Source organism: Conger conger, chromosome 10 (genome assembly GCF_963514075.1).
Source record: "Conger conger chromosome 10, fConCon1.1, whole genome shotgun sequence".
Taxonomy (NCBI): domain Eukaryota; kingdom Metazoa; phylum Chordata; class Actinopteri; order Anguilliformes; family Congridae; genus Conger; species Conger conger.
In genome coordinates this window covers 12,577,711-12,687,621 of record NC_083769.1, presented here as the reverse complement: position 1 = coordinate 12,687,621, position 109,911 = coordinate 12,577,711, and the positions used below count along the sequence as shown (strand labels likewise).

Genomic DNA, 109,911 nt, shown 5'->3' with positions numbered 1-109,911 from the left:
AACCTTTGAAGTAGACAGGGTTCCTCTATGGAAAGTCGCAGAAGTCATCAGAACCCTTTCTTCAGGGAGTGTGAAGAATCGACAAAGGATGTACTTCCTTTGGAAGGATGCACTGTGCTTTTGATATATCATATAAAATTCAGTGCAAATGGGAACAGCTTTTGATACACTCCTCCCATGGAATGTGATATGAATTTGCACTAACCGAGCACTTTATTAGGAACTAGAAATGAGTATTTCTCCTACTTCTCCATGATCTTATCAGCCAATTGTGTGGCAGCCGTGAAATGCATACATCATGTAGACACAGGTCAGGAGCTTCAGTTAATGTTCACATCAACCAACAGAATGGGGAAAAAATGTGATCTAAGTGACTTCAACCGTGGGATGATTGTTGGTGGCAGACAGGGCGGTTTGACTATCTGAGGAACTACTTATCTCCTGGGATTTATTTTAATTTTATTATTCCAGTGAGCAGCAGTTCTGCAGACAGAAATGCCTTGTTAATGAGAGACATCAGAGGAGAATGGCCAGACTGACAGGAAGGTGACAGTCACGCAAATAACCACACATTACGGCAGTGGTATGCAGAAGAGCATCTCTGAACACACAACTCATCATAACTCTTAAGTGGATAGGCTACAGCAGTATAAGTCTGAAAAATAAGTCTATAATAAATACCTAATAAAGTGCTCACTGAGTGTATATATAAAACATCTATTGATTCCTTTATGCAAGCCTTCCAGCTGAAACTATTGTATAGAATTTTAGCCACTAAAGAAATGCTACATAGATGAGGTATTGAACATTCTCCAGTATTTAGATTATGCCAAGATCAAACCAAATCGGTTCAACATATTTTTTGGTACTGTCCCATAGTGAGCCTTTTCTAGACTAAAATTCAAATGTGGCTAAGAAAGGCTAAAGCTTGGTGTTAGGCCACATTAGGGACAAAAAATTAAAAAAGATAAAGGGAAGAAATAAATAAAAAGAAGTAGGAAAAAAGGAAAAGGAAAGCCTTTAGTCAGAATGAAAGAATTGCACTAAAACTGTAAATATTGTTAAAATATGATAAAAAACTATTATTGTTAATGATATTATTGTTATTTTGTAATTCTTTTTTGTTCACATTTTTTCAATTTGCATGTATGACCTTTCCAACCAAATATTGTTTAATGTATGTCAAATGTTTGTATAAATCAATATTTATGTAAAGAGTTGTCCCCTGAAGTGGGGGAGGGGTGGAGGGATTAAATCTAAGTTTCCTGAACTTAAACAGACAAGTAATCCTATACAAATTCACAAGCTTATAATAAGCTTCTAAAAAAAATAAAAAAAAGTATGTACTTACAAACCCTGGAGACGGAAACTACAGCGAATGTCAGTTCAAATTCCATTAGCATTTTCCCATTCTAAGAACTAAATGAAGGAGCAACACAAATTGCCCTTTCGCACATAAAGACATAAAGATTTAAAATGGATTGAAAGCAACCAGAACTAAATGTCAATGTCTCAAAATTCTACTTGAGAAATCAGTTGAGCTTTATGTACACAGAATAGAGACGTAATTAGTAAATGTGTGTATAATATGTCTACCAACATTTGAATACATTTGCTGTTCCTTTTTATTATCAACCTATCATTCGGCGCTTATTTGTTGATTCATTTTAATTGTTTCATTACCTAGTGCAGAATTTATGCTGCCACTCCATTGTCTGTCTGCTATTGAACCAGCTGTGTGTCAATGCGTTCGTTTACACAACCCAATGGCTTTTTTATTTTTTTACCTCATAAAAACCTCGTTGGCAAATTGTATGCCGGTCATGGAAAAGGTCAGCCTGACTTAAAATTGATTTAAAATTCCCAGTGAATGGCGATTCACTGGGTATTTTCAATCAATTTGAAGTCAGCGAGACAAATTGATGAAGGCAGTTTTGGTAAGCACTCGGTACCAAGCAGTTCATGTCGTGCAGAGTGAGTCTCCTGTTCGTTGGGGTCGGTATGTTACACTGTCCGTCACTGTGTGAGATACACACATTATCTTTCTGTGGTCGCTTTAGGCCACTCGGTTGGTTTGGCTGTTTCATCGCAGCTTGTTCACGCGACTGTTATGGGGAGAACCGGTTGGAACCACTCGCAGACTCAAGCGTGTAGTTAACAGCAGGCTTTAATCGGAGTACACAAGAAACGGGTCAAATCACAGCAGACGGGGCCATACAGTAAAGGGGTGAAGTCCAGGCGATTTGGGCGATGAGGAGAAGGCAGGGCGAGGTCCGCAAACAGGCAGAGGTCAAAGCCGGGAGATCAAGCAGCGAGGCCGGAGACGAGGGCTACAGCAGGAGGGCTGGAGCAGGAGGGGTAGAGCAGGAGGGCTGGAGCAGGAGGAGTAGAGCAGGAGGGGTAGAGCAGGACTGGACAGAGAAGCAGGCTGGGATCAGGAACAGGTAGGGTGTCAGGAACTGGCTGGGGACAGAAACTGGCAGGGTACACAAACTGAGGAAACAGAGGCTAAGAAACCAAGACAGGAACACAAAGGTACGGCCAGAAACAGGTAGGCTTTTATATGACACTAATGACGAGACAACAAGAAACAGGTGAGACGATAACACATACAGTCCCCTCCAAAAGTGTTGTAACAGCAAGGCCAATTCCTTTGTTTTTGCAACACACTGAATACATTTGGGGTTGAGATAAAAAGATGAATATGAGACAAGAGTTCCGAATTTCAGCTTTTATTTCCTGTTATTCACACCTAGATGTGTTAAAGTGTTTAGAACAAAGCATCTTTGGTATCAGACCACTCCATTTTTAGGTGAACAAAAGTATTGGAACAGAGAGTATTTATGTAAATGAAAGTAAATAAAAAATAAAAGCTGTAATTCGGACCTGTCATCTGATGTACATCTTTTGACCTCAAACCCATTTGTCTTCAGTGTATAGCAAAAACAAAGGAATTGACTTTGCTGTTCAAATACTATTGGATGGGACTATATCAGGTGCAGGGGGGGGAGACACATAACCGGGGAAAGGAAAAACATGGAATGGAACATAAACATAGAACACATAGAAATGAGGAAACAGGGAAATGAACTAAGACAGAGGCACTGGGCGTGACATGGAAAACATGAAACAGAACATGGAACTTGAAAATACATAAAACAGGAAAATCAGGAACTGACAAGAAAGTGGGACAGAGACACAGAGCATGACAGCAACGCATGATTCACTGCTGGATTCAGTGGGCATGTCAATGAATGGTCGGACTCGTACCATGCTAGTGTAGAATGGTTAGCTCAGCTAGTTCACTAGTAAGCACGGATGGTGCAGTGAAAGCGAAGGCTGGTAGCAGGTTATCGCGACAACACTCCCCGATGACGTAACCCTCAAATTCAAAAGAACGTTGTTGCCCTTGGCTAGAGGCGAGTTCGTCTTTAGCTGACTGGTAACGCGTTCGTTCAACAAATAATTTGGACAAGTGAGAAGGCCGGGGTTCAAATCCCACCTCGGACTCAGGCAATTCTTCACCTGTTACACTAGCATGAATGCGTCATAATCAAACGTGGTAAATTCGGAGAACTGCAGGATGACATCGTGCAAAGAAATGTAAATGACACTGCCATGATTTACACAACAGTCCTGATTGCCTCAGAGCTAAATTGTAATGATCCAGTTAGATCGCCCCCATTCGTTTGTCAGGGACGAAAAGATAAACATTTTCTGCTCGTCTTGATTGATTGTTCCTGTCGCCACCCAGGCTGCGAAATTGATCGGAAGAGCTATCTGTCTTGCTGGTCCTGAACAGTGATGTCACCCTGGCCTGTTTTATTAGCACGCTAAGCATGCCAGTTGGCTGAGATAATATTTATTAACGGAAATGTACCGAGGAGGTCAGTGAGGTGAAGAAGATAGTCATCTAAATGCTGACTTGGGTTTTCTAAGGTCTAGATAATTGTGCACCTCAATATACAGTTCAGACTCATCAACTAAATAGTCGACCGTGATTTGTACTCGTATCAACATGGTTAATGAACCTTTTTCCTGGAAATGGTGCATAATAAAATGGAGCTTAAAATACGGTTGAAAACGGTGACAACCTGCTGTGAACTCGCAACTCTCGAATGGTAAGTCTTCTGTATTTTTGTGAGCTTCGAAACGTATGACTTCCATTTGATGTGTTGTTTGCATGGGTGAGGGGCTTGCCCTGCCATACTTAGAGAGATAGCCATTTTCATTTGATTCAGGCTATTCTTCAAAAGTGTGTATCTTTTGCAATGAAAGCTTCTGTATTCATATTCTTTTATGTAATTTCCCCCTGAAGAAGATGGCTTTAAATTAAATTATTAAGGAAGCTTTCTTGTCTTGATTCTAGGCTTTTAATTGCCTTTGGAGTCTGTTATTGGCATTTGTCAGCATGAGGACATGTTGAGGCTGAGAAGTAAGGAAAACACAGTCATAGGCCAACAGGCTTATTAAAATCAACTGGAACATGGTGACCACAGTATATAATACCCTTAAATAAAAGCTGAGAATGTGCATGTGATTTGTTTCATTACAAATCCAAAATTGTGGAGTAAAAAAATAATAAAAAATTGTATTCTCCCAAACATTATGGAGCTCACTGTATACACTCAGTGAGCACTTTATTAGGTATTTATTAGACTTATGTTTTAGACTTCTACTGCTGCATTGTTTGTTCAGAGATGCTCTTCTGTGTACCACTGTTGTAATGTGTGGTTATTTGCTTTACTGTCACCTTCCTGTCAGCTTGAGTCTGGCAACTCTGGCCTCACTCATTAACAATGCATTTTCACCCACATAACTGCCACCCACTGGATGTTTTTTTGCACCATTCTCTACAAACTCTAGAGCAGTGCTCCTCACTCCTTGTCCTTGAGGGCCACAGGGTCTGTTGGCTTTCGTTGTTACACAGCACTTGAGTAGCACATAAATTGATCAGTTAAAGCAGTTGATCATGTCAGCTGGTTTCCTGGGTCTGAATCGGTCACTGATCTTAAGGAGAAAACAAAAAACAGTATATTCTGCAGATCTTCAGCCCCATGACAGAGCATCACTGCTGTAGAAATAATAAATACTACTGTTGGGAGACAGACAGATTTGTGTATTACAAAAACTTCACATATGCATGTTAATGTCCGCAGGAAGCTTCCATTGTTTTACAGACAACCAAAAAAACACAGCGGTAGAAATTGCAGCCTATAGGGCAACCCTGTTTAACGAATGACCAATCAGAGGTCACACTGTATTTAGCACCCAAATTTGAATACATGCAAATGTACTTGTATAAAGTCCCCAAACTCCAATGGTTCGATGGATACTTTTGTGTGAATCCTTCATGCTGGCTTCCTGCAATAAATACTTTCCTGACTCAAGACACAAACATCGGATTTGCTGCTTCCTGAGAAAACGGTCACTTTAATTATTTGGTAAAACTTTGTGTTACCAACACTTCCATATGAGTATTCAATCTCATTCGAATGGGGCCAATGTGGGCGCAGGTTTTTATTTTGGTTTAGTTAAAGGTCTTGATTGAAGACCATGATTAGATCTTTTCAGTTCAACCATTAAAAAAATTAATTAGATAGTATACATCTGATTGATTTGATTTGGGAATTTCCCACTGTTTCTAACAAAGCCTAAAATGCCTTGTACAACATTTAACAACACTGCAGCATGTCCATGGTATGGAGTAACTGAATTGAACATTTTAACGATTTGCTTGTCACCAGTGATATCAATCTCTTTATATCAAATATCAAATTATTTTATCAAAATAGATTAACATGGTGGTGCAAATAGGATCATTCAGTGATGCTCAGTCCTGGTCCTGGAGAGCCACACAATCTCCCAATCTTCCAGGAGATCAGCAGTTTCTGAGATACTCAAACCACCCTGTCTGCCACCCACAATCATTCCTTCTTCAAAGTCACTTAGATTACACCTTTTCCCCATTCAGATATTTGGTCTGAACAACAACTGAATCTCTTGACCATATCTGCATGCTTTTATGCATTGAGTTGCTAATAAAGTGGTCACTGAGCATAGGTATCATGTAATAATATTACTTTGATGATAACATTAATAACAAGAAAAAGATGCAAAAATAATACTGTATGTGGTTTTTCCAGATGAAGATTCAAGTGCAATTATTTTTTCCTTTGTCCGCATTTGACAACTTTTGAGCTAATTTGTGAAACTTATAGACAAACAAGGTTGGCACGGATGGTGCAGTGGGTAGCACTGCCGCCTCACAGCAAGGAGGTCCTGGGTTCGAATCCCCGTTGGCCGGGGCCTCTCTGCGCGGAGTTTGCATGTTCTCCCCGTGTCTGCGTGGGTTTCCTCCGGGTACTCCAGTTTCCTCCCACAGTCCAAAGACATGCAGGTTAGGCTGATTGGAGAGTCTAAATTGCCCATAGGTATAAGTGTGTGAGTGAATGGTGTGTGTGCCCTGTGATGGACTGGCGACCTGTCCAGGGTGTATTCCTGCCTTTCGCCCAATGTATGCTGGGATAGGCTCCAGCCCCCCTGCGACCCTGTTCAGGATAAGCGGGTTCAGATAATGGACGGATGGATGGATGGATAGATAAACGAAGCATGCGAAAAGTCACAAGAACACAAGTGGGTGCTAACGCTAATGGACGATAACACTGTTTTTAATTTGGACTATTTCCCATTAGTACTACAGAGGGGAGGCGTCTGTTTGTTATTATTATTTTCTTCGCCGGCTAATGTCCCATCCCCGATGGCGCACGGGAGAAGTGGCACAGCGGTGTCTTGAGAGAAACGCTTTTCTGGACATCCAGCCGCCTGACCGCCACGTCTCATGAGTGTCATTAGGGCTTGCTTTGAGTCTGAAAAGGGCATGCTTCATTGACTGCGTAGGAAAAGGGATTACATTGATCGATGGTCATACAACGTTATGGTCATGTTTTTTTTATTCAGAGCTTATTAAAATGGTGGACATTGATGTGTGTGCATTCAGTGGATGTGCCATCCGTTTTCTGTTTCTGGTAAAGCAAAATCTAGCTTATAGTTGGAACAATCTACAGAAAAATCTTAAACTTGACAAATTTTAACATGTAGCCTAGTTCATGTATGCTCTTGTTTTGAACCTGAACCTCTGCTCTGCTCTCTAATTACTATAACTTGATTGTCTGCTCTCTTGTTGGGTAACTTGTGTTACCTTTGCCAAAGAGTTAAATCTCAATGCTCAATATGGTATTCCTGGTTTTATATATATATATATATATATATATATATATATATATATATATACACATTGTCGGTTCATTTGAGTTATTGCAGGATACATGGCTTTGCTGCTTCTCCAGGTTTAATGCCTCTGCCCTTGAAGTGCACACCAGGGTGGGTGCACAACAAAATGGTGCAGACTACTTTCCACACTCAAAGAAGACCAGCTTGGAGAAGATGATGGGGCCTACTTTCCACACCCAAAGAAGACCAGTCTAGACAGGATGGTGGTAGACAGGATTGGCTCGGAAAGGGTCTCATTGTGTATTTACATCAATCGCACATTTACATATTTTAATTACAGCAGGACCCCTTACCCCTGGGCCTGGAGCTCATAAGCCGCAGTAGCTCTCAGCAGATGAGCCGTTACTGATAATATTACCTCTAATGAGGGACGTCACAGAATTGTGAAGGACACACAAGGGACACATTGTTTATCCTCCACCGGTTGTCATGTGAGGAGGATCAGTAAGACAGTCATCCCCTGGTTCTCTTTAAGTAAATTGGTGTGAAACTGTGTTTGTGCACAAATTAGTTTTACAGATCTCTGTAAGTGAATTTTCTGAAGTGCTTCAGTTATGCGCTAGCTAACAAGCAGGAAAATTGAGTCTTGAAAGAACAGGCATGCATGACCTGAAGGTCATGACGTCATTAAAATAGAGCACACACGCGCACACACACACAAATTAACACACATACTCTCCCTTTCTCTCTCTCTCTCTCTCTCTCTCTCTCTCTCTCTCTCTCTCTCTCTCACACACACACACACACACGTAAATGACATAATTTCATCCATCACCGTTTCCATATTTTGGTACTGTGTGTCCATGTGCACTGCATCTAATAGGCAGATAATCACAATGAACAATGACAACTAGCAGATGGTTATAACACATTTAAGTCATTGAGCAAATAATGAAATCAAATTTATGAAATGCATGACATTTTTCCAATTTACCAGAAATGGCAGTCCTCCAAAACTGACCAGCAGGATTATGAAAGAGCTAAAAGTTTGGTTCTGTTGTAAGTTTTTGGTGGGGCCTACTTTCCATCCCCAAAGAAAAGTTTAGACAAGATGGTGGGGCCTACCCAGCTTACAATTTTGAATGTTAGTTTTTGTTCACAGTTCCCATTTGTCAAGTTTTCTGGGAGCTCTTAGAACGTTTTTATGTAACATTTATTAACATTCTCACAACATTACAATAACATAATATGAACCTTATTGTAGGTTACCCAACTTTTTCCGAATGTTATTTTCTGTGCAACTGGAGAATATTCTAGGACCAACGTTCTAAAAACATGATTTCTTACATGTTTCTTAAACGTTCCAAAACATTATTTTTGTGGTATTCTTCGGAACCTTTTCTGAATCTATAGAAAACGTTACTGAATCTTCTCAGAACATTACCTGTTAGCTGGGTACTTTCCATACCCAAAGTTTTAGGTGTTGCTTCACTAATCAATGACTGCTGATACCATGGACAAATGTGTCACAACCAAGCAGGCAAAAGAAATGACATTGAGCAAAATATTTTTCAAAATGCCGTCATGCTGGCACATACAGAGACAGATAGCTGCATTTGCTAAAGCATATGCCCTTTTGGCTGCAGGTCTTTTTTTGAAAGCACTGGTGCCCTTTTTGCAACACAATCCCACCACCTCCCTCTAAGGTCCTACATATTCTGATTTCTTGTATATGCCAGTATGCGGACATCATGATTTACATAACATGATAATTACATATTTTTTTATTTGATTTATTTAGACCTTTATTTAGCCATAAAGTCCCGCAGAGATATACACTCTCTTTTACAAGATCTGGCCAAGAGTGCTGCAGAATAAATAAATACAAAAATTGATTTGAAGTCATTGAAGGAAATAAATCTCAAAGTAGAGTGTTTTTGCGAGTTATTCCAGGAGCAAGGGGCCTGGAAATAAAACATCTTCCTGCCCAGATACTAAGCCCAGCTGTGTCACATGACGGTGGTGGGAAGGGGATACTAAACCCAGCCGTGTCACCTGACGGTGGTGGGAAGGGGATACTAAGCCCAGCTGTGTCACATGACGGTGGTGGGAAGGGGATACTAAACCCAGCCGTGTCACCTGACGGTGGTGGGAAGGGGATACTAAACCCAGCCGTGTCACATGACGGTGGTGGGAAGGGGATATTACACCCGGCCGTGTCACATGACGATGGTGGGAAGGGGATACTAACCCCGGCCGTGTCACATGACGGTGGTTGGAAGGGGATACTAAACCCAGCCGTGTCATGATGGTGGTGGGAAAGGGATATTAAACCCGGCCGTGTTATATGACAGCATTGGGAGGTTTGTCTCAGGGTCTCATTGTGTATTGACTCACAGTATCAATCGCACATTTACATATTTTAATTACAGCAGGACCCCTTATCCCTGGGCCTGGAGCTCATAAGCCGCAGTGGCCCTCAGCAGATTAGCTGTTACTGATAATATTACCTCTAATGAGGGATGTCACAGAATTGTGAAGGACACACAAGGGACACATTGTTTATCCTTCACCGGTTGTCATGTGAGGAGGATCAGTAAGACAGTCATCCCCTGGTAAATTGGTGTGAAACTGTGTTTGTGCACAAATTTGTTTTACAGATCTCTAAGTGAATTTTTCTTACATGCTTCAGAGAGAGAGAGAGACAGAGAGAGAGAGACAAGGAGAGAGAGAGAGAGAGAGAGAGAGAGGGGGAGAGAGCGTGATAGGAATCTATGAAAGTGATCTTGGAAAAGAAAGCTGGGATTAGAAACTGTCTACACAGATCATCATTTCCATACTTTCTATGGTATTACATGTTCATGTGCACTGCATCTAATAGGCAGATAATCACAATAAACAACGGCAACTAGAAGACTGTTAAAACACAATTGAAATACTATTGTACAAGTCATTGAGCAAATAATTAAATAAAATTTATAAAACACAACAGTTTTTCCATCTTACCATAAATGGCAGTCCTCCAAAACGGACCAGCAGGACTAAGAAAGAGCTAAAAGCTTGGTTCTGTTTTCAGTTTTTCTTTTTGAGTCAGTCAGCATTCAGAATGGGTGCACATTATCTACTGACTCAAACACACATTTGGCCTCCTGTGCTGTGTGTGGGGGAACCATGGGCAGTATGCGCGTGTGTGTGCACGTGTGTGTGTGCCTGTGTATGTGCCTGTGTGTGCCTGTGTTTGTGTGTGTGTGTGTGAGGTGCCAAGGGCTGTGTGTGTGTGTGCATGTGTTTATGTGTATTTGTGTGTGTGTATGTGTATGTGTATGTGTATGTGTGTGTGTGTGTGTGTGTGTGTGTGTGTGTATGTGCGGATGTGTATGTGTATGTACCCCATCAACAAGTGAAACACATTTCATAATTTCACTCTATTTATTATTATTATTATTATTATTATTATTATTATTATTATTATTATTATTATTTATGAATGGCATTTGGCAGATGCTCTTATCCAGAGCGACATACAGTTGATTAGACTAAGCAGAAGACAATCCTCCCCCGGAGCAATGCAGGGTTAAAGGCCTTTCTCAAGTGCCCAACAGCTGTGCGGATCTTATTGTAGCTACACTGGGGCTTAAATCATCAACCATGCAGGTGCCAGTCATGTACCTTAACCACTACGCTACAGGCCAGCCTGCTTTTATTATTCAAAAGCAGGCTGGCTCCTTATTTATAAGCATACTCAACAATAATAAAATGTTTTGAGAATGTATTTAGATGTTCACTGATATAAAATGAGGTCACGTCAATGAACATGCCCTTTATTGTGTTGTCAATGGTGTTTTCACACAAATATCTTCCTCGCAAATATTTACTCAGACGAGATTCCTTGGAACTCCTCCAAAGGAAGTCCTCTATTTAGACGTAGGCATCACAAAATAAATGTTTTGTTGTAAAATGTCAACCTTTTTTGGCATAAAATCTCAAGAACTATTTTTGCCAATGTATAGTTTCATTAGGCAGGCGAAAAAATGCTGTGTTGCTTTATGCAAGCCTAACAAATGATACACTAATGGAAACATAATGTCATTAGCTATGCTTTTTAGTCATCATTTCTACATTACAGGCATTTAGCTGACACTCTTATCCAGAGCGACTTACAATAAAGTGCAAATTGAACACAGTCACAGGTGCGATGAGGACCCTAGAGGAAAGTATTGTTCCAAGTCCTAGTGTGACCACAGATATAATTTGAACTCTTGAAGAATACCTCAACTTACCAACTACCATATCATAGTTGCCAGCTAGAATGCCCCAAGTACAACAATAATTATATATAAGTGTCATAATAACCTAAGGCATGCACCAGGCTAATCATGGTGGTGAGGTAGGGAAGGAAAGGTGCAGCCTGAAGAGATGAGTCTTTAGTCTGAGCTTGTAAGTGGTCAGAGACTCTGCTGTTCTGAGGTCGGGCGACAGGAGTCCCGAAGTATGGGAACAGAGGGGTCTTGCTGGTGTATAGGTCTTGATAAGTGATTGAATATATACAGGGGCTGATCCCTTAACTGCCTGGTACACAAGCACCAAAGTGTTTTACACTTTGCACTTTGCACTTTGCAACTACGTTACAAATACTGGTCAGCGACAGTTGTACTTGGGCTCATTGTGTTTGAGAGCGCCTATAAAAAAATACATAATATCATTTCTATGCACAGTACTTGCATATACAACGGCAAACGGACAACAATGATAATTCCAGAGAATTTTTAAGTAAACAATGTATCAACCTTTCTCTGAGATTTTTAGAACGAGAAACTATGATGCAATTGGTCCACTGGACACTTGTTGTGAAAAGAACATGGACATTACCTTATTTCTTGCAGTATGTGGAATTCCAAAATGCTGAGAAGGTGAGATCCCCCGCATTTGTTTAACCACCCTCATGTTACAAAATAAGGAACTGTTGTTGCTAAAGCAATGTCATGTTAAAATAGGTTATACTGCTAGAACCGTGAGTTTAAACGCTTTCAAACGTTATATCCTGTTACCATAGTGATTGCACCCTGAAAAAAACGAACAAATGCAAATAAAACCCTCACCAGCCAGATTTAAGGGGTTAATTTCTACCATAATTGTGTCGTCAAACGTAATTGAAATTTGCTGTGTGTGTGCGTGTCTGTGTGAGGAGCCATGGGCTGTGTGTGTGTGTATGTGTGTGTCTGTGTGTGCATGTGTGCGCAATGGGAAGAGTGGCAGGTGTGAAACCCCCTGTTTGATCTGTCACATCATGAATGATTTTTAACAGACACGTGTTGTTTCATTTTCTTTTTTTCTAGTGAGAATGAGAAGTGAAGAAAACTGGTTCTGAGTAATAATTCACAGAGGCACAATCCCACACCAATCCCCCTGATTCGTAGGCCGATCCCCCACCATGGCCCTTTCTGTACTGCGATCCCCTCTTCTCCCTCAAACAAGCAAAAAATACAGAAGAAGAGAATTGTGCCAACTATCCGGCCGGCAGAGGATGGGCTTCCCCACTAGTCGGGTTCCTCCTGAGATTTCTTCCCTCCCGGGATTTGTTTTAGCTCACGTGCTTGCTATTTTTGGGGGTTGCAGGTCTGGTTTTTGTTCTTCTGTTTACTTTGTAATGCATCTTTGTGACAGCCTTCTGTAAAACATTTTATACAATTAGTAAATTAAATACTGCAAAAGGATGTGTTTTATCTGTCACTGCAAACAAACAAAACAAACAAAAAACAAATGGTTAGGACATGACCGCTGATCTCTGAATTTGGTTTGGTTGTGTAACAGAAGGCAAGCTATAATAGCCTATAAAGACACTTCTAGATTCATAAATGTGTTATATGTTTTTGTTTTCCTTTTTGAAGTTGAAGACATTTGCTTTTAATCCAAATGACAACAGATTTGACAGCTGCTAGGGATATATTCAGGAACATATTACGTAACATGTTATGCAATATTACTGTTGTCTTTGCTATCTTTGCAGGTTCTTCTTTCTCCTCAAACCACAGCACAATAATTATTTTAAGAGCATACTCTGAATTTCAAGAGCATAATTTTATGATAATTATATTGAGGAAAGAGCTTTCCTCCAGTGTATCATAGATTGCTTATTGAGCTCAGATACTCCCAAGAGAAACAGTGAAAGGCCTGCATTTCCATTATATTTCAGTAGGTGGCAGTGTTGGAGATGTTTTTGTTCTCAACTTGCTTTTTGCACTGGTTGCCAGACTCAGGGTGCACTGGTATTCCTTCCAGCCACAAATCCACTTTTAATTCTAAGTAGAAGCAGCTGTTAATTGTTTTCTTGTTCATTGTTTTCCTTTGACGTTTTGGCACCTACACCGTAAGTTATTTATTTGTGTTATACATCTTTATTCATTTTACTCACTGAAATGAAACCAGTTATGGAATTCAAAGCAAATTAAACTGATTTAAATGCAATGCAGCATTATTTAAGCAGAAATCCGCTTTTGACAGCCTTAATTGATCAAGAGATCGGTTGTAGCAAACCCCAGTATGCACCATGGAACCAAAGCAGTATGTGAACCACCTGCTTTTGTGGATTGCCTGAAACCCCAGTGGGTCTGGGTGAAATATATGCATACATATATGTTCTCTTTTAACATGAAATGGCTCACGTGAAATGTAAGCAAAAGTATATTCTGCACATCTAGCCAAACTCTACCGTGCTGTTGATCGTCGGTGATAGGTTGATCACCCTGCTGTAGAATCCAGCTATGCCAGCTTGAAAATTGAGCTGGTCAAGCTGGTCATAAGATGGTCTAGCTGGGTATGAGCTGGTGCTGAAAACATAACTTGAGCTGGTCAAATCGTGTCAAGCTGGCAGCTGGTCTGAACCGGTCAACCAGCTACCAGCTGTTTCAAAACCTAGCTTGAGCTTTGGATTTTTTTACATGTCGATACAGATACTGTGCTGTAGGAGGACTTATAGCCCAGTGAATTATACGTAAGTTTAAGTGCTTCAATACTTTAATGTTGCGCATTTTCTAGAAAAAAAAGAAAGAAGGATCATTCCTGTACAATATCGTCTCCTCTCCCCGTTGAAGGGAGCAGCAGAGGCCGTGGCGCGGCGGTATATTTCCCGACCTCGTGTGAAGTCGATGAATTCCACCATGGCTGCCGCTCCACTCGCCATGGGTCATCGAGCCAGTCATGGGCCTCGGCGTGGGCGGAAGGTTCCGGCGATGTGCGAGCCACGGGCTACGCGGGGTCCCGCGCGGGCCGCCGCCCCCACACCGAGGCTGGCCTGTGACATCAGCGCGCAGCCCGCGGAGGGGAACGGGCTGCAGCTGACGGGGTCAGCGTGACTGTGCGCGTCCAGGTGGGCTGAGTTGTGTAATGCCCCTGCTGCACGAGGTGGGGTGACTGACAGACTTGTGCGGCTTTTTTTATTCTCCTTTTCTTTTTTTTCCCGCAAAATGGTCTTAAAGATTGTCATGTAAAACTGAAAAGCCTGCATTTGCATCACCAAAGGTTTGTCTTTCTGGGTTGAAAACACAGATTTCGTTACTGAAACCCAACAGTTGTTTTCCTCTGCCTCTTCCACTCCCTTTGCCATGAATTAAAATGGCTCCTGGGCCAGGAAAAACCTTCATGCATGATCAAAACATTTGACCTGTATTTGACGTCAATCAACTTTTCACCATACCACAGAATCACCCCATAAATTATAATACTGTACATGCTTGCCTATATTACTTTAGCTATAAAAAAGAACCTTCTAGATTATAACATGCTTATGACATTTTGTGTTATTTCCTGGTGTTTACAACAGTAGTTTCCTAGACCTTGAGCCTTCCTCAACAGTCAATTCCACCACAATTCAGCAGTACTGACAGCACTGTCTGCTGTTGTACTGTCTCGGTTAACAGAAGGTATTTCATTGGACACTGAAAGTCCTTTAGTACATCTGTCTCTATTTACCATCTCATTTCCTGTTTCCTCTCCCAGAATGCACAGACCCTCACTCTGAAACTCATTTGAAGAAGATTATGTATCGGTCACATGTCAACTAGGAAAGGACATTCCAGAAAAATATATTATTTTGGATGTGTGCATGTGTAGTTTTTGCTCATTAACAATACTTTCACACGGTAAGACGGAGATACCCCTTTAAGGTTAAACCTGAAGGCTCCTTTTCTGAATACGTGTATTTGTACAGTTTGATGTGCACCCTGGGTGTTCTGGTTAAGTACATTTATAAAGGGCACCAGGAAGCAGTAATCACAATCACGATCAGAACAACGTTTGGTTCCAAAATCCAGCTTCCGGTCCGTTACTGTGCACCGTGTGCTATTTCCACATGCTGCTCAGTCTCCTTTGAACCTGGGGTTTATCTGTGTCATGGTGACAGGGTCCCAAAGTGCTCGATCAGATCAGCCTCAGACAGGGCTAACAGCCCAAGGGATTACTGCTTTCTGAGTCCTCAGATTAAGATAGCGGGGTATCGATAGCATCGGTGTGCTATTGACACCTGAGCCCTTTTACGAAGGCCTGCCTCAGTTTTTTTGGTGCTGCGTCAGAATTTCACAGCCTCCCCATTTGACCCTTCTGAAAACCCACCAGACCAGAAAATGGCCGGGGGATTTTTTTTTATCGACCACATCCAGCACACGTTCAACATGAACTCTTTCCCTGGGGTAAACTGACCGATACATTTAAAGCTAGGATGCATACTGTATGTTAAATTATGATTTTCAGGTGAAGTGGTTCTGATGCTTAAAAATATTCGTACACCAAGACCACACATTTCAGAAGTGACCCAGTAACATGGCCGTATCCAGTGCAGTCAAAGTCAGAGTTTGAAGTGCAGACTGTCAAGTTTACAGCCTTTTTTATACATAGCTCTCCCATTTTGGTGTGAGAGCATGCCGCTTTTGTACTGAGCATGTGCGATCGAGCCTGGGGAAATCCAGGTTTCCTATCACTTTCCTATCAGCTTTGACCAGTCTGGCCCTTCTCCTCTGAAGTCTCTTATTAACAACACGTTTCGGTCTGCAGAACTGCTGCTCACTGGATTTTTTGTACAATTCTTTGCAAACTCTAGAGACTAGTGTGTGTGAATATCGCTGGAGATCAGCATTTTGTGAGATAATCAAACCACCCTGTCTGCCACCAGCAATCATTCCACGGTCAAAGTCACTTAGATCATATTTTTTCCCCATTCTGATGGTTGATGTGAACATTAACTGAAACTCCTGATCCGTATCTACATGATTGTATGCATTGCACTGCTGTCACACAATTGGCTGATGAGATAATATAATCGCATTGATATGTAGGTGTAATAAAGTGCTTGGTGAGTGTAAATTGCTTTTGTTGCTTCCATGCTGTGCTTTTAGTTTGATTTTCAAGGATCTCAAAGCTCTTCATAACGCAGTGTTGACCTTGATTACACCAGATTTGGACCTGCCCAGAGATATGAAGGGATCCCCTTACTCTATGCAGTAAGTACTGTAGGATCTGATTACGTCAATGAATCAGAACCTTTGGGTTAACACCTCCTTGAGCACAGCATATCTTTGTTTCTCATGTGTGTTGGTTGTAACCTGACGGTTGTAGTTTTGTTTCTCTGGCTTGTATCTTGTAACTCCTGCTGTAAAATCCAGCTAGGCCCGGTGGTCATAAAGCTGGTCTAGCTGGGTCAGCCAGCTAGTGATGGTAGCTTGTCTGAGCTGGTAGCTAGTCAACCAGTTACAAGCTGTTTAAAAACATAGCTTGGGCTTTTTTTTCAGCAGGGACCTGTTGTGAAGGTTTTAGGTTTGTTTCCCAGGTTTGTAGGTCGTGGCCTGTTGTAATCTGATGGTTGTAGGTTTGTTTCTCAGGTGTGTTTGTTGTAATCTGATGGTTGCAAGGTCCCAGGTACTTTAGGATGTTGTGGGATACTGTGTAAAATTGGATAATGAATGGCAGCAATGTGAAATGTCTGTGGAAAGGTGGGAGGGGTTAAGCAGGGTGGGTGTGTGAGTGGCAGAACTGCTTACCTACCTCCTCAGTTTGTCATTCAGATTTCCACAGAGTAGCATAGCTGGAGGAGCAGCAAAGGCCACACAGCTGTTTGGAATTAGGGAAAAATGCTGAGATTTTGACCAATTTCCATCCCAACTTCCAATCCCCCCATCCCATCCCAGGACCCAGGGGAAGAAACATATTATGGTCCACGTGGAGCTCCTGGTTCTGCCCGGGGGCATCGCAGGAGAGCCACAGCGGTGGGTATGACATCACTGGGTTAACAGTCACCATGACTTCACTTCTAAACTTTCTGTCACACATCTTTAGATCTTATCTCAAAGGCAGAATGGCCTCATTACTTTAATATGTATTATTGGGTCATTCTGATTACTATACCTCAACAAAACATGCCGACTTGTTCTAATGAAGACATTGCTAATTATTCTCCCATCATGTCAGATCATCGTGCGATAAGGGCTTCTACATGTCAGTATCCTTGTTGTATCCTGCCAGCTAGATAGCTAGATTGTTGCTAGTGGCCTAAAAGACAGCTAACCACAGATAAATACCATTAGATAAGTGGCTAGATAGAAAAGGGCTTAAAAGCTACAGTCGGGGGTCAAACTGGGCCATAACAATCCGGAGTGTGGGTCTGGCAACTTCCGTAAATAAAGTTTGCGGTTTGAATTTGACCAGCAGTTTGACAAATAATAATGGCACTCTATGCAGATGCAGTAAATTAGCATTTATTGTATTGTTAAGTATTAAATCCATTTGTTTTCAAAGTATTCTAAATGGTAAATGGCTGACATTTATATAGCGCCTTTCTGTACTAATGCTTCTCATTCACCCATTCATACACACACTCACACACCGACGGCGATTGGCTGACATTTATGTCACCAACCAGGAGTCAGGAGCAATTAAGGGTCAGGTGTCTTGCTCAGGGACACTTTGACACACGCAGGGTGGAATCCAACCGGCAACCCACTGACTGCCAGGCAACTACTCCTACCACCTGAACCAATGTCACTCAGTCATGATGTCAAACCACAAAATGGCCAACTGTGGCCTTGTTTGTTTTCATGCTCACAGAAAACTGAGAACTTATTTATTTATTTTACACCATTGCCCTTGAGGTACACTGAAAGAAATGAAAAATAAGTCAGTCTTAGTCTTATAGTCGTATATTTTGACTTTAAATCTTATTTCTATTACTTTTTTGTTAAATAAGACCAATGAGGTGAGAAAGTCTGACTCATTTCAAGATTGGCCAATGGGGTGAAAATTTCACTTGTCAAGCAAACAGTAACTTGAAACAAGCTAATATTTTCTATTCAAGATAATTGAAATAAGATTACTACAAGACTAAAAATGCTTGTTAAAACATTTTTTTGCAGTGCAACCAGACTGAAGCTTGTCCAAGTTTCACCCAGCTGCTCCACTCCAGGAAAAATCAATAAACAAAAAAGTCATTCAGACCAGATGCTGATTTGGCATTACAGCGCAACGTTGGCCTAAAATAAGAACATTGTGCTTTTTTCCGTTGGTAATCTCCCATCTCCCTTCTCCAGGCTGTGTAGGTTCCAGGTGACGGACATGACCCCCTATTACTTTAACACCCTGTTCCCAGTTTGACGTCTGGCTGCTATATTTGTGTGGGCGCCCATGTGTCCAGCGTGCAGGGGCAGATGAGTTCTGTGTCACTGCTTTTCTGGGCCGGGCCCTTATGCCATTACCCACTTCCTGGATTAGAATTAGGATGATGGGATTAGCCTGGTTCCAGATCCAGAGGGAGGGAATGATCACTGCAGCGAGGGAAGAGGAGGAGGAGTAAGAGGGGGCGGCTCCTTTAAGGGTGTCAGGTACAGGTGAACCTGTTGCTCACTGATCTTACATTATTACATTATTGTAAGATGATAATAATCATCTTAGATCTTTAGATCGAATATAAAATGCTGAATGACCTAATCCACAAGTGAGGCATCCATAAGGGATGCACTAACCCCAGCTTTCATCCATAGGCTGTTTATCTTAGATTATTGGGCAGCCTGTAGCGTAGTGGTTAAGGTAGCGTAGTGGTTAAGGTAAATGACTGGGAAACGGAAGGTTGGTAGTTCTAATCCCGGTGTAGCAAGGCCCTTAACCCTGCATTGCTCCAGGGGAGGATTGTCTCCTGCTTAGTCTAATCAACTGTATGTCGCTCTGTATAAGAACGTCTGCCAAATGCCAAAAATGTAAAAAAAAGTGTAATGTAATATTGTGCTTCTCAAATTTACAAGGTCATAGAATCATATTCTGGGATAGGAAACTAGGATAGTCAGTGCTACTTTCAAATCTTTTACGGAGGGGATAATTGGAGTGTATAAATTATTCCTTAAACCCAACCCCAACTTCTAATCTTACCTGAATTTTGGGGGACTGACTTGACAGACCTCACATAATTGTGCACAACTGACTCACTGCCTCTGGTCCAATCAGATTTGGTGGTGGAGGGAGTTGAAAACACTGGATTTCATTCCATTGTTGTAATGTAATGCCATATACGTAAGGTTACGTTGATTTTAAACTCAAATTATAAGATGCAGCCTGACCAATGGGTGTTTAAATCAGGCACTGGACAGCAGAGCAAAGGTTTCTCCCTAAGAGACGCAAGACTCAAAGGGTCTCGCTAAAACACTCAAGAAATAAATGGTCTCAATAAAGGAATCAAGACTCAAATGGTCTTCCTAAAAGACTCAACAGTCAAAGGGGTCTCTCTAAAAGACTCAAATGGGTCTGGCTAAAAAGGGTTTAAAGCAGTAATTTCCTGCTTTATCAAAGTGAAATCAGAGGGATAAAGGTCATATCTTATTTGTCTTTATGATGTACCACATTGGGAGACGTCTGCCTTTTTAACAGTCCAGGATATGACAGATGAGAAGACGTATAATCCATCCATAAAATCAAACAATGATAAACAGAAAAGCAGAAATTAAATGTCATCTGACAATCAAACCCATCAGGGCCATTACTCACAGACATCTGTCAGGATGGGCTTCGGCCCATTGATTATCCATCTGCCTCCAGTCAGACGCCATTTTATTTCAGTTGACAAACTGCCCTTTGTTTGTCCAGCTCATCCCTTGATCCAGATCTGTCCGTTATCAGTGAAGGCTGATGTTTTAGAGCAGGTGCAACTTTAGCCCACGGCGCCATGATCTGATAACATCTAGCATCTGTCTGGTTCCCCCAAAATCTGCTAAGAGGCTCCTGTGGGCGCTGAAGGCCACTGCTATACCAGTTTCACACCAATGCAGAGCTGCTATACCAGTTATAGACCAATTCAGGGCTGCTATAGCAGTTACATACCAGTACATGCCTGCTATACCAGTTACACACTAGTCGAAACCTGCTATTGGTTGGTTGTGTACTCGATGTGCTTCCCATTGTGAAAAAAAGACAGATTTTCAAGGATACAGGGGAGTTGTGGGGCTGAGCTGGCACGCTGTAATGTAAGACAAGCAGTGCCCTTTCTGCTGCTGAAATTCGGCCTCCAGGCGTGACCTTGTAAAGCGCAGGAAGAGAAACAGCCTCGGCATCCTGTCTGACGCTTCGACGGAACCCGCCAGGATTACCACCGAGGTGGCTTTTCTGACGGGCCGAGTGCTGCTGCTGTCTCCGGGGCTGTTAGCCCCGCGCTGCGCTGTGTTTACGTTCTCACTTTCCTCGAATCTGAGCGGAGGACGGAGCTAACAATAACAGTCGCACTGAGGGTTTAGCGATAGCCCCCCTGTTAACCAAAACATCTGGCTGAAACCCAGCCAACGCTAGGCTAATCACCGTACGTGATCCGTCTGGAGCCTGGGGGCACAGTGCTATTCCTCATGTTCACCGTGAGTTCAGCCTGGCCATCTTTAAAGAGGAGAGAGCATCACTTTCCCACACTGCCTCAAATTTGCTTTTTAATTTTAATTTTCTCATTCAGATGAATTAATTCATTACAGATAGATAGGTTGGTGTATTGATGAATTGATAATTGAGTCATTGATAGAATCGCAGCCTGTAGCCTAGTGGCTGAGGTACATGACTGGGACTTGCAGGGTTGGCGGTTCAAGCCCTGGTGTAGGCCCAATAAGATCCGCACAGCTGTTGGGCCTGTGAGCAAGGCCCTTAAGGCTCCAGGGGGAATTGTCCCTTGCCTAGTCTAATCAACTGTAGATACTGAAAGCTAAAGCAGAGCAGAACCTCCCCCAGCCTCAGTTTTACCTGGAAAGACAAACCCAACAAGGGCCAGCTTTCTGCTCCTTTAGCTTTAGGTGCTGAATTAACCCCCCACCCCCCCTGTGACTACACTCCCTCATTCCCCTGTGACCCCCCCCCCCCCCCCCCCAGACAGTAACTATGGGCGTGTTTATTTATGCCGGACTCCATCTTTGTTTTCCGCTGGGTTTGTTTTGACGAGTCGCTATTCACCGCGGGCTGATCCACCCTGGATGAGTGTCACATCACATTAACGCACAGGGCAGCTGCCCCGCCTCCCAGACTGGGATCATTGTGGGAGCGATTGACTGTCATTATCTGACCCGGTGATGCGTTGAAAACGGAACATCGTTATGTAACGTGTGTGTGTGTGTGTGTGTGTGTGTGTACACTGAGAAAAAACCTTTCAATTCTTTATGGAACCCTGTATCATCGGCGTGAAGTGTGAAAGTTCTCAGACAAAGAACCATTTTGCCCAACAATGAACTGGACAGGATTCTTCAATGGAATCACAGGGTTCCTTTTGGAGCGTACTGTGAGTGTTGGACATGGTGATGACTGCCATGACATTGTATCTCAGTCATTTGTACCTCAGACAGAGAGCTTTCACACTTGAAACAGACCACAAAGCAGACCAGAAGTTCCACTGCCTCAGGTAAACACTGCACAGTGAAAACAAGCAACAACGGCTCCGGAGTTCGACCTCGGAAAGACGGCACGCTTCTCAGATTACCCCTCGCGCGGGGACGTCGCTTTTCGAAAACAAACAGGCCGCATCCTTTGACGGTGTCTCGCAGGGAGACGGTAACAGCTGTCTGGAGCTCGAGCGCGTGGCTGAAAACGTGCCTTCACGTGCGCTACCGCGCGGAGGTTGGCTTCTCCAAAACATGCCCCCCCCCAGTCCCCCAGTCCCCCACACAGAGCAGCCTGTGACTGGTGACATCACAGCATCCCCTCGCTGCGGCTAACGCAGACCCCCCCCTCATAGCCGACCTGATCCCCCTCTCCAGCACGGGCTGGTTATGCCAGCTCCCCTTCCCTGCTCCCACCCTCACACAGGCCCCCTCCCCCCTGCACGGCTCCCAGCCATTACCCAGCCCCCACCGCCTCCTATACTGAAAAGTACACCATGTACCCAGGCATGTTCCAGCACTAAGCCCCGCCCACTGTTCTATAGGCTGAGCTTCCTGTTTTCCCTCTCCTACAGAAGAACATAACATATGATCCTCTCTCTCTCTCTCTCCTCTCTCTTTTGGGCTCTAGCTCTCTCTCTTCTCACTCTCTCTCTCTAGCTGTCTTCTCTCTTTCTCCCCTCTCTCTCGCTCTAGCTCTCTCTCTCTCCCCCTTTCTCTCTCTCACTCCAGCTCTCTCTCGCTCTCTCCCCTCTCTCTCTCTCTCTCTCTCCCCTCTCTCTCTCTCTCTCTCTAGCTGTCTTCTTTCTTTCTCCCCTCTCTCTCTCTCTCTCTCTCTCTCTCTCTCGCCCTCTTGCTTTGTCTTTCTCGCTCTGTGTCTCACAAACAGAACCTTTGTTGACCCACTGCACTGCCATCCGTAGGCACACACTGCAGAGACAGCTGATATAGTAAATGCATTAGATGTTGTTGCATTAGCCACGCAGATGCCATTGACTGGGGCGGGCAGACACATTCACACACGGCTCGCCATCCGTGGAGAATCATTCCGATCTTGTCGTGCAGAACCTAAGCGGCCTTGTGTGCTCGACACTCCGGCTGGATAACGCATGGCGCGGGTTTCACACAACGCCGAGTCTCGCAGCTGCAATGAGCCCAACCACGGCCCAACCCAACCCCCGAACGAACCCCAACTGAACCCCGGCAGACCCCGGACCGAGCCCAGCCCAACCGCGGCACAGCTCTGACCCGAACCAACCCCAGCCTAGCCTCAGCCCAACCCCAGCTGAACCCCAGCCCAACCCCAGCTGATCCCCAGCCCAACCCCGGCCTAGTCTCAGCCCAACCCCAGCTGAACCCCAGCCCAACCCCAGCTGATCCCCAGCCCAACCCCAGCCTAGCCTCAGCCCAACCCCAGCTGATCCCCAGCCGGCCAGAGAAAACAATCAACGGCAAACAAAAATAACACATTCGGCGAAAAAAAGAATCTATCTTGGGCTAATTCAGTTTCCGCTGTGTAAGGTCCGCTCACATGTGTAGCATCCATTAGCCCTGTCAATGGTGCCCCCATATTGTTCTGTTCAGAATGTGTGTCACGGCAGGGGGGGGGGGATCAATACGCAGAGCCTGTCAGTGGCACCTCCCTCGGTAATGTTCGGGGGGGGGAGGGGGGGCTGCTCTCACGGCGATGCTGATAGCCTCACGTCCTCGCTCTGTGAACATTCCCGTGAGCCCCCTCCCCCTCCCCTCCCCTCCCCTCCCCTCCCCCTCCTCCGCCGCTCTCATTACCACTGCGCTGCCGCTACTGCAGGCCCGCGGCCCCTCCCTCCCCCATGCGCCGGAAAGTACAGCATGTACTCGCTCTACATGAGACAGCCACACGCTCTCTGTCATGTATGTCACCGTGCGCTGTGCTCGGGGATAACGCCTATGCTAGCGCTAAAGAGCCACGCAACAAATCCGCCTCCGACATTAGTCACAAATCCCAGGGCCAGTAAAAAAATAACTATTCACAGCGCAAAAGGGTCAAAGGGCATATCACTGGCTGGGGCGGACCGTTTGTACGCAGCTCGTCTTGAAGGGTGAATGTTGTGCTTCTCTGCGAGCAATGGGTCCGTCTGACGGTATCATTGCCAAAACTAGGGGAGTGTGACGACTCTATATCATTGTTTTATTGTTCCCCCAATTAAAAAGTTAAATTACCAGTGACTGAAACAATGTGGACTGCAAAAGTTCGCTCAGTTAGCTAGCAACTGTGCCAGGATGCAGTTGAGCCAGGATCCATTTTTGTAGGCTGAATATGTTAGTAACCTATGATATTAATACACATTGATGTCTGCAAAACGCAAATGAGTAAGATCTAATCCATGTAGTTTACTCCAGATAAGAGCACCCGCTGACTGCCTAAATGTGAATGGCCCTTTTGATGCAACTGTTTAAAACATGAGTTTAGTTCCAGGTGGTGTGCCGTAGTGTAAAACTCCAGGCTGGTGTCAGCGTCTGAATCTAATTCACGCACAAGAGGAAGTGCCCCTGTGAGATAATGAGCAGTTTCAGCCCCAGTGTGGCTCTGTTTGTTCTTTTGGATGAGGCGGTTGAAGCGGTTTTGCCCACAACTTTTCATTACCTCAGTCCATAATATTTCTGGCCTGCTCTTCTGTGTGTATAATATATTATATTATATTATATTATATTGTATTATATTATATTGTATGATATTATAAATATAAATCAGAGTTAAAGGAAAGGAGGGAAAGGGTAAATTAATGTTTCTTTTATTTTTAATCTCATATCTATGTTTATGTTTCCTCGTTGATGGTATCTGCGCAATGATCCAACTCCTCGGCTGTGAGCAAACTCCGGGTGGTGGGGGGGGGGGGGGGAGGGTCACAGGAGGGCGATAAGGCTGTGAACGGGGACACATGGCTTCCTTCAGATATCATTATGCTCATATCGCAGTGGTGGCTCTCCACACAGAGAGCATTACGGCTATGCGACCAGAGAATGGAACACTGGCCCGGGGCGTTGCCACGCTGACGTATTCTCGGATGTATTTTTCATTCTGCACTGCCAAGGCATTGAAGATGTGCTTAAACAGCATGGCTACTGGTAGCTTGCCGGATTAGCAAACCTTTCTTTTATCAACATTATTAATAAAAGTAGCCACCACCACTTGGTTAGTACAACTCCTAGGAACACTGACATTGCTGCTGGAAGGGGTATTGGTTGGCCAGTGCTGGTAATCTTCCCTCTGGTCAAATAAACCCTCATTCCCCTGTGATGGGGACGCTGTGCTATAGGATATGCTGTCTTTCTGATGAGATCTTCAATGGTTGTCCTGACCCAGTGTGGTCATTAACAATCCCACTGCCATCTCAAAGAGTAGGGGGGTTCCCTGGTGTCCAGGCTGAACTCCCAACCAGGCTCTCTCAGCCTGCCACTGAATCATGCACACACATGCGCACATATTGGTTAATAGTTTGTTTTGATATGAACAGACAGGACGGTTCGTCTTGACTAACATTTGCTTCAGTTGAAACCTGATTAACCTGATGGATGATTTGGTTGCATAAAGCCTAAAAGCTTGGGGAGTCCTCTGCCTCAGGGCCCAGTAGGTCTGGTGGCAGAAGCAGGTTGCCACGCCCTGCACAGAAAAGAACATTCCACAACAAACACACACGAGGAAGGCGTGCACCCTACGCATCTCCTGGGCTGTTTGGACTCGTCCCTTTAGTTCAGTCTCTCGTCTCTAGCCTCTTTAATTTGAAGAGCCTTGCTGGAAATGGAAGTGCTTTCATGAGTGTTGTTTTTAAAGATGGCCCAGGTTTGGCAGAAGGCAATAGGGGGAATGGTGACAAAATGTATTAGAGTGCTATACAGAAAAAAAAACATCAAGAACCGTATATATTGCATAATCAACCCCAACATTTCCCCCACTTTTGCTGGTAGTATAAGGGTCTTACCTGCTACACAACCATTTTTCCTGAACTTGTTGAACTTGCAGCCTACCTCATTTCTCCAGACCATTTGCACCTATGAATCGGTTAAACCAGGTGAACAGGTGAATATTACTGACAGTAATTACAAAGAGACACGGGTTGAAAATGTGGATATGTGATGAAAGATTGTAAGATAATGGGATTTGTCAATATCTTATTTCATATTTACTTTTTTTATTTTTATTTTTTTATTAAGTTTTTTTTTGGGGGGGGGGGGGGACCAAGAGCAGTACCTTCCCTGGGAACGTAATAGTTATGATTGCTACGCTCATGGTCTGTAATAAACATGAAGTAATCTGTATTTAGGAAGATCTTTCTTAAACAACGGTTCTGTGACTTGCCCACTTATTTACCCAAAACTAGCCAATAACCAATTGTTTCTTACACACATTTGCCACATGTTCAGCTGTGCTAAAGCAGAAATGCAGTCAGAATCGTAGGAAGGCGTCAGTCTATCTAGGATTTGAATAACCCTTTGAAGCAGGTACAGATTGCATTAACAACAGCAAGCTAGTCATAAAATCGTGTCACAATTGAGTGGTGTGAAAGTAAAAATGATTAAATCAGTCACTAGTAGCCCATGTGCAGTGAACTGTGTTTGAGCTGCACAATTCCTGATACCAAATGCATTTTTGTGGATATATAAATGCAAGAAATAAAACATGGTTGGTCTAGTTACAACTATAAATAAAATACAATATTATTTACTGGATATTTTATACAGGGCACAGGTAAAGAAATAAAAGCAAAACACCAATTTTTTAACGTTTCTGTTCATTTATTCCAAGAAACAAAGAAAAATGTCCAACTTATTTACAACAAGTAAAATGTTTCATTCACTAAAATGTCTAAAAGGCTCCGGATAGCATTACAGCCAAAAATAGTTTTTATTACATTAAAAAAGAGCAAAACCCAAAGAAACTGTAAGAAGTGATATTCCTGCCATCGCTGCGACAGAAAATAACTGATAAAATGAAAAGTAGACTGGCTAGTTGCACAGCATTGAGAGAGAGAGAGAGAGGGAGAGAGGGAGAGAGGGAGAGAGAGAGAGAGAGAGAGAGAGAGAGAGAGAGAGAGAGAGAGAGAGAGAGAGAGAGAGAGAGAGAGAGAGAGAGAGAGAGAGAGAGAGAGAGAGAGAGAGAGAGAGAGAGAGAGGACTGCACAGGAGCGCATTATGAAGTGGAGACGGGAAGCTCGCCTAGAATACTGCGGGGACCATCAGACAAGCTACGGGAGGACACGAACGCGGGCAAATCCCACAATGCACCGCTGCTCCTGAACGGCCCATTACGGAGGCAAACCCGCGGCGAGACTCGGCCCCTCTGCAACCTGAGGGCAAAACCCCACCGCTGCTACACAACACCCTGAAAATGTCTTTCCAGAGAAATAAATTAATAATTATGAAAATGATTATTGGTATGAATGCCGGGGGATTAAAGAGTGTGGGTTTACCTCCCCCGGGCAGCCAACCGATTGAGCTGACCCGAGAGCACCACCGAGTCCTCTTGTGCAGCCCTTCCCCAACAGGTTAATGAACAAAAGAAGAATTTCAACAATTATATTAACAAAAATGTCACCTCAAAACCCACTTTTAGTTCAACACTGGTCCCTTTATCTTGCAATTGTAGCATTAAAATTACAGGCTGCTTGGAAAAGCAAGAAGAAAAAAAAAATCACAATGGTGTGTAGAGGTATGACAGTAAGTGTTAATTAGCATGAGGCTATTAAAATAATAATAAAAGGCGGAAGCTAAAAATGTTAGCGGCAAAGCTATAGCTACAATGTTCTGAACAAATTAGGAAACTAACCGATTTGTGAGGTCAGTTTGTTTGTGTAACACAGATTTATTTTCACAGTCCCACTGACATCGGAAAAATCCCGAAAAAGGTCCCGTTTACCTCCACCCCAGCTCTAGCTTGCCCTGGCTGGCTATGCGACCGCGGAGCCCAAAGTTTCTCTCCATCAAATGGAGCCCAAACCCGAATCGTACACGCTACCAGACCCTACTGTGGAGTGCTGCAGTATGAGGTAGAACCAGGCAGTGAATTAACAGAATCAAGTGCTAAGTTGAAGAATTGCAAACTGAACGTTAAAATGGGGAAAAAAAAATAAAAGCGCATCAACTTCAATACTATGAAGAACTGGGCATCAATCAACAAACAAAATCTTTCAAAAGACCTTTTGACCTTTGTGGAAGCAGTCTAAAAAACGGAGACCTGCTAGTCAGGAGAGACGCCCTCCGGACTTCCAGCCAATGAAATGTTACAAAATCCGCTAGTACTGTAAAGCAACTGAGTTTGGAAACTTAACTCGCCATTGTTATTTACTCAATATTTTCAGGTCAGATACCTAGCAGAAGAATGAACTTCTTTATATTGTTGCATGTTGCCAAAGACAAATTCATCTGATGAATGTAGCATGCACAAGGCTGGGTAAAAGAATGCATGTTCAGGACTGTTTTAGGCTTTGATCGTGTAGGCGAAGTACTTTGATAAACCAAGGTCCAATCCAATGCCTTTTTCAAATGTGTGAAGTTGACTACAACTGGTTTTCAAGAGAACAGCTAAGAATGTTCAACTCTCCTTCAAGGACACGCTTCAAGAGCACGCTTGTAACTAAATAAGGGTGTGATCAACACAAACCAAAATTGTATTTGTTTTGACTAAAGGGCTCGACAACACAAGCAATATGGAAAAAAAGGAAGTGATGAACCGCCTTCAAAGAATCTCACACAACAGGACTAGATGAGTTGACTCGATGCTTTCCTTTTTTTTTTTTTTGGAATCATATCATAAAATGCCAGATGTTTGTAGGCAAAAACTAGAACAGGCTACATCGATTCACCAACACATTTAAGGTGCCCCCTCCCCCTCCCCCCTCCAAAAAAGAGGGGGGAAAAAGTATCAAAATTACACGTCATCGAAGACAAGAACAGAGATATATTAAAACACAAGAGGTCTCAGGACGATCCAAGACTGTAGTGTTATATACACCCGGTATTATGCATATCTGAAAAAAACCAACCAATCAAATTGTGTGATGTGGACCAAAGAGGGGTGAAGGGGTTAAAACCATCAGCACCTTTCAGTTCCCCCCTTCCCTCCAGTTACCATACATTTAAGAGATTTCGGAGCATCCTGGCTTTCTACACAACAGAACTTACATCGATACCAATACATATGCTTAACATAGCCTAAATATTACATTACTCATTCCATTAAGAAACATGACATACATCTGTGTGACAAACCATGTTGATAAGTTAGCTACATTATGTATACATGTAAGACTTCATTTTCCCCCCGAAAGGTAGCCAATTAGGAAGCCACAATACTGGAGTTGAGAAAATCCCTTAAAGGTTCTTTGTAATAGGGCTATATATTCCCTTTGATCCCTTTGCCATATTTTGATATCTGTGACAGATTTGGCAGTAGTCAGCCAAATGGATAATATAAAATAATATTTGGTTTACATTTCTTATCATTCTGAGGATATTCAACATTATGTATCAACCTCGTTTTAATAATCTCAAATTCAAAAATCTCTAAAAAATAATCTCAATCTTCAATCAAAGAAAAACTGGCACTAAAATATGGCAATAAAATGTTCTTTACACACAAAATGAAGGGGGGTAAAATGTAATGCATGTAAAAGAAAGTGTCACAGTTAGGAAATAAAACTCAGTCTTCAACTGACTTTCAAAACCCATAAAAAATAATTAAGGCACAGAGGTCAAATAGTCTGTCACTATTATTGTTATTTTAATAACAATAATAATATATTGGGTGTTTTTGAAGAGGGAACATTGAGATGAGGGACTGTGTATCCACGAGGGTTGGTGACGGTGGCATTGCATCTTCATCATCATCATCATCATCATCATCATCATCATCAGCCTTTGGCTCAATAACACTTATGATCATCTCAGAAAGCTCTAGAAGGGACCAGGTTCTGGGCCACTTTGTGGTTGAGTAGGTTCTGGCCAGACCATCTTGGATACACTTGCCCATCTCACTATACCAAAACATCTCACATTTTCCCAACATTCCATCCTGATAGAAACCGCTTCACAATTCTCTTGACATAGCATAACAAAACAATTACACAAAAAACAAGAAACCTTTTAGTTTTTTTTTTTTTTGTTTTTTTTTTTGTTTCTTTTTCACAGATAAGGTAGTCTCTCTGAATGACAAACACAAAGATCCGTAGGCCGTCCGGAAGCTGGGCACGAGCCAAACTCAAACTGCACTAAGTGTGTGAAACAGTAAGGAAAACTGACGTTTGCATAGCGTCCCCGTTAGTCCTGATCTGCTAATGCCTGAAGTAAACTGGCCTCTGCGCCTTTAGTTTGTCTTTGTTTCTCTTCACATTATCCATGGAGGTGAAAATTCACAGTTCAGAGTCCCTTTTTTTTTTTTCTCCTTTTTTTTCTTTTTCGCTGAAGACCTGGGATCCCTGGATGAAGTAAACGATCTGTGGAGGGGGAGAGAGAGGGGTTAGATCAAACATGGCCGCCCGTGCGAACACCAGTGATGTCGAGAGAGAGGGAGAGAGAGAGCATGTATTATGGCTATTGTTATTTTATGTTAATAAGAATGTGTTGCTTATTGTATATTGTATGTTGTCAGTGTGCTATATTATAAAATGTATAATTAGAGACAGACAGGGAGAATGGCCATGGCTTTCCAATCAAACTCTGCAATAAACACAGAAACTCTCCAACACCAAATGATAAAAATTGGTCTGAAAGACTGATTTAAAAAAAACAAAACTTAAAAAAATTAATAAATAATAAAAAACGACTGCGTAAACTCGGTTGGGCACAGACTGGCTGTGTACACTGCCACCCCAACCCCCAGCTCTGTCCTGCCTACAGTTCCTGCTCTGCACTTAAAGCCACTCACTTTTCACTTTGGTCTAAACAGTCAGTTTTAGCCGTGCTTTAAATAGAGCCCACCCCCCCCTCCCCCCCTCCTCCCCCCACCCAGCGGTTGCGTAACTGCTAAGTGCTTTCGCACAAAAATGGGACAGGCGTCCCATTGAAAGGCTCCAGAGGCTGGGAATGTGTTTTCCGGGCGAGAGCGTGTTCACCAGATCCCGGATCAGCCCGGCCCGGTGTCGTACAGCTGCGCTCGGTCCAGGGGCGAGGTATTCACAGACCGCCGCCCACCTCTGACGTAACGGAGATGGAGCCACCATCTTTATCTGGCCTCCATTTTGTGCAGCGAGCGGTAGAATGCGCGCAGACCCGTGGCTGGCCCAAACCTGGACCCCGCCCCGGAATGGCGTCCGTTGCTGGGTGGCACGTGACCAAACAACACGCAAGCGTGTGCAAGGTAGCGCTGTCACCATGGTTAAAGGGGGGGGGGGGGCGGCTAACGGAGGGGTTAGTGTTACTCCGAACGGGAGTACAACAGGCCTGTTCTCTACACACCACCCTGTGCGTTACATAACCCTTCCTGAAAGGGGGGCGGGGGGGTTGGACCCATATAGTGCAGTATATCTGCAGTTTAGAGGCGGGTGTGGGGGCGGATTTTACTGCCACACCACCCAATTTCCAAAAGAGCACTTCAGTTTAACGAGTGGAAGGGTGCTGGAGTATGAGATCCGAGCCCATGGGCTAAATCTGGCCTGCTCCTGCGATTCATATCCCAACCGCTCGTAAAAGCGCTCCTTTTACGAGGCTGCGTGGGGTCTGTACGTGGAAGGATTGGAGCGGAGCGCCTTCATTAAAATTTGCGAGAAAAACCGTTACTACATGGTCATGCTACACGGTCGGATTCTCAGCCCCTCAAATGTAACATTTCACCGCCAGGTAATATCAATATCAATCGGGCCTTAAATTCAAAAACAATCTCCCCGTGAGCCTTAGCGTCATTAGGGGGAGTGCAGCGATCAGGACTCGGTTGCCAGTTGTGCAACAGGCTGGCTCCGAACAGCTCGTTCACTTGAGGTTCCCAAACTCAGCTCAGTAATGATACTGCATTGGTGCCCGACGGGGTTATGAAGGGCCAATTAAAAACAGCGTCAGAGCAGAACACAGCACTCCTCAGACGCAAACTGGTTAAATCTGGTTTGCCTGCCATGCGGCACTGAAAACCATTAAAACCCCCAGAACAGCCAACCACTGTGAGCAGGGCAGAAACACACACACACAAACACACACACACAGGAGAGCATTACGTAATCATGTGTGCATGTGCACACCTTACAAACCCTAAGAAACCAGGCCTCCTGCCCTGATTGGAGGTGGTTGAGTTTCCCCCCGCAACACTATAAAGCGCACTGAGTGCCTAGAAAAGCTCTATATAAATGTAATTATACATCTATCTATCGATCAGCTTGCTTTCACATGAGCAAACCTAGCCTTCATTCCAAGCAAATATATGTATGACTACGAAGTGTTGTATACAGGGCTCTGTGCTGACAGCGGTTCACAGGCACTTGGTATGTGGCTTAAAGCACATACATTAAGTCCCCCCCCTCTCCCGTCTCCTGATAAGAAGACTCTTGTCCTGGTGTTGGTGGTCCCGCCCACTGAACAGAGTACATACCGTTCTATACGTTTAGCCGCTATCCAAACAAACAGCTGGCGTGCCCAGGGGGTTCTGGGGCAGAGGCCACAGCGGCTCGCCTGTTTTAGAGCCTGCCTCTCAAACCCCCCCCCAAACAGAACCCTCTCTCCCTCTCTCCCTCTCTCCCTCTCTCCCTCTCTCCCTCTCTCCCTCTCTCCCTCTCTCCCTCTGACAGATGAGTGATTTTTCCCTGCGGGGCCAGCGGCAGTGTTATGCAACTGCTATCCCAGAATCCTCCTGGAGAAATGAGGCCACCTTGCAGCAGGAATGCAGTCAGCTTTGTCTAGTCAGCCATTTTGTGCGTCACACAGCCGGGGGGGGACAGGGGGACAGGGGGCAGCCGTTATCTGTAGGGCAATTCTGAACGGAGACTAATGGCACCATTAGAATCGCCCGGGTGAAATCTCCCACCATGTGCACTACTGTGCGCAAGCACTGCACCGCGGGGTGCTCTGGCCACAGAACTCTCAAACTGAACGATCTAATGGAGCGACTGGCAGGTGCGTCAGCTTCTAAATGTGCGAGTCTGAACTAACAAGAAGCCCATTGTGCCATAAACAACCTTAAACCTACAATTACCCATTGCGCGAGTGTGCGTTTGTGCGTGTGTGTGTGTGTGGAACGCATCATTTCAAATTGCATTTTTAAACACGCTTCCAATTCCATCAGTCTCCCCGCTATGTCTTCTCCATCGGAATGACAAACAGTGATAAGCAATGTGTGCCGTGGGGTCAACCGCCCCAGAAACACAGTACCACAGGCCACTGCCCCAAATCTCCCCGGAGCTACAGACAAGCAAGGGCGGCAGAACTGCAGTACCCAGAGAGATAAGGCCAGAAGAACTACAGTACCCAGAGCAATAAGGCCAGAAGAACTACAGTACCCAGAGAAATAAGTCAGCCTCAGTCACCCCTCGGCTCAGTCACTCAAATAGAGCTCTTTGCCAGCTGCGGAGGAGTTCAGATGGGGTGGGGGGGTGTTTCTGAGGTGAGGATCTCAGCTGATCTGATCTAGGGCTCCTCCTCAGAGCGAGGAGGAAGGGGGTGGGGTGCTGGCATTAAGGAGAGCTCAGGGTACACTTCACCCCTGAGGGAACTTATGTTTTTCAGCAACACATACCAGGAAAGCAAGCAAACAAAAAAAAGGAAAAAGAAAGACTGGATATGCAGAAAAGAAACAAACCTGAGATAAAAAATAAAAGGGGGGGGGGGCTGTAGCTTTAGCGGCTAAGGTACATGACGGGGGCCCACTGGGTTAGTTAAAGTCCTGGTGTAGCCACAGTAAGATCTGCACAGTTGTAGGGCCCTTCACCCTGCATTGCTCCAGAGGGATTGTCCCCTGCCTAGTCTTATCAACTGTAAGACGCTTTGGATAAAAGTGTGAGCTAAATAACCAATAACTTTTTTTTATTTTTTTATTTTTTTATATATATATATATATATAGGAGGTTGGTTTCATCCCCGACTGGGCCACCTGGATCCTTCAGAGTTAGTTTGGCCCTGTGCATCCCAGCTAGCAGGCGAAAGGAATCCCTCCGCTAAACACGTTCAGCATGCTGCCAATAATGGCAAATCAAACGAAAGCATCACTTTGACTGTTTTAAGTGGGTTTTAAGGAAGTGCAGTTTAATCTCTAAATAGAATAAGTGACCCCACGGAACGAATGGCGAACGTTTGTGGTGAACTATGTTTGCAGAGAACGATGGTCGCGACTTAGGTCTAACGATGCCAGCTAGGTTTTTTTCAGTTTGCCAGGAACGTTTGCTAAGTTGTGCTAACAGGACTAAACGTCAGGGCCGAAACGTCAGGGCCGAAACGTCAGGACTGAAACGTGGTCGTTGGCTCGGCCCTCCTACCTCTCTGACGGCGGCGGAGGTCAGGCGGCGCAGGTCACCTGGTCCACCCGCACCTCCAGCTGGAAGGCGTCGGGCCGGTCCTGGGGGTTCACGGCCAGCATGTCCTGCAGGAGCCTGCGGACGCCGTCGGACATGGCGCTGCGCCTCTTCTGGGGGATGTGCAGCACCATGCGCGGGTTCTCCAGCAGGGCCTCGCCCACCGGCACGATGTGGGAGCCCTGCCGCACGTACGAGCCCAGCAGCTCCCGCTGGGACTCGGCGTCGATGAACGTGATGCGCTCCAGCATGGCCCAAATGATGATGCCCAGGGCGAAGATGTCGGCCTTGGCCGTGTAGTGGCCCTCCCACACCTCGGGGGCCATGTAGAAGTCCGAGCCGCAGGCCGACGACAGCCAGTACTTGTTGACGTTGACGTTCTTGTCGTTGCCGGGGGCGCCCAGCCCGGCGCAGACCTTGCTGAGGCCGAAGTCGGCCACCTTGAGCACGGGCGCGCCAGACTTCTGCGAGATGAGGATGTTGTCTGGCTTGAGGTCGCGGTGCACAATGTTGTTCTTGTGCAGGAAGGCCACGGCGCTGGTCAGCTGCAGCATGAAGCTCTGGTTGGTCCGCGGGTCGGGCCGGCGAGACAGGATGAACTGGTTGAGGTCACCGCCCTCGCAGAACTCCATCACGAACCACAGGTAGCATGGCTCCTCGGGACAGCCCAGAATCCGCTCGCCTACAAGGGGGGGGGGGGGGGGGGGGGGGGGGATGGATGAGAGACAGACAAGGGGACAGCAGGGATTATAAATAATTGAGAAAAAATTATAAATAAGAATCTTTTTTAACTCTCGGAAGTCAGCAGTTTCCAACTTCCAGTTAGGAAAAGTCCTATAAATGTCATCATTCCGAGTCGGAATCTTGGGCACCTCCAGAGTGGAGCGAGACACAGCAAAATGCGCTTGAGAGAGCCGGAGGTAATTGCATACCAGTTACCAAAAAAATGAATATGAATACTTTATACCAGCTACCGAAGACTACCAGACCGTGACACAGGTCCAAAATAAGACAGGCACCATCTAACATCAACAGGCTCAAATTGTACAGAGCAGCAACTTTTTTTTTTGCTCCCCTACCCCCGAAACATTCAGGAATTCAAAATATAGCTTACAAAACTTCCCAAGCGTGTGGCTTATGTGCCAGTCAGCATGGCGTGGGGAGTTGGTGGTACGTTTGTACACTAAACATGTACAAAAACAGCGTCACCTAAACAAGCCTAGGGCAAACGCAACACAGCCCTCCCCTGTAGGATAAGTACTAACTCATAGGTTCATGCACACTCCATCCTCTCATTTCCTGTCAGAGAGCCGAATGGAGCTGGTCTTAAGCCGCATTTCATTAGCGGAGCTTAACATGTGAAAAGTTCACCGCTGCTTTAAGGTGGGGAGGGCGTGAGCTCAACGGGCTCCGTTTAACATTGCGTCACGCACAGCCCGTCACAGCCGGTTTTAAAAGTTTCAAGAGTACACTACAGCGTTAGCGAACGTAAACACTGCTGGAATCGACACTGGGTGGGCGTGACCGAGGCAGTTCCTGGCAGGCCGCCATTACCGCTCGCTGTCCAACGCGCAGCTGTCCGCAACCCGTTATAACTGCCCGTGACAGGTCGTCGGTTTAGACAAGCGCACTCTTCCACCTATCCGCACCTTCCTCTGTGGCGGGCATTTTAAATCTTGCGCGTGTCCCGTTTAATATCACCAGAAACGATGGCAAGCGCCTTTCCCCATACTTAACTGTAAAACAGCAGTCAGATTTGGTGCCATGTCTCTCTGACAGGACTATGAATAAAGCCTACGTTTGAGCAAGGCATCGTGCCACGTTTGAGCAACGGCATTAAAGAAAGCCACAATAATCCACTCAGCTGTTTCCAGCGATCGTTAATGCAAGGACAGCATTTTAGCCAAGCAGCAAATGACGCGACTTCCTCTGCCAGCCCTGACTGCGCTCAGTCATAAAGGCACAACAAAACCTCCTGCAACCCAAACGACACTCAAACGTTCCAAAATCATAATGCCAATGTGAAAGGTGTTTTGTGTAACCGATGCACCAGGGAAGGTTGGGCCAGGGAAGGTTACTACACACACTAAACAAAAATTAAACAAGATGAACAACTGCCTCAAAGCATACTGCTACTGATCCAAGCAATTTCAAACAGGATTTTAAGGCAAATCTTTCAAATTAAGAAACTGCAAATGAAGAACATGAAGGTAAACATACGATTGTGTATTAATCCAAATACTGAAAGGATTGTAAATATTAACTTTTATTTAATTCTGAAGGACAAGTTAAAACAATGGAGCAAGCTCATGTGAAGTGCAGTAGTGTGCACTGATCTCAAGTTAACTTTAATTAATTTCAACCTCTTTCATACAGCATATTCCTGAATAAATGGACCTCCAAATCAAGGCCAATTCACACGAGAGTTTATATATTATCAATATTTTGGTGGCTTCCATTATGCATTTAGTATAGCCAACATGTGGGTTCATCTGAAGGATGCCAAACGTTTAGAAAAACGAACATCAATTTCAATCGAAGCATTACCTATATGCACAAGCTGAGTTGTAAAGTGGGATACGAGTATGTAGGTCAAGATAACACACCTTGCTTTACACGACCCCAACACCTGTGACTTCATCGGTTGACGAGTGCAGTGGCCCAACCAAAATGGAAACGCTTACATAACTGACTTAGAAAAAAAAACCTGCCATAGCAACAGAGGACTACCAACGCAATGACTGGAAGAGCTTCCATTCAGTGTCAACTCCAACAACAAAATCCCAACACAGCAGCCACCCCCCTTCAAAATAAAAATATTTTATACATTTTATTACCAAACATATGGGCACTTCTGAACATTTAGAAGAAAAAAATAAATTATATAAATATACATATATATTTTAGAACTTAAAGTAGCCAGAACCAATATCATGTCCAAACAAAACGTATGACGTCAACGGTCAAAAATACGAACAATTATGAACAAGTGTAATCTAATTTTCAAGTTTCAAATTAAAACAAGCGACCTCTCCGCGTTATGAAACATTTATTTATTATTTTAGGTCATTTACGAACAACTTCTTATTTACATAAATATTCCATTGTTATGATGCAATATATAATAAATATGATGCCAACTTTGTCCAAAATATTAACAATGACCACATGTAATCCAGTTCTCCCCATTTCAAATCAATCAAAACAAGCGACCTCTCTGCGTTATGAAACAATGGATAAGGAGGGGAGGGGGGATGTTTCTACTAGGACAGGGTGTACCCAGCGCTCAGTACAATGTAGGCTACTAGTATGCTAGCAGCTCATTGGCTTCGTGTTCAACGCTTACATCTTAGAAATGCAACCTGATGGACTTCAGAAATTCCAGTTTTGATTACCAATGACATTCCGTTTAACGGTCAGAAGTTGCACTAGATTCAAAAATTCTAGCTAGTTTAAAAAAAGAAGCTTTGTGCACTGACCGTGACGTTACACAACAGTCTGAAGTGACGGACCCTTCACAAACACTTCCGAGATTGCGGACTACAGTTCAATTCAATTTCATTTCAATAGCGCTTTTCACAGAAGACTGACCCACAGACGCTTTATAGAGTACAGATGTAGCGAATTCGTCAGCAAACATACGTGCAAACTGCATCAAACCATCTTTATATATGTAACTTTATAGCCAAGTTGCGCATGCAGCCATCAATCCTTATTTTGGCCAATACAACAGGAACCATAATCCAGACTTCACAACCTTTAGCCTGCCAGTTAGCTAACGTTATTATAATAAACACCGCTCCACAAAGGTTCATAGTTACCTTTCAGCGACGTCTCAACCAGCCGCAAATATTGCCTGGATCGTTTGTTGCCGTGGCTCATTTTCTGGGCCATTCCGTTCCTTTGCAAGACGCATTCTTCCAGCTGAACCACATTCTCGTGTCGCTTCTCCAGGCTTGCAAGGGCCCAGAACTCAGCAAGAGCAAGCTCGACATTTTCCGGAGCGTCGCAGCGAAGCTTTTTTACTGCCACGGTTGCCCCAGTCCTCCGTGCAATTGCCTCGTACACCACGCCATAGCTGCCCCGTCCGACCTCTCGCAGCAAACTGTAGCGAGGTGCCATTACCTTCTGTTCCCATTTCTCGTTTTTGAAATACTCCACACGGTAACATTCCTCTTCCATGGGGACTTCGGTGACCTCCGTGCTCCCACCAGTCAACGACCTTAAAACTTTACCCAGTTCCCGTTTCATCCTAGCATTCTGTACAATTCTCCTGCAGGGTCGCACATTTTTGGTCGTTCCCCTCCTTCCGTCGCATGTATCCATGGTTGTCTTCTGGCTGTAAGCAAATATTTTGGGAAATAGTTTTGTCGCTCCTCATTACTCACTTTAAAGTGGAATGGGGGTAATTTAACAAGGCTTTGCCTTTATGCAAACTTAACGAAACTTGTCTTGCGATTTTTGATAGCGTTAAAAGTAAAACTTCTTTGCTTTCTTCGTTCCAGCACCCGTAGTTGTATAACAAAGTGTTTGAACTTACATAAACATTCAACATGCCCAGCGAACAACTGAATGAAGGAGGGGCGTGCCGGACTGTTCCATTCTATAAACAATGGGGGGAACAGCGATATGAAGTACCAACTACGTTGGTTTTACTCAACAAATGCGCATCTATAATCATATATTCCAATTTGAAAAGGAATATGAACACAATTGTATCGTGCATTTTTAAATTAATGTCTAAAGTAAACGGAGAAGCGAATACGTGGAAACACATTTCTCTCTGTTGAACATGCATCGACCAGATGAATTTCAAATGAGGAAAATCCCATTCTGATCAGGGGGGGTGTGTATTTTAACGGAATTCAATTATTATATTTTTTTAGCCTGTGAATAAACGCACAGTCTCACTTTCGGACATTGCTACTTTATAATTAACGTTTTGCAAAGAACACCGTTAGTTATTGCGTCATCCGCTGACAGTTTAAACGACATTATATTAATTGTGCATCTTCGAGTTGCACGGCTTCGCGAGGGTGGTTCCTACATTCCAGCATGCACCCTCACGTGCCTCAGCTGCTCACGTGTGGTAGCTCATGGACAAACAGCTGCATCGATCAAAGCGACCGTTTATTTATTTATTAATTTATTTTTTTTATTTTTTATTTTTTTACTTATTTAAAATAATTACTCCACTAATGTCAACATGTAACTATAATAAATATAATTACACATTTTAAAAAGTATTTTGAATTAAAGAGGCAGCAATCGACTCCTTCCACAAGTCTGAAACTATTTCAGATACTACAGAGGAACAATATGAACTCTAGATTCACACTGAGTGTATGCAAACCAAGTTTACAATTTAGCGTAAAATGATTGGAGTTCAAATATTACTATTACTACTGTTAGCATGCTCCAGAATTATTGCTACCCTTCATAAATATGCACAAAAATACTGTTAACTAAAAAAAATGTTATTGTCATGAACTTAATTTTCCAACACGTGTAAAGTAGTATACAAAATACATTTCCCCAAAAACACATTTCACAAGTATTGGTACCCCTGGTTTAATACTTTGAGCAAACACCTCTGGCAATAACGACAGTCATGAGTCTTTTCCTATTATTTGTGATAAGTTTAGAGAACACATTTGGAGGAATTTTGGACCATTCCTCCATGCAGAACTTCTGAATCATTGATATCCTTGGGATAACCTCCTCTTCAGTTCAGACCACAGGTTTTTCATGGGATTTAACTCTGGAGATGGAGATGGCCATTGCAAAGCATGGATGTTCACTTCATTTCTGTGTGGATTTTGATATATGTTTGGAGTCATTCTACCTACCTGACCAAGTCTCAGCTGCCTAGCAGAGGCAACCTCCTGGTACTTTGTTGAATTCATTTTGTACTAGTCCTATAAAAGTGTCAATATCTCAAACTATTTAGTGCACACACATGGTTGAAGACTTAAAGGAAGAGGCTTGTACCATTCAGATAATTGAGACAGAACAAATGTATGTCGGAGCATGTACATACATTGTACACAAGATATACTAAAATACAAAAATAATGAAAAAATGCCTTATAGTTTAGCATGAATATCTCCAGTTAACCCAGAACTACTTTGTGTCATTTGGTAAAGATATTGAGAAGCATTCAAATTCCACATGGGTTTTCCCAAAACTCCACCCAGATGTCCTCAAGTGTCCCCAAATACAAAACATCTGCACATCTACCTTTTTATCCAGACACATGAAGTTTATTTTTCTATTATTTTTCATACAAAATGTAAAGAAAAACTTTCACGTGTTTTATTTACACATGTGTATTTCCTTTTATTAGTGTCCAAAGTGTCCAAAAAGCTCTCCAAAAAGGATTACTCACCGTAATGTTTTCTAACCAACCTGCATCACAATGTAGGGCATTTTACATAAGTGCCTCTCTGTAGACCCTCAAAAGGAAACAGACTGTGTTGACCATGTTGACACAGGGTCAACAAGGTTTGATGAAAAGACAGTGCTCATCAATACAGGACTATTGGTCCAATCATTGTGATGCCTCTGTGCAATGCTGCCACCTCAGTGGAATGCTCCCAGAACTGTTGAGTTGAAATAGTACTGTATAAACCATGGGTTTTCCACATACAATGATTGGTGTCTTTAGATAGCTAATGTTGTGGGAAATAGTTTGGTGTCATTGGGGGTGTAGTACACTGGTTGCTGGATAAACATCTTGAAACACCATTTAGAAATAAACCACAGGTAATGCAAGTTACCTGTGAGTCAGCATCCAGCTGTGCTACAAAGGTTAACCAGGTTTGTTCGACATACAGAGATAATATCAGCAGGACCATTGTTGTTAACAATGTTGTGATTTGTTGTTTTACTGTAAACCCTGGGTATATAGAGGAAAACATGGAATGGTTTGAGGAGACTCATTAATATGATCTCCTGCACACCATTTGTGTATAGCCATTCATATTACACATTGTAATTCTTGTAACATGTTGTCATTCTCTTTCTGCAATGCACATTGTAAGTTGTAAGAATTTGAACCTGCATCCTCTTGACTCGCACCACTGCACACTTAGTAGTTTAGAGTCTTAATAGACAGACAACCTAGCATACCTGCACCCCGTAGTCACTTGCCTATACACCAGTGATGTCACAAGATACATAAGTGTATCATTATAGGCTATACAAGCCAGAGGCACGTCCGCATCTACAGATAGATAGTGATTCTATAGAGCCACACTATTGGTGGCATTTGCAGTTCCTTTTGTTGAAATGTTAGAACAGAGGAGCAGTTGAAACATATCTTTTGGAGTCAGATAGACGAGAACAACATTAAATTAACCCTGTTCCAGTAGCACCTGACTACATGCGCTTCCTTCACCTCTCAAATACTTTTGTTTTTTGGTGTATTTGGGGGATTCCTACAACATTTAAAATGTAACTTTATTGAAAAATGAGGTTAACCAGTAGCCAGTACAATTACAGTTTTACATCTATAGCAAGTTCAAATCCTGTAATTACATACGTCTGTATATTCATTCTGCTATGTGAACGCAGCGATATTCCTAAACTGTTTGTTGCCTGAATATGACAGATGATACCTTGTTGGAAAGGGTAGGAAACCCTGTACAAGAACCTTACCATGTTTTACATTAGGTCAGAAATTAAATGATCTAGCATTGTATTTACATAACAATAACTAGTAGTTCAAGATGACATTAGATAGTTCTCGAAAATAGCTGAACGGATTACAAAATAAATTTCAATGTCAATCAGAAAACAACCAGGTGGGATATTTGGTTCCATAAATATATCTCTATGAGGTGCTTTTCCTTGTATTCATTCCTCTTTTTCCATCAAATGCCAATGGCCTGTATAGCCAAAACTTTCAATTTTGGTCTCATCTGACCAATGCACTATAACACAGTCATAATTACATGACATTTGGCAAACTCCAAATGCTTGGTTTTATTTATTGTGCTCATTAAGGGTAGTCTTTCTGCCACCCTTCCAAAAATTCCATTTTTTTCCCATTTCCATATTTTGTATTTTTTACAAGACAGGTGATGGTCAATTACCACCCTTCGGCTTTTCCCATGCTGGTGGATTACGAAGGGATTTTGCATGATTCCCCCCCCCCACCCCTTTACAATATCCCTATCCCTCTTGAATTTAGAACAGCACTTCATGTGTATTTTACTAGGTATGGATGAGTTGCTTTAACTTGTGGAAGAACCTATGCACGTGTAAGTCACTTTGGACTAAAAGCGTCTGCCAAATGATTAAAATGTAAATTTAGAGAAAATGTGATTATTTAATAAATGAAAGCACTGAAACCTGAGAATAAATGTATTGAAATAAGTATATAGTTTCCCCATATGTTTTAACATAGCATATATATTATTATCTGTGCCTTTTTTTCTTCATGTTTATCAAGCATGACAATATGTCTGGAGCCCAGTGAGGTCTGGAAGTATTTGGACAGTGGTACAATTTGCCCATTTCTCTAATTTAAAATAAATCAGGTATTTATTTGTTTAGCCATAAATACTTAACTCAGAGGTTAATTGCGTTAGCCTAAAGCCCACACTGTAGGCACCTATCACCAGGCAGTTTGACACTAATCTGCCGTTACTCCATTGTCCGTCACTGCAGGATGTAGTACTGCCTCCTCCTTGACCCAAGAAATGAATCCATGATTCCTATTGTTCATCTGCTGCAAAATTAAAAATCAGTCAGTCAATGTACGTTTTTTATTGCACCATTTTAAATCCGACTGTCAAACAATGTTACATATGGTCATTTTCCAGAGAGAATGTTTAAAAAAAACAAAAACGAAAAAAAAAAGTCAGTCCCTGCACAAAATTTGGCCGTTCTCCAACGGTCATATCCAAATGAAAAGGGCTGCACAAGTGAGCTTTCAATATGGACTGGTCAGCACTGACCTAATCATCATGGGGATCAAACTTGCCTTGTGCGAGATTTATATTCACAATGATGTGAATGAAATATGCTGAAACTGTACAAAAGGAGCCGGCAACTCTGAAGATATTCAGTGACACCCAAATTCCTGTAAACAGATTAAAAGGTCCTACAGGGTTGATTCTCTGATTGTAAATTGAAACAGCAAAGGGGGCCAGTTTGTGGATGTACAAGGGGTGAGAAGTCTGAACTACCCTACAACTTTAGTGCCCAACGTGGGGCTGGATGTGCTCAATTCCCACCTTAATTTGGACATCAAATTCTCTGTTTTTATGTAGACTCAAAGACTCCCTTTGAGCCATTTCAGGATTTCACTGGCTCCCTTCCATTCAGGAAAATGTCTCCCTTCTCACTGCTAAAGCTTAATTGGGGTTAGTTACTGAGCTGAAAGCAAAAAACACACAGCCATTCAGCCGTTTATCGATAATGCGTAGCAGATAGGGGGAAATAAGGTTGCCGGTTTGAATCTTTGCTCTGGATGTTTCAGCTGAGCGTCTCCCCCAGGGTATATGATGACGTTCCAAACCGTTTTCTTTTTGGTAAGCCTCTTGTTTGGCTTTTGTCTCAGACCTTTCTTTTCTCATTGCTCTGCCTCGTCCTGGCTTCCTTGACTTTCATTGGCACAACTGTGGTCATCATGTTGACAAACACTAATAACAGACTCCAAAGGCAATCAAAAGCCTAGAATAAAGATAGTGAAAGCTCTCATAAGTGCACTAAGGAAGCGATTGGACACACCTGACTAATCAGAAACATTTGTCCCAAATAGTGTCCTGAAGTAGAGGCTATGTATAAAAAGCACTGTATTTCCAACACAGATTGTCTGATACAGATTTAAATGGCTTCAAATTAAAGGTGGCAATTTCAAATCCAATTTCAAATGTGCTGGAGGCCAAAAAATAAATAAATAAATTCAAAACAGAAATTGTGTTACAGTTCAAATATATACAGACTGCACTGTAAATACATACACACTCACATTCACACATAACTTACACAAGTACACACATACATACACACAAATACATATGTGCAAATGCATACATGCAAGTGCACACACACACACACACACACACACACACACACACACACGTAACAGGATATGTTAGGAACACATGCGCACTGATACACACAAACACATGAACACAGACATGACACATGCACAAAGGTACAAGGATTCTCTGTGAATTGTCAATAGCCTATTTGAAAGCATTATCAATGGTGGTTATTCCCAAAGTCCTCTTCATAAACCCCATTGGATGCTTAAAAGGATCTGTGGGTTGTTATCAATGAGTGTGAAGGATAGAAACTCTCGGGTGAAAAGGCAGGTGCTTTGTGCAGTTTTCTAAAGATCGGCCATCGTGCAAGCGCTGTCTTTATTCGGGGAACTGTACAGCTAGCAACCTTGACCCTCAGGCAGATGACTCTGACAACAGAGTATGGTGTTTGAATGGACTTCTTCCTTTGTTTAAGAAAAGTCCAAGGTTTCTTCCTGCCACTGTCTCTTCTGCTCTCGGCAAAATATCTTTCTCAAGTTTCGGGGACGTGTAGCAGACTCTGACTCACAATGAATGCATATATTTTTCATTCTTTCCTATATATGGTGTTTCATGCCATTTGTATTTCCGTGGCAACAACTTGAAAACACACACACACACACACACACACACACACACACACACACACAAAAAAGGGCAAGTAAAATACATACCATCACTCCCGGACAATTTGTATTTGATATCAAGCAATTTCATGAACAAAGATATTTTCTGGTCAGAAACTAGTTTGTCCAAAGGGTCAACTTCGGATGATTAGCATCGTGTGGAATGCATTGCTTTCTTCCACCTTGCACTTCTAGCTTTACGGAAATGAAAACAAATATGAATAGAATTTTCCACAGCATAAACAAGCACAGAAAATAGTATTTCAAAATGGCTGCCCTCTCACTGGCAAGCTGTTATGTGTTTGTGCATATTGGACTAGTACACAATATGTATTTTCTTTTAATTCAAGGAACATTGTGACATATTTGATTCTTTCATGCCAGCCATTTGTGAAGATACCTTCTGTGACTCAAGTGTGAGTTAAGTCATCCTTTTGATCATATTCATATTGCTGCTAGTAACAGTCATTCTTGAAAGCACTCTGAATGGTCCATTGTATCTGGTATTTTGTAATACAAATACTTTTGCCGAGCCAATTTTGATTTGTTTGCTGACTGGATTGTTACTGCTGCTCATCCTAAATCGACTGATTCTTGTCTTAGCTCTTTTTGGTTTGTTTGTCCTAGTGTATAACTTGTACATCCCTGCTAAAAAAGAAGAAAAATTGCTCAAGCTAGGTATTGAAACAGTAGGTAGCTGATTGACCATTTCAGACCAGCTACCAGCATTAGCTTTTTTTTTTGGGAAGATGATTCCGGGTGGATATTTAAGCTCTGTTGGTGGTAGGCCACACAGCACCTTATGCCCCATAAACTTTACCCAAGGTTTATTATAGTGAGCTCAGTAACTACACCGCTCAAAGAAATTAAGGGAACACTTAAGAGACACATCAGATCTTGATGAACGATTTATTCAAGTTGAAAATCTTTACTGATGTACATTGTATAATTTGTGAAGAAAATGACGTAGCAACGGTCAAAGAAAACCAAAATCATCAATCCATTGAGGGCTGGATTCAAAATCACACCGAAAATCAAAGTAAAAATTTTTAATCACAGGTCGATCTAACTTATGTGAATTGTATGGCCCCCGCGTGCCTGTACGCACTCCCGACAACGTCCCATAGGTGCTCAATTGGATTTAGGTCAGGGGAACGTGAGGGCCAGTCAATGGCATCAATGCCCTCCTCATCCAGGAACTAGCTACACACTCTGGCCACATGAGGCCGGGCATTGTCCTGCACCAGCGTAAGGTCTGACAATCGGTCTGAGGATTTCATCCCGGTACCTAACAGCAGTCAGGGTACCGTTGGCTATGACATGGAGGTCTGTATGACCCTCCAAGGATATGCCTCCCCAGACCATCACTGACCCACCACCAAACCGGTCATAGTGGATGAGGTTACAGACAGCATACTGTTCACCACGACATCTCCAGACTCTTTCACACCTGTCACATGTGCTCAGTGTGAACCTGCTCTCACCTATGAAGAGAACAGGGCATCAATGGCGGACCTGCCAATTCTGGTGGTCTCTTGTGAATGCCAATCGAGCAGCACAGTGCCAGGCTGTGAGCACAGGTCCCATTAGAGGACATCAGGCCCTCATGCCACCCTCATATAGCCTTCCTGCACAAAGGAGCAGAGCCCTTCTACGGCCCTGTCCAGGTCTCCTTGTGTAATGGCCGGTCTCCTGGTATCTCCTCCATGCTCTTGAGACAGTGCTAGGAGACACAGCAAACCTTCTTGTAATCACACGTATGGATGTGACATCCTGGAGGAGCTGGACTACCTGTGCAACCTGATTGGGCTGCAGGTACCTCCTCATGCTATCAGTAGTGACAAGGACACTAGCAGGACACAAAACTAGAGAAGTATCAGTCAGGAAGGATAAGGAGACCAATTGTCTGTGGCCACCACATGCAAATACCATTACCTTTTTGGGGGTTGTCTTGCTTTTGCATCTCCATTGCACCTCCATTTAATTTGCACCTGAAATTGCAGGTGAAATCGATTCACAATCACTTTTGCTTCCTAAATGGACAGATTCATATCCCTGAAGTTTAACTGACTTGGTCTTACACTGTAATGATTAATAGGACATTTCGAACCTCAATATCAACTCAACTTTCAAAACCACTCTCAATGCCATTGTGCAGGTCTACTACAATGGCAAGAAGCTCACCAACTACTGGTTTTGGTATTGCTATGTTGAAGCATTACTGTGTTATGGATACCCGCAAAAAATGTGCATAAAATATTAAGACTTTTTTTTTTTGCACAAAAATAACTAATTTAATTCCAACCTATCCTGACACAAGACCACTCGTTCTGTGGGTAATTCAGAAATATACATGAAATTTAAATCGTGAACTTGTACAGTCATGTACATTTTTATGAAATGTAAATTAGACCACACTCACAAGTCTATGGAGTGATGAACATGGCGAGACAATGCTAACATGAATAAAGGGAATTGAAAGTTCTAAACGAACAGCAACGTTATCACGTGCAGGTAATAGCCCGCAACCTGTTGCACCAGTATAACATAAGTTTGATTGTAAGATAGCATGCGAAGTCCACACTACATGTTATGTTGTAACTAGTTAGTTTATAACTAAAGTTATGTCTTTGTTTGGTTGAACAATTCATACCATGTCCATTTATTAATTATTATGTCAATAATCACAAATTGGCAAATGGGGTGTGTCAGTTGGTATTACACTTGTAATGTTACCTGCTGCCTCAGTGATGACACAACACCTTATGCCCGTTTATGGTTATTCACAGTTTTTAAACTGTTCATGAAAATGCAATGAGCGTCTTATGAAAAAAGTTGTGAAGTTCCATTCAAGAAAGTGTCGCCCAACTCATCCATTCAATTAAATTCAAATGTACTTGTACTACAGTTTACAAATCTTATTAACTATTAACTTATGAACTAATTAAAATTATTGGGTAACACTCTACACTAAGATCACATGAATTGGCATTAACTAATGTAGTTAACTGGAATTATTATTATTTTTACAGTAGTACAATTTAGTGCAAGGTAACTGACTTACAGAAAGGTTTGCTTCGTTTTTTTGCTTTATTCTTCTATTATAATGTGTGTATGGGAAGAGATGGAAATGTGTGGTGGTGAAAGAGCTAGCAAACACTTAGATACTCACATTGGCATTTTGTTTATGAATATCGGTAGAACACACAAGTGACATCTGGTGCCCCCTTCTGTTCCACTGGAGAACAGCAGTATGAAAAAGTAAATTCTCAAGGGCCGACACCTGCTGGTTTTCCACCCTCCCTTTACCTGAGTCAGGTGTGACTACAGTCTGGCCAATCAGGAGCACTAATGAACCAATTAGAAAAGAAAACACGATTTGGATTTGAGGGTAAAAGTCCTGCCAAATGTTTCTTCCAGCCATGAACTTGGCCAGCTGATTTTACCAATTAGTTCTACCTGCTGGCCAAAGAATTGTGCAAATGAGCAAATCCAGGTGTTTCTAAACAAAATGCTGGGGAGGATTTTTACTTTCCCCCCTCTGGTGACTGATCTCAGTATGATATAACTTCCATTATTCCAGAGCCCATAAAGAAGCCATCCACCCAGGGATATGACGGGGTCAAGAGCCTGCAGGTGATTGCTGGATTTCCTGCTTTTTACAGTTTCCTCTTTTCCCCTTGCAATGTCAGTGATGGACAAAGCTATCAAATGTCAAAAATAGGTAAACAGTAAATCTCCCCACAGGGAACCACAGAAGGAGGAAATAATTGCACAATCCAGTCATAACTTTCTTGGATTCTTTAAAAAAAAAAAGCATGGTAAAATACCTGCATGGATATTAACAGAATCTGGCCTGTAGTTCTGGGACAATTGGTATGATATTCTGGCAACTGGTCATGACTTCAAATAATTAAACACAAATAAATGGCTTTGCCCCGGATACTGAACCCTCACAAGCGTTAATGGAACACTGAAAGAATGCTGAATATTTCATGCAGAATCCAAATTTCTGTGCATGATTTCAATTGACTCTCTTCTGGAGCGGACTGTGATTGGCTCTCACTTTTCCGGAGTGGTATCTCATTGGCTTTGAAAAGAACAGCCAGATTCTGAAACCTTTCCTTCCAAAGAGGCAGAATGAATACTTGCCTTATTTTTTTATTTAAGACTCAAGGTCCATCAGCAAAGAGATTCTTTGAGCTCACTGTTATGAGTATAATTTAGGGTTGTCAGTGTATTTTGTCTGGAATAACACTCTTGTATGTTTGCTGCCGTCTTTCACAGAGGCCCATTAATCAGTGATTCCATGATTGGGGTGCCATTTAGCCCTAATAACTATTCAAATTCAACATTTACTCCAAGATGATCCATATGAACATGCAAATGTATCTACTGATTTTTTTAAATAATTTTTTTACTTCCGATTAAAAAGGCACAAATACATTTTTAGATGTTCAACCACGATTTAGGAACTTAAACTATATACATTCAGTGAGCCCTTTATTATGTTATGTTATTATGTTATGTTATGTTATTATGTTATGTTATTTGTTAGACTTCTACTGCCGTCGCCTATCCACTTAGTGTTATGATGCGTTGGTTGTTCAGAGAGCTCTTCTGCATACCACTGTTGTAATGTGTGGTTATTTGCATTACGGTCACCTTGCTGTCAGTTTTGACCAGTTTAGCCCTTCTCCTCTGACGTCGCTCATTAACAAGACTTTTTTTTTTGTTGGTTTTTTGCACCATTCTTTGCAAACTCTAGAGACTAGTATGCGTGAAAATACCAGGAGATCAGCAGTTTGAGTTACTCAAACCACCCTATCTGCCACCAACAATCATTCCGCAGATCACATTTTTTCCCCCCATTCTGATGGTTGATGCGAACACTAACTGAAGCACCGGACGCGTATCTACATTATTGTATGCATTGCACTGGTGCCACACAATTGTCTGATTAGATAATCGCATGAATAAGTAGGTGTGATAAAATGTTCCTAATAAAATGCACGGTGAACTATTTGAATTGTATTGTGAACTATTGACAGGACATGGGGGTTGCTTCACAAAACCATTATTATTTTGACCTACGCACGCTTCCCTAAACAAGAATGCACCCTATTGCCATTTAATATTGTGTATTCTTGGGGTGTAGGCTACTGGTCTTTTTTCACTGATGGTCTCGCGGCCTTTTTGGAATACAAGTCAAGGCTCCCGACGTTTAAAGGGCGGTATCGTAACAAGCAACTAGGTCTGTTCTTATCTGTAGCTTTTTTAAATAAATGATTAATCTATTCCGATGTATTCAAAGACAATAGTCAGTTGTCGGTGCGCCCTGCTGCCACGCACGACTCAGCGGTCTGTTCACCTTTATCTAGAGGTCCACACACCGACATTCTTTTGTGACTCGGAAACACGAGCACTCGGACCATACCCAACACACACTAGTCAGGCTGAGATTAAATTCAAATGTCTCTTTTCGTCAGTAGCTGCCAGGGCACTGACGCAGTGCTGGATCACCCATTGAGTAATTACACTGTGGCATTGAAAAGATCAGTTCTGAGCTGCAGCTAGTGTGGTGGCGCAAACAAGGACAACTGGTGAACTTTTAGCCCGTGTATGGGTGAATGTTACCATGGTAGCAGATAATTGGCGTCATCATTTTTGAGAAGCTCGCAGATTTCAACAATCGATGCGGGTTCTCTGTTCTACTTCAGCAGGTCGTGTTTCCATGTGAAAACAATAGGGTGCCCAGAGTTTGCAAAGACACTGATGACATTCCCGCATGTTTTAGTTAGTTTTATCAGCGCAACAGATAGAGGATGGAATATTAATGAAAACAAGTTTACGCCACAACATAATTACATGTAAAAAAAAAAGTTAAATGAATGTTGAATAAGACGCATTACCTGTAAGGGGAACCACTAGGAGAGAAACGCCAACTAAAACAGTACCGAAAACTTGGTAGAAGTGTATATTTTGACGTAATAGGGGAAAGGGAATATTCAAGAAAAACTGTACGGTTACCCGAATAGGCGCTTTAAATGTATACCGAAAACCTCCAGGCTCCCTCTAACTGGCTCGGTGTCGGAAGCGTAATACAACACTGAAGCACAGAACGGAGGGACAATGAGGCTTAAATAGAGTAGAGCCCACCTACCAGTAACAGATAATTGGTTTGGTAATTAGACTGCACCTGGATACCAATTAACCAAGGCAGCAATCTGCACGAGTGAGCCAAAAAAACGGTACTGCCTGGAACATGAGTTGGGAAACCCTGACATTACCAATGGGGAGCTTTGCTACTAAACTCTCGAAAGGCTGCACAATATAACCATGTGCTTACTCTACACAGTCCGTGCCACTGCTGACGTTTGATGTCTTTTAATACTTTAGCTGTTTTTATCTGCACGCATTGCTCTCTTAAGTGGTACTGGGTCCATTAAATTCCAATGCCGCTTTCCAACAAATTAATTATTTTGCCAACAAAAAGCACTGCCGCCCATTCTATATATGTACATTATATGGATATACAGCCCTGTGCGTGATGTTATTGTGTGACGGATTGCTAACCGATATCAATTTGCTTTGTAAACTGTACACAGGAGATCTCAATTTCTCCCATAGACGGTTGGATTTTTGGATCCGGAAGTCTTGGAAATGCTAAGGAACCATAAAAGGAATGACGACATGAATTATGACTCTGGGGCTTATGGTGTTCCATTTTCCTTAAGGATATTCGTAGAGGCTTGGAGCAAAGGCAGAACATCCATGAGCTGCACACTGGGGAGGAAGCCACCTGAAACTTACGTATATTGCCCAAGCGGAGTGTTGACCTGACATGTGTTCCAGACAGCAAACTTTAGCTATTCAAACTTTTTTCTGTTCGCCATGAACGTTACCTAACTCTTTGAAAAGGTAGTGCACAATGAACAAAAATGGGTTCTGCTGGGAAAAACGCAGAGAACAAAAGTTGACAATTATTTGGCTGTTATAATACACTTGATTAAAGTGTATTATAGCACTATAACCTTTAAAAATAAATCACAGGGAAGCAACGAATCAGCTAGGTGTCATTAGACCAACGTCGCATCCATTTGTATTAAAAGGGCGTTGGTGGCAAATTAAATGGAATTTTTATTGAAAGTCGTTCAACAGTTACTGTTTGCTGCAAACATAGTTAGCCGTGAATGTTCGCCGTCTTGAATGCACCCCCAAGGTGGGGGACTATGTTATCTGACTTTGTCTTCAGCCTCACAGAAAACCCCAAATGGAAAGGGAATGTTGTGTCCTACGTTGACTCAGTTGACTGTGAGCACGTTTGTTTCCATGGAGTCTGACGTCATAGAAACAATGGGCTTCATGCAAGAACCACGCGTACAAACAGATCTGTTCGTAGAATGTTTTTGAGTTATTTAAGAGAACTTTGCGCATTCATCAATTTTCTGAACGTTTCCATAGGTAAGAACAAGATTTACAAATGGTCCCGACCTGACCTATGACTCAAGCACACTTAGCCTGATGTTTTCCAAACCTAAGTTTTTGACTACTGCCATCATGCCATTGCTGGATTGCCAAACATTGTAGGAACAATAGGCTGTAGCCAATGATATCAGATGCTAAATGCAAACTGTTAAATATTGTTCCTTGATGGCCGAGAAGAGTGGCCATGACTCATTTGTGCTGCAAAATAGTGACGTTGAGATGTGTTTTTCTCAAGGTGCTGCTCACAGAGATGGATTGCTTATTCGTAATGACCATTAAATCTAGCCAAGACTATTTCTTCTTAATTTCAGTGATGGTACGAGCATCAGGTGACACTGCGTTAACAGCAATAGTCATTGTTCTTCCCCATTCCTTGGCTTTTACAGGTCCCATAATTCCACTTATGGCACTGATAAACATGGTACGCTTTACTTTATCGATCTCAGAAAGCAGAACTTCAACCTCCAAACTATTATTGTTTTTGTTTGACTCTTCTGGACAAATGTGACGTCACGCCTCGCCTTATATGGCACTTTTTGGGTTGTCTTATGCAAATTCATAATTCTCATGAATGCGCACTCATTTCTGAACATGTTTACGTGGTTATTTAAGATGAGTGTTTGTCAGTGAATCTGTTCCTTCTTTTTAAACGTTAAGGGATCAGATCAAGCAAATCATAATATTTGACAGTGTCCATTTTTCGATCCCCTTCCCTCTCATAAATAATTTTCATCAATTACAATCTTTAATCAAAATATGTTGTAGGCTATTAAAATATGTTGCTATTATTATTATATATTTTTATTATTATTATTATTATTATTATTATTATTATTATTATAGTATACATTTTAACTCCCTGACAATAAGAGTGGCATATAAGACATCTTAAGTGCTACATTATTTTTGAAAATCAATGAGGGTGAGGGTGTATTAAACCACAAGAACGGGCTCTGCGGAAATGTGGAAATGCGGAAATAGCCAGAGTATCTGTGACGACAAATACACTCACTTCAAATCCACCTGAATAGCACGTAAAAATGAGTCATGATGCAAATAGCAAAGTAATTACGCACCGCACCCCAACCCTGCGCCATCTCCACTGCACTAATGTTGGAATAGTAAAACCATAAACTCTTTCATCAAATAAATCAATATGTACCCATGACCTTCCCACATCAAATAAAAGCAGTGAATGGTTCTACAGCTTGTTCAAGCTCCAGAGAGTATGTATCCATGCACAAAGAGGAACCCAGATGGATGGTTCTCTTGGGCTCTATAAATAGGACCCTTACCTGTAAACATCCTTCACTGGGTCCGGCAATACCCTGGGCAGTCGGCATGATCATAAAAAAATATTGAAAAAATATTAAAATATTAAGATTGCCTGCTAGTGAGTCGATTATGGAAGATTATCAATTATCTAAAGGGCAAACTATTAAAATAAATGAATACGCAAACTGCCCCAGTCATGTACCTTAGCCACTAGGCTACAAGCTGCCCCAGTCATGTACCTTAGCCACTAGGCTACAAGCTGCCCCAGGCATGTACCTTAGCCACTAGGCTACAAGCTGCCCCAGGCATGTACCTTAGCCACTAGGCTACAAGCTGCCCCAGGCATGTACCTTAGCCACTAGGCTACAAGCTGCCCCAGGCACGTACCTTAGCCACTAGGCTACAAGCTGCCCCAGGCATGTACCTTAGCCACTAGGCTACAAGCTGCCCCAGGCATGTACCTTAGCCACTAGGCTACAAGCTGCCCCAGGCATGTACCTTAGCCACTAGGCTACAAGCTGCCCCAGGCATGTACCTTAGCCACTAGGCTACAAGCTGCCCCTACATGAGCAGTAAGATCAGACAACAATAAAAGGGAACATCACAGAACAAGTGGGGGAAAGTATTCCAATATTCCATATTAAGCTAAGAACTGCTTATTATATGCGGCATATAATTCATCCCCCTCCCTTCTGAACTCTACGTCCTTCCATATGGACTTTCTATATGGATATGTTTAATTCTCTTTGGTGTTACTCTGTAAAGCGTCTTTGTGACAGTCTTCTGTGAAAAGCGTTATACAAAAATAGATTGAATTGAATACAGGTAGGACAATGAAAGTGGCAGAATGCTTCCCTAAAGACTTTCTGCCAAGAGTAGTAGGCCTACAGAGTTTAAATGTGTCACCATTTTAATGGGGCCATTGAAACTAGATACCACCTTTTACGGTCTGATAATCAAATTAAAGCGACTGATCCATCTGCCATTGTTTTAAATTGACTGATAAGCAAAGCAATTCTTTGAAATAGATTACAGTAGGGAATAGTGTGGCACTGTTTGGGTTATTTGTAGCCAGTGGTTAATCAGTCAATTCATCAACAAATCAATCTGTGTATGAAAGCAGTTGGCAATCAAGTCAGTCAATCAAAATTGTCTGAAAGCTGCCTGTAAAGCTTAGGGGCACTCCCTTGAAGGGGTGAGCAGCTAACACAGATTTAAACGTGCAAGTTCACCAGTCTAGCTCTGGGGAAATGGGCTGGCCAGGGTCAGAGAGGTGTCTGGACTGACTGGCCAACCAGGTAGCTTTCTGAATTCCCTCAAACAGGTCACCCCCTCTGGCACACGGTGCACAAGCTCCAGACACAGCAGGACAGTGGGAATAACTTCTCTTTGTAATAAAAAAACATTCAAAGGTACAATAGGTAATTTCAGACTTCTAACGGTCACTGTTTATCCCTCCCCCTTCTCTGTAATCGTGCTGACATTGAAACCCCCCTCCTTCCCCCATTGGCTGTCACAATTAAAAACAATTTTCGACAAATGAGCTTGAATCATTCTACATCTATACAATGTTTTGGTGCAGAGTGTCGGTTCCGTCAACTGTATAATTTTGAAAAACAAATTTAAGGTCTACGAACACAGGCAGAGGGTGAATCAACATGTCAGTGAGCCTTTTGTAACAATGTTTTAACCCAAAAATCCCCATCGTGGACCTGGCCGTAGTGTCTGATGCCCGTTAATCTGAAGGACTCCCCCGGACCTGCGTGTGTTGTGTACCACTGTGGCCTGGCTGTAGCCGTTCGTGCCTTCTTTCGCTATTTGTGACGATTCAACCTTGAAGTACAACATCACTGCTCTGGCTTGTTCTTTCACTTATGCGGATAACTGGCCTTTGTGCGAGAGCAGCACAATGGCATTTTTCCTCTTAATACAGCTCCAAAGTGGAACGGCTGAAAACTTCCAACCCACAGGATGCAAATATTTACCAACTGAATAGTGCACCAATAATGGACTTTTATTTATTTATTTATTTTCCTCCCCTAAGGTTGAGAACAAAATGTGGGTGCACGCAATTGTATGTATGTAGATGTATGTGTGTGGGGGTGTCTGAGAAACAAAGTGGGAGGGATGTGGGGGATTATTCATACCCAATCATTTCTATTGGCTTAAGGAGGAGAGGCGTATTCTGATGCACTCCAGTGACACGATGAAGCAATCGTCAATAAAAAGACAGCGGGCATGCCACAACCAAAAGCACAAGAATTGGATCACATCGAACTCGCTGTCCGAAATACCCCGGGGAACTTCACTTGACAAAAAAGCTGATACGTATTTCACAGCCTAACTGCGCATCCAACCAACTGAGTTCTGTTAATATTAAGGTAAAAAACTTCCACTTTTATCTATTTTGTATGTTTAGTCATCATAAATACATACATGTAAGTTCAGTTAAGGTTAACAGTTTAGGTGGAGATTCTACATCTCTCTTAGGTGGAGAGTCAATAGTTATTTTTACGGGGTTTTTGGCATTTCCAGATGGACAGAAGTAACGCGCGGTGAATTATAAATATTACAGAATTACAGGCTAAATATGAACAATGTGACCGTGCGGGCAACACGCCGCTGATGTTGTGCGTTCCAACAGAGCCATACATTGAACTTACCGTTTGTATTACGAACTGTTTAAAACACTAACCTGTTGTACCAAGTTAAACAAGGATAATACAGTAAATATGATCTTTACGCATTTAAGACGGAGAAAACCGGCTAAAACAGCCAGTATAGATGAGGATGAAATAAAACTGAAAGGTGAGTTATAAACTCACGGAAACCTACGGCTTTGCGGCTGTGGATCTGCACTTACGGTCAACATATTTCCTGACAGGACTGCCTTTATTGTCCCGGCTTATTATGGTGATGATAATTATTTTTGTTATTATTATTATGCATTTCAGATCCCCGAAGAGGAATACTCGACAGTATGGAGTGGCACGTTTTAGCGCTCGTCTTGAGCATGATCTCTTCAATCCGGGCAGACTGCTCTACCCAGTGTCTAATCTGCGCACAACAGACCGCCAACTCGGAAATGTCCATCAACAGCCTGGTAAAACCATTTTCACCTGACTAGTAGGCTAGTTGTTCTAAATTGTCTGGTGATAGTTGAATGTAGCGTTAATCTCTCGTCGCCCTTTTAACAGTTTTGTTTGAGTGATGTCAGTAAAAGTTAGAGCAGAATTAACGGTCGGTTCAGCACCACGGAGAGCGCGCGCCGCTTCCCGGTGCATTCCGATGCGGCGATCACTGAAGGTTCTCACCAAGTCCTGAGAGAGCAATCTGAAGTTCTGTTGAATCGGACAGAAAGCGTTTGTCGACAAATAGCCTACATGACACTTGTACCGTAACAACCGCCGGGTTTCACGTAACTGATTGACCATTAATAATCGAATGGACATCAGAAACATGTCGAACCATGTTGATGATAGGCTACCTAATACAGTTTCTTTGTTCGTGGCTGCTAGAAAGGTATCAACTCGTCTAAGAAAACAATCCAGTTATTCCAAAAACATTACCGTCCACCGCAATTGTGGTGTTAACTGGTTCTAGTAATGAAGGCTATATTCTATCATTTCAAGGACTTTCGTACAGCAATTAGAAAGACAATGCTAAGTATTATCTGAGCAATTGATGGCTTTGTGGATAGACCTGGCAGTCTTGTTTAACATTCATTTAACATTTAATATTACTTAACCCTTTCTCTTCCTTTTCAGACTTGCACTTTAGAGTGTGAAGGGACCCTCGCATCCACGGCAGAATTAGATAAATGCGAGAAGGCTTTAGAGTTGTACTCCCCCGGTCAGCCGGGGGTCAGCGATAGAAACGAGCAGCCGCCCAGCACGCCTGAGACTGGAGATCAACAGGAGACTGCCATTGGTAACGTGGTCAAGCGTTACGGTGGATTCATTAAAAGGATCGATAAAAACAAAAAAGTAAATCCCCTCTCGCGTGAAAATGCTTACACGAAAAGCATGTTTGCCAAAAAATACGGGAATTCGCTGAGAAAATTTTGGGAAAGAGATATCCCGGAGCTTTTGGTGGATACACAGCGCGGAGATGGTTCTTCAGAAAACGAGGTCGCGGTCTACGACGACGACAGGGCCATCAACGAAATGAAACGGTATGGAGGTTTCCTGAGGAAATTTGGCCCAAAGAGAAGTAACTCCGGGGAGGAAGATGGCCAAGAAGAGTTACAAAAACGTTACGGAGGTTTCATGCGGCGGATTCGACCAAAACTCAAATGGGACAACCAGAAAAGATATGGGGGGTTTTTACGGCGTCATTTCAAAGTATCAATTCGTTCAGAGGAAGAACCCTCCTCTTACGAAAGTTTTGACCGATAGATAATGATGAGAACCGGTGATTTCAGACTGAAGGAACTTCCTATTTCAGACTCACCGGAATCCTCACTCTACCCGTTAACTCGTAGGCTATTTGTGCGTTTTGCTTAACAGACCAAGGTCCAAGAAGGGCGTAATTGTAGAATAGCTGCTTGTGTCAGTTCTGTCTTAATGCATATTGTGAGACGGACTAAAAGAGACTTTGTATGAATAAATGACAGATGTTTAATTTATGTACGCTGAATTATTTATTAGGCTATACCACCAAGTATGCTTGTTTAATAAAAAAGTAATAAATGCGATTATTATCTATTGTTCAAGTTGCAACGAAACGCTGATCTTGTCTCCACTGACTTCTAAAGCACAAATCAGACAAACAAATAAAAAAATTCGTCATGAAATTATCGTATATAAATTATCATAATTCGGCAGCGTAATATCAGATTAATGAAGGGTACTGATGGACTTCCTTTGAGCTCAGCAGAGCAAAGTAGAGCTTCAGTGATCAGGTAAATTCATCGGGAAAAGTAATATGGACAACAAAGAACTGGGCTGTGAAACATGGCGAAGCAAGGTGAATTACGGGAGAAATGCGCAAGGACGATTGCACTCAAGTCATCAGTTTCATATGACGTGATCCGTGCCATGCGAGTCTGAATTGGGCTCTTCATCTCTAACCACTTTAAGATGACGATGGGCACAGAGCCGATCACGGGCAGGCTCGTGTTAGCAATCTTACGCACATTGCGCTTCTCCGCACATCTCCTCTGAATTTATACTATAGCAACTAGGTTTACACGGTGTAATGCATTATGGACAGATCGCTTCGCGTCCTCTAGATTATTACAACCGTATGAGTTCTAATAATAGGTATAACATTCATTGAACTGCCTTTTTCATGCAAACATTACACTTCACAACATTAATTATGACACCGCAAAGAAATACAGAAACAAGGTGTATACATTGGTTAATGTCTCACTTGTTTACTCAATTTCATATGTTCATTCCAAACTGGAATTCTGTCAAAATAATGCCTTTCCCTACTTTGTTGTTTATTGCAGTAGCCTGCGTGCTCTCATCGGGGAGAAGTTCAAGTTGTCCTTTTCAAACCCACCTTAAGCTTTTTGATCATCTCCACTGCTTTTACACAAGGCCACACGGTTTTAGTGCTTTTGGCGCCCTCTTGTGGAGAAATGAATTGAATGTCAGATATATTCAATATTTCCATATCCTCGGCGAATATTTCTTCCTGTTTTGGCTTAATACTTTCAACGAAGTAAATGTTCTTAAATAGATAATCCTGTCTTTGCGAGTGAAAGTAGTCTATACTACGCCGGTTTCTAGAACTCTTCTCCAACTGCTTCGTATTGCACAGCAGTTTCAATCTGGGACAGAACTGTCAGGATTTTCCCCGTATAAACAAGCAACATTTGGTGATCACTGAAGCTCAGTAATCGCTCTAAAAAGGTTAGAATCTTAAAAGTATAAGGCTAACAATGATTATAGCGATATCTACAGTATAATTACGTTGACGAAGACATGCGCTCTGCTGAAGGTTACAAAATAAGTGTCCTTAACGAGAGCCTGTATCATTGTACCACACTGACAAACTGGGGTTTGCAAGTAAATTCTATTTATAATAATTTCATGATGAGATGATATTGCACACAACTTGACACCCCACCAACATTCCTAATTGCCAAATAAAATCTCAGGTCACAGAATCATAGATGAAAATCAAAATCAAATAACTTCTTGGCACTGTTAGCAAACCTTAAATTCAGAGGTAACAGAGTTGGAACCTTATGACGCTACCACAAAACTGAAGGTTTTCATTATTTATCAATGAGCAATACAATTATGATCCTCCACTTTCTTATTTAAGTATACATCATTTTAATACAAGAACAAACAAAAGTACAAAACGTGTATTTATAACTATTTCTGGGACATTGGTTGAGCATTTTGCTCAGTAGACCTCGCTCAGGTTTTGTTTTTGTGTCCAAACCTGTCACTCAAAGTCAGACGAGCCCCCTGTGCCGTTAATTGTGTCAGTCATTGGCTGGGATGTGCGACTGTATGAATAATAGCTTTTCTGGGGGTGTGGCTAAAATGTGTCATTTCTTTTGATAAATGGTGAGTTGCTATAAATGGCGCAAAATCCCTAATGCCCCGTGATAAAAAAAATATATTTTAATGAATTTGAGCGGATCTTTCTAAGTCACCGACTTTTTTCATAAGGGAATCCATGTCTCCAGGTGAGAGAGGCCCAAGTGTAGTAGTTGTGGTTGGGCGTTCCCTCTGTCCCCCTCCCCAGGCTGAATAGCAGTGGTTGAATGCACTGGGGCCATAGGAAACTTATCAGAAAAGCTCCCAATTATCCCATTCAGGTTTCCCCTGATAATAATAATAATAATAATAATAATAATAATAATAATAATAACAAAATATTGCTTGTGTCATCCTCACTATCTAATTCAGCCACTAATCCCTTGGGAAGGGGTACCACTAGGGCTGTCCCCATTGTCTGTGCATGATATCTACTGCTCTTGTGTTTGTTTTTCTACACTGTCTGTATTGCCAGTGTGAGTTCTGGGAGTGAGATTTTTCCATTTACAAGTCATCATACGCCGCTTGCACGTGATTCAAATAATTCACTTTCTTCTCTAGTGATGACAAGATTCTGGTTCTGATCTTTAGCATCAAGACCTCTACCTAGTTCAGTGAAGGTCAACAGTTTAGGTGGAGATTCTACATCTCTCTTAGGTGGAGAGTCAATAGTTATTTTTACGGGGTTTTGGCATTTGCAGATGGACCGAAGTAACGCGCGGTGAATTATAAATATTACAGAATTACAGGCTAAATATGAACAATGTGACCGTGCGGGCAACACGCCGCTGATGTTGTGCGTTCCAACAGAGCCATACATTGAACTTACCGTTTGTATTATGAACTGTTTAAAACACTAACCTGTTGTACCAAGTTAAACAAGGATAATACAGTAAATATGATCTTTACGCATTTAAGACGGAGAAAACCGGCTACTTATCCCTGGTTATGGGTATGCACTTTGTTGTACGTCGCTCTGGATAAGAGCGTCTGCCAAATGCCATTAATGTAATGTAGTTAGTCAGGTAGATGCGCAGATGTTTGATTCCTGAGTTTGCCCATAAAACCCTGTACTTCTGATAAAAATGTTTTTAGAAAACATGCTGAACCCCTATCTGTTTGCAATAAATCCGATTCGTTTTCACATATGGCTTTTGGACACACCTTAGAAAGGGACGATTTCAGTTTGGGTCCCTGAACAGCTCTGCTGTACAGACACGTGGGTCATTCTTATTATTTGCTTATTTTTCAACAGATCTCATTGAAATAGTCAGTACTAGTCTGGCAACCATCAGAATTGTCACTATTTTAGAGTGTTTGACAAATTTCTAACTCATGGGGAATTTTACATCAATTTCCCATGGAAACATGTCTATTGGACGTTTTATGCTGCTTGCGAGATTTTCCAGTGATACGTGTCATTTGGATGACCTTCAGCTAACTCGTGTCATTCCCCAGTAACATATGGGCAAGGGGACCATTTACCCATTTCTGTCATTTTCCCACTAAAAAACATGGTAATTTGAACTTATCATCATATTTTCTGGAAGCTTTCCAGACCGATGTAGCACAGACATATGCAAGCACCATGCACACATCATTCATACTCATATGTAATGGCTCTGTGGTCTTAAATGCTGTCAATATACTTAACATTTGCCAGGAAGAAAATATACATGATACCATAAGCCATTGCGACAAAATTGCAAGTGGTAATGGATCAGAAATTGACATTCAGGTTTCTTTGCTGCAATGGCCAAGGCGCTGTGTAAAACAACTAAGCAAAAGACTTGTATTCATCATGAATAGATGAAGGTGGTTTGTCATTTCATATCATACGCATTTAATTTACCACTGTGCACCAGAACACTACCACCTGGCCATGCATGTTTTGGGAATAATGACACTGCGAGGACTTATGTGTTTTGTATGGCGTATGTTCTCCAGTTCCTCCAAAGTGCCTCAGTGGTCTTCTCCAGTCCATGCAGCGAGGCCCCCGGGTGGAAAAACATTGACAATTTGCTGTCAATGCTGAGAAACATTGGAAACTCACAATATGACCCAAACAATGATTCTGAAATCGTTGCTGAAGACAGTGAGGTTAGTGGCAATGTAAGTTAAGTCTACCCTCATTAGGATAGACGTAAGATGCGTAAATCTCTAAGTTTAGGAAAAGGAGACTTACGAGATTTGAGGGTTAGTCAGCATGGTAAGATTAGCATTTTTCTTAAAACTTACAATGATTAAGGATTTGTTTTGGCCACGGTTCAATTTGTAAAAGTTGGGGTGAGTATAACTAAGATGAGCAAAAGTTGAGTGAGTGAATCGAAGTGTTATTTTTGTGAACTGTTCTTGTCCCAGACTGAAGAAGATAGCAATGCGAATAGGAGTATGGCACACAGGATGTAGAGCATATCGTTTGTTCCGATGGCAAGGGCAGGGATGCAGGCATTTTCTGCAAACCCAGTAATGGCCTTTGGGACAAGAAATGGCTTCTGAGAGGAGAAAGTGGAGTCTTGACATGAACCAAAACATCAGGTATGTAATGAAGACATTTCTGCAGAAATGTCACTTAAATACGAACAATGAACAAATGCCTCTACAATATAAGAAATTAGGGGTTCTGGTGCGTCTATAACCACAAACAACCCTTTAAAACAAAACAAACAAAAAAAACCACACACAAAATGGTGGCTGATCCACCTTGACTACCCAAGGTGGATCAAGGTTGCTGCGTGTTCAGCTCCCATACCCATAACCACCACTAGGAGGTAAGATTGGCCAGTCAGCACACCCAAAACAAACAAATACTACAAACAATTAAAGCTTCCAGCAAGGACCTCAACCCTGATGCAGGCGGGGAGAGGAAGAGAGAGAGAAGGGGGAAGAGAAAAAAAAAGTGTGCCGGTTCCTACCTCTTAAGACCACAAGAAAGGGTGTCATCACACTTTAATTGGCCACGAGGGGAATACACAAAGCCGCACTTAATAACCAATTAAGAGCCAGTGCCCACACCCTGAGCTGCAGGTGAATCAAATCATCTTCTAGTTGGTAGTTTACTCTGCTGCAAACCAAAAGAGGAAATAAAATCACGAAATAAGCGAAATGAAAATAACTCCGTAAAGAAACAACTAATCAGCACCAGAGAATGGGTGACTGATACAAGTTCATATACAATACAAACAACTCCTGGAGCCATTGTACATTTAAAAGCAATCATGTGTCAACTTTTGTATGACATTTTTTCAAAAATCAAACCAGTTTTAAAAATGTTTTAATATTTTTAGTAGTAGTGAATTCATGTTCTCTCACACTGACATTTCATTATGTAGTGTTAGTTGCTTTGAATTAGTCTAGATTTTTGCTATTTAAATGTCATATAAAAAACTGGTTTAATAATTATAACTGTGTGAAATGAAGTCAAGCCAAGCTTTTTTCTGTGTTTTTAGGAGAGACCTCTCGTCTCATGTGTCTTCATGTGTTTACAGAGGTAAACACATGAAAAAGTGGCCATGTGTATGAAATTGTGGCAAACAAATGTACTATGTGTTCAGTATAAAACACTTCAATGATAATTATATATGCCAGTTTAAAAGCTATAAAACAAACATCAATACACTGAAAACAGAAATGCATTAGCCATTAGCAGTTTCATATAATCAGAAATGTACTTGCTATATATATCAAATGTATGAAGGATACATCCATAATGTAGAACTACATTTGCAATAATATTTAGAAATGTGTCTGATAAATGCATTAAAATGCATTTATCATTCAGTTCACATACATTGGACCTCAATTTTGTGCTCAGAAAACATTGCATAACAATCGACCCCGGATCGAGTAGCCACCTCCCTAGTGAAGGAGCTCATAGCCACCTCCCTAGTGCAGGAGTGTGTAGCCACCTCCCTAGTGCAGGAGTGTGTAGCCACCTCCCTAGTGCAGGAGCTCATAGCCACCTCCCTAGTGCAGGAGCGTGTAGCCACCTCCCTAGTGCAGGAGCTCATAGCCACCTCCCTAGTGCAGGAGTGTGTAGCCACCTCCCTAGTGCAGGAGTGTGTAGCCACCTCCCTAGTGCAGGAGCTCATAGCCACCTCCCTAGTGCAGGAGCTCATAGCCACCTCCCTAGTCCAGGAGTGTGTAGCCACCTCCCTAGTGCAGGAGCTCATAGCCACCTCCCTAGTGCAGGAGCTCATAGCCACCTCCCTAGTGCAGGAGCTCATAGCCACCTCCCTAGTGTAGGAGCGTGTACCCACCTCCCTAGTGCAGGAGCTCATAGCCACCTCCCTAGTGCAGGAGTGTGTAGCCACCTCCCTAGTGCAGGAGCTCATAGCCACCTCCCTAGTGCAGCAGCTCATAGCCACCTCCCTAGTGTAGGAGCGTGTACCCACCTCCCTAGTGCAGGAGCTCATAGCCACCTCCCTAGTGCAGGAGTGTGTAGCCACCTCCCTAGTGCAGGAGCTCATAGCCACCTCCCTAGTGCAGGAGCGTGTAGCCACCTCCCTAGTGCAGGAGCTCATAGCCACCTCCCTAGTGCAGGAGCGTGTACCCACCTCCCTAGTGCAGGAGCTCATAGCGACCTCCCTAGTGCAGGAGCTCATAGCCACCTCCCTAGTGCAGGAGCTCATAGCCACCTCCCTAGTGCAGGAGCTCATAGCCACCTCCCTAGTGCAGGAGTGCGTAGCCACCTCCTTTCACTAAAGCAAGCGTCACAGACTGACTAGGGGTGAGCCTACTCGTTTTAAACAAGTATCCAGTTCAATTACTGATATTTTTAGAGCAATTGGGTCAATATTTTTTTCCATTGGGTGCATTATATTGTTAAATGGGAATATCTAACTTAAAGTGGAAATCATGAGTGTTTAATTTTTTTACAATCTTCTTGGACCTGTTGCTATCTGAGGAGAGCACAAGGAGATGAAGAGGTAGAGGGAGGGTGACAGGCAGGGAAAAGTGTGAAGAAAAGTGTTGTATACTTTAGTAAGCAAAATATTGTATTCTATAATATCATTTAGTTTCCATGTGTCTTTTGGAGTCCCCAAATGTCCTTTGTCCGGTGTTTTGTCTGTGGCTCCACGGTACACTCTCTGTATGTGACGCAACGAGGTAAATGGCATATCTTAGTTTATTGCAATCTCATTTTCTTTAATCAAAGCTACTAAATGAGGCATCACGCGTCGGTTGGGCAATCCGTTTCGGAGATATGAAATGTTAAATGATGTGTGTTGACAGAAGTGGTTTTGTGAAATCTGCCTTCAAGGTTTTTTTGTTACAGTTCCTCACCTAGAAGTGACCTAGGTGTAAAAACTGGCCAATCAGCCACTGCTTTGGAGCATTTGGAGAGATTGCGGGCAGGACATGAATATGCCTAAATTGTGGAAAAGATATTTGACCACACCTTCTTTATATCCAGCCTCTATTCAATTTTAAAAATGTACAAATTGAGGAGGGATCCATGTAGATCAGGGGTGTCAAACTTCAGTCCTGGAGGGCCGCAGTGTCTGCAGGTATTTGTGGTTTCCTTTCAATCAGCAGCCAATTAAGGCCTTGAGAACAAGGTGTGTGGACTCTTTAGCCAATGAAAGACTTTGAAATGTATCTCTCGTGCTGAAACACACCAAAAACCAGCAGACACTGTGACACACCGATGTAGATCATGTGTATCAAATTCCAAGCCTCTACCACTAGGTGGCACCACAGAACCACTCTACAAATTCAAATTCTCTTAGGCTGATTGCAACGATAATTTGGGGAATTATAGAAATGTAACTGCAGTGTTACAGTGCAATACGGCCTGTAGGGGATTTTTTGCACAATACCATTTTTTTATTGCCTCCATTAGCCAAAATGATATGAAACCTGACAGAAATCCTCTGAGAGCTTCCCTGTAACAGTCCAGAGAAGTGTACCCCCCTCTAAGACTCTTTGCTACAGTTACTATTATGATTGTTATCATTATTATAATCATTATATATTATTATTATTATTATTATTATTATTATTATGTTGTAGTAGTCAAGGAGTAAATTCCAGATGGAAAAGAGCAATATTTCCAGTGAATATCAAAGTGTGCCCAAAGTTATGCTATTGAAAATAATCCTCTAATCTTAACGGTGAAAAACACAAATGGGGGTGACATGGCTCAGGCAGTAAGAGCAGTCGTCTGGCAGTCGGAGGGTTGCCGGTTCGATCCCCCGTCCGGGCTGTGTTGAAGTGTCCTTGAGCAAGACACCTAACCCCAAATGCTCCTGATGAGCTGGTCGGTGCCCTGCATGGCAGCCAATTGCTGTCGATGTGTGAGTGTATGTATGAATGGGTGAATGAGAAGCATCAATTGTACAGCGCTTTGGATAAAGGCGCTATATAAATGCCAGCCATTTACAAATTATGGAATTTAATTTTTCACAATCACACATTTCCCAATATTTCCTTCAACTTGACTGAAATGTTAAACAAGCTTGTTTTCATATGAGCTGTGAGCTACATGTAAAACGCATCGTGTGAAGTGCTTCCTTTTGTCCTCCGCGTGGCACTAAACACTCATTTGTCCTTTCTTTTCTTAATCCGTCACGTGCTCTTGGATTGAAATGCTAATTATGTGGAAAAAATGAATTCCATTTTAGCCCCTAGCTACATCACAAAGGCGACAACTGAAACTGAACACGGAGAGACAAACATATGTGAACGTCTGCAAATAAAGATAAACACATTGATAATTGTATTGTCTATCAAGCTTTACAGGGGAAAGCATGATTTTGAGGAAGAAATCAAATCATTTTTTTTAAACGCAAACATCCCCAGCAATAGTAGTGGGACCTAGGGCATGCTACCTGTAGACCGGCTGGTTGAGTATTGCAATCCTTTCACTGGCAGAATCCACCTTCAGGCTCTTATCCGGCATCACGTGCTTGACACCCTAACAGATTATCCTTTAGTGACCTTCATCGGTCGCATTTAATACACACTACCTATTATAAACAGTAACCGACGCCCCGTCCTCTAAAACACATCATAGCTACATTTGTTTCGATTTATGGTTAAAAAAAAATATATATATACATGAACGCACAAACATATACGCACAAACAAATAATCGGATACTATTCGTATACATACAAAATGCGTGCGGTATTGATTAAATGTTTGTGGGCGTGTGTGTGCAGGAGGGGGGGGGGGGGGCTAATTAACTACTGTACTGAAATAATTGTGCGGGTGTTGCCTTCCATTATTATGTCAATCTTTGGAATGTGCCCCACGATAATTGGTCGTAATCAATGATCAGTAATCAGTGGCTACCCTCAGTGAACAGAGAGAGAGAGAGAGAGAGAGAGAGAGAGAGAGAGAGAGAGAGAGAGAGAGAGAGAGAGAGAGAGAGAATCATGGAGTTGCGGGAGCGATGGGTTACAGCGCGAGACCGAGGGCTACCTTTTCACCGAGAGAGATCATTTCCATTATTAAAACATAGTACCGTCATATCGCTCCTAATTCTGCACCCAAGCCTCCTCCGGATATCTTGTGTTAGATCGCGGTTTTCAAACTGAAGATTCATCACGGGCACAACACGGCAAATTCATATTTTTCGGCGTTCGCTACGATGGGGGGCCAAATAAATTCATAATTTACAGTTGCTTGAAACTGGAAGACAACGAGTCCTGGCCGATTTGCTGTGAAGCGTGTTTAATGTCGTCTTCGTTTTAGGTCAAATCATGTGGTTTGTTCCTTCACCTCTACAATGAAAATAACTTTGTGTTGTTTTTCGCTCAACAACATTAAATCAATGGGCGCTACGCCTACGTTTATTTTTGTTGATCGATCTCTTTGGTTTCTTGAATTATTTGATTTGAGCATTTGCAGCTAGATAGCTCGATTGTGGAACTGACGTTTTCCGTCACTGTGTCGGAATAATGAGACAACCAAATGTTTACAACCAGGACCATTTGCTTGCGAAAATTATTCACTTTTTGAAAACAACTGTTTCAAAAACCAAACGGATCTTCGGCGACCGAAGGAGGAAAGCTGGGAGTTGGAGAGACGAATAGAGAGAGGGAAGAGACCAGCGGGAGTTCCGGTGGTGTAGAAGGGGGTGGGGTACGTGAAAAATGTTGCCCTCTCAAGAAGCCTCCAAAATTTACCATGACAACTATATGCGCAACTCGCGCGCCATTGGCGTACTTTGGGCTATTTTCACCATATGCCTCGCCATTATAAATGTGGTGGTCTTTTTCCAGCCGTACTGGATCGGGGACAGCGTGAGCACGCCGCAAGCCGGCTACTTCGGCCTGTTCCATTACTGCGTTGGGAACGGTTCCCCCAATAGGGAGCTCACCTGCCAGGGCACCTTCGCCGACTTCAGCTCCATCCCTTCCAGCGCCTTCAAAGCGGCTTCTTTCTTCGTGCTGCTCTCCATGGTGCTGATCCTGGGCTGCATCGCCTGCTTCATACTCTTCTTCTTCTGCAACACCTCCACTGTCTACAAGACGTGCGCCTGGATGCAGCTGCTGTGTGGTGAGAAAAAAGCGACAGCAGTCGTCGCATTGTTTATAGTTGTGTTCGTGTTATTCTAACCAACGGCTGCTGACCATGAATGTACACATTGATCGACAGGGACAAACAGCTATGGGAAGAGAAGGAAGCACAGATCAGTAGCGAGTTACCTAAAGCTTTCTACAATTACTGTCCCAAATAAACTGTCATTTTATCTAGATAAAATAAAAGGCACATTAAAAGGCACCCTAGGATGCAACAGTGCCCTATACCTGCAAATCAAGCCCACATCAGAGTTCCAAGTACTAGTCCCAGTTCCTTAACCATAACGTGAGACTGCCACCTATGATGATAACATCATTGAAAATGTAAAGTCTTGATGTAGAAACATTGTGGTTGATTCCATTCCTAAGGGGAATATAGAGTTAGATCTTTGACCAGTTTAAGAAGTTAAAGAAGTTCAATTCTGCTGCTGACTGATACCAATAGAGGGAGCGACTTTTAACTTCCATCTAACTTGCTTGCCTAAAAAAGTTTGCAATTAATTTGCCATATTGACTGCAACCCTACCAAGAAATGAACCAGAAATGCCAAAATGAGAAACGTATAAATATGGAATAAATTAATTATTGGATAAAAGTATTAGAAAATAAATCAATAAAATAAGTACATGGACAGAAATGAAAAGATAAAAGAAGTGAATAGATAAAATCTGAATAAATGTTTCTTTCGGTCAATTATTCACTTAATTTCTGGATTTATTTATTTATATAGTTCTTTGCCGATGCAATTCAGTAATAAAGCCAATCACATTGCACAATGCAAGTGGCTGAGCAAATAGCAGAGCCAATCACATTGCACAATGCAAGTGGCTGAGCAAATAGCAGAGCCAATCACATTGCACAATGCAAGTGGCTGAGAGAGTAGCAAAACAGATTGGAGCGCACAATGCAAGTTGTAAAACCGATCAGATTGGAAAATGCATGAACAGTTTTGGGCCTTAGCCACCCTCCATAGCTCTGGGTTCAGAATTAATGGGGAATTAAATATAATTCTAAATTACGGATGGTAAATGAATAAATTAATCGAAAAAAATAAATAATTACAGATGGTGGCAGCCATTGCCCAAGTACTCACTGTTAGACAATGTATGCCTCTCATTCACCCAGTCACACACACACACACACACACACACACCAACGGTGATTGGCTGCCATGCAAGTCACCAACCCGATCGTCAGAAGCAGGTGGGGGTTAGGTGTCTTGCTCAGGGGCACTTTGACACGCCCAGGATGGGATTGAACCGGCAACCAACCCTCCGACTGCCAGACGACTGCTCTTAGCGCCTGAGCCAATGTTGCCCTGCTAAGGGCAAAAGGAGTATCCTGGTTATTTCTTTGGAACAGTAAAAGAGCAGGAGAGTGTCCTGGTTCAATCATAATTGCTTTATAAATGAGTGTCGTCCACTTACGCTGTATGTAAGCCTACCCAGTGCACAGTTCACTTGGCATCTATTTACACCCGCTCTCCTCACGGATTTCTAATCACTAAAAACAAGCCCCCAATTAGACAAGGTGCAGATGAATCGGGGCGTGGATGCGCACAAGCTGCTGCCGGTTAATTCAGATGACATTTGCTTTGAATTAATGTCATGTTGGCAGCCATTTTGCATTCTAGTTAACACTTCGGCCTGCGGGATGATGCAGTTTTTGTGATGAAGGAAACGCTTTAATTTCACTGAAATTTGTGAACATTCAATACTATTGTGGGTGTCCCGTTGCATTGTATTTTTATTATATGGTGTGAATCTGGAATGTATACATTGAATTGTATGAGTGGTTTTGCATTTTGGTTAATGGATGGTAAAATATTCCTCACTCTTAATTCTAACAGTCGTAATGATGGTGACAACTATCTATTGGTTTTCATACGGCCTATGGAACGAGAAAACCTAGCCAGACATTTTTAGGCATTTAGAAATCCCAGCTGGATGGATATTTTTGGTCCTGAACAGAAGAAATGTCCAGGAAAAGAGCAGGTCTGCTGAGCCTAGAGCCTGAGCCTGAAACATTCTGAGTTGTATGATGACTGAACAGGGAAGAAACTCATTATCACACTAGCCCAGTACTCATCTGACTTATCCCTTAAAAATCACATGTGAACATGCAACATGTTGAAAGTGCAAACTGAAAATATGGGTTTGTTTGTGTTGGTTAAGCTACTTTGCAAAGGGAAGCAGCTTTGCAAAGGGAACTGTGTAAGAGAAAGCAATGAGAAGCACAGGAGCTAATGCGACAATAGCAGATTTGCAAAAGGTTATGATCTTTACAATTACCACTGGGTGGCTCATTGGAACTTTTACCTTCCGCTTTGTTGATCAAAAAAGGTGCATCAGCCTTCTAATTCCATACAACTGAAAAGCAATCCAATGATTAATCAAGCAAGAGAAAATTATTTATTTTATTATATTTTTATTCCAAGGCGGACATGTTTCAGCTCTGAGAATCCAGCCATTTAATGGTGTTGTGAGTGGGACTGACGGGTCTGGAGGACGGAGAGGGATCCCTGTGTTTAGTTGCGTTTTACGGTGGGCTTTCTGAACTTGACCCAGAAGCAATAAAGCAACTGCTCAATTCTTCTATAAAGATAAAATCTGATAACATGGAATAATATTTATGAGGTTCTTAAGTAGCTCAGTGATAACTTGGTTCAATCAACATTTTTTCTTTAGCTTTAAGCTTTTAAAGAAATGCTGGCATTATTTTTTCTAGACACACAGACTTTGGTACTTGTGTTGACAAACAGCAATAACAGACTGCAAAGGCAATCAAAAGCCTAGAATCAAGACTAGATCATTTTTATTTTTAAATGCTTTTATTTGTTAAAAAAATTACAGATGGTGGCAGCCATTGCCCAAGTACCCTTGGGTCTTACCAAAAAACCATCTGCCCTAGAATCTAGACTAAATACTGAAGTCTGTGCATTTGTGTGTGTGTGTGTGTGTGCGTGTGTGTGTGTGTGTGTGTGTGTATGTGGGTGTGTGTGTGTGTGTGTGTGTGTGTATGTGTATGTGTATGTGTGTGTGTGTGTATGTGTGTATGTGTGTGTATGTGTGTGTGTGTATATGTGTGTATGTGTGTATGTGTGTATGTGTGTATGTGTGTGTGTATGCGTGTGTGTGTGTATGTGTGTATGTGGTGTGTATGTGTGTATGTGTGTATGTGTGTATGCGTGTGTATGCGTGTGTATGTGTGTATGTGTGTGTGCGTGTGCGTGTGCGTGTGCGTGTGTATGTGCGTGTGTGTGTGTGTGTGTGTGTATATGTGTATGTGTGTATGTGTGTGTGTATGCGTGTGTATGTGTGTATGTGTGTGTGTGTGTGTGTGCGTGTGTGCGTGTGTATGTGTGTATGTGTGTGTATGCGTGTGTAGGTGTGTATGTGTGTGTGTGTGTGTGCGTGTGTATGTGTGTATGTGTCTATGTGTGTATGTGTGTATGTGTATACAGTCTCCTCTTATGAACGGGGGTGTTGCAGCTCTCCTCTGAGCAAGCAGAAGGGAACCTGTGGTACACACAGAGGAAACGCTGTAATGGGTTTGGACTCAGGCCTAAGGCTCTCAGCCCAAGAGGAAATGATAGTTTAATCAGGGCCCACATCTCGCACCATGCCGCTGCTCTGTGTGCCAAGTCACCGCGGGTCCATGGAGAGCGCACAGCCGCTGACTGGGCAGGCTGGAGCGCTGCCCTCTCCCACACAGACAACCCCCTCCCTGTAACCCTGCCCTCTCCCACACAGACAACCCCCTCCCTGTAACCCTGCCCTCTCCCACACAGACAATGCCCCCCTCCCTGTAACCCTGCCCTCTCCCACACAGACAACCCCCTCCCTGTAACCCTGCCCTCTCCCACACAGACAACCCCCTCCCTGTAACCCTGCCCTCTCCCACACAGACAATGCCCCCCTCCCTGTAACCCTGCCCTCTCCCACACAGACAACCCCCTCCCTGTAACCCTGCCCTCTCCCACACAGACAATGCCCCCCTCCCTGTAACCCTGCCCTCTCCCACACAGACAATGCCCCCCTCCCTGTAACCCTGCCCTCTCCCACACAGACAATGCTCCCCTCCCTGTAACCCTGCCCTCTCCCACACAGACAACCCCCTCCCTGTAACCCTTTTTATTTTTTTATTTAGCCAACAAGTAATACAAATAATATCTGAAGTGTAAATATTAGACTAAAATACTTTTTGAGATGGACTTATTTTTTGGTTTTTGCAGTGCATTCCAGCCGTAATATTTGTAATTGTGTATGCTTTTAAAAAAAATAAAACAGACCATGCTGATGCAGAACTGCATTGTGGGTTGGCAGATCATGGTCGTAAAATACTTGAGTGGAAAGGATCGACAGAATACCCTTTTTTAATTTTACCCACGTAACCTGGAGAGTAGAGCCGGGAAACACTGTTCTTCTCTTCTAAGCCTCTGTGTGTGCGTGTGCGCGCGTGCGTGCGTGCGTGTATGTGGGTTAAAATCGATCTGACAGAATCTCAGAGCTGCTGAATCCCCACGTCTCCCAAAGCAGAATTCCAAGCTGCACAGGGCTGGCGAATGCTCTGTGGGATTATTTCAATCACGTACGATGGAGGGAGAGAAGAGAGAGGAGCGAGGGAGGAATATGGCCCTGAGGACAGACAGGATGACTAAAGGCATGATCCCAGAGTACAGGAGAAACCTGCCGCCAGGTCTTAAATCAAGTAGCAGGGCCGGCATTCCCACGTGATCGGCAACCCAATCAACGGAGAGGAAAAAAAACACCTCACAGTCCGTTTCTGTGAGACCGTTCGCTGCCCAGAGAGCAGGCCAGCCGAGAGTGTGGAAATACCCCTGCTCATTGATATTTACAGCAAGATGGCCAATCAGAACTCACCTAGCTTCAGCACTGGCAGAAGGAGAATCAGCATTTGCAAAAACCAAGGTGAATCAGCTGAATCTCTGTTCAGTAAACAGGACTTCTGTATTAAGCTGGATCAGCTGAATCTCTGCTCAATAAACAGGGCATCTGTAGTAAGCTGAATCAGCTGAAGCTCTGCTCAGTAAACAGGGCTTCTGTAGTAAGCTGAATCAGCTGAAGCTCTGCTCAGTAAACAGGGCTTCTGTAGTAAGCTGAATCATCTGAATCTCTGCTCAGTAAACAGGGCTTCTGCAGTAGTTTCCCCACTGCTTGCAGGACCCTGAAACAGCAACTGTGGTGCACTGGGCCCATTTCATCCAATCACACAATCCTGAACATGGTGCCCTAAGAAAACATAAACGACACTCCTGGGAAAAGGTGAACTGCAACCGCTGATCCCAGATCAGCTTGCCAACCCCAAAATCCCATCACGCCTGATCCAGCGATCACGCCTGATCCTGGATCAGTGGTTAGAGGTGCACTCTCGCAAGAACTTCACATTTAGCTGCACAGAGGTTGTCACTGCTCCCCTCCTGCAAAAAGTAAAGGCTGATTCATGTGTTGGGAACAAAGTGTCTGCGACATGTCCACGGACAAAGAATTATGCAAATCCATCAGTTTTCAATTCAAACCAACACTTCTGAGCATCGCCGACAGGTGTCCTGTATCTGCAGATCTTTGTAAGTTTGCAGATGCCTGTCAGGAGGGTCACACAGCTGTGATTGGTTGACTGAAATTGACAGTGGTTGAAGACGTTTACCAGGCTACGTGTTTTTATGAATGAAGATGTTTTGTTTACATAGCTAGCCGGCAAAATTGATTGTGGAGAAGCCTGTTGCTGTAGTAACAATGCACACTGAACTATAAATATGAAATGTTGTCAGTTCTGTCTGCAGACGCTTTTGTTGGACGACACCTTGTTGCCAAAGCGTAAATCAGCCTTAAGTCTCCATAATCTCCCGCTGATATTTCATTCAGCCCGTATTTTGAGATGAGTGCAGGGGAAAGCTGAGCTCTTCAACAGAACCATATTCACTTGCCGAAGGCACATTGAAGAACAGCTTCATCCAATCAGATTTGGTTCAAACATGTTAAAATGGTAAAATGGTCAAGACATTGTTCTCTCCTCATTACAAAAACTAAATTAGGTCTTGTTGTAAGTAAAATGCTAAATGTTAGGATAGATAGTAATTCTGGTATGGCGAGTAGGCCTTCTTCAAGATAGCACTGAACTTCATTGTAAGATTATAGAATTTTCTAGTAAGCTGCTCTAGTAAACAGTGTTTGGATGGACATATGGTTGTAAGTGGTTGTTTGGCAGAGAGAATTCTCTCCTTATAATGGTATGGCTCTCCTGTAGTACTGTGTGTGACTTGGAGGGTTATTAAAATACTGTGTCTAAAAAAATCCACTGTTCTCTCACACAAGTGATTATTTCAATCGCAGACACACTGCAAACCCCATTGCTGATGTGGAAGAGTGGAGAGATCCATTACATTACATTATTGGCATTTGGTAGACGCTCTTATCCAGAGCGACGTACAGTTGATTAGACTAAGCAGGAGACAATCCTCCCCTGGAGCAATGCAGGGTTAAGGGCCTTGCTCAAGGGCCCAACGGCTGTGCGGATCTTATTGTGGCTACACCGGGATTAGAACCACCAACCTTGCGTGTCCCAGTCATTTACCTTAACCACTACTCTGCAGGCTGCCCTGGCGGTTTTCACCCCACAGACTGCAGCTAAGCTTTAACAGAGTGGAGTCAGAGGAGGACCTTTCTTACCAGGCTTTTGCATGCATTCCACCGGTGCCCGACTGAACACTGAGCGTCAGTAAATACTAATGAACGTGAATCCCTCAAGAAAAGGAAAAAGAGAAGAGAAATAAGTGATTTGATTGAGCCCTGAGTCACAGACAGCGCAAAGGCTTCTGGGAGGAGGGAGGCGGAATAAATGCTATCCTCAGTCAGAGTCCTCATTACGATCTCACCAGGTCATTTACTGCAAGGGGAAGGGGCGTCCTGCTGTCCCTCCATCATACTATCTCCTCGACTGTAGATCCTCTCTCTCTCCCTCTCTCTCTCTCTCTCTCCCTCTCTCCCTGTCTCTCTCACTGTCTCTCTCTCTCCCTTTCCCTCTCTCTCTCTCTCTCTCCCTGTCTCTCTCTCTCCCTCTCCCTCTCTCTCTCTCTCCCTGTCTCTCTCCCCCTCTCTCTCTCTCTCTCCCTCTCATATGTTTCTCCCTCGGTGTGTATGTATGTGCATTTATGTGCATTTGTGTGTGTTTGTATTTGCCTGTGTGTGTGCCTGTATATGTATGTGATGTTGTGTGTGTGTACGTGCTCACTCGCACATGAATATCCATCTGTTCTCCAGCTGCTCTCTCTCTCTCTCACTCCCTCCCTCTCCTCCTCTCTCTCTCTCTCAAGGTACTAATTCTAATAAAAGACCCCCAGGACCAGTCCTAGCTTCGCTCCTCTCGGTTGCTACGGTAACCCTCCCTCCTTCTCCTCCTCTCCAGCGGATTTTTGCAGATGAGCTAAAAGTGAATGGTGCCCTGTAGAGGCATCTGATCCGAGCACAGAACAGCAGAATGCCTGAAGAGGCTGGAGAGGACAGCGGACCAGTATCGACTGCAGTGTCCTGGGTTTCAACGCGTACAGTTTTGCTGTTCCAAGCTGGCGCAACGTGTGCACTCCATCACAGCTCATTATGCTTCATGGGGCAAGCGCTCAAAATTTTCAAGAGCCTCGTGGGCTTTTATCAAACCACAGGAGACCACACAGACGATTCAGAGCATACATGCGTATACACACACACACACACACGTGTGTACACATTATGCGTGTGCATATTATTTATGTATCCATCTAGAATAGGCTTCATCTGGTATCTTTAAGCACAGGTTACTTTCTGACTGCAGAGACGGTGTTGCACCCCAAATTTAGAATGAAAACGCACTAGGCTGGGAGCATTATTATGATGTTATCCAGGATAACAACACAACTGTGTGTATGTGATTCAATCTGCTTTTAAAGATCTTTGGGAATCTTATTTTTGGCATTTAAAGTGTTCAGGAGTGCTCTCCATTTCTGGGTGTTGATGTGACTCAGTTTTCTTAAGCTCAGACCCTGTGCAATCTTTTTTGTCAGTAAGCCACAAGATAAATATATATTTCTTCTGCATTTATGAAGCAGAAATGTCTTTCAAAATTCATTTTGATGTAAAGCCATGGGTCTGGTGCTGATGTACTATCCGTGTTAAGAATTAAGATTTTTAATTGGGAGAGTACAAATCTATTTCATTGGGACAGAATGGCAAAATGAGGAATCATTGATAAGATCAGCTCTGCAGACTGGAGGGCTCCCTTTATAAAGAATTTACCCCAGGTAGCCCACTGGCATTTGGTTACTATATTATTCCCTTCACTGGCCCTGTATATCTTTCTCCAGAATCTTTGCTGCATCTAGCAGAACAAGCTGCAACAACCACCCAACTGAAATCTAATCCTGCTCCATCATGGCCACATTATTCCACGCTTGTCTGCACTGTGCTAAAAATACATATGTTCCCCTGAATAAGCATTAGGGCTCCAGCGTAAATGAAACGGAGGCTATCGCAATGTGTTTGACAGTACGCTAATGGTTTGTGTGAAATCATTTGATAAAAATATCCTGCTTTTAATGGTGCAGAAAAAGCTTGCTGACCTGTTTTGTGGTCTGACCTTTGGGGACTTTTCGGGAAAAAAAAAATGCGGTGATGAAAAACTCACATTACCGGGTTTACAGAATAATCTAGTAAAGTGTTGCTGACACTTTGGTGTGAATGTGTCCGTCCAGATTTTGATCGAATCAGCACTTTGTTTCAGTGGACAAATCTTAGAGCTTTTCCCCGAATTACTCGATCGTCTTTATCCGAAAGTACATAATGCACCAACTACAAAATAAGAAAAGTCCACGCTCAACATTTTTATTGAAGATGAGGCTAAAAGATTCAGACGTTTCAGCATTATGCCTTGATCAGTAAAATGGTGTTGGTATGCTGACAGCAGTCTTACCCAAATCTACTGCATCACCACCACAGGGAAATGGAGGCTCTGATTGGCTGTTCCACTCCAATTAGCTCATACCTCCCTGTGTTGGTGTGCTGAGAGCTGTCTTCTATACCCGAGTGTACATCATCACCACCACAGACGATAAGCTATTGAGAGGGGAGCAGGAGAGAGGAGACCCTGTTGATGAGTCCTTCACCCGTGGATCCAGTCGGTAGCGTGTCTTAGTCATGTATTCAGGGCCTTCCGAGGGTGGAACCAAACCTGTTCTGAATAGGGAGCCATTGTAGGTAATTGCTATTTTAGTATTTTAATGAATAACGTGGATAGATGATCCAGCTCTATAGCCCGAGGGTGTCCCTCCCTGGCATCCTCTTCTATCTTATGAAATCCCACGTCAAATACATTATGATCCATAACCATGAAAAGTAGACTGACTAGCGAGTCTACCTAGCTGATCATAATCTTTGACGTCACGTTGCAGAAGTGGTGTTCATGATTTCATTTTATAGGCTAATGTCGTTAGCTGTTGTTAGCCATGGGCAGAAGCAAGAATGGCAATGAAATAAAAGTGCAAATACTAGTTTTAAACCGTTTTCTGTGCGGGAAGGCAAACAGTAGTTTTGGAATTTTGAAAATAGCTATGATTTTAATACGACTACATTTTCTTCTCATTTAACTGACCGCTTCATTCATTTCCTGTGGAAATAACTTTTCCCCTCGGGAGGTGAGCTTGGAGAGATTGAAGTTTTTGTGGGCTTCTGCTGTTGCCGACTGGATCTATGGCAGCAAGCCCACAAACATACGTCATTATACATTATGCAAGATAGGATTTGCTATAATTCTGACCCACAAGCCCCAAATGTCTCCAAATACTCTCTAAATATGGAAGGCCAATCACACACTACTCCCATCATGAACAGCATTCATTTCCATTGATATTATTCACCAAGCCTTTCTTATATTACCATCCTAACCAAATGGAGTAGGCACACTTTTTAATTTGATTCTGAATTCATTCAAATTCCTTTATGATTTGTAGGCCCCTACTATGGGTGTTGAGAAAGAATGGATGGACTGGCGACCTGTCCAGGGTGTATTCCAGCCTTTAGCCCAATGTATGCTGGGTTAGGATAATGAATTAATGAATGAATTTATAATCTACTCAACTCTGATCAACGATTCATACAAGGGAAAGGTCTGTGGATAGTGATAAGACACACAGGCAATTAAAACTTTGGATGAAACTGGGCATTGCCGATTGTCGGAATGTTCTGGGCTGTAAATGTTTGATGTGTGAGAGCACCCTGTTTTACTGCACCAGCAGAATCTGTAAAACACTGTACTGTGTCACAAAGCTCATCTGTCTGGTTAATGAACCTCTTGCTCTGTAATAGCCATTGGGTGGAAGGGAGTTACTATTACATTATATAGGCTATTTATATTTATATCACCGGGCCTGTCACCCACTCTACATGGCGCCACCTCATGGCTACTGCCTAAATTGCAGTCCTAGTTGTGCACCCCTGCCCTTGATGCAACAAGAGATGAAATTAGCACACCAAGAACTAAAGGTGACCGAGCAACCCAAGGTGATGGTAGCACCCATAGCAGGTGTTGGTGCAGCGAACCGGCTTCTCTGGACTCTGCTACACTTTGGCATGCCTGGGTACGGTTACCAAGAAAGACACAATAATCACAAAGGGGACCGATTTGTCAGCTCAGGCTCGTGGCAATGAGGGGGACACCAGCTGGCCCAAACACTGCCTTTCTATGCCTCGCAAAAATGTGCGTGCAATAATAATAAGAATCTTTTATCCAAAGCGACTTACAGTTGATTAGACTAAGCAGGGGACAATCCTCCCCTGGAGCAATGCAGGGTTAAGGGCCTTGCTCAAGGGCCCAACGGCTGTGCCTTACCGTGGCCACACCGGGGCTTGAGCCTCCAACCTTGTGGGTCCCACTAGGCTACAGGCTACCCTGCATGTGCAGTTCTGCCATGGTGGAACACCTTTCCCATCTACACTCAAGAAATCATTAAAAAACATTCCGGTCGAAACATTTAGAAATACGGTGTGTGTCACGATGATATTCATCAACTACTTATGTCGACTATTAAATACTATTTGAAATAGGCTTTTTAGGCGAAATTTGTCAAACGAAACCGCAGATCCCTGAGAATTGTTAAAAGGAACACAAAATGTATAACTCTATGATCTTCAGTTGATGATCTTAGCATGCAAATTGAATTTGCCCCATGGTGGCTAGTTCGCTACATTAACTGTTTTTTAATGTTCAGCTGCGCTGACAATAATTTAACCGTCCCCATGTGCGTCTCTGCTCCCAGCATGCATCAGTAATTCCCTGTCTTTGGTCCTTTTTTTTGGGCACATGAAAACCATTGGTCCATGCATCATTACACAGCTTCACAGACAGATTAATCAAAAGATGTTTAATGTCTTGGACAAAGAATGGATGCAGAAATATTTCCAGTTAGACCATAAAAATAAGCAAAATAATAATAATAATTACACACAAAGTGTTTACTCATTTGTTTATTATTTAGGAGAAACTGGCTAAATCTCACCAAGCACAGATGCTTACTGTCAGGAAAACTATTGTTTTGTCACAATTTTACTGTATTTCCTGATGGAAAAATCTGCAATTGGTCATTCTTGAATTAACTGATGTATGTTAAATTGACATTTAATAACATGTGACTGTGATGGAGTACTTTTTATTTACATTTTTACATTCGGAATGTATTCTGCTCTTATTTCAGACCTTTGTTGTGCATAAATCAAAAGAATTCAAGAAAGATCTGCACTCAGTATTTTTATATAAGATGAGGATAAAAGATTTAAAAATATTTTTTAATGTATGTGAAACAGTGTTATACAGTGCAGTCCATAGGTATTTGGACAGTCAGGGAATTTCTGCACACTGGATTTGTAATGAAACAATACATATGAGGTTAAAGTGCTCACTGCCTTTAATTTGAATGTATTTTCATTCATATCAGGAAATCTGTGAAGGAATTACATGCCTTACATTGTCTCCCGATTTTAGGAGACCAAAAGTAATTGGACAGTTGGCTTCTCAACTATTTATGATTAGTCAGGTGTATTCAATCGGGGTCTTCTGGGGTCCCCAACCCTGATCCTGGAGAGCCACAGGGTTTTCTGGGGTCCCCAACTCTGGTCCTGGAGAGCCACAGGGTCTTCTGAGGTCCCCAACCCTGGTCCTGGAGAGCCACAGGGTTTTCTGGGGTCCTCAACCCTGGTTCTGGAGAGCCACAGGATCTGCTGGGGTCCCCAACCCTGGCCCTGGAGAGCCTTAGGGTCTGTTGTGGACCCCAACCCTGGTCCTGGAGAGCCTTAGAGTCTGTTGTGGTCCCCAACCCTGGTCCTGGAGAGCCACAGGGTCTGTTGTGGTCCCCAACCCTGGTCCTGGAGAGCCACAGGGTCTGTTGTGGTCCCCAGCCCTGGTCCTGGAGAGCCACAGGGTCTGTTGTGGTCCCCAGCCCTGGTCCTGGAGAGCCACAGGGTCTGTTGTGGTCCCCAACCCTGGTCCTGGAGAGCCACAGGGTCTGTTGTGTTCCCCAACCCTGGTCCTGGAGAGCCACAGGGTGTGTTGTGGTCCCCAGCCCTGGTCCTGGAGAGCCACAGGGCCTGCTGTTTGTTGCTGCTCAGCACTTAACAGCCCAATTAAAGCCTGATTAGAAAGATAATTCTCCTCACCTGGATTCTTGGGTCTGAGTTTTAAGGAAAAACCAAAACCTGGTGAGAAGCGCTAGGTCATTGTGAGTGTGGGGACGTTGAGGGGACTGTGTCTGCACAGCTGTGAGTCTTTAATCTGACGCAGTCAGCCCAGCCGCTGGGCTGAGGCCCGGGCGGGGCCCAGCAGTGCATCGCACGCAGTTTCCTGAGCTGCACAGGCCGCACGGAATGGCACAGGTGCATTGTGGGGGGAAATCAATTCACTATTTCTGTTCTCAAACGGCTGAAGAACAGCGCTAGATCATTACCAGGCACTTTCTGGAGAAAACAGTGTTGAAAAGCATCGACAGGGTCGGAAAATCTGCCGTTTAGCAATAAAACTGCTGCTCTGGCAACGCTGGACGGCAGGCTTCCTGACGGTACCAAGATCGTTTTTTTGTGGATTGCATATTGTTTGTTAGAAGGTGCTTGGCGGTGCATATTTTGATTTGCTGAATTCAAAAATGTTCTAAATGAAATATAGATATTTAAAGTTATTGTAAAGCTGGCTGGAATTTCTTAAAAATGTTTTGATGTACTGTATCCACTATACATCCACAAAATATATTTTCAAAGTAACGAAATTTACTATAACACACATTTCAAGTCCGACATAACCTCTGCACTAAAAACAATGTCAGGATTGTCTGTGCCTGGTCTAGACCGCTTCACCACCAAAGCTCCTCACAAAATGTCTACCCACAAGTAAATTGTATTGTAGAAGGAGGGAGACTGGGAAAGGGATAAGGTTGGTTCAGCTGAAAAATTGCTAAATACAAACTCAACACAGAAATTGGTGGTTCAATCCCCGGTGTAGCCACAATAAGATCCGCACAGCCGTTGGGCCCTTGAGAAAGACCCCATTGTCTCCTGCTTGGTCTAGTCAACCATACGACGCTCTGGATAAGAGCATCTGCCAAATGCCATTAATGTAATTTAATGTAATGAAACTATGGGAGAAGATATACAATGAGACTAGAACATTTCTTGGCCATTAGGTCAGGGAATTATTGATGTCATGATGGACCCTGGCCCAATAGTCAGGGTCCTCCCATTTAATCCCCACATAGGAATAGATCAGGGATGGGTAACTCCAGTCTTGGAGGGCCGGTGTGTATGCAGGATTTTTCTGCCACCAGTTACCATGACCTATTCACTCACAAATTACACCACAATAAAGTGCTAAAAGACAAGAACATTTATCAGCTGCGGAATGTCACGGAATGTCACGGAATGTGGCTACAAATGACAGATCATGTGAACGATTGGGCTAATTAAATAATTAGTTAGAGTTTGTTCAGAAATCCAGAAACTGATACAGCCCTCCTTGCCCATCCCTGGAATAGATGGAAATGCTTAGACTGGTATAAGTATATATTACAAAGCATTTGCTTTCTCAAATTTAGCTGATGCTTAATACATGGCATAATAATCCCATAGAAAATCCATCCACAGATTATTAGGATTATTATTACGGACACTTTAAACTGCAGTCATACGTCCTATGAAGGCAGAACTGGGACAGGAAAAGGTATATAATTAATGTACACCCAAAAAATGTGTCTGCTGCTTACAGTACAGTGACAGGGAGGGAAGAGGAATGTCTTCTGTGATCGCTTCCTTTGTTTTCATCTAATTCTTTCTGCAAATCTCTCTCCCCAAGAGTTTATCTGGGCCTGTTCACCCTGGGATACCTTTCCCCCGCTCCCTTGTTACTGATGTATAGTCATGGACGACCTGCTCGACTGTCTCATCTACAACCCAGGGGGAGCTCAAAAGGACCTGCCTTTTGATTAAAATAGAAATCCTCACTAATTTCAGGAATGACTGCTTCTCGACTCACCTCAGACACCTTAGGCAACATTTAACGGCTTCTAAAAACACTCCTGCAACAGGACCCCAGGGGAAGCCTGGAGCCTAGTGGCTAAGGTACATGTCTGGGACCTGGAAGGTTGGTGGTTCAAGCCCCCGTGTAGCCACAATAAGATCTACACAGCTGTTGGGGACTTCAGCAAGGCCCTTAACCCCACATTGCTACAGGGGGGGATTGTCCCCTGCTTAGTCAAATCAACTGCAAGTCGCTTTGGATAAAATTATATTTGTCCAAATTATAGACCCTGGTATAGTGGTTTGGTCAAAATAAGTGCTAGAACGTGAATACTCTCCTGTGCATTTGGCTAACTTTCCTCCCCTTCTCACCACCCCCTCTCCTCTTACCCTCGCCCCCCCAGCGGTGTGCCTGGTCCTGGGGTGTCTGATCTTCCCGGACGGCTGGGACGCGGAGGTGGTGCGGGACATGTGTGGGGAGGAGACGGGGAAGTACACCCTGGGGAACTGCTCCGTGCGCTGGGCCTACATCCTAGCCATCATCGGCATCCTGGACGCCCTCATCCTCTCCTTCCTGGCCTTTGTGCTGGGCAACCGGCAGAACGAATTCCTCCTCGACGAGGCCGACAACAAAGGTAACTGAGGGCACGGATTGGCAAACTGAGCGCACAGTTTACTAAACTGAGGGTACGGATTGGCTAACTGAACGCACAGTTTACTAAACTGAGGGTACGGATTGGCTAACTGAACACACAGTTTACTAAACTGAGGGTACGGATTGGCAAACTGAGCGCACAGTTTACTAAATTGAGGGTACGGATTGGCAAACTGAGAGTATGGATTTCCGCGTTTAAATTTATTTTTTGCCAAGGGTGGCCTGGAGGGCTCCGTATCGAACAGACAGATTATTGCACAGTTTTTTCCCCATTTTTATTCAGTTGTAATGGATTTTATGAAGGAGTCAAAAGCCAGAGAATATGTGTTTTCTTGCTGTAGTGGTGAGAGACATTTGCACTGTGGATGCCCTCTTGCTCCATGTGCCCTAGCATTTCCATAAAGCATATTTTCTAGAATAAAAAGATATTTCACATGAAGACCAAAACATTGCAGTAATATTTATGTACAGTAATTCAGGAAAAAAAAACCTTATTGCTATGGTTCACTGGTCATTATTTCATATGTTTGACTTATTATTTAATCTATATTTAATCTAGATAGACTATTACCGGCCCATTCGAGTCTGGGGTGCTGTACTGATCATAGTAACATATTTTAAACAACGTATATTGTGGCATTACATTATATCACATTATTGGCAGACGCTCTGACCATTAAAGACCACTCTAATTCGATGGTCTCTGCTCCACAGATGCAGTGAGGTTGAGCAACGTTTAGTTTAGTTTCCCATGAGCACAACAAATCTGAAGCCAAAATTACACGATTTCATAAAGGAAGACTTGATTTGCAAACCTCCGCACTGTCAAGTGCCCTTTCCAGGCAAAGCTGTGCTCCCTCTGAAAGCTCTGCTTCCTAAAGGAGAGGCCGTCTTGTAAAACGAGTGGTTCTGAGTCCATGGGGAGCCTCCTGTTCCTTCTGCTTTCACACGATCAGTGTCAACACACTCGATGTGGCATCAATATTTCTGTTTTCGCAAAGGGAGTACACAATTTAGCCTTTTATAACCACAGACAACCTACTGCTGTCACATATCGTCGCGGCTAGCTAGAGTTTAACGAACGAGTGGCTTCCTGGACGGATGACGAGAAGTTTCAACAACTGGGGGCGCTCGATTCCTCCCTTGTCTAGTCACTTGGCATTGAATGCAGGATTTGATTTGTGTCATGTGAACGCAGCCTACAATGCCTGCTGCTGGATTCATCCACACACACACACACACACACTCACACAAACCTGCCAGATCATGTCGTATAAAACCTTCCAAATCTCTGGTTCATGTTTCGTCAACTTGCCACCCCTCCCATAGTTTATTTTATGTGCAAACAGTTTTAGCATAGCACAACATTTTACTTGCAGCGTGCTGATCTCCACTAATGGAATGTTATTCAGCCAAAAGAGGCACCTGCTTCTGATGTCCCTTTATTAATGAGATGCACCTGTTTCAGGTGTTGCATTATTAATAATACGTACAGTGAGCATGATAAAACTGCATGGCACTACAGTAATGACATATGAGCATTGGGGTTAATCTGGCTGCTCTCACAGTGCATGCTGGAAGTGCAGAAGCACACCTTTGATGGAGATGATGAATAACATCCCAAGGCACCACTGCTGAATTTTCCTCCTCGTATGAGTTTACCATTATGCCATTTTGGACATGTGGTGCACCAGCAACCTTCTTAAAAGGGGTGAAGATCATCCTCAGGGTTTTTTTTTTTTTTTGCCCCTACCTGCAGTGGTCTACAGGGACGCCAGCTGATAAGCTGAGGCGAGAGAGAATTTCAGGTAGAGAGAACAAACTGCCAAATTTCAGGCAGCGAATCTCCGTGGTAACCTGACCGAGAGTGGCGAGGAAAGCCAATCTGTACACTTTGTCTCATAGCTACAGGAGGTTCTGGGATTCCTCTTACTTTTGAAAGCAATCCCGCCTTCCAACTAGCGCATACCTTGTACAGTGAATAACAAAAGGTAGTGACACAACATCCACAAAGGCTCCAGCTCCACTGATAATGAGGGGGGCCTGTAGCGTAGGGGTTAAGGTACATGACTGGGACCCGCAAGGTCGGTGGTTCGATCCCCGGTGTAGCCACGATCCGCACAGCCGCTGGGCCCCGCATTGCTCCAGGAGAGGATTGTCTCCTGCTTAGTCTAATCAACTGTACGTCACTCTGGATAAGAGCGTCTGCCAAATGCCATTACTGTAATGTAATATAATGTGTCTGGAGCTGGTCTGAACTGGTCAACCAGCTAGCAGCTGTTTTAAAACCTATTTTTTTTAACATCTGAAATCAACAGTAATATATTAAAACAACTTCTTAGGATCCCTACTAGTCACCTCTTTCTCAGTAGGGGTTTAAACAATCTCAACTGGCAGGGAGCCCGTCCATAAACATTTGTGGATGAGCACCTCCGGTTCCTTTCGCTAATTTGTTTGAGAAGAAAATGAGTCCTCTGGGCCTGTAGTGAGAACAGTAGGTTCCTGGGTGAGCCTACTGACACAAACGAGATGGGCACAGGGAATGTTCCAGATGGTGTCTCGTCGCTTCGCTGCGTGGGTCACGCGGGACTGTGGAGAGCTCTTCTCTGACTCAGTTGTCCATCTTCCTTGCCAAATTTGACACCTGTTTTCGGCAGACGTATTGGCACATAAGCCAAGCATTAATGTGTCGATCCATGCCTTCCTCTTTCGGAGATCCAAACATTGTTCTTTCTTTGGCTTTCACAGACATTTATTTCAGACCCGCGTATTTATTAATTGTAGTTCTTACAGGATGACTCATCAGGTTGAGCCTGCAATAGTTTTAGGTTTTTTTCCCAGTTGTAACATAACACCGCTGTTTTTGGCATGTTGATAAATGCCAAAAACAGACTCCAAAGGCAATCAAAAACCTAGAATCAAGACTTGACTGAACACCTTCTTATACCTGCACCAAGGAAGCAATTCAGTACACCAAACTAATCATAAACAGCTGAGAAGCCAACTGTCCAATTACTTTTGGTCTCTAAAATCAGTATAGAAAGGCATTTAATTCCCACACAGATTGCCTGGTGTGGAAGTAAATTCCATCAAATTAAAGGTATTTTCACCTTATATTCATTGTTTTATTTCAAATCCAATGTGCTGGAGTACATAGCCAAAACATGAAAAAGTGTGTCCCTGTCCAAATACGACTGCAGTGTATGTGTTCTGTCAGAGAACAGATGAAGACAACAGATGGTGTACTTGGGTTGCTCTGCTGTGTGTGATGTATCGCTTCTGTTTACAGTTGCAAAGTCAACACATCTTATTCTACAGAGACCCACAGATAAGTTTATCTGCAGGAATAAAATTAAAGCAGCAGCTATTTATATTTTGGTAGTTCAGATTCACAAAGAAAAAACTAATGGACAGTTACTATTTTCTTCCATTTACATTTACATTTTAGTCATTTGGCAGACGCTTTTAATCCAAAGCGATTTACAGGTGCATAGGTTCTTCCACAAATCAAAGCATCACATCCATACCTAGGAAAATACATAGGAAACATAAACATATAGTGATCATAACTGCAATTCTTTTTTTTCTTTTTTTTTTTGGGGGGGGGGGGGGGGGTTAGACAAGAGGGATATCAGAAAGGGGGGCAGGGGAAATCAGGAGGGAGGACTAAGGTAGAGTTTGAAAAGGTGTGTTTTTAGTCTGCGTCAAAATAGGGGGAGGGAGGAACCAGAATGGAAAACAGGCGTGAACGTGCAGCTCGACCGCCAGGAGTGATCTAGCTAGGGAGTAGGGAGTGATCAAGGATTGTATGTAAGGTGGGGCAGTCCCCTTAGCAGCCTGAAATGCCAACACTAGGGCCTTGAATCGGATGCGTGTGGCAATAGGAAGCCAGTGGAGGCCAATGAGAAGCGGAGTGACATGAGCCAACCTGGGCTGACTGGTGATCAAGCGGGCTGCAGCATTCTGGACCAACTGGAGGGGCTTGATGGCACACGCTGGGAGACCGGCTAAGAGGGAGTTGCAGTAATCCAGGGGGGAAATGACGTGCACCTGGACTAGGAGCTGGGTGGCTTTCTCCATCAGGAGATGACGGATACGGCGTATATTGTACAGAAAGAACCTGCAGGTTCTGGCAGTGGATGATACTTGTGGAGCCAGGGTGAGGCAGTTATCAAGAGTTACCCCAAGATTCTTTGCTGTACGGGAGGAGGAAACTACAAAGTCCTCAACAGTCAGTGAGAGGTCGATTGACGGAGAGGACTTAGCCGGGATGTAGAGAAGCTCAGTTTTGGCAAGGTTAAGCTTCAGGTGGTGGGAAGTCATCCACGCAGAGATATCAGCCAAGCAGGCAGAGATCTGTGTGGTGACCTGGGTATCGGGGGGGAAGGAAATAAAGAGTTATCATCGGCGTAAGAGTGATGATGTAAGGTTATGTTTGTTTTTCTCCTGCTCTCAATTTACTTAGTCTGTCAAATACCAGAAAATTGGACTGACTACATTGAAGTGGAAAATGCTTTGAATATAATTTTCTTTCTGAATCTTTATAACCGTTAGTATCGCTCAGTAGAAGAAAAATCTCAGTTCTGAAGGTGATTTACGTTTGTTTTGTTCGTGCAGGGATTAGACGCCCGCAGGTCCACGCTCTTTCATACGTAGCTGTTGCTGTATTAGGAAAGCGCTTTCTGAAGTGTCAGCATCAGTGCTGTCAGGTACCTAGTTTTGATTATTAGTATTGAGAGCCAGGCAAAACCATTTGTAAATCATTTTAGCAAACTTGCATTATGGTGTCTGTTCTGGCTCTATTACTGCCCCCCCTCCCCAAAAACTAGTTTATTGGGGAGTTTATTACTCTATAACTTGGGAAGAGGAACACACACCATCCTAAACCCCCCACCACCACCCAGCTGAGTGTATCTTGGAGCTAGCGGGAAGCATTTCACTGTACATTGTACCTGTATGATGCAGTATGTGAGAAATAAACTTTGATTTGATTTGATTTGACCCTGCCTAGCATTCCACATGCTGAAAGGAACAAAGACCTTTTGATTTGAAGTGAGGACATCTAACTGAAATTATTGATTGATCTCAAAGTTGATACACAGATAATGCTTAAAAAAATCTGCATTTTTATAAGCAATTCCCGCTGTGACCGGAAGCCAAGCGATGCGATTTGGTTTTGTTCGATGGAACACATGTTTCTTGCAGGTACAGCTGACTGTATTTAGCCATTCATTATCTACAACTATCACCTCTATTGTTAGAAGCAGAAAGAAATTATAGTCTTAGAAAGAGACTAAAATCATGAATCTATTGAGGACAATATGATACTGCTCAGTCCTGTTTCTAACAACATAAGGGACATTTAATAAGTAGATTGCCAGTTCAGCTAAGTCAGTTCTGCCTCTCCCAGTTTCCAGCTTCCTTCCTGGAAGGGGCAAGGTCATTTTTTTGTTTTAAGCAGATAAATATGGGCCTTCCTTGACTTGGATGGCTTATTCACACCTACACTTATAGGGAATGAAGATGGTGCCCCTCCGAGGAATCGCCACCTTAACGTGGTGGAGGGGTTTCTGTGTCCCGGTGATCCTGGGAGCTAGGTTGTCGGGGGCACTGTTAGCCCCCAGTAGGGTCTCCCAAGGCAAATTGGTCCCGGGGGAGGGGCCGGACTAAGAGCGATTCAAAGACTCCCATGATACGGCCACACAACGACCCAGTTACCTCGCCTGGAAAAGGGAAACCGGGGCCCCCTGCTGGAGCCAGACCCGGGAGGGGATCTCGTCGGCGAGCGTCTGGTGGCCGGGCCTTATCCCATGGGGCCCGGCTGGGCACAGCCCGAACTGGTCACGTGGGGTCACCGCCCTGTGGGCTCACCACCTGCAGGGGTCGGCATCGGAGTCGGGTGCTTTGTCCAACGGGCAGTAGGCAAAGGCGGGGATCCGGGCGTGCTGATCCTCGGCGTCGCAGACTGGTTCTGGGGACGTGGAGCGTCACCTCTCTGGTGGGGAAGGAACCGGAGCTAGTGCGGGAGACGGAGCGGTACCAACTAGATATAGTTGGGCTCACCTCCACGCACAGTACTGGTTCCGGAACCAAACTCCTGGAGAGGGGCTGGACTCTGTTCTTTTCTGGAGTTGCTCAAGGTGAGAGGCGCCGGGCGGGTGTGGGGATACTCACAAGCCACCGGCTGAGCGCCACTGTGTTGGAGTTCCACCCGGGGAACGAGAGGGTCGCCTCTCTGCGACTACGTGTCGCTGGGGGGAAGGCTCTGACTGTCATTTGCACCAAATGGCAGTTCAGAGTATCCGGCCTTCTTGGAGTCACTGGGCGGCATCCTGGAAAGGGTGTTTTGTTATTGGACTTCTGTGCTGGTCATGGATTGTCGATAACAAACACCATGTTCGAGCATAGGGTAGCTCATAAGTGTACTTGGTACCAGAGCACCTTAGGCCAAAGATTGATGATCGACTTTGTGGTCGTATCATCAGACCTGCGGCCGTATGTCTTGGACACTCGGGTGAAGAGAGGAGCAGAGCTGTCAACTGATCACCACCTGGTGGTGAGTTGGATCAAGTGGCCGGGGAGGCTGCCGGACAGACCCGGTAAACCCAAACGTGTAGTGAGGGTGAACTGGGAACGTCTGGCGGAGGCCCCTGTTCGCGAGGTCTTCAACTCCCACCTCCGGAAGAACTTCTCACACATCCCGGGGGAAGCTGGGGACATGGAGTCCAAGTGGGCCATGTTCAAAGCCTCCATTGCAGAGGCGGCAAGCAGGAGCTGTGGCCAGAAGGTCATCGGTGCCTGTCGGGGCGGCAACCCAAGAACCCGCTGGTGGACACCAGCGGTGAGGGAGGCCGTCAAGCTGAAGAAGGAGGCCTTTCGGGCTTGGCTGGCCCGGGGGTCCCCTGAAGCAGCAGACAGGTACCGGGTGGCCAGAAGGGCTGCGGCTTCGGCAGTCGCTGAAGCAAAAACCCGGGTATGGGAGGAGTTCGGGGAGGCTATGGAGAAGGACTTTCGGTTGGCCTCGAGGAAGTTCTGGCAAACCATCCGACGACTCAGAAAGGGAAAGCAGGGCTTGTCTCAGGCTGTTTTCAGCAGGGGAGGAGAACTGCTGACCCGGACTGGGGATATTGTCGGGCGGTGGAAAGAGCACTTCGAGGAGCTCCTGAACCCGAACAACACGTCCTCTGTGGAAGAGGCAGAGCCTGAAGACTCGGGGGAATCTGCACCTATATCCCTGGCGGAAGTTGCTGAGGTGGTCAAAAAGATCCTCAGTGGCAAGTCGCCGGGTGTAGATGAGATTCGCCCTGAGATGCTGAAGGCTCTGGACATTGTTGAGCTGTCTTGGCTGACATGCCTCTTCAGTGTCGCGTGGAGGTCGGGGACAGTACCTGTAGAGTGGCAGACCGGGGTGGTGGTCCCCATTTTCAAGAAGGGGGACCGGAGGGTGTGCTCCAATTACCGGGGTATCACACTCCTCAGCCTCCCTGGGAAAGCTTACTCTAGGGTACTGGAAAGGAGGCTCCGACCGACGGTCGAACCTCGGATTCAGGAGGAGCAATGTGGCTTCCGTCCTGGTCGTGGAACAGTGGACCAGCTCTTTACCTTGGCAGGGTTGCTGGCGGGGTCATGGGAGTTTGCCCATCCAGTCCACATGTGCTTTGTGGACTTGGAGAAGGCTTTCGACCGTGTCCCCCGGGGAACCCTGTGGGGTGTACTGCGGGAGTATGGGGTACCGGGGCCGTTGTTACGAGCCATCATGTCCCTGTATAACCAAAGTGAGAGCTGTGTCCGCATTCTCGGCACAAAGTCAAGCATGTTTCCGGTGGGTGTTGGACTCCGCCAAGGTTGCCCCTTGTCACCGGTCCTGTTTGTGGTATTCATGGACAGGATCTCAAGGCGCAGCCGAGGTGAGGAGAGTGTCCGGTTTGGTTTCGCATCTCTGCTTTTTGCGGATGATGTGGTTCTGCTGGCTTCATCGGACCGTGACCTTCAGCACGCACTGGAGCGGTTTGCAGCCGAGTGTGAAGCGGCCGGGATGAGAGTCAGCACCTCCAAGTCCGAGGCCATGGTTCTCTGCCGGAAAACGGTGGATTGCTCCCTCCGGGTTGGGAACGAGTCTTTGCCCCAAGTGAAGGAGTTCAAGTATCTTGGGGTCTTGTTCACGAGTGAGGGTAGAAGGGAGCGTGAGATCGACAGGCGGATTGGTGCAGCGTCAGCAGTAATGCGGGTGTTGCACCGGACCGTTGTGGTGAAGAGGGAGCTGAGCCGGAAGGCGAAGCTCTCGATTTACTGGTCGATCTACGTCCCAACCCTCACCTATGGTCACAAGCTTTGGGTAGTGACCGAAAGAACGAGATCGCGTATACAAGCGGCCGAAATGAGCTTCCTCCGTAGGGTGGCCGGGCTCAGCCTTAGAGATAGGGTGAGGAGCTCGGACATCTGGAGGGAGCTTGGAGTAGAGCCGCTGCTCCTTTGCGTCGAAAGGAGCCAATTGAGGTGGTTCGGGCATCTGATCAGGATGCCTCCCGGGCGCCTCCCTTTGGAGGTTTTCCGGGCTCGTCCAACTGGGCGGAGACCCCGAGGGAGACCCAGAGCCCGCTGGAGAGATTATATATCTCTCCTGGCCAGGGAACGCCTCGGGATCCCCCAGGAGGAGCTAGAATGCGTTGCTGGGGAGAGGGACGCCTGGAATACCCGGCTTTGCCTACTGCCCCCGCGACCCGACTCCGGATAAGCGGGTGATCATGGATGGATGGATGGATGGATGGATGACTTGGATGGCTTATTCACACCTACATTTATAGGGAATGAAGATGGTGGAGTTTGGGGGGTTGATACAGCTGCTCTCGAAATTTTCACATTTGTCCATCAATGATTTCAGGAAGATCTGCCTTCTGGTCTTTGGAACTTTCATTTCAGTTTTGTGGGACTATTTTGGGAGATAATTGATATCTTTTGGCAATAATAAAAAAATAAATTGAATACATTTATTTTATACGTTGGATAAGTGAAGGGTTTTAGCAGTTGATGCGCTTGTCTGCGGTGTCAGAGTGCCGAACATTAAACGAGGGTGTTGACTGTTAAAATTGCTTGACTCGGAAATGGACAATACTTCACCTTAAACCTCACTTCCCCGAATGCGTCAGACCCTGCAGACTGGCAACTGTTCATGAATCAGATTTTTAATTAATTCCCAATGGCACAATGAAGATGCCCCACCCACTGACTGCAGACAGACACCCCTTCTGGAAGAAATGCTGGTTTAGAGTAGTGTTGCCTGCAAAAATAACCTTGCATACTGGCATCACTGTGAATGTGTGGCATAGCCCGCACACTGCGGGATGAGAAGACTGTGAATAAGGTCACATATAGACAAGATAGGCTGTCTGACATCGGCATTTCAGGGGTGGTAAAATACTTTAAGGGCACAAAATCCTAACATAATTAAACTGAAATAAAAAAACAGGGATCCCATCCGAGGGAAGTGAGATTCACAGGGGCAAGGCTCACTGGATCACTCGGGTGCCTTAAAGTTGACACAGAAGCAGAATCACAAAAAGATGCCCATTAGACAGTCTCTTCTGTAAAAGCACTCAGTCCCTTTGTCTTTAGCCAACTGTGACCTCAGCTGTGAGCTGTGGGGCCCAGCTAGTCTTGTCCTATCAGCGCTACCTTGGCCAGCCTGTATCCGAGTGGTTGAGGTTCATGACTGGGACCCAGAAGGTTTGATTCCCGGTGTAGCCACAATAAGATCTGCCCAGCTGTTGGGCCCTTGAACAAGGCCCTTAACCCCACATTGCTCCAGGGGGGGTTATCCCCTGCTTAGTCTAATCAACTGTACGTCACTGTGGATAAAAAGTAAATAACAAAGTATACAAAATGATTAAAGAGATTAATCTGGATGATCCTTACTGACAGACAGTGCAGTAGGAGGGAGTGCTGCCATAGCTGAGATCTGCCTTTGCTCTCAGAGAGAAGAAGCTACAGCAGGAAATCCCACAACTGCATTCGTAGTCATAGTTTATTTTCTACCTGTCTGATGTGGGGAAAACACCAGAAGAGACATCACGTAAACATCCATTAACTGAACAAAAGAGAAGGAGCAGTTTTAAGAAAAGCCTTCTTTTGTTTCAGTCCAAAAAACCCCACATACCGGTAACGTTGCAGCTCTCAATGCTTTTGTTGCAGCTGCAAAGCTCACAGGATTCATTAATGAAACATGCACACAACGAGGCCTGCGGAGAATGAATAATTAAACATAATCACTGTGGCGTAGCTTCACATCCGCGGCTGCTCAATGCCCAGTGCACTTTTCAGACACGTTTCCTGCCCTTTGATATATCTCTGAGCGGTTTCGTCGGGGAGTAATTACTAGCTATTTCAGTGTCATTACTTCGGTTTATTCTACTTTTACATTTTGGTGCCTACGATGTATAACCAGGTTCCACGGGTCTTAAAATAAGCTATTTTTCCCCCCTCCTGCTGACAGATGCTCCAGTTCTGTCTCTGTTATGTAAGGCTATAAGAAAGGCAGCTTGACTCTGCGCTCAGTCACAGACAGACAGGGCCCACCCTACCATCAGCCGGGCTCATGAAACTAGCATAATTACTGACTCCTCTCCCTGCCGAAATCCATAAAGGGCCTGAGCCTCCACTTAATAGATAATGGCAGTATGTTAGCTTTCTGCTCAAATCCGCTCGCTTCTGCACTTTGTGAATAGTGAGAAAATAGTGATGAACGTCATACACAAAGGGGACCCTGCCTCTAGCTCCACTGATAATGAACGCGCTGTTAAACCGAGGCGAGAGGGAGATAACGAGTATAACCAATCACTTGATCCTATAGCGACCGGAAGTTCCTGGAACCATTTTGATTTGAAATGCATTCCAGTCCCCCGGATACCTCTTTACCGGCTTTGTGAATGACAGAACGAGAAGTGACACAAAAGCCCCGAGTCAAGGGACAATGTCAAGGGCTTATATACATCAGACACAACTCGGTTACCAACTCCTCGTGTAATCAGATTACTGACTACACGAGGGAGTCATAAATGTGATAGGAGCCCCCTCTCACAGCCCCAAGATGTAATACCTGGAAACCCAACTGAGGCTAAAACCATGACACTAAATGCTTAAATGTGAATGTAAATATTGCTGAAATCTTTTTGGTTTGGGAGTGGGGAAAAGAGATGCTAAAATATATAGTAAATACATTTGCAGATTACAGTGGTACCTTGACTTACGAGTGCACCAACTTATGAGTTTGAAAGTGAAAGCGAGCGAAAGTGAATGTGGGAGAGACTTTAATAGTTTATTGAAAGGAAACACCCGGAAAAAGTTGCAACTGGTCGTGCGTTGGCGCTATTTAATGACACCTGCCTAACTAATTTCCGAAACATTCTGAAAGGGAGGAAGAAACAAACCTCCTTGGACAGGTTTTTATTGAAACGCCCTGCAGATGAAAGTGAGGAAAGCGTGGCGAAAAAGTAAAAAAAAACAGTGAAGAAGATTAAGTTTAGCGAAAGTGAAGTAAAAAAAATTAATAATTGTAGTAATTAAGGAAAACCAGTTTATTTCTTTACATTCTCTTTCATTATGTTTTATTATGTTTTTATACAATACAGTGCTATTTCCCTTTTTTTAAAACACGTAACAAAAAAATTGCGGTGGTTTTTTGGGGCCTGAACGGATTAATGGCATTTCAATTAATTTCAATGGGGAAAATTAATTTGATATACGAGGAAATTGAGTTACGAGCTCGGTCACGGAACTAATTAAACTTGTAAGTCAAGGTACCACTGTATTTTATTTTCTAGTTACCAGCCATCCTGATGCAGTACAGTAACACTTCAGTGTTTATTCTGCTTAGTTTATTGTTAGTGGTCAGGAGAGGGGTTAAGCGCAACATTGATTTCATGTGATATTTGCACTGCATAGTGGGTTGTTTTCTTTACGCTGTGACTCTTTATACCATTTGCTTTTTTCAGATTGAAGTCTGAGAAAGCAGAGACCCGAAGTTCCGTTGAGTTGATCCGTCTCTCCGACACCTCCTCACGATCCCCCTGATCTGCTCCTCAGGTCAAATGCCAGACCAGTTCTGCTTGTGAACCAAGAACACATCTTTTGTGACATGGACCCTGGTATGGATGATATATATATATATATAAAAAAACAAAAAACTATTCAAATATTCTAAATGAACACATCTGTGAAAAGAAATACCTAAAGCAAATAAACCACCACAACAACTTCATAAAAGTCATTGACCCTCTGGGAACACAGTACATCAATGAAATGCTGCATCAATGACCGTTGTATGATTACTCTTTCTGGCTGCAACCGTATTCTGTCATACTTATCAGTTTTATTTAACCTGCAGATTTATTCCTTTCCACATTATGAAAAAGGGGGACTTTGAAGTTAGTCGGTCATGATTTAATCTCACAGACACACTGGTGCTAATTCAGAATGAAAATGTAAAGAGCACACCATGTAGTTTAGGAGAAGACTACTGCTTTGCTGAAAGTGCAGCCTGCTTCTCTGACTCCAAGACCTCAGAGGAAAGCTTAACTGTGAATGCTGTAGCTGATGCCTTTCTGCAGAATAAAAGAAGAAAACGCAAGAAAAACAGAGTAGGAATTGTGTGCATTTTCTGCACCTGAAAACCATCCTTTGGAAAGGGTACTTCAGTTCCTTACGTCACGATCAGTGCAGATTTTGGAAATGCACGAACAACCAGCGATTTCTTTACCGGACTGACAAAAAACAAATCTTTGTCCAACCCTGGACTTCCGGTTCCAAGGGAAGGTCTTGCACTACAGAGGAGCTCCACACTGGAAAAGACGTGTCATCCTTTGCTTTCAGGTCATGGTTTTGGTTCTGCCTTGGTTTATTCTGTTTGATGTGTTTTTTGTGCAAATGCAGTGTCGGGTGGTGGGGCATAATGCTTGCTAGCCAATGATGATGTTTTTCTAGTGTTAGGCTGGTGCAAACCCTGTAGAAAAAAACAGCTCATGCTAGGTTTTGGTAGCTGGTAGGTGGTTGACCAGTTCAGACCAGCTCCCAGGTAGACCTAATTTGGGTATTTCAAGCTATATTTTGAAACAGCTGGTAACTGGTTGACCAGCTCATACCCAGCTAGACCAGCTCATGATCAGCTTGACCAGCTCAATTTTCAGGCTAGTCAAGCTGGCATAGCTGGACTTTACACCAGGGAACGTATTTGGTTTGAAAAAAAAGGAAAGCCCTCCATACCCCATGTTGTTCTCTGGGGGATTCTCCCGTCTGAGACAGTTACTGCGACCAACACACACTGTGCTGTCCCGATCGGCCTTTGCCTTCTCCATGCGCATCTAGCTTTCACATCTCTAAGTTACATTGCAAGGGGTGTCTCAATGTTACACAGGGCGTCCCAATGTTACACAGGGCATCTCATTGTTAGACGGGGCGTCTCAATGTTACACAGGGCGTCCCAATGTTACACAGGGCGTCCCAATGTCAGGCGGGGCATCTCAATGTTACCCAGGGCATCTCATTGTTAGGCGCGGCTTCTCAATGTCACACAGGGCGTCTCAATGTTACACAGGGTGTCCCAATGTTACACAGGGCATCCCAATATTACACAGGGCATCTCAATTTTACACGGGGCGTCTCAATGTTACACAGGGTGTCCCAATGTTAGGCAGGGCGTCTCAATGTTACACAGGGCATCTCAATGTTACACGGGGCGTCTCAATGTCACACGGGCGTCTCAATGTCACACAGAGTGTCTCAATGTCACACAGGGCGTCTCAATGTTACACGGGCGTCTCAATGTTACACAGGGCGTCTCATTGTTAGGCGGGGCGTCTCAATGTCACACAGGGTGTCTCAATGTTACACGGGGCGTCTCAATGTTACACGGGCGTCTCAATGTTACACAGGGCGTCTCAATGTTACACAGGGCGTCTCAATGTTAGGCGGGCGTCTCATTGTTAGGCGGGGCATCTCAATGTCACACAGAGTGTCTCAATGTCACACAGGGCGTGTCAATGTTACACGGGGCGTCTCAATGTTACACGGGCGTCTCAATGTCACACAGAGTGTCTCAATGTCACACAGGGCGTCTCAATGTTACACGGGCGTCTCAATGTTACACAGGGCATCTCATTGTTAGGCGGGGCGTCTCAATGTCACACAGGGTGTCTCAATGTTACACGGGGCGTCTCAATGTTACACGGGCGTCTCAATGTTACACAGGGCGTCTCAATGTTACACAGGGCGTCTCAATGTTAGGCGGGCGTCTCATTGTTAGGCGGGGCATCTCAATGTCACACAGAGTGTCTCAATGTCACACAGGGCATCTCAATGTTACACGGGGCGTCTCAATGTCACACGGGCGTCTCAATGTCACACAGAGTGTCTCAATGTCACACAGGGCGTCTCAATGTTACACGGGCGTCTCAATGTCACACAGGACATCTCAATGTCACACAGGGCGTCTCAATGTTACACGGGCGTCCCAATGTTACACAGGACATCTCAATGTCACACAGGGCGTCCCAATGTTACACGGGGCATCTCAATGTCACACAGGGCATCTCATTGTTAGGCAGGGCGTCTCAATGTTACACAAGGCGTCCCAAGTTTGATATGATACGGTCCTCAGACATCAGCATTCACAGTTAAGTCTTAGACTGTCGTTGTGTTCATGTACACTCAAGGTCTCAATTTCCTCTTTATTCTGCAGTGCCATAGAAACAGAGAGAGGGGCAGTGTAAGCTCAATTTTAAGGCCCAATTTTATGAAAATTAAACCAAAAAATTATAATAATAACTTTTAGAACTAGTCTAGAGAAGTATGTAGTAGTAAACAAGGTTGCCAACTGCGTTCAGAGCACACCGATAAAATACATTTTTATAAAGCGATGCAATTTCAAATTTCTTTAAATAATGAAAAAGCTAATTTGTTTGCCTGTGTCATAAATGTCCGGAGCCTGGATTCTGTGATAATATATTTTAAAAGTATGTCACAAGAATCCAGTTGGCTGAGCTATAATAGCATCTCTTGGATGACTGAGCCTGCTCGTTTTTAGTTTTCTTAGTAGGCTACACCTCAATAGATTGCGTTGTGTAGTTTCAATACGTATTTGTATCTCAGAGCAATCTCTCAGGAAGTTGCACTGCAAACAAACAAAAAAGAAGTAAGAAATAACAATGGCTCATTTTACAGCATCAGGTCTGTGAACCACGGTGTGTGAGGTTAAGACATTAAAGATACTTTTTCATGAGCACAGAATACACATTTGCACTCCTCCACTCGTGCTTCTCTGAGCTAACCAATAAGAACATTTTCTTATGGACTCTTATGTTTTGAGACCATAGCAGCCTTTCAAAGTCGATTGGAGCATCGATACAATGCAAGTGCTCTCTGACTCAAGGTAAACTAATGATCCCGTTCTCATCCTTACGGTTTCCTACATTCTTCAGGAATATATGTGGAATACATGAGTATTGTCAGTGGCACGACTTTGTCATCGCCATGAAAATGACTTATCTTTCAGAAAAGTAGCTTGTTGCTTATGTCAATGCAGTGAGCAGACTATTTAATTACAGCTGAGCTAAGAAACCAAGCAAGCCCCAAGTCTCGTTGAGAGCAGGTGATGAAAAACAAATTCAACAGGAAAACATTCAACAGCAGTATAAGGTTCCACAAATCGATAAAAAAAAGATGGTGAATTTTTGTCAAGACAGTGTCAAAATGCACTTTTACAGACTTCACAAAATGGAAAAAATAAAAATAAACAAAACTTCCAGGGCGGAAATCGTAAGGTGACTAAAACTGTGGCAATACAGTGGCAGATGTAATGACAATACCTCTGCTGACACTGGGTTGCTTCAGTGCACAGCTATTTTAGTTGAGTAGGCTAATGTGTCACAATTCAAGGTTTTAGTCAGACTAACAGAATAAATTGACAACTTTAGCTAGGCTATAAGCAACAAATAGTTTTGGAGCACCACACCAGTGCAAATATATGCATCCCATTTGATACAATGTTAACAAAATGTTTACAGTGAATATAATTAAAATTGAAATGTTATGGTTAAGCCTGTATTATTTTGTTAACCACAGTGCCATAGAAACGCAGAGAGGGGCAGCAGGAAACCTGCCATGGCATAAAGCTCCATTTTAAGGCCCAATTAGATGAAAATGAAACCTAAAACAATAACTTTGAGAACTAGTCTAGAGAGGTATGTAGAAGTAAACAAGGTTGCCATCTGCGTTCAGAGCACATCGATTCAACACAGTTTCATAAACCGAAGCAATTTCAAATTTCTTTAAATAATAAAGAAGTAAATCTGCTTGCCTGTGTCATAAATGACCATAGGCCAACCTGGATTCTGTGATAATATATTTTACAATTTTAGATGAGCTACATAGAGAATGTCACAGTAATCCAGTTGGCTGAGCTACGGTAGCATGCCTTGGATGGCATGTTTTTGGTGAAGCATTAATTATATCGGAAACAATATTATTTGTGATTTGACAGTAATACAATTAAATGTTCAGTTGAATATACAAGATAATTTCATTATATAATTTACACTTTCAGGTACATTTATGCACATTGGATGAGCCACTGTTGTATGACAATTACCAATGCAAAAAAACAAAATAATTTTGTTTGTATTAATCGACTTTATTAAGATATTGCCACTTACTGAGAAGTATTCACCCTCAAGTATATCTTAACATTATTGCTCATTTTGGGTCAATATGTGCCTACTGCATGTATCCTTGCTGCCCCTTGTCAATTGCCAGTGGCATTGCCATATGATATTTTGTCAACATGCAGAGTACTGATTTAGCAATGATTTAAGCAGCACAAGTTGCCTCAGGATTATTCCCCCAGGGGACTGGAAACAGTTTGAAAGATAAAGAGGGCATGATATTTGGACAGATTTACAGTGTAGAAGGAAGACATACAATAAGTATTTCAAATAAGGACCATTTCAGCCACGCACACAGAAACTGCGTCAATGAAACATGTCACATTTCCCTTTGAAAAGTTACATTTGTGGGCATTCTTGCCTAAGAGATAGAATGGAGTTCAGCTAATCAAGATGTAGGACTACTGCTTTAGAGAGACAGCAGTCTGGTGTGTGCTGGGTGAGGGTGAAGAGGCCTCTGTAGAGCCTTCTTATGGCACTGAGACATAATCTGAACCTATAAACCCAAAACATGAAGGCCAGGGAACAATCAGCTGATGACTGCCAGTTCCATTCCAGGTTGAGCCACATTTGCTGTGCCCCTGAGAAGTACTAAAGTCACAGTTTACTGGCTTAACTGTGTAGGACCACAACGAGAGCTGTGAGTAAGTGCTGGAGTATGCATTGTGAAGGAACGATGCTTCGAAGCTATGTGAGATTTGTGCAATTGAAGAATGTATGAAATTATGGTTCATATTGAAAACAAGTTAATAAAAAATAAAAAATAAACAGAAAACTGCCTTTCAGGCATTGATTTCCGGTGCCCCACTGTAAGACAAACACATTCAATCAGATGTGCCAAAATATGATATTAACAACAATGCCAATAAATGTTTGACAACTGTAAATATGTCATAAAGATACATATGTTATGTCGAATGTGTGTGTTGGAAACATCCATTATAAATAACTTTGAGGGAAACTGTTGCTGTATTGAAGACGTGAATTAGAGAACATAAAGACACAAGCACACGTACTGTAAGTGTGTGTGGGTGTGTATGAGAGACTTCATTATTCAAAATCCAGATAAATAGTACATATCCTCACTTTTTTTGTTCTGATATTTTCCCAGAATTGTAATCAGCTTAAAAAAAGAACTTGCCAAATGAGATACAAAAACTGTGGAAAATTATATATTATTTATCTATTATCGACTGTGTATATTAACATGAATTAAGTAATATATATAATTATATTTTCATTTTTGCTTTGCGTAAATGTTATAATTACTTTGAGGAGATGCTATGTGATGAAATAGAGATTTTATGAGATTTTATTGGAAGCAAGACATGATGCTTGTTGTTGCTTCTCACCTGTTCACTGTAGTTTTTCTGTTTTGTATTATTATAATTTTTTTAATCAAATAAAGGTTTAAAGAACATGCATTTTCCAGAACACACATGGTTTCTAAAGGAAAAGCATCTGTGAACAATTGACTCGAGTCATTAAAACAGGATTATGCCAATACTGGAAAGAACAACATCTCTCTTGCAATTATTACTCTATTTGCTTATTTAAACTGTATTTTATTTTGAAGTTTTTAAACCTTCGTAATGTGAAATGGGAACTCTGAACTAAGATGCTTGGGAGAGTAAATATTGTAGCATTTAAAAAGAATTGTGTGGTGATTCTGACACTACCCAATAGGGGTGTTGTGATATGAGGAGTTCAAATTGGGGGAAATCAGACCAATTGTGCTCTGAACAACCCTGTCTGTGTACCCCGGTCAACTGTGAGAACGTGGTTCAACCTCATGAAACCAAAATGACATGTCTGATGAAAATTCTTTGGAAAGTCTGAATAAAACAAGTGTGACTTGAAGGAAGACCAGTGTGGTTTATTTCAGTTTGTCTCTTAATTTTATTATGGTTGAACCATGTCAAGACTACAAAACGGATGCTTTTAACCTCTTTTTTTTATACTTAAATTCAGGATTCAGGAAAGGAAATATGAAAGCATTTAACACAGAGATCTAGACGAATCCTCACAGAATATACTGCAATGAAATATACAATCAAGACTAGATATTGCAACTTCACAATACATGGACAAATATAGTGGCAGCTCAAGGAGGCACAGTCAGAATCAGACACGCCCCAATCATTCCCTGCCTTGGCAACCGTTTACAAGAACATATTATTCACTTTGTCCCCAAGGCAATTTCATTTTCGTGCCAGAACACAAGTGAATGCGCTCGTTGTCACAGAAAAGGCGGGCGACTGCGCTCCCTGAAAAGCATGTAGGTGCTGCTGTTTGTGGTGTCCATAGTGAATGAGGCAGCTGGCCGGGTTTTGGGGAGGGGCAGGGCCAAAGTGTGGGAGTCCAACCTTCCCTCCTGGGTGTAATATGCGCAGGCCGTTCGTCAGTTCTGGTACACGGCACACCGAATGTTAGCATTTTGGTGTTGCGGATCACCCTTATGGAAAGCAACTCCAGGTCAGGAGGTGTGAGCGGTCCTATACGTGCAGATACGATACACACTCACCGCACACTTTATTAGCGACATTTTAACTTTATTACACCTACTTATTCATGCGATTATCTAATCAGCCAATTGTGTGGCAGCAGTGCAATGCATACAATAATGTAGATATGGGTCAGGAGCTTCAGTTAATGTTCACATCAACCATCAGAATGGGGAAAAAATTTGATCTAAGTGACTTTGACCGTGGAATGATTGTTGGTGGCAGACAGGGTGGTTTGAGCATCTCAGAAACTGCTGATCTCCTGGGATTTTCACGCACACCAGTCTCTAGAGTTTGCAAAGAATGGTGGGGAAAAAAAACAAAACTTTACAAATCCAGTGAGCAGCAGTTCTGCAGACAGAAACACCTTGTTAACGTCAGATGTCAGGACAGAATGGCCAGACTGGTCAAAGCTGACAAGATGGTGACAGTAACACAAATAACCACACATTACAACAGTGGTAAGCAGAAGAGCATCTCTGAACACACAACGCATCACAACTCTAAGTGGATAGGCTACATCAGTAGAAGTCTAAAAAATAAGTCTAGTAAATACTTACTAATGTGCTCAGTGAGTGTATATATAAATGCAGTCCATTTACCAATGGTGTGGGAGGAAAGAAGAAATAAAACAAAATATTTAGGGCCGCAAAGGTTGCAGAAGGCCAAGGCCTGAGGGAAGGAAGGCAGCAAAATACAGCAAGACACAGGAGGTGAGTTATTGTTGCAGGTTTTTTGAGGAGTTTGGTAAGATGATAAAAACCTGAAAGCCTGATTGGGAATGTGTCAGCTCCAGTTCCAGCCCCTGTACCCGGAGAGCCCACAACTTCTTTCCCCTACAACTCAACCAGTTTCTGTCCTCTTAAGCCCATTTATTCCAAGAAAACTGTCTGATACTGTAGGAAGCCCCACTGTGGAAGAGCACTACACCTTTCCTTGAGCTGTTGGGTATGTTAGTCACTTTTCTATTTTGTTTGTGGAGCGTCATGGCAGGTGAGAGGTGTTGGCGTCGGGGCGACATTAGCTCAGGAGGGAAGGGCGGTTGAGCTGTGTGCCACTCCCTCTGGCTGAGGCCAAGACTGTCCATGATCACCTCCTGGGAGTTGCATCGCACACATCTGTCGTTCGAATATAGCCCACCTTACATTTTGTTGGGGCTGAGCCTGACCCTGGTTTCCTTGGTCTAAACTGACTGCTGATTTGAAACTGAATACAAAAACCAGGAGACTCTCAGTCTCCAGCACCAGTATAGTTTTCGACCCCGACAGCTTCAGTGTCTGGTCTGCACGCTCCATCTAGTGGCAGTTATTCCCACTGCAGGTTGTGAGCGCCCTCATGAGTTCTCTTTCTGTCAGGACACTTTGGGTGCGGTGTCTTGGGCGTCCCCACGAGTAACCGCCTGGCTGTATCCATGGGAAAAAGTGGCACCAGGCCACGCCCTTAAACAGCTTCTATAAAGCTGAGGGCACTTCACGGCTCAGCACATTCTATCCCTCTCGCAGTTGTGTTTACCAAACGACAAAAACAATTCGGGAGTGTTTTAGCTTGAGGATGGTGGACTGGTCAGGACCCGGGAGCATGACTCTGTTCCAAAAATGGGAGATGACTCGTCTGGAGGCAAAAAAACATCCTTTCCGCTAGACTGTGGGTGTAAACATGATGCCAGCCTCCCAGGTGGACCTGTGCGATAATACACACTGGGCTCATTCCAAGTGCTTAAATGCTCCTTCTAGGAGCTACAAGTTGGAAGTTAAGAACACCAGAACTTCCCTGTCTCATGAGGAAACAAGAGCGCATTCCTTTGAGGACGTTTTTTTTAGGAAGATTTTCTTGACTTATTTTTCTTTCATCTTTTCCTAGCCTCTCCCTATGGCTGGAGCTTGGGGCAAGAAAAAGAGAAAGAAAAAGAAAAAAAGAGGGAAAAAAGGGATTGGAATTTGGTGAAGCAAGCCCACCATCACCCCTGAGTTTGAACATCAAACTCCTGTTAGTGCCATGCTTTACCTGTTGACCTCGGCCATTTTGAGGTGATAAAAACTGACTACAGCTATAGGCAGCCCATTAAACTGCTTTAAATTGATCACTATAGTCCTGCCATTCAAAGTGAACTGCCTTCTCTTCAACGATCAAGGCAAAAAAGAATACAATGCCTCAAGAATACAATGACAAGTAGGCATGTACTAATCACATTTATTAAATCAGATTATGACATCTCACTATCCATCACCTATGCATATTCAATGGACAAACTAAACAATATTTTAATCAGTTGTTATATTTGTATACGTAACAGCTGCTCCATAGTATGTTTGCCCAAGTTTTGAAAAAGAGCCGCAATAACTGCACTCTCTCTCATACCTGCAACCGCTTCAATTTTTAAAATAATTTTGTATGGTCTTTGGGGGCTCAAGCAAAAAAAAAAAAAAAGGGGGCACTCACCCCACCGACACTCACTATTCCCACCCCGATGTTGCCACACCACCACCATCCATAATCACACACTATGTTCATAACATGGGACCAGTTTCAATTCTACTGAAACCACAGATTTGATGTAGTAATGCAATCGGCCAGTGTTCAACTGTTTAGACCATTTCAGTCACATTAGATAAGTGGTTTCTTTGAGAAAGACGGTTAGGAAGGATGCAATTTAATGGAATTCAAACAGATCATACCTTTCCAGTATGAATACTTCCTAAGTGTGGCACGGTTCATTCTCCATTCACACATGCCATTTATATTGACCGTGGTCTTCAATTTTTATTCCAGGAAAATGAATAATAAAACATATAAAACACATGCAATAAATAATTTAAATGAATAATTAAAATAACTAAAAAGGAATGTTTATCCCAAACACAAATTAAAAGCAAAGACCTGGACCAAAATGTCAGCAAAATGTCTTCTGTTTTCATGGTCTGTATCATTTTGTTACACTGCATACATTTTAAAACTGAGACATATGGTATTAAACTAGTTTGATTTTAGTAATATGTTTCTGAGCATCACACAGTTCAAAAACACATATGCACGCACGCACGCATGCACGCACGCACGCACGCACGCACGCACACACACACACACACACACACACACACACAATCACACTCTGATATATTTGTTACATCTATGCATGTGGCTGAAAAACTAATCCAGGGTCAGGGAGCTGAGAAGTATTTTGACTTTCATTGGAGACAGGTTGATTGATTGAAAGTTTTATTTAACGGGGAAATGCCCAAACAATAATACACTTTTAAACATCACGTTTTTAGAAAACTGGCGATAAAGAAAAGGGGATGACGAATCACTAAACTAACAAAATTATGCAAAACATAACTACCTGCTTCAGAAACTAATTGCATATTTCTAAGTTGTGCATGATGGCGTGATCGAGATAACGTCGTTTTACTGATACAGTACTTAGACTAGCTTACTTGCTCGCGTGAAGGTGGCAACTGGCAAGCCCAACTGACCTACATCGTAGTTTTGTTTAATCGTGGTTTCTTAATTAAAACAGTAGCCTAATTATGATACCACAGCCTACCTGAGTGATATTCACCGTAACAGAACTGTCTGGGGCTGGTGATGCGGAGCTTTTCATGACAAGTTGCATTCGGAATCCCGGAAGATGCGACGTTGAATGATTGATTGATTTATTGATACAGAAAAAACCATTTGGAGGGGGTGGATATTCCTATACATTTCCCTCTGTATATTTGATAGAATTTCAATAACAAAAATTAAAATAAAATACAATTAACACCAAACAAAAAAAACGGAACTTCAGTCAGCTCTCTCTATATAGTTCAGGTCCCCCTGTTATCCAAACTTTCACGTTATGCCCCCAGCTCCTGACAACCCAAGAATAAAATCGCATCAATCAACCACATTTCCCAACTTGCTAAATTGCACGGTTGCACTGGCATGCTATTTAAATTAAGCGTGAATCTTAACAGACCTGTCGAAACTACGTAATCAGCCACCCCTTGCAAACTTTAAACACACATCTCCTGCAGCAACGCACTTAAATAACACGCAATACATGCGGATCGTTAGCAAGCTAGCTACCTGTCCACTTTTTTCATCCCAAGATTATTTGAAACTCCGACGAACCGAAGGCATTCGCTGGATCAAGTTGATTTTAGGCCTGGATCTGCCCTGATGTTTCACTTCCAACCTCTCCTCATAACTCATGGATGTAAAATAATCCCGCAGAATCTTATCCAGGATGTTTTCACCTTCACTTGCACTCGCAAATGCGATTTTCTCCCAATTCCAAAATCCAAATGAAATTAATACAGTCGAATTAACGTTAATTAGCTATTTAGATAACCAGAATGATAGCAATTAGCTGGCTTATTTCTGTTTCCAGATTTAGTGGTCTTAGTGGTTTTCTAAATAAAGAAAAACTCTTAAGCTCAAGTATTTACAACAATATATACAACACGTCAGACATTAAAATGTAAACAATTGATATAATAACTTTTACACAGCATCTCTCTCGATCTCAATTCTCAACACAATACCCGAAAGCCCCCCCCCAAAAATTGGTAAGCGCAAGTGACGAATGAGTTTAACTGTGATGTTCTGATTGGTTAGACTTTATGTCAATCAACATGGAGACCGACCATAAGTAAAGCATGTGGACTTAAAAACGCGTCATAAATCCACAAATATCCAATCAATGCCTTTTATGCCTAAGTGAAGCAAAAATGCGTTTGCTTCACGAGAGGGGGCGCTGTTTTACCGTAACAGACCTGATTCGGAGAAGAAGCATTTCTGTTTTGCTCCATAAGGGGGAATAGTCATAGCAATGATAATTTAATTTAATATTAAAGAAATATGTGTTATGTGTGATATCCATGTTTTTTCCATGCTTCACCTGTTGTCTTAGAGGAGCCTCGGGTCCATAGAGACCAAATGTCACTAATGTAATGTAATGATCACTTTATTAGGTATACCTGTACACCAACGTGTTAATGCAAATATTTAATCAGCCAATCATGTGGCAGCAGCTAAATGCCTAAATTCATGCAGACATGGTCAGGAGGTACAGCTGTTTTTCAGACCAAATGTCAGAATGGTGAAGAAATGTGATGCAAGTGACTTTAACCGTGTAATGTTTATTGGTGCAAGAGAAACTGGTGATCTCCTGGGATTTCCCAAGAATGGTGCGAAAAACAAAGAACACCCAGTGAGCAGCAGTTCTGTGGGCAAAAACATCTTGTTATTGAGATTCAGCAAACTCTTTTTACCACTGAATGTTGTGACTAAACAAGTTCAGATTAAATATTTTGTTCAAAGACAACAACCCACCTTGGATCCAATTAAACAGCTTCACTGAAGAAAGCTCAATAGGGTACTTCATTAGCTATCAGGAACTGTTAGCACTTTGCAATCACACCACACCAATAAAGACATTGGACATCAACCACTCCACTAAAGGGTGCAGGCAATTCTTTTTTTGCATTCCAGATTATTTTCGTCCAGGATATTCTGCATTGAGTAAAACACAGCTTCAGCTGCAAGCACAACTTGCTCTAATAACTGTCTATTGCTTAAAGTCCTGTGTGTCTATTCTGATCTTGGAAAATCAGCCATTAGTTTTTATGCAGGATTATCTTCAACACAAACACAGACGTGTTCTCAGTAACTTTGGACTATAATCAGAACCAAGGCCCTTCAGTGTGTAATTGTTTTAACTAGTAATTTATTGTTCCCTTTTGATGTTTTACAATTGCTTATTTTCCTGTTTAACTTTGTATCTTCACATCATTGCAAACGAGGGAAACCTTGATTCTTGAGGCTTAAATAGAGGTTTGAAGTGAATAGCATGTAGGTGTGTCATTGTTCATCTTACCTGTTCAGGTAATAAAATGCGCCGATGCCAACATGACAGACAGAGTCTGATCCAAAAAGGCTTGTGTGGGTACAGGTTTTTGTTTTAGCCTAGCTCTACGACACTTGATTAATAAATCAGGTCTTCAAACAAGACCTTGATAAGTAAAATCAAGTTGGCTCACGCTTGGTTAAAACTATTTCCTGCACCCATACAGGCCCTTTTCAGTTAAGCTTGGACACTCCTACATTCGACATTAACTAACCATGAGCGAGAAAATCATCTCCTCTTGTAAATGCTGGGTTCATATTCATAGTTAGACCGCCGTATTTCAACCCTGTGTGAAAATGGTAATGTCGGTTATGCATGCAGCTTTGAGAAAAGCTGTCATAAAATAAGATGTGGTGTTTATAAAACACTCCAGCCACAAGTACAAGCTCAGTTCACTTATGGATTATTTTAATATTCCCCACAGTTTAACACATTTTAAAATTGCTATTAGCAAGCACAGTTAACTCAAATGTAGCAGCAGAATGAGCATTAAGCAACAGTTATTTGAAATGGCTTGAAGCCTAACATTTATGGGTGAAGAACATTTACCAACAGAAATTTTGTTTAAATACTATATATTTTA

General features: G+C 43.2%; 3 protein-coding genes across 3 annotated transcripts; 2 read left to right on the top strand and 1 right to left on the bottom strand.

The window, feature by feature from the left end:
- Nucleotides 1-26,858: 26,858 nt before the first annotated feature.
- LOC133139175 (serine/threonine-protein kinase 35-like) lies at nt 26,859-39,114 on the bottom strand. Its single transcript, XM_061258543.1, has 3 exons — nt 38,389-39,114; nt 34,532-35,249; nt 26,859-30,574 (listed from the first exon to the last, which is right to left on the bottom strand). The coding sequence occupies exons 1-2, from the start codon at nt 38,891-38,893 to the stop codon at nt 34,552-34,554; spliced, it is 1,203 nt and encodes a 400-aa protein (XP_061114527.1). The 5' UTR covers nt 38,894-39,114; the 3' UTR covers nt 26,859-30,574; nt 34,532-34,551.
- Nucleotides 39,115-56,254: 17,140 nt separating this feature from the next.
- Nucleotides 56,255-58,719, top strand: LOC133139391 (proenkephalin-B-like). Its single transcript, XM_061258901.1, has 3 exons — nt 56,255-56,374; nt 56,948-57,096; nt 57,761-58,719. The coding sequence occupies exons 2-3, from the start codon at nt 56,974-56,976 to the stop codon at nt 58,388-58,390; spliced, it is 753 nt and encodes a 250-aa protein (XP_061114885.1). The 5' UTR covers nt 56,255-56,374; nt 56,948-56,973; the 3' UTR covers nt 58,391-58,719.
- A 9,882-nt stretch (nt 58,720-68,601) lies between these two features.
- On the top strand, nt 68,602-96,310 carry LOC133139289 (LHFPL tetraspan subfamily member 4 protein-like). The gene is made up of 3 exons (XM_061258726.1): nt 68,602-69,007; nt 83,975-84,205; nt 96,213-96,310. Exons 1-3 carry the CDS (start codon nt 68,602-68,604, stop codon nt 96,215-96,217), a joined length of 642 nt encoding a protein of 213 aa, XP_061114710.1. The 3' UTR covers nt 96,218-96,310.
- The last annotated feature ends 13,601 nt before the right edge of the window (nt 96,311-109,911 follow it).

Excerpts from the sequence above, each read along its gene's own strand:
- LOC133139175 (XM_061258543.1), bottom strand. The coding sequence starts at position 38,893 with ATGGATACATGCGACGGAAGGAGGGGAACGACCAAAAATGTGCGACCC. Across the intron at positions 35,250-38,388 it reads GGTTGAGACGTCGCTGAAAG|GCGAGCGGATTCTGGGCTGT; the intron begins GTAACTATGAAC and ends CCCCCCTTGTAG.
- LOC133139391 (XM_061258901.1), top strand. The coding sequence starts at position 56,974 with ATGGAGTGGCACGTTTTAGCGCTCGTCTTGAGCATGATCTCTTCAATC. Across the intron at positions 57,097-57,760 it reads AAATGTCCATCAACAGCCTG|ACTTGCACTTTAGAGTGTGA; the intron begins GTAAAACCATTT and ends CTTCCTTTTCAG.
- LOC133139289 (XM_061258726.1), top strand. The coding sequence starts at position 68,602 with ATGTTGCCCTCTCAAGAAGCCTCCAAAATTTACCATGACAACTATATG. Across the intron at positions 69,008-83,974 it reads CTGGATGCAGCTGCTGTGTG|CGGTGTGCCTGGTCCTGGGG; the intron begins GTGAGAAAAAAG and ends TCGCCCCCCCAG.